The sequence below is a fragment of the Enoplosus armatus genome, chromosome 6 (assembly GCF_043641665.1).
Source record: "Enoplosus armatus isolate fEnoArm2 chromosome 6, fEnoArm2.hap1, whole genome shotgun sequence".
NCBI lineage: Eukaryota > Metazoa > Chordata > Actinopteri > Centrarchiformes > Enoplosidae > Enoplosus > Enoplosus armatus.
In genome coordinates, this window is record NC_092185.1 from 24357379 (window position 1) to 24462302 (window position 104924).

The 104924-nt window shown below is 45.9% G+C and overlaps 5 protein-coding genes across 7 annotated transcripts; 3 read left to right on the forward strand and 2 right to left on the reverse strand.

Moving 5' to 3' along the window:
• Nucleotides 1-17458: 17458 nt before the first annotated feature.
• On the forward strand, nucleotides 17459-53992 carry ndrg4 (NDRG family member 4). Of its 3 annotated transcripts, XM_070907892.1 has the most exons (18): nucleotides 17459-17532; nucleotides 32886-32976; nucleotides 35084-35242; nucleotides 38702-38740; nucleotides 45322-45427; nucleotides 47037-47157; nucleotides 47453-47515; nucleotides 48608-48668; nucleotides 48777-48863; nucleotides 48971-49027; nucleotides 49163-49266; nucleotides 49387-49443; nucleotides 49715-49766; nucleotides 51023-51070; nucleotides 52051-52086; nucleotides 52218-52269; nucleotides 52506-52544; nucleotides 53838-53992. In XM_070907892.1, exons 1-18 carry the CDS (start codon nucleotides 17459-17461, stop codon nucleotides 53990-53992), a joined length of 1401 nt encoding a protein of 466 aa, XP_070763993.1. The 3 variants fall into 3 exon arrangements, with proteins under 3 accessions (XP_070763993.1, XP_070763995.1, XP_070763996.1); XM_070907894.1 differs by lacking the exons at nucleotides 17459-17532; nucleotides 32886-32976; nucleotides 35084-35242; nucleotides 38702-38740 and adding an exon at nucleotides 43491-43511; XM_070907895.1 differs by lacking the exons at nucleotides 17459-17532; nucleotides 32886-32976; nucleotides 35084-35242; nucleotides 38702-38740; nucleotides 52506-52544 and adding an exon at nucleotides 43491-43511.
• A 5032-nt stretch (nucleotides 53993-59024) lies between these two features.
• Nucleotides 59025-63243, reverse strand: LOC139286868 (olfactomedin-4-like). The gene is made up of 7 exons (XM_070907801.1): nucleotides 63190-63243; nucleotides 62957-63079; nucleotides 62655-62873; nucleotides 61179-61332; nucleotides 60544-60771; nucleotides 59592-59760; nucleotides 59025-59460 (listed from the first exon to the last, which is right to left on the reverse strand). The coding sequence occupies exons 1-7, from the start codon at nucleotides 63241-63243 to the stop codon at nucleotides 59025-59027; spliced, it is 1383 nt and encodes a 460-aa protein (XP_070763902.1).
• A 2847-nt stretch (nucleotides 63244-66090) lies between these two features.
• LOC139286867 (olfactomedin-like) lies at nucleotides 66091-69195 on the forward strand. The gene is made up of 5 exons (XM_070907800.1): nucleotides 66091-66126; nucleotides 66278-66436; nucleotides 66737-66949; nucleotides 67207-67339; nucleotides 68268-69195. The coding sequence occupies exons 1-5, from the start codon at nucleotides 66091-66093 to the stop codon at nucleotides 69113-69115; spliced, it is 1389 nt and encodes a 462-aa protein (XP_070763901.1). The 3' UTR covers nucleotides 69116-69195.
• Nucleotides 69196-71160: 1965 nt separating this feature from the next.
• On the reverse strand, nucleotides 71161-74906 carry LOC139286895 (olfactomedin-4-like). The gene is made up of 7 exons (XM_070907830.1): nucleotides 74853-74906; nucleotides 74605-74727; nucleotides 74303-74521; nucleotides 72962-73115; nucleotides 72490-72717; nucleotides 71727-71895; nucleotides 71161-71596 (listed from the first exon to the last, which is right to left on the reverse strand). Exons 1-7 carry the CDS (start codon nucleotides 74904-74906, stop codon nucleotides 71161-71163), a joined length of 1383 nt encoding a protein of 460 aa, XP_070763931.1.
• Nucleotides 74907-79147: 4241 nt separating this feature from the next.
• LOC139286894 (olfactomedin-4-like) lies at nucleotides 79148-81887 on the forward strand. The gene is made up of 5 exons (XM_070907829.1): nucleotides 79148-79183; nucleotides 79342-79500; nucleotides 79850-80062; nucleotides 80425-80557; nucleotides 81040-81887. The coding sequence occupies exons 1-5, from the start codon at nucleotides 79148-79150 to the stop codon at nucleotides 81885-81887; spliced, it is 1389 nt and encodes a 462-aa protein (XP_070763930.1).
• The last annotated feature ends 23037 nt before the right edge of the window (nucleotides 81888-104924 follow it).

Genomic DNA, 104924 nt, shown 5'->3' on the forward strand with positions numbered 1-104924 from the left:
AAAAAACAGCCCCTTTTTCTTGCGTTTCCCCAAGGCGAATCAACAACACGGAAGGCATCTTAGGCGGTAAATAGAAATGTTATAAAAGGATCTTGTTACATCCCCTTTAGTAGAAGGTGATGGAAACATGGGGTTCAGGATGAATTGACCTCTAAAATGTTAATAAATGGACAGTGCATACATTTGTCCGAGCTTCATTTAAATCATAGTAATGGTAAGTAAGATGTTCTAAGTTTCCGCCCTTACATTGTGTTTGTATTCCATGTCTTGCGTTTTGTGCGATGTCCGATCCGCCGCGTCGCTTTGTAATGAGAACCCCTGTGGCTGTTATGGCATTCTTGAGCGTGATAATTGTCAGACTTGTGCTGAAGCTGACTCATGCTTCTTATTGATATTCAACTTAATGACTCACTTGTGCCTGCCTTTGTTGTTGTGATTTACAGTAATCGCTGCTGCATCACAAACACTGAAATGTTATGCAGTGTGGGGGGGAAAAAACAAAAAAACAAAAAAACAAGGCTGTTTGGCAAAAAGACATACAAGAGCGTCCGACAGAAAGACTTGCTTTAACAAAGTTGGCAGAAACGTGTGTTTAACGCCACAGACTCCAAAAATGGCTTATTGCAAGGTGTTGCTGGTATTTTGTCCACGCCCTCTCTTGTATGTGTGAGAGTGTGTTGGCCTTTAGCTGCTGATATCATTAGCTTGCTGTTCCCTGCAGTGGCACCGCTTGTTATCCAAAGGTGACATTGAGACGTCTTCGGCCTGCGTGCGTTTTTCTTTTGGCCTGAACTGCACCTCAGGGTGCTCTTCTGCATAGTGATACTCTTTACTTTTTTAATACTTAAATGCATTATGCGGCTAATTCAGATGGTTCAACGCACTCTCACTAGACGCACGACTGTTACTTGTAATGGAGTGGCTTTAGATTTCAGTAAAGGGCCTGGTTGTTCATGTGACACGCTCAATTGAAAGAACGGCATCAATTACATCAAATCTGCTTAAATGTTCTTCCATCCATGTAAAGCATTAAAGCCACTATGTGTAACTCCTCACACCGTGACTTTATATTTGATATATTTCATTGTATTAGACAGGAAAAGAGCATCTGGTTGATAAAATATACGCACTTATCTCAGGAGTTTATATTAAAACAAAATACTGCTCTGGCATTTTAAATCAAATGATCCCCGGTAAATCTTGAATGTGTCACTGGACATGTTTTTGTTGAAAACACCATGAGAGGCATTCACCACTCCACATGTCCTCGCCACACCTCTGCCATGGCAAAGCAAATGTGCTTTAATAGCGTCAGTGTGGAGTACAGCGCTTGGAGAGGCTGTGAGAGTTGTTGTTGTTGTTGGAATGAGCGGTGGCTGAGGCTCTGCTGTCAGTGTTGGAGGAATACCTGGAGGGTGAGCCTCCATAATCTGAGAAAGTGGTGACGCAGATGTGTTGATAGGGATCATGGGTTGGCTGATGCTCCGTGATCAGAACTAGGAGTGGGAGGCGACTTAAGTTAGCAATGATGCGACTGCTGACAAAATGTGCCTTTTCGTTCAACTTTTTATTCCACTTTTCTCTCGCAATATCCTGTTTTGATACTTGAAATGTGTAAGATGCGTCTAATGACATGGCAAGAGTAAAAGTGCACGAAAACCACCACCTTTGTATGTAAAGATGACCAGTAACAACTGAATACGAACTATAAATCATTTCCCTCTAACTCAAGATCAAGAATGGCCTCAGAGAATAAATCTAAATCTAATTAAACAACATGATTTATGAAAACTAAAAGTCTTTAAAGGTAAGGTTGCTCTTTATTTATCCCCGTGGGGGGAGCAGCGGAGATGTGTAAAGACCGGAAACATTTATAATAATAAGGAATAGATAAGAAATACAATAAGGAATTGTAAAAATACTAAAAGTGCTAATAGAAATATGTAAGATCTATGCCATCGAAATAGTATTAAATGTATAAAGTGTATAAAACGGTACAAACAATGTCCACGTGTATAGGCGGTACAGGTCCAGTGGGGTGACCATCTTGCTGTGGGCCTCACAAACCGCTGAGTTGGCTGGAGACTGGAGTCATAAAGGTATCAATTACAACTTATAAACCCTTTTATAAAGTATTAGAAAGCGATAACCCCTGTTTTATACAGGGCTTTGAATGGGCAAGTACTGAAATGTATTGTACAACAGCAAAATGTATGAAATGTCTTTTTGTGTAGGCCTCCGTCAGTCAGGACAATCCCATATCGGGATCGATGGTTACAGCCCAGTTATTTTTTTTACTTGATTCAGCTGAGGCCGTCTGCGGCATTATGCACAAGGGCAAAAGCTTGTTTTTTTTTGCCAACCTTTGCCAGCACTTAACATGCTGACTGTCTTGCACACTGGAGGCTTAAGGTCTACCAAAGTCACTGTGTTCACCACAAACCGTCAACAGTCCCGCTCGCTCGCGTTGTTTTGTAACAGGTGCTAAAATCCATCCGACACAGGAAACCACAAACCCTGGTGGCTGTCGGCGAGAATATGTCCCCGTACATGGATTTATGCGGTAAAAAGGCTTTAGTGTAACAACGCATGTGAGGGGGGGTCCAGTCCCAGCTGCTTGCTGAAGTGTTAAATGTGGGTCAGATGATAGACAGCGAGCCAGGACGTAGGTCACCGCTGATGAAAATATCGACGTAGCCTCCGGGCTGTAACCATTGATCCCGATATGGGATTGTCCCGACTGATGGAGATTTGACAACATCGCTGCTCTTCTGATTCTTCATGTCGGTTCAATTCCAATACATTGTATGAGGTCAAAAATGTATCTTGTTTTTCCTTTTGTCGGAATTTGTCATTTCCATTCACCAGCAAGAGGTTAACCTGTGAAACCCTGCTGGCCAGAAATTCATACATTCTGACATTTTGCAGATAAAGATAAATCCAACTGTTCTACTCAACCTCAAAGAGAAATCCAAATAAATGTCAGTACTTGCCCATTCAAAGCCCCCCACCCCCCCGGTTAGTTTAGGCAACTAGAACTACTACTTGGTCAAGGAAAGGGAAAGATTTAAGAAACCGTTGGTTTTGTTAAGCCAACGGGTTTGCAACAACATTGTAGCTTGGTCACTAGCATTTAAAAATGGCAAGTGAAATAAATTAGTTGATCATTGCAATCAGTGGATTTGTCTTTTGCGCTGTTGACCAACAGCAAACCGTCTTGGCAGAGGAAGCTAATTTGCTAATTAGCTGTGTTGCACAATCCACTTTTATTCATCCTTTTATTTAAACCAGAGACAGGAATCGATGGTGCAAATACACCTTTTTGAATAAACTGTGAACTTCGGCTGTATTCGAAATACACCAACTATACTAGCAGTACGTACTGACATGTAGTATGCAGTATGGCAAAAACACCCGGATGTCGTACTGATTCGGGAAAAAAGTCTCCAGTCCGCATCGGACCGGTCTACCTCGCCTACTGCGTCCCACAATGAAAAAGCGCTGGCGGTGGGTTGCCATTAACGTTGCGTAAACTTCCACTCATTTCACCTTCACCTTTCTAGACGAATCTGAGGCGAGAAATAAGGCGACCCAGTTACTGAATCTTCACTATCTTCAACATTGGATCCACAAGGCCTCATTCAAAAGTTTGTGCCGACTTTCGTAAGGCAGGGGCGTAAAACCTGCATCATAATTACTTCTGCTTTCCAAAACCAGAAACCGGCTAAGCCTGGCCGGGCATGCTGCAAAATACATCGATTTGACAGTTTCATACTGCATACTACTATGAAAAGCCGCAGTATGTAGCATATGGTAGGCGGTTCCAAATGCAGCTTTGTTGTCCTTTTAACGACTGAGCTAAAAAGCAAGTTGGCTAGCTTAGAGAGCTATTGTGAAGAGGATTATGTCTGACTAGCACCGTTAGCCCGTTAGCCACAGTAGTAACTAGCACAGCGAGTAGTCCCTACATTACCAAGCTCCGAAGCACTGCTAGGACGCACGGGGATATCATGTGACGGGGACAGTCCTACAAGGCAGCTGTAACAGCGGTGATGTTAAATCCCGCAGGCAGAGAGCAATACATGAACCAGGATCACTACGTCAGGAAATCCTGCAGTGGGAATAACCTTCCTGCTCTTATCATCATTATTATCTTATTACTATCTGGATGACCCAGCGCGTAGCCCGGGCTACATTTTGGTTGAGGAGATAAATCAAAGCTCTACAGCATTAACCTGGATCATCGCAGCAACACCCCTCGGGATTAGGATAAAAATTAAAGACGCGTTCGCGGCGAATGCAGCCCCTGTCGTGACCGTGAGGGGGCCAATGCAATCGGGCTCACACCCCGGGGTGAGAAATCTAAACGGTGTGAGTCCTGTCCGTAGGTGGATCTAAGCGTCACTGCCTCTGCTGGCAGATCTGTTACAGGCTTTTCATTGCCTCTTGTCTGCGGCCTCAGCCAGAGGTTTAGCTGAAGCAAAGGGCAGACTGAGGGCGAGCGTCCAGGAAGCTGACATACAAGACACTAATGCTGCCTCTGGCCTCTGTCTACTTTAAGGGCCTCTGACATTTGGTATTTGTTGGGAGACTATTTGTGCGCATGATCAAATGTTGAGAGGAGCCCAAGGCTTGCTCTTTATCCCCCCGCCCTCTCTCACTCGGTTTGTCTCTCATTTCTGCCTAAATTGTAATGACGTTCCTTTTCTATTCTGTTTCATTTTAATTCACATTCAAACCCTGTGTGCTTGAGTCAGCCTTTCAAGTAATTTCATCACTTTCTCTCAGACATTGTGCAGGCAGAGGTTTCTATTCTGAGCAGGGCCACCGGTACACCATACTATACAATTAACATTCTATCATCACTCAGCCACAGCCTGTGCCAATTGCTCTTGCCCTAGACGACGTCGCTGGATTGAAGGATCCACATGACTAATAAATCCAAGTGAACTTCTGTGCTTTTATGCGCCGCTGTAGCTCAAGTGAACACATCAAAGTAAAGCTGCTGATTCCCGCTGTTCTGTGACTCCACCTGTTGATTTATGGTTCCCGCTGTGAAGAGCTTCCATGTGCGAAGACACTGTCACATCGGTGAGCAGGGACAGGGTGCTGTACTTACCATGAAAACATCAACCTAATACAATCCGGTCCCCCCCGAGGAGCAGCTAGAGGTCACGTGATGCTCTGGGACCATTGTTGTTGTCATTGTTGTCCATTGCTTATTACTCAGTTGCGTAAGTTTACACCATTGCTCGGGTATGTGTTTCAGTAGTTTGTTTCTGTACTATTTCAGATGTGTTCTCCCGCAACTCCGAAGCCTCCATGCCCATACGTCACAGTTTCTGTGGCTGGAGTTATTTACTGGCCAACTTAGCCCCAGTGAGTTTACACTCCCTCCAACTCTGAACGAACTGACGTGGTTTCTGAACGTGACGTTAGGCTTGCCAGTGGCTAGCTAGCTAGGGAGACACGACATGTAAATAAAGCAACTCGGGAGCTTCTAGAAGGTGCGTTCCTCGTTTTGAGGCAGCTAGCTCTAGTCGGTGGCTCTATGCTACCAGCTAGAGGCAGCCCCTGAAATGTCGAAGTAACTGAACGTTACTGGGATTAATGACTGTAATATAATTACCGAAGTTCATTATTCATTACTGAAAAAGTAACCACATTACTGTTATGGCCCGACACTGTATACCATGCTCCAAGATGGCGCACATTCGCTGTAATGAAAGTTATTCACCGGGCACACACGCTAAAAACTTTTCTTTCAGGCTTCTGCGGGCTTCGACATTTTGGGGCCCACAAAGTGTCCTTATCTGACTTTTACATTTTCGTTGGGCCAATTTGTTTATTAGACACATGATGTCACGTGATACTGCAATACCGAGTGTGGCCACTGCGCCAAAATCAACTCACGAGCTAGTGCGGGTGCTGGGGGCTTGCCTGGGGCACACGAGAGCATTTTGCCTTTCATTCATAATGAAGGAGACAGGTAGAAAACCATGACCCTAGACGCTCAAAAGCAAATTCTATAACTCAAGGAGGGACACAAGAGAGCCATCATCCTGTTTGTGAAAGGTAGCAACTGTGTTGGTGGGGAATGTGGTCGTATTTATATATTGTCTTGAGCATAAAAAGCTACGTACATGGGTTCATAATCATCTGTAGATTCATTTTCTTTCATTTGAGTATTCTGTAAGATGGAACTGGTAAAAGCTTATTTCGGTCAGGACACCACGTAAAGGGTACAGCGTCCTTCTCTCTCCCGCTGTGCTGTATTCTCGTCTCCTCTTTTTAATCAGCCTCCCTTATCTTACCTTTTAAATCTGTTATTATCCTCTCCTCTCTAAAAAGTGCCCCGGCCTTTCACCCCCTTTGTGCTCGTGCCACAGAAGAGCGGGCAAAGTGCAAGAGGAGGTGGGGGGGGGGGGGGGGGGGGGGGAGAACAAAGACGGGAGGAGAGGGACTGAATGTCAAGAAAGAGGGAGAGAAGTGGAAAGGGAAAGGGAGAGGAGGGGAGCGGCGGAGGCGAGCACTGCAGCAGCCAGACACATCTCGGCGATGAGGTGTGAGGATTAGCCGTATCTGAAGCAACGCCCCCGCTATGCTCTTCCAAATGAGGATCGTCTCCCCCTGCGTTGGCACAAGAGCAACAGCTCATACAATGCCATGTTGTCAGGGCTGGGAGGAGGAAGAGGAGGAGGAGGGAGTCCAACACGCTGTAGGCCTCGCTTCATTATCTGTAGTGGGTGGCAGGCAGCCGCGAGGGGAAAAAAAAAAAAAAAATAGGCAGCTATTTGGTAGCTGGTGATATATGTGTGTGACTATGCAACAGTGATAAACGCAATTGAGACAGTCCAGTGGTTTTTCTCGGACCCCATACTTTGGCAGTTGCCGTTGACTGATGTTTTGTCAGACATGAGACAATAAAACTGCCGCTGCTCCGGCCGTGGTTCTCCTTTTGTATTGACATACATGTAACGGACTTAATACTACGTTTGCTGTCCCTTAAAGGTGCATCAATCAGTGTTATGTTTGCAATGTGGCACACTAGCTGGTGAACACCTGGTGACTTCACCTTTCGTTAGGCTGCCACTGTTGCTTTGTATCTGCTGGACAGCAAATTGGTTTCGAACACGTTTGCCATATCGAGTTCTGCCCCCAACAAAAACCAACCAAAAAAAAAAAAAAACTCTAGCAAGAGCAAAAAGCTAACTCTTAACAAGCTCCAGAAGTGGCGGTGAGCTGAACTTGAACTGGGATTGCTAATTCCACATCTGCATCACGACCGGGTAAACTCCATCTGCTGATGAAGGCCACGTAATACGGTTGAGAACCCCAAGTAGGCCATGAGTTAAATTCTGTATCAGATGCTGGGCGCTGCCTAGCAAGAATAATAATCTAAGATAACGTGATCATTGCATCGAGTATCATACCATCATGACAGAAATGTGACTTATCAGCTGCTTGAGTGTGATCTTTTCAAATCTCCTTTTATTGCATCTCATATTGAGTCACACGCCCTACGAGTTACACCAAGAGTCGGGTCGCTCGGAGGTTTGGTTAGAGTGTGAGAACGTGTCAAAAAAAAAAAAACCTCTCATGCAGCTGAAAGGAAACACAACAATTTTTAACTGGAGCAGTTCATCCACTTTTCAACAGTTGTCGCCGGCACCCTGGGGTGCCTGGAGTGAGCTCAGGTGGCGCGCCGAGGTTTTAGCAAAGGTTAAGCCATTCAATCTCATGGCATTCAATTCATTAGGATTCAATTCATTGAGCCTGTTTATTGGAATTATACAGTGTGGACCAGGTGGATTTTCATGTGACATTTCGGAGAAATCAATGGCTTGACGTGGGGTTGGAATCTTTATGAGGCAGGTGACAATCCGACTCCGAAATGTTCTGTCAACAAATGAAACCCCACTATTTTGTCCTGGTGGGCTTGGCTGGCTTCCTCCCTCATCTCTCTCCATGTGCCTTGTTACCTGCGTGACATCTCTCAGTCCTGTAATCTATTCATTAGTTTGTCCCGGCCCACATGTTCACACGTGTGGTTGTTTGTACTTGCACTACTTCACACACACTACTACGAAACAAAATGGAGGGAAAACCCGCTCACGCCGGTTGTGTACGATGTGACTTCAAGAAGCCACTGGGACTCAAATAAGCTTGCGGCAACTGTTCGCGTGGGAGATGGACTACTTTGTCGCGCGCCGGTGGCATCCCGATTGCCATTAAATGACTTCCTCATCGGAGCTGTTAATTATTAACATATTCAACGCTCCCAAAAGCAGAAAATAATACAACTATTGATTATGTGCTCGAATGTCACTGTCCAGTGGATAACCATCTACTCCAGTTTCATCAGTTCTATGAAGCAAGGAAATCCCTACTTTTCACATGATCAGTACCAATCTACATAGTTCTTTCCTGTAAAAATAAAGTTGTCTTGTCTGATTTCTGAACTTTATCAGAGCAGCTTCCAGTTGGCAGACCGCGCCAGTAGATTTGGATCCTTTGAGGCTCTGTCTGTGGTTAAACAATACACAGCGCGGGCAACTCACTCGCTCGCGCTTACAGAAATCTACAGAGGCCAATTTGCAGCGTAACAGGCTCATGCGTCATAATAATAATAATAATAATCATAATAATAGTAACAGCAGCTTAATCCTCCCAGGGGTCAGTCTGTCTGTCTGGCAGGCAGCAGACACGCTCATGGCTCCCATGGCATTACTGCATAGAGTGAGTGCTTTTTAGAGTGGATCGATGGGAATGGACGTCGGGTACAGACATGCCAGGGGCTTGGCTTTGTGACTGGCCCCACACCAGAGCTCTAAATCCCTGCCTGTGTGCTGATTGTGGCTCCTTCATATTGTCGTTTTTTGTTTGTTTGTTTGTTTGTTAAATAAAGAACACACATAAAGGCATGAAGTCGGTTTCAGCGGGAGGTCAGGAGGGATTTCAGTGATTCTGTCGGCGGGTGAGGGTTTGAGTCCAGGCAGGCTTTTGCTAACCACTCAGCACTGTTTCTGTTCAGGACTCCCTAGAAGAAGAAAAAAAAAGCAGAGCCTTTCCCACCAAGTCTAACAGTACAAGCTCAATCCCTTTACGTATGCGTCTCAGATTGAAATGAAAATCATGGTTGTAGCGGGGTTAGGGTTAGCAGGGTCAGTCATGTATTAATGCTTGCACATTGCGTATGAGCAACCGTCAGGGCCAATAATCTTCTGGGGACACGAGGACAATTTTAGTGTCCCTGTATGTCATATAGTAAGCGCTAAATTCGCTGACTCACTGACTCCCAAAGGCAAAGGTTAATTGACATGGACCACATACTGTGTCTATATGTCTCTCTCTCTCTAGAACTAACAACCACAGTTGGACTTGATGAGTAATATCTCTTTGCTAATTAAAGTAAAATGCTAATTGCAGGAGTGTCTGATAACAATAAAAGTAAGATAAATGAGCAAAATAAACTAAAATAGAGAATATTAAGACCAACAAATACAATAGAACTGGGTGCCTGGGTAGTGGCTGGTCCCATTATTATATCGTACTGCACATGACAGATGAAAAAGATGCCTGTATGTCTGCTGATCAGGTCTCAGTGTCCGATGTTTCAGCTGTCCTTCCTGCAGAAGGGGGCTACAGTTTTATGTCCCCTGGCAGAAAGGACCTCCCGCGGCGGTCTCAGTCTCTCAGGCTCTGACATGACTCCAGCGTGGCGTGTGCGGGGGATGAGCTGATGCTTTCATTCACGTTGCTTACAGCTGTCACGTTTAATCACTTGCGAGAGCTGGTCTCAGTTGGTGGCGTGGTTGAGCCAGTCTGCGAGAGAAAGACCAGGCTAGTCTAATTCTTGAGACTTCTGAGACACGCGTGTCAATAGATGTCAAATGATTTCACATGACACGGACACGTCAGGGAGAAAAAAAAGCCGCTGCTGGCTGTCAGAGGGTTCATGGGGCGGGGGGGGGGGGGGGGGGGGGTCTCTCGTCTCTCGAAAGTTGTCACGTAGCATTGCACATCATTTGCAGTAGACAGCTCACCTTTTTCCTCTGAAAGAGAAACTCCACTTTTACATTCTGTTTTATAATTTATGCATTTAGCTGGTGGTCTAGAGCAATGTGCAGTCAACTGGTGGGGTCTCGGGTCTTTTGCTCCAGGCCATTTTTGCAGGGTGCACGACTGTTGATTGACACATTAGGAGATTGCAGAGATTGAGCCCGTGGCTGTCTAGTTACAGAACTCTACCAGTCTCCAGCCTCACTGTGGGGCGGCCTGTATGTTGAGTCTCAGTCTTACTGAGATCAGCGTGTTCAACTGTACACAACACAATGGATGAGGTATAAATGAATGAATATGGGAAATATATTGTTATATTACAGAAGGATACATGAAGGTTTCGACCCCACTGACCTGTTGTTTTTACCTGTTTTTAGGGGGATCAGACCCCTCTAATTCGAACCATAAGTATGGGGCTTTTTTAGCCTCTTTTAACTGATTGTTTTGGTTTTACAGTTCATTGACTGTGCGGTTCAGTTTGTAGGCTCCGATGAAGCCGCTGTACACTCCTTGCCCAGAATAGCTGGTGAGGAAAGTCGATCGTTAAAGAGCCAAATATCTTCTCACGGGAGCCCAAAAACAGAGCTAGAAGTGGAACGTAAAAACACTTACATTCATCCGGTGTCCAGAAACAAAATTTCCATGCTCACACATAACGGATGAATGCTAATGCTTAGTTAGCCTAATTAGCTGGTGACAAAGTTTGTAGTCGCTGTGTATCTGTTTGTCTGCAAAAACATTAAACCTGCATTATGTTTTAAGTTGCTTGTTCACACAGCCAGCAGTTACAGAGCAACATTATCATTCATTTGGAGTCGTGTTTCTGGCCACCTGACATCTTTTCGCGCCGCTTCTTTAGCTGCTAAATGCTCCACTATGTTGATCAGCTGGCCGCTAGCTGTGTGCTGCAGGTTCTGAGCAGTACAGTGAGTTTCCCGCTGCCAAAAAACGACGCTTTGAGAGCGGTGAGAGTGAACCAAAACAGTAAAGTTGCAGGGCTAACAGCTAAACATTGAGCTGAAGCTCACTATAAAGGTCATTTACATTATTATTAAAAAACAATCATTATAACCACTTTAAGAAGCAGTTGGAGAGTTGAATATGATACCCTCTCTTCATATTCTGTCTAATTTGCCAATGAATTACCTTTTGGACCGCAGACGTTTTGACTTTGACTTAGGTGGAGCTCCAAGTGTCCCAGGAAGCCACACCAGCGAGGCACACACATGGACCCTAAACTCAATGCTGTGGTTCTTAATGTCATTAATTACATCTGTGCATTACCTGCCATAGCGGGTCAAAATGGCTGCTTTGAAAAAGTTCTATTACTTGATAGTTATTATGTGCCTTGTATCCTACCATGCGGCTGCCTGCCATCTTGACAGATGAGAGTAAGAGGAGAGGCGCAAAACAATGACACGCTGACAGCATCAATTGGTGCTTCGTAACAGCGCCGCACAGGCATTCAAGTGCTGACATCCCTTTGTCCTCTCTTTAGCGTTGTCCACGATTCCCCATAAACAGCAGTATCTACTTTGTCATCGCTCACAGGATTGTGTTGAAATGAAACAGACTTTTTTTTGGGGGGGGGCAACCAAATCTTTAAACCCTGGAATTCGATTGGGCTAAAAATGGAAAAATAGCTTTTCAAGACAGATAATCTCATCGCACGCTTCAAGATGATGCCGTGCCATTCTCCACGTTTGTTCGTGCCAACGTAAATTAGGCTACGTGTTGCATAATGCCCACCTAATTCTATCTGAATCACATTAAACGTTCCATGACATGGTACAGCACATGCTTATGTGATGAAGGGTTGAGTCGTACGTCTGTTTAAATCGAATACGTTGGAATTAGATCAGACTCCGGAGTGATCGTTAAATGCTGTTTGCTCAAGACGAGTTGGGCGGCAGAGAGTGTTTTGGCAAGCCCTCCTTCAGTTTGAAGCTGCTTGTCTAGTCAGTCAGACTGTGGTGCGGTAAGTAGGTCACACTGTCCATGAGGAGAAAAAAAAAAAAAGAAAAAGAAACGCGTGCAGGGGAGGGAAGGATGGTGGGATAGACGGACAGACAGACCGACGGATGGCTTCATTTAAACAAGTACACGGCTGAGTTTCCCCAATTCTGGATAATGTTGAAAAGTGGCAAACATTAATGGAATCAACATGCTCGCTTAAATACGAAGCACCAAAGCTCCATTTCAAGAGTTTTCCGTTTTAATGACCCGAAAGCACAGGGAAGTCGACGGAGGATTCACCAGACACAAAGCACACGCAGCGGAATTCCATTTTATTCGCCGCCGTCCAAAGGGAGCAAACGCTGTAAGCCTATTCTTAGTCACTTTGCAGCTTGCATCGCGAGCCAGCCGGTTCCCTACTCAATTGGCTCTGTTCATTTGCAATATAAAAGAAACGCCAACGTCGCCGGAATCCACGACCTGCCACGCTTGAATGAAATTCAAACAAAAAGGTATCATTTAGTCCAAAAAAAAAAAAAAAAGAGAAAAAAAAGGGACCTCATACCAACAAACAAAGGAAAAAGCAAGTGGAAAGAGACTGCCAAACAAATGATGGCAATTAGTGAGAAACATGGGGAGAGAAGTGGAGGAATTATAGAGCCTGATAATCTAAGACTAAATTGTCCTGCTGTTTTAAACTCATTACTAAGTTTGGGGAAGATTAGATTTGTGTCACACCATACTATGAACTATAGGGACTTATTTTTCAGGCGGAGTTTACAGCGAACGGTGGTGTTGTTGAAAGATACTGGTTAAATAAGATAATAACACGTTGGCAGTAACGTCAAACGATCGCAACACACTGCTGGACGTAAAAGAAAGTTCTTTGTACCATTTCTCCGGCGTGTCCGGAAGAGATCGAACCTCGACAACGTCTGTGCAGACGTGCCTCCGGGGAAACTAAGGAGGAAACATGGAGGAAAATGAGAGAACGGACTGAGAGCCGCAGCCCACCTCTGCCCTGCATCCTTCTTGCCAATGTCCAGTCTCTGGAAAACAATTTGAATGATCTTAGGGCGCAGGTTAGATTTCAACGGGACATAAGGGACCGTAACGTCCTTTGTGTGACGGAGACTTGGTTGACCCCGCTGGTGCAACCCTCTCTGCGAGTCCTTCTCTGTTTTCTTCTGGATGGCGTCCGGTAAATCCAAGGGTGGAGGAATTTGCCTCATGACTAACAACAACTGGTGCCAAGGACATTAAGACCCTTTCCGGTTCTTGCTCGTTGAACCTGGAGCATCCGTCAATCTCATGCTGTCCATTCTACCTTCCCAGCGTCCTTCACCGCCCCCCCCCCCCCCCCCCCACACACACACCCCCCCCCCCCCCCCCGAAAAAGTAGCATGCATGAATTACCACAGACCAGGGGCCCTCACCTCAGTGGTCATGAAATGCTTCACGAGGGCTGATTCAAGGACTACACCCCTTGCAGTCGGCACACGCGCCTCTGCAGCTAGCAAGCAGGTTTCTCATTAGGTCAGTGTGCAAGTGAGCGCCCGCACTTTCTCCAACAAGTCACGTGACTTTTGTGGCAAGTAGGACTTCATTTTTGTTTGGATGAGTAATCTTGGATACAGCGGTCACACCAAAGAGGAATCCCAGAGACGACAGAAATAATCCCTGATCTGAACTGAACTGATCTGACAAACAAGGTTGGAAAAGGAAGGCGCACAAGTTTAGGACACTGTGCAAACAGCAGAGACTTTCTGAGGTCTGAAGTATTTGTTCTTATAAACATGTCATATCACATTACATGTAGTCTTTGCTAAGGTTTTAGCATGGCTTGCCAAAGTCAGTGAAGTACCAGAGCCACATGGATGATGTTGGTGTCGGTGTTGCCAGCACTTCATGGCCCAGTTGCCCAAACATGGTCAGTCCCTTTGACAGTAGCTTTAACCAGACAACAAGGCTCTTCTGGTTGCCTGCGGGGCTGTTGTGTTGTTCTTGCCTGTGTGTGTGTGTGTGTGTGTGTGTGTGTGGGTGTGTGGGTGTGAGGATGTCTGCGAGCTGATATGGTGTCAGAATTGGATGTTCAGAGGAGGATATTTTCTTTCAGATTTGGATGAATTTATTCCCATTTTGTCAGCGTGTTCTAAAAAGCATGAGTAATTTCAAAGCTCGCGTTCGCCAACTCCGAGCTGCAGTGTCCTGCTTTCAAGAATCAGATGAACACACACACACACACACACACGGACAGACATCCACACACATATACACACATCTCTCTTTCAGCCAGACTCAACCCCCCCCCCCCTTTCTTTTTTCTCCTCCCTTTTCTGCCCTTCTTCTCCTCCCTTTGCCACTTCTTTCCCCCCTCCTCACTTCTTTGGGCTGTGATCTTCGGTGTGCTGCATCATTGGTGAAGCCACGTGCTCTCTGTTTATCATCAGGAAGGGGCGGGAGATGGAGAAAGAGGGATAGAGGGAGGAAGACTCCTCTCTCTCTCTCTCTCTCTCTCATTTAGTATAGTGCACCCACAGTCAGTCACACACACACACACACACACACACACACACAACGGACACTCTTCCAGTCCTTTGCAGCCTGAGGGACGCACACACGGACGCAGAGACCAAAAAAAAACAACAACCAAACCAGACTGTACCGACCGGAGAAGCTCTACACCGCAGGTACAGTAAAGTTTTATCCTTCTGAAGCATGATTTTATTTTTTTACAGTTTCTGTCTGTGAATGTGTGTGAAACAGTCATCCTGAAATGTTTGCGTACCAAAATCAAGGCTAAAACTCTTTGTGAAGCTGACTTTGTGAGTATAATATATATTTTATACTATAGAATATATATTTTTTTTGTCCTTTATCTATCCGGGAAAGTAAGATTTCACATGCTAGCTGTTTTGTGTTAGAGGACTACAGGAGGAGGATGACAGGATTTTTGGCACGACGTGTGTGAATACTGCTGCTGAGGCTTTGTACTCTATACTTTACCCCCACTCCCTCGACAGTTTGGATTTATTGACCCTGCAGGAAATAAAGTGCGCCATTTACTCTACAGCAGTGCCTCTTAACGCAACCAAAAAGATTAGTATGTGTTTGACCTGAAGAGGCAGTGTATTTTACATTGCATCGCGTTGTATACTTGCATTGGCAGTGGAAAGAATAAAACGAAGCTGCGTTGATGTGTTGAAGTTGCGGCTTCCGGGAAAAAAAGTCTTTGCACTTTCAGTAAACGCCACAGGTCTAATTCTAAAGTGGCATACAACTGCAGAGAAGAGGGAGCAGGGTGGGCCAAAGAAAATAACATTTGGTTTGCAGCAGACTTGAGGCGAGTGAATGATGAATCTGCAGTAGGTGGAAGTCATAAAAGTTGATTGAATTTGGTGCAGGTTTGTGTGACCCCGATATGTGCCTGCATTTGTGGAAAGCTGCCAGCAACACCTGAAAGGCTGAGGCTGTAGTGCATGATTGCAAAATGGTAGAAAAAAACAGCGGCGTGCCCAATAACCTGTATTCTATCTGGATAGTCATATTTCTTAGTGGTGACCAATTGTAAATAATAATAATAAACCTTTTTTTTGGGGGTCGGACCAAAGCTACACAATCACCAGAGAGACGAACATTTTTTTTTTGCTGTCTCTCACTCAAAGCCTTAGAGACGCTATCACTGTCCCCCTTTTTGTTTGGTCCTCTTACATAATTTGTCTGTCGGATCCAGAACTCGGCTCCGCTCCCCTCATCGTTTTTCCTTGCAGGGAGTGTTCTTCACATTCTGTTTTTGAAGCTATAAAACTTGTTGCACCCCCCATACTGTGCTGCTCCTTCAGCACATGAAACGGCCGCTGAAGCCGAGCCTGTCTTCCCTTTGGGAGCGGGTCTGTTTCTCAGCTCGGGGGTTTATAAATAGCTTAACAAAGAGCAATACACTCCTGCTTTTGTTCCTACACGAGCTACACGGAGCCACACTGTAGCAATGCTAGCACACTGCTCCAGTTAGGCCATATTTGGAATTTGGAGAGAGGCTTTGGAGTTTTTGGATAGCAGTGAGTGCGCAATAAACCTATAATTACATTATTAACCCAAATTCAATATATATATATATATATATATATATATATATATATATATATATATAGTGTTGTTTTAACTTGTGCACTTATTTGATCAAATCTTAATCTTAAATTCCATTGGCCGCACGCGCGGGTAACCAGCTGTAGGCTGACATTAGCTGTTAGCTGTTAGCTGTTAGCTGTTTACTTCCACTCCTATGTTAGTTACTCCCTGTCTTGGTTCGAATCACCGGATAACATTCGTAGTGCTGAGGTTACCTGTTGCTGTTAGCTTTGCTGAAGCTAGCTAGACCCCCCCCCCCCCCCCTCGTTTCTATAATGCAGGATGAACCCAGCAAGTGTTGAAATGAACATGAAGGAAAAGTAACGGGCTAAATTTAGCTAAGGTAGGCTAAGTAGCTAAGTTAGCTAACGTTCGCTTTTTCGAGTGGAGTACAAGCTTAACAGCACAGCCGGGTTTTTCCTAAAGTTGATGAGGGGCAGACCGCTTAAGTTGCTAACAGGTGATAGCCGACGCTATGTGGGCTTGTCGAAAAGGAGGGGGAAATGGGCGTTAGTGGGATTTACAATTATTTAGTGGCCCAGCCAGTAGAGGCACATCCGGGCATCAGCAGCTCTAAGGATATTGCTCAATCACTGTGGAAAAACATGCACAATGTCTGTCATTATATCCAACATTTTCTCACACAGAAAAGTGACCCACTGGCATTTCCAACAGCTAAACAATGGAGGTTGGCACTGCAAGTGAGCCACTGGAAAAGCAGCGCTGTTCTTGTTGTTGTTGTTGTTGTTGTCGTCGTCGTTGCCGCCGTGTTGTGCATGCTGATGTATTTCGTCTTTGCGAGATGCTTCGGTTGGATCTCTGCTCTAATTAGCTCGTGCCCTCATGCCTGTTGGGAAATGGCACTACAGTGTTATTTATGTAAATTACAGTCTGTGTTGTTGCACGTCTTCCTGGCCACTATTAGAGGCTGATAAAAGTCAGTTAATGCAGCTTTAAAGAGCTCACACTGGGTTTTGCCAAGGACTGCACGAGCTGCTTTTCTTTTTTTTTTTATTATTGATTTTTAAGATCTAATAACTAGAATAGCGTCAAATCACTCAATTACAGAAGTCTTTTTTTTTTTTTCTTCAATTAATTGCTAACCTTCAAGTTTCTCTCCCTTGGGCATTTCCACAGGATCCTATTAATATCTGTAATACTACCTAATGATGCCTTCTGTCTTCTTTGTGTAGTTTTATTGCATGAAGTCTCCTCTTATAATTCTGTGAATCCTATTACTGCCTTTGCACCTGCAATGCACCAACACCAGTATAGTAGATCTTGTCTCTTGTATTTTTATACCCACTGCTAGATGGGGCCTGGATTGTTTTGGAACTTCCCTCCCAAGGCTGGCTGCACGGTTCCACAGAGCCTCCTGCAGACCATGTACGTAGGACCGTGAAGCCACTGTACCTACATAACGTACCATACCGTGCCACACAGGTCTCTCCTTTATCCAGCCTGTGTGGATTTATCTATGGCATTTCCGTCCATCCGTTCCATCCGTCCAGTCTTTCACTTTCATTCTGCAGCAGCGGGCGAGAGCCCGCAAATCCACTGAAAATTCATCATCTAGTTGTTCAACAAACATGCATCGGACAGCTACAGGATGAGTAGTCCATCTGTCAGATATCCATTTAGAAAATCATTTTTAAATCACAACAGATACTGGAACAGACACTGGGAATTTGGCCGGGAGCAAAGCCAGACCGTGAAAATGAAATTTCCCTCAACATTTGGTGGCAGCCTATTCCAGGTGACACACTGCGTCGGTGAGACTATTCCAGCATGAGTGGTTCGCTCATTCTCCAGATTTTTCACCCGTCTTATGTTTGCATATACATCGGAACCAGAGGCTGCAAGTGATGATCTTTAAACCTCTCATCGACTCCCATTCAATTCAGACTGAATTCAGTTTGGAAGAACATAGCCGATCCCATTATTTATGTTATAACATGTCACATTTCTGCTTTTTCCTCTCCAAAGTAAAACTTAAAACCAGTAGCTAGTGCTCTTTGTGGTTACATTCATCAAGCTAAAAGAAGAACCAAAACAAGGCTCCTTCACTGGTTGTCTTATGGAAAATGCAAATATATTTGCTTTCTACGAATAACAACATATTTGCGCGTGATAGTCGAACCTCGAACCTTGAAAAAGTAGTTTGACGGAAGGGGAAAAAAAAGGTCTGCTCGCTACCTTTTTCTGGAGCTGTGCTATACGAGCACCTGCTATCACGTGGCCGAAGTCCCATGCTTGATGCGATGATTGAGCCATCTCCATGACAACTGAGCAAACTTCATCCACTGATGAAGACTGTGACATGCATGCAACCTCTGAAAAAGCTGGTGGAAGTGGACCTTTTACTTATTTATTTGTACCTTTTTTCCTGGTTTTGTTCAAAATATTCCCATTATATACGCACTCTTGGGCGCTCGCGTTGGTAATGGCAGTGCCTACCATTGCGCGTCAACACAGAAATATGAACGGGAATGCGCGGCGCATCAATAAATGCAGAAGAGAAAAGCTAGCGTCTCTTTAGCCACCAGCTAACGACTATCAGGCCATATTTTTGAGGGGGGGGGGAAGAATTACACCATTGCTAGCTTATCTTCAGAATTAAATGTGGTTTGTTTAGGGTTGCAGTTGTCCAGGTGAGCTTCTTTTAGGCTTAGACTTTGATACTAGTTTGATGTAAGTGGATCTCTGGGATCTGGTTGTATTTAGCCTGTAGACGCTAGCTTGGTCCCATATTGGTCTTTGTGAAGTTTCAGTCCCATGTCACCTTGTGCCCCCCCCCCCAAAATCTTATAACTCTAGTTGGTTTTCCAAATCCAGTTTATCCCAACAGCAAAAGCACTTTTTTTTTCGGTAAAGCTTTAATATCGCTGTACCCAGAAAGAAATGGAGCATAACAGTGTGTCCTGTCATCACACACACACACACACACACACACTTTTCTCAACGTGCGAGTTATCTATCACTGTCGCCCATCAGCTTTGAAATGCCAGCCTGGGTGCTGGCTGTCCTGTGTGGTTGTCTGAGTCAGCCTGAAAGGAACTGCATGTTCCACACATCTCTGCATGCGTATTATTACACCTTTGGTTATGGAGCCTCAGTGCGCGCGTGCAACGCAGTTCATCTTCCAACTTAGCAAATGCAACAGCGGGTAGCATATCTCCGGTGGTAATGTTCACCTTGGTAAATGTTCCTGAGCAAGAGAGCGGTGACGTTCAGCACATTCGCCCTGCCAGAAAAGAAACACGTGCTTTTTGTGAGAAAAAAAAACCCAAACCCCATCATAGTCAGAATGTGTTCAGAGCCGGAGCAGAGGCCATGGCGTGTTAGAGTGAAGGGGATCCATTCATTAAATGAATACTGCTGCTGACATATTGGTTATTGAATGTCTGCGCTGTGCCGCTCCGTGGTCCCTAATGGGGGACGTCTATTAAAATGGAGCATGGCACATCAGGGGTTAATGTTTGGAAACGTGATTTTTTTTTTTTGCGTTTTGCCTCTCAAGAGTTGTTGCGAGTGCAAAAAAAAAAAAAAAAAAAAGAAGGCAGAAAGAGATCTGAAATGCTGCCGGATACAGATTGGTACTGAAATAGAAATGTGATCTGTTCTTCACAACTGGCACGCATTAATTACTGGGTTATTTGTACACAACAAAAATAGTAGCCTGCCATGTCAGGATCACAATCCATCAAGCTAAAAATAGTACATGTGGTGTGTTTCCGTGTCACCTCCTCAAATTCCCTGCAGCTCTGTCTAAGTGTCAATCCGACGTTAGCAACAGCTCGCTCAAACGGACGTTTTTAGGAATAACAAAGGGCAATGAATGGAAAAGGCGCGGGTAGAAGGAGGGTCTGCTTTGGTGGTCTGCGTTGAGCAGCAGCAAAGTCGAGCCATTCAGATAGTTTTGGCTTTATGTGCAGGGGTTGTGAGATAATCGGCCTCCTCCCCAAAGACAATGGAGGGTGAGAGGGATCGCATTTATGGTGCTGATGGCGTTAACAACATTTCATTTCCCATCAAATGACTAATTAAAACCAAACTTATCAGAAAAAAAATGAACACTTGAACATCGGCGTGATAAGAACTACCCAAAATGACAGAAACCATCTTTGGGGAAAAATGTATTTGACGTGTACTTTGATTTTTTTTTATTCGACCCGTGTCCCAATCCGCTAGCATGGAAGGGGCGGGGCCTCATGATATATATATATATATATATATATATACTGTATATATCCAGCCAGTCACCAGGGGGCGATCGAGACGTTTTGGCTTCACTTTTGGGGAGCTGTCATGTCGTCGGCCTTTTTGTCCAGTCTACGGTCTCTGCACATAAAAACAAAAGTATCTCCAATGGCTAGATACCACTTTGGAGTTAAGTAACAAAAATACAGTCTACCCTTTAATTTATTTGACTTCATTTCATCTCTCGCTATTTATTGTAGGTTATCGCCAACAGATTTTCATCAAGACCTGTTCTGAAATTCTCTTTCGTGGGAATGACAACCCCTTTGTCCCTCCAGTCCCGAGGGCAAACGCTGCTGTTTGGGCTCTGGGTTACGGCCTGTTTGCGGCGGACGCTGTAATAAAACCACGCGCCACTGCAAGAAGCGGCCGCAGTTTTGCCCAGGAAACCATTCAGTCCGTCAGCGCGCTCCGCTGAGCTTTGCTCCTCGACATCTGGTTCTCCGTTTGGTTCAGGAAGGAGGCCGGCAAACACTCCCCTCTCCCCTCAGAGTACTGCTGGTGGCCACACACTGTCTGCCCGTCTGCCCTGCTGGCATCCTCCCCGCAGCCCTGTGGGCGGACCAGAGAATGGACATTTGGTCGCATCTTTCGGTGCGGCTGGCGGACGATCCAACTGTGCCATTCAGCTTGAGCCAAATAAAGAAAATGAAGTCATGGTGTGTGAATGTTTTTGAATAAGGCTAAGATGTAGTGTATGGCTGTGGCCGCTGGCCCTAACAATGACGGCACACGAGAGGTTGATGTCTCAACACCTCAGCAGGTCACAAGTCAGTTCCTCTGTATTGTACAACTAGCATATGCTAGATCTCCAAACGCATTTGGGCAACCACAACACTACACCCACGTGTGAGTGTTGATCATGTCATTCCAAAACCACGGGCACTGCTGCCCCAACAGCCTCCACTCTTCTGGGAAGACTTTCCACCAGATTTTGGAACCTGGCTTCAGTGATTTGACGCCACTGATGCTGCCGATAAGGTTCCAGCTCATCCCGAAGGGGTTGGATTGGGTTGAGGTCATGGCTGTTGGAAGTTGGAAGCATACAAAGCGTCAGAAAGTATTGTTGGAGTGTTTAGGTTTGCCCGCGTGATGAAAAACAGCCCCCACACCATTATCCCTATGCTTGCTTGCTAGCTTCAGCGCTGCGCTCGCTCCGTAAGCTTGTGAGGCCTAGCGCCTTCCAGCTGAGCAGCGGCTGCTCCGCCATGTTTCTCACCTTTTTTTTTTGCCAAAAATCCCACAATGCAACGCTTCACATTCAACAGTTTTAAGTCCAATTTCGCAAATTGCAGTTCTGTGACGCCGCACCCGCCAGTGAGGACGCAGGACTAGTCTGAAAGTGTATTCGAAATCTCACTTTTTACTGCTCATCGTGAGTCCGACAAATTCGTATTCATTCACAGTTGCTGAAAACTTTCCCCCAAGAACTGCAGTCAACAAGGGGGAATTTGCAACAACAAAAAAACAAGGATGCAGTCCTGCTCGAGCTGCCCTCCAGGTTTCGTCAGACGCTGACTTTTGCAAGGGAGTGAGAACAGCTGAATCAGCAATTTTTTTATTCTTTGTTTTTTTCCCAGGGAGCTGTCTGCAAGGCTTTATCATTAAACGGCAACATGTTTTGGTCGGGTGTGAGTAGGTTTTCGTCCTTGGGCTGCTGAGCCCTTGTGATGAAGCAGCTACAGTAGGGGCGACTGTGAGTGGTGGACTGTGGTCTGAGCTTTCGCGGGCGCACGGGGTCGCGCAGGTTGGGAACGCGTCCCCTAACTATGTGTGTGGAGCAAGGTGGTGATTGAGCCTTTCCTGATAATAGAAAGCAAAACAAAAGTGTGTGTCTGTGGTCCCCATTGAGGTGGGATTCACAAGGCGAGTAGATACATATGCAAACCCAGACATGAGTGGGGCTCCGCTTCAACGGCTGCTCTCGCCTCAGGCAGCGGCAGCTCTTCACCCGACCGACGCGCTCCTTCGAAGCTGGGAACATATTCTAGGATGTACATCAGAGGAGGGTTTAGTTGACTTTGGAAAACGGTTCTCAGCGTGCGGGCTGCTGCGCTGCTGGTGCTTATAAAGTCTCCGGACATTGAACTCAAAACCGAACTTCCCTAACTAACTAATCTTTCACTATGAGATTGTTTTTTCTTCTTCTACAAATTAGGTTATAATGCAGATGTAGCATGTAGGCTCCTTTTTTTTTTTTTATTGTGCTTTAGCGGCGTATACAGCGCTAACAAACAGCTTCGCAATTGATCAGATAAGCACAGGGCAATTGCCACACTGTGAACCTGGACCCCATGGGCCTTGAAGTAGAAGCATACGTTATATATAAGGGTTGCATATGTTCGAACTGTGAACCTCGATATCACAGAACGTTACAGCCTTTGTCGTAAACTTCACTGATAGTTTTCCAGGTTTCGCCGGTTACGCTCAGTCAGAGAGAGGCTGGCGACAAGCTGACAGTCTCGTCTCTTGATATGGGATTTTAAAGTGGTCCCAAATTGAATTCCAGGTAGAATTAAAGAGGTCTTTAAAGCGCTTAAATTTGATGAATGGATGAATACGACTGGGGAGTGGCTGCTCTAAAGTCCAACTCTCGGCAGAAACTCAGACCCCTTAAGGGGTGCGCCGCCCTCTCAAAGCTCTGCCGCCGTCTGTGTGAGCGCACCGCTGGGTGACTGGACACTCCCCATTTCCTTTTGTCTCACCTGAATCGGCTTGGATAGGAAGCGTGAATGCAAAAAAAAACTTTAATCCCAAGACGGCTGCTTTTTCTTCCTGCCTTCACAGCGGACTTTTTGGATACGGTGTGTAACTGTTTTTAGAGACACAAAGCTTTCATCTGACAGCGCTGACAGGGAAGCTTTTTTTTTTGCGCCGGGAGGGGAATCGCTGCTGAGGGTTTCAGCCTGGAGCTGATGGCTGATATTTTAATGTTTAATCCTCCGCTCCGACATTGACATCTCTGCTCTGTGCAGCCTCTCAGCCACAGAAGACTCCTCCAGACATTCAGCAGCTATGAATAATTAAAAGTGTAAGTTCGAACGGTTGGAGGGAGCCGAACTGTGATTTAAAGACACTTGTAAGAGGCGTCAGCAAGGTGTATCTGTTCGCAATTGCATGCGCGCGCGCACACGCAGGCAAACAGATGATGATGGTGACGATGATGCGAGGGATGATGTGCAGAAGTGAATGTCAGGGCATGTCGGTCAGGGTTAAGCTCCTTCAGGAATCACACCCACTTAATTCAATAGCACCCACGACTGAAAGACATCCAGTCAACAGGAGGGCAATGAGGCGGCAGACAGGTGATGGGATATTTCGATTTAGGTGATTTCATTTGTCATCATGGGTTTCATGATTACTAGCGAGCAAGCAAGTAATTGGAATGCATCCGCTGGGAGCCATGCACGTCTATGCTATAAGTTGGTACTGAAACAAGTGGAAACAGTTTGACCCCGCCGGTGGTGCTAAATGGAAAGTCTTTGAAGCGGTGGTCCACAAACCAATGGGGGTGACGCCGTCAACGGTGGGCCACGTCCGCTTCTTTCGTAGGGTCTGTGCTGCCGTCCCTAGAGCCACGCCGCTAGCACGACCCAAGACCAGCCGGCTCATTTAAGCACAGAGCTGTTAACGTAACAGCGCTTTCGCGCTTTTACACTTAACTGCTGTGTAAAAGCACTGTTTTTCAGGCTCTTCATCCGCCAGTAGAAGTGAAGGGGGGGGGGGCGTGTATACCCTTCAGAGGGCTGTTATCCTCTTTGAAGTGTGGCTGCGTTGGAATCGTTGACTGGGCAGCTTTTCTGGTGTGTTGAGCACACTATGGACATGAAAGTCAGGGAGTGCATCGAATGTGACACCTGTGTTGCACACGAAAACTCTGGTGCTTCCTGTTAAACCCCCCCGGTGAAAATCTCTCTCCTGTCCCGTTTTCTGTCACAGGTGTCTCTCCCGCTCTCGAATTTGTCCCCCTGCTGTCCCGATGTCTCTCTCTCTCTCTCTCTCTCTCTCTCTCTCTCTCGTTGTGCCGTCCCGGTTTCCAGGCATCGATTCAGCGATTGCACGTTAGATCAGATGCTTCCCCTCCACACGGCTGTGCCATTGATTTCCTGTCTGACAGAGAGCCTCTCTACCGTCCCTGCGTCCCCTTAAAGTGCCCCGCTGTCATTGGACAATTGGAGCGAAAACACTGGCTCCGAACCTTCCATCAGCCGCGCATAACACTCAAATGGTGTCATAAACATAGTGTAGATGCGGAGGCTGCTACCCTGACATTTGGGTGTAATAACTGCTGGGTGCTAAATGTGCTAAACGTCAATATTTCTTATATCAGCAATGGGTAAAAAGACTACGTGTAATGCAAAAGGTAGCGTTGTAGTGCTTGTAGTGTCGAACCCAGAGAGACTCTCTTTTCCCCTGAGCTCTACTGTGTTTTAGCCTCTTTTAGCTCATTGTTTCGGTTTTCCCCCAAGTTCCCCAGCAGGCAGCGGTTTTCAGTCATAGAAACCCGCTGTGAACCACCCACCCAGCACAGAACTGTAGACGGACACGCTGAACACGTTGCACGGCATTGAGCGGCCAGATGTTTCCCAATTGGAGTTGGGGGAGGAGATATATCAGTGTTGTGTTTTCAAGCTTCTTCCGCCGGCCCCTAGTGGCCCGAAAGATCAATTAATGCAGCTACTTTTTAGGCTTAAAGAGCTTATTTATTCCAGCAGGACTGAGAAAAATCTATATTTCTTTTCTCTACACAGTCCAGGACAATCACATCTCATCACACACCAGATCTCTGGAAGTTATTCTTTATTTCTGCATGAGATATCGTCATTTTTTCGTTTATACAGCATATTACATACATACATTCCATCAAGTGTTTATGCATGTGATGTTTTGGCAGCCTGAAGATGCTTGGTCTGAATGGGTTGCCCCCCCCCCCCCGGAAAACAACTCTCATCTAATGCAGACATAAAGAATAACCGCTTCTGATGATGGCTTGGAGCCACGCAAGGATCAGTGCATCTGTCACGGTGCCGATCGCTGCCTTCAATCCGCCCCTTGTCCCAAACAGCACAGGGGGGGAATCACAGTAATATCAAAGACAATACGAGTGGATCATCGTAACCCAGCGTGAGCTGGAGGAGGAGGAGGAGGGAACAGAAAACAAAGAGAGCGGCAGAGAGAAAGGGTTACTATGGTGTGACCGTGAGAGGTGCAGTTTGGCGAGAGCCGCTTGCGAACGTAGAACAAGAGAGGACATCATGTGTAAATTTAGCAATACCACTTCCACGAGTTAATACCATGACAATGCAAAGACTAAAGTATTTATACTATAGTGTCGGCTCTACCTTTGCCGCTTTCTGAATAACCCCGTGTGGAATGAAAAGTACAAAGAAACAAACGTGACAATGACAAAACAGATGAGAAGCACACATGACGAGACGCTGGGAAAATAATGTGTAAAGAGAAAAAAAAAAAAAGCAGTGAGGAGAAGGTGAGCCAGACCCGATGGGAATAAGCTGGGTTGTCATAGCAACTCTGTCTGGGCCGATTTAAAAAGAAAGAAAGGAAGAAAGACAGAAAGAAGGGAAGGAGGTAGAGAAAAGAAAGGAGGACAGGCCCACTTTGTTCTCCTCAACACTCTGCTGTAAAAGCAGACCGCTCTCACCCCAAACTAGAAAAAAAATGCCCCACTTGTTCTGGGAGAGCGAGCTCTTTTTTTTTTGTTTTTTTGGCAGCGTTCCTTCATGAGAGAGAGAGAGAGAGAGAGAGAGAGAGGACAACGAAAACAGGCCTGTAAATAACTTCTCACCCACTGACACTTTGGCTGCCTGACCACACGGTCGGTTGAGGGATGGGGAGAGGCTTTGAAGTTGGGACCCCCGCTGTGGAGAGCGGGACTGCGATGGCCGCATGCCCCACCGCTCCACCCACCGGCAGCGCGTGTTCATCACGCACAATACACGGCACTAGCCTGTGGGGCGTACGTCACCTTACCAAACCCTCGTTACGCTACACAGAAGCAATTCAGCTCGAATGCATTTGCATAGCACCGCGTCGCACGAAAGCAGGTCAAAGTGCTTCACATAAAGACAAAGTAAAAACAGCAAAACGGCTTTAAAGCGCTTTTTTTTCGGATCGTTAAACAGCGTCTGGAATCTCCGCCATCTACGCCTTTCTAACTTCCCAAAAACACAACACTCCAACAACTGCGGCCACTTCATGTGACCTTTGGCCTCGTGCGCGTGGAGGTGAGAGGGGAGGCCACGAACACTTCAACCCTCAGACGTAATGGTGACGACGGGACATCATGCCAAGTTGTTCGCTTGGAGCGCGCCCCATCCTTACGGGAAACTGGAAATTTCAGAATATGCGCGTCTGAAGCCTTCTGGCCTCGGAGGTCGAACAGGGTCGACTCACCTGTCGCCTGAGGACTGGACTGGTGAAGCAGCCTCCTCCCGCGGGCCTAAAGGTGACCCTATCAGTCTGGCTTCAACCAGCCCTCTCTTCCTCTGATATAGGCAGCTCGGAGGTTTGAAAAGATTGTGGTGACGGCAAATAAACGACAACTTGAGTCCAGGCCACTAAAACACTTGGTCCGGTCTCCCGTGCGAAAGTCAGATGCCCATCCATCACCGCGACCGCTAAATATAGGGCGCGCTACTTCCTGCGCCTGGCACCGAACGGCGGCCCTGGATGTAAACTGTGAGTTGCAGAATTACTCGGACGCTGGGACTGAAGCAAACTCACCCTTTCAGGAGTGTCTCGACGCGGCACAGCTCCACTGTTTCCGCCTTTGCTCTTGTGACATTGCCAACGAGTGATGATCCACCACGGGCTTAATGCACACACCCTACCAACTACCAACTTCTGTCCTGAAGGTGGCACTAGAGAGAAGTCCAAAGTGTGTCCCGAAGACTACGCTCAGTGAGTTTCATGGCTGTGTGCCCACTAGAGTTTGGTATTCCTTGTGTAAGATTGAACATTTTGAGGGAACGCCGATGACGTGTGTGATTTCCACGCCACGTGTATCAACATCAACAACAAGAACTTCACCATAGAAAGATGCAAAGTTACACACGGCATGAAGCATTAAACCGGAGGAGGACAGCGCTGGTATCTTTCCACCAGCACCAGCAGCAGCGGCGTCATGAGGCCAAATATAGCCGGTGTAATGCAATGGTAATTGATTTCACAACCAGCTGCCTTGCATCAGCGTGTCAGAGAGAATAGAGATGGAAAGAGAGGGGTGGGACGAGGGAAGAGGACGGACAGGGACGAGGGAGATGAGATTTGATTTGAGAACTGAAGGCAGAGAAGCGAGACACATGCTGGAGTGTCAAGAAGGAGAAGACAGACGTGCGAAGGTGCTGAGAAGAAGGGACGGGACGCTGGAAGACGGAGAAGGAGGGCGTAGGGTAAAACCATTTCGAGATGTCAAACAGTGGTGACGAATTTGAGAAAGACAGAAACAAAAAGAAGCAGAAGAAGAAGAAGAAGAGAGGATTCGCTACCCACAAGCTAACTGGATTCCTACAATTTCTAATCTAAGATTTTAAATGAATTAATCATATACATTGTCTGTGCAGCTAGTGGGCAGTGAAAACCTGTGTCCGCCAAAACCTGTCCGTCACTCAAAAACTCATTAGCCAATGGGGACGCACCCCTGAAAAACAACAACAACAACAAAAACCTCTCTAGTGGTGAACCCACAAAGAATTATCACCCAACTCTGCAGTGAGCTTTTTTAGCCCCATTTAGCTCGCTGTTTTGGTTTGATATCCACCAAACTCTGTTCCCATCGACTCAATTTCCAGCAGCATTAGGCAGCTGCTTTAATAAACTGGCTATACGCTACACCAGAGACGGTTGAGCCCAAAAACAGCAGACAGTTAGCAAATCGCTTGGTGGACGTAGTGGAGCTTTTAGCAGCTAAAGGGCCTGATATTTCCCTCTGGGGGCGGTGGAGAACAAAACGGCGCTAAAAGGAGAGTGAATGCTGATGCTAATGTTGCTCGGTGTCTGCCAGATGAGTGTATAGGTGCTTGGTTGCTAAACCGTTAGCGCAACAACTTGTTAGCATAAGAGCACCATAAGCTGATGTGCAACGTTATGTGATTTTCAGCTTTTGGCTAAAATTAGGCCAAAATAAATAAACAAATGAACAATACCTAAATTAAAAAAAATAAACAACTTTTCAAGCTCTCTTTCAGGGCCAGAAACTCACAATTTCCTACGTCCAACCTGCCCCCGTCTTGTTTTGCTAATTTGCTAGAAACGTGTGCCAACGGTTCTGACAATATGCGCGTGCGCAGTGATAGAGAACGCTTAAAATGCTGTACGAGTGGATCTCACGGCCCCGGTTGTGTATTAAGTTTCGTGCAGATGGGTCTATAAACACACAAGCTTCAGGGGAGAAAGTGGCATCAAAGCCATGCAAATTTAGCGAAAATCCAGTAGGACGTACACAGATGGTCCTGGAGGCAAAATTGTAAAGCAATGGATGCAATTATGCAAGAAATCCAAGGAGGGAAGAAACAAGGATTTATTGAGGTGAAATAAGGATAAGGAGATAATCCTTCTGTATTTATTTATTTTTTATATATATATATCCTTCGTGCTCGGCGCTCATCGCTGTGCTTTCTCAAAGAATGTGGGCGGCGTAGTGTTTGTTTTCTTTGGATTATCTGTCAGTGAAGCGCGAGTGTCTGTAGGTGGCGCGCTTTTCATTGCCTGTTCAGCCGTGCTGGCTGTGACTGCTGGTGCCCATAATCCAGTTCTTCTTCTTCTTTCTTTTTTTTTTTATCCCAGCTTTAGGCGGCTCACAGACTGTCTGACGCAGAGTGAATTGATCTCCGTGACAGTCTGGAGGCTCCGCTTCTTCTGGCCGTCTCCGGCGTCACTCACAAAAGTGCACTTAGTTGACATAAGTGTGTTGGGTTTTATCAATTGAATGAACTATATACACAGTCAAGGGCGACATTTCTATCTAAATAGTTTTTTTGGTTTGTTTGTTTTTTAAAAAGTATTTAGAAAGAAATCCACATATCCATCAAACATTTTATCGTCTCTTATACATATATATATTTTTTTTATCATGAAAGATATTCTGAAAATTAGTTATATATATATATATATATATATATATACATAAAATAAAAGGACAGATTTTCAAGATTCTATGTATATATATACATATACATCCTATATATGTACATCATACATATCCTTGTATCCTTCCACTTTTATCCATATATGCGTATATATGTGTATATATGTATGTATGTATATATATATATATATGTGTATATATACACACACATAGTGACACTATATCCGAGTGTAGGTAATACCAATGCCAAACACGTTACCTGAGATATTACCCCAGCAGTGTGCTTTCCAGACACATGGGTTAGTCCACATCCCCCAACACATCATCGAGCTAAGGTTAGCTTAATAGCTAGCTATGGGAATTTGCTATGGCAAATCCGACGGCCGTTGGCCCGCCGTTTCAAGAAGTTAACGAATGGTGAATCTGCACTGTTAACAATTCAGTCTGGTCAATTTGTAAGCTCTTGTGGCCCCAACTTTGTTCTTTCAAGGCCGCTTCCTTTTAGTCCAACAAACTGGAGAAGTAAAAATGAGGACTGCTTGCGAGAAAAGAGCGCCCAGATATCAGGTGCTTAGTACAGCAACTGTAAAAAATTGTAATGTCAATCAGAAATACAGAGTAGAGAGAAATGTGACGATATAAGGTGAGGGAGCGGAAGGGAGGAAGAGCGGCGGTGTTGTTTGTTCTGGTATTAATACTCCTCGTGGCTCCAATCCAGTGGCCTCAGAAAGGTCACACTCGCCCGTTTAATAAACTGGTCACGATGGGAGGGAGACAGCGAGGGAGGAGGTGGGGGAGAGGAGGAAAAGCAAAACCCTCCAGGGTTTGAATGGCATGTGTGTGTTTTCTAAGGCTGACAGCATGCGTGTGGTGTTTCATATTTTTAACCGTGTCAGCTTTCATGTGATTGTCAGAACTACCGAAATAAGACCGCCTGAGTTGTAGTCATTTCTAATGAGCCTTTGAAGAAAGGGTCGGTGGGAATAAACAGTCGAAATGAAATGGAAAAATGCCCTTTTAATCCCCGGTCATGTTGTGCTCCTATTTAACAATATATGCCAAAAATAAATAAATAAATAAATAAAACAAACAATTTCCTTGTATTCTGATATCAAAATCCAAACGCGTTTTTTCTTCCTGTAAAATCAAATATGACGTGCGCTTCCATTGGCTTGACCCAACCAATTTCAACCAATCGATCGATCTTTTAGCGGCACAGAGCCAACACTCATTAGTTAGCTAGCTAGCGACAGCTAATCAAATTCCCCTCGACGTCATGTCCCGCCTGCATATCCCGTTTCACTGGGGAAAACACGCCGCGGCACGGAAGCTGAATACTGTCGAAACGCCGCTTCGCGACGACTTTAAAGCTGCTCTCGTCAGTGTTTGAATAATGGCCGTGTGCCGAGCCGTAGACTTGAGACTTGAGACTTGGACTCGTCTGCTGTGAGACTCGGCTCAACTTATCTAACTAATTGCTGAAAAGACTGCAACTCACCTGCCACCCGAGCGTAACGGTTCTCGCGTCTTGTAAACACAGCCCAGGACACTGCGCTTCACCATCAGTGCAATCTGACTATTAAAACTGAAGTAGGACTTGTTAGTTAAAGTTAGTTAAGTTTTTTTTTGTCCATCATGAGACACTTTTGTGTCTTTTCGCCAGCGGCACAGATTAGTCACATATTTGCTTTGACATGGATGGCGTGCATAAAGTCATAAAGTAGTGGCTCTGACACACACACACACACACACACACACACACACACAGACGCACTCTTCATCAGCTGCTGGGAGTGACCGTGAGAACGGCAAGAGGGCAAACGTGGTTGGACAGAGAGGAAAAGGGCGGGATGAGACAGAGGGGTGTTTAGTGATCAGTCCATTAATCGATAAATCGATCGACAGCCTGTTTTGATCATGGATAAATGGTTTCCGTCACTTTTTCAAGCGAAAGTGTCAAACGCTTGCTGGTTTCCGGCTTCTTCAGCGTGAGGATTTGCTGCTTTTCTTTGTCGTTTGTGACGGCAAATGAAGAGTCTTTGGGTTCTGGACTGTTGTTTTCACCATTTATTTTGGTATTTTTATAGATGAAAGAAAAAAAAAATAATAATAATAATGATAATAATAATAATGGTGTAGCTTGACAGGTGTAGCTGTTGCTGTGCTGTCTGAACACACTCTCCCATCATCCAGCTCTCTAACTTCACTTTAAACGAGGAAAAGTAGTCCCTGAGGAGATCAGCAGCACCAACAGAAATGAATTTAAAGTGCGTGTGTGTGTGTTGCCGTGTATTTGTGTCCTTTTTGTATAACTGTGTGTCATGGCTGTGTGTGTGTGTGTGTGTGTGTGTGTGTGTGTGTGACCTCAAACACAGAAGCCCCTTCTAATTCGACTTGAATGCAGCCTCGGCCCTCTTGTTATCTTTGGGGCAGTTAGTCTGTGCACTTCCGAGCTCCACTTTTTATTTTTTTACAAGCGTAATCTCGGTCACTAAGCATCCACGTCGACTCCAATTCCGAGTGCGTGTTTGTCATCTTGTAAACTAGAGCAGAACATCACTTGGACAAACAGTGTTTGTGTAGATACTGTGCTTTGAACTTTGGACAGCCAATCCAAACTTTGTATTGCTTCTCTCCATTTTGGATCTCTGATTTTGAGAGTGTAGTGGAGGAAATGACATAAGCTGTACTTTTTGGTACTCGCTGTACCGCTCGCTCAAACACACTCGACAAATTCCAGCGCACTTCAAGGTCCCCCGCGGAGCTGTTGACCTCTAGTGGCGCCGCGGAGCGATGTTTTCGCGAGTGAGTCACCGTTGTTGTTTGTCTTGTGCGCTGGTGGGTGACTGCCAATGATTTCACATTATTCCAGTGGTCTGCAGGTTTGGGGGGGGGGGGGGGGGGGGGTAATATGCCAGCAAACACAGCAATGCGTCAGCAGAGAGAGAAGAAGAGCACTTGAACATAGATGCATGGATCCGACGCATCAGGGCGGCGGAACCAGTTCCCATCTTGATCCCATCTGATCCACTTCCTCATCTGTCAGCTGCTCAGATTGTTCCAGTTCAGTACAACATCCAGTCAGCGACCCGATCCCTTCCGTAATTTCGCAAAGTGGATTTGTGAAATTACACCGCGAAGGGACTGTTTCATCCCATTGAGCTGAAACTGAACTGCCATCATCATGCAACACGCCGGTAGCGATGCAAATGCCGATGCATCTCGTTTTTTGTTTTTGTTTTTTGGTTCTGTTTTTCAGGTCAAACACAAACTTCACTTCTCGTGCGTGATGAAACGATAGTGTAACCTTAGATGTGTGTGTGTGTGTGTGTGTGTGTGTGTGTGTGTGTGTGTGTTGCCATGGTGATTGCAGGTTGCTGTCCAGGATGGCGGGAATGAAGGAGCAGCAGTTCACGGAGGAGAAGCCCCTGCTGCCGGAGCAGCGAGGAGCGGACTCGGACATGGTCAGTCGACCCGGTTTACTTGCAAGTGTATGTGTGTGTGTGTGTGTGTGTGTGTGTGTGTGTCCTCCCGCTCCGGTAACCCACCTGCCCGCCTGGGTTCGCTCGCAACTCTCGGCGGCATTGAGACGGAGACGTTTGTGCTCATTAGCTGTGATGGCTCATAATTAGACCAACGTGCTTGTTTACCGGCGGAGGAGGAAATTAATGAACTCCATCCAACCGTGGCTCTTTGATAACAGCACTCTGAAAAGATGAACGCTCATTTAAGCTCAGAGCGAGAGCGAGAGAGAGAGAGAGAGAGAGAGAGGTGGAGGACAAAGAGGGAGGCAAAAAAAACAAAACAAAAAAACAGAGCAGGGGAATAGGCGGTGGGCGGTTACATAAAGGCCACTTATTCCAGTCCACTTATCCATTACCAAAGCAACAGGTTGTGGCTGAAGCAGGGGGAGGGGGGGGGGGTGTTTGAGAGCCCCTCGTTGTGGGAATGATGGAAAAGGTGGAGACGCGCCAGATCCACTTGAAGAGGCCAGATTTATGCCTGAAAAAGAGTTTTGTTGTTTTTCCTTGAGTGAGGGGGAGTTATTATTCCTACAATCCGTAGATAAAGGGAAATGAATGGGAGGTCTCAATAATTAAAAAAAAAATCATTGTGGGGAGCAAAGAGGCAGCAAAACCCCCGCTGCCCAGAGAGCAGCATGAAGACAACATACTGAGCCACCCACAAACAAGAGTGGAGTGTTCCTCTGCTCCTGACAGGCCTCTTATGCCTGCCGGAGGAACCAGGCTAAATATGTTAGCCGTGACTCATTTGGCCGCTGTGTCAGAAATGAAACGGTGCCCCCCCCCCCCCCCCCAGGAAATACAGTAGGTCAGGGTTTGTTTTTTGTTTTTTTGACTCAGTAGCTTATTAGAAGTAGCCTAAATATGCTGCGCGTCAATACGGACGACCAGCTCTGCGATTGATCCGCTCATCCGGCAAAAGGTCATCAGGCCTGCTCGTTGCGACCCGCTGCTCGCAAGTTATCGAGGGCATCGACCGCTGCCGCATCGACCCAGCGGCGCGTTGGTTGCGTGGCTCGACGGGGCGCGCTTGTTTTATTGTCTCCGTCCTCCTCCTCTGCCAGCTCACCTAGACTCTGCTCCTAGAGTGACCTTTAAGAGCAGTTACCAAGCGATTACCTCCTGGCGCGGAAACACCGGCAACAACTCCGGTGTGACTCACAGCAAGTCGCGCTGTGGAATAATGCTGCATTCAGTTCATGCGGGCGCATGAGAGCAGAGATGTCCCCGTGGTTGAAAAGCAATGGCTTGGAATAAACGACGTCAGAGAAATGCGACCCAAACGCGCCCCAACTTGCGATTGGACGTTGAAAGCTCTGGTCGCTGGATCCAAAATTTGGCGAATAACGAAAAAAGGAAAAACTAGGAAAAACTTTAAAATTAAAAAGCCAAAATCGGAATAGATAATGTAACGTTTCAGTGTTTCAAAGTAACCACGGCTGCAGCTACAGAACCACTGAGGACACTGCGCTCATGTCCTCCGTATTAGCAACTAACACATAGTCGGCCATTTATAGGCTGATTCCACTCAATTTGTTCCAATTGGACTAAGTGAATAAAGGAATGTCAGTGTTTCTCCACAAGAAATGTCTTGTATTTCTTGAGTGCTTAGACCATCATGCCGGGAAATATAACTCGGAAGTACTCGGAATACTTTCCTTTTGGTATCTGGGCAGAATTTTATGTGGGACGGTGGTGGGGGGGGGGGGGACTGGATTTATGCAAGTTTGTACTGCTTTTGTATTGTATTGCTTGTATTCACGTTGTTTCCCATGTGACATGACTGCAGCATATTCCTGGCCCGGAGTCGCATGTGGATAGTCTAATCCAGCAGGTTTGCGCCCACAACCTGTTCCTCCGTCTCTGTTAAAAGGAAGGCTGCAGATCTTCAGCTTGGCTGGAGCAGAAATGAAGCTTGAAATGTTTAGAGGATCACTGAGCGCATTTCTGAGACTCCCATAAACATTGCATCAGGAGGTGAATCATGAATGATGTGCGTCACATTTTGATGTTTACTGTATGTCGCTGCTCTGTCTTCCCAACACAGCAGGATAAAGGAGAGGAGGCATCGGGGGGGTTACCGTGCCCCGCCAGCCCCGCGCCCCTTAACCACCCCCCTCCCCCCAGCCGCCCCACTCACCGCTGGCATGTCATCGCACGGCACTGGCTCCGCCAGACCCGCCGTCGGACCAGCGGGGTCCTCCCGGTAACTACCAGAACCACCAGAACAAGCAGAAACATCCGACTGCCAGTCACACGCATACACACACAATGTCTTAGTATAGATCTAAACCATAAACCACAAATCACATGACATTGATTTGTCAGTCTATAAAATCCGTTGGGAATGTGTTCAATTCTATCGTTCCCTCTGAGCTCTACAGAGGACTTGCACAGCAGTTTTATGTACTTACACCAACACCAACATGGCCGATAACCGCTGGTAACCGCTAGAAAACACCAGCTGTCTGCACGGTGCTGGAAAAACATGCTCTCACTGTTAAAATATCATACCTGTGACTTGCAGTGGTGGAAGCAGCAGTAAAAAACAAACAAAAAAAAACTTAATTACAGTGTAAAAAATGCTCGATTTCAAGTAAAAGTCCTGCATTGAAAATCTCACAGAATCATCATCAGCGAAGTATTAAAAAGTAAAGTACTCCTCATGCAGCAGCATGATATTCTGTTTCTTGATTATTATTACTGATACATTTACATGTAAGCAACATTTCAGGGTTGTGGCTGGTCACGGTAAATCGAACGCCAACTACTTTACACGCTGTCGGGTTATAAAATCTGTATTCAACGCGCATTTCGCAAGCTGACCACGTGTGTTATATTGTTGTAAAATCTTAATTTGCATAGTAATTAGAGTTGTCAGTGGAGTAAAAAGTATACTTTTTTCCTCTGAAATGTAGTAGTAAAGAAAAAATGTAGCATAGAATTAAGTGTAAATACCTCTAAATTGCACATAGTACCATTCCAGCACTGGTGGTGTTTTTTTTGTTGTACTATATACAGAAATAAAACACCAATTTATTATGTTTGTTTTTAGATCCCTTATATATAAACACATAGTAACCGTTGTTACTGTTGGACATAGATTCTCTAACGTACTGTGCAAAAGTCTCAATAGTTCAATGGCCTGCATCTACAGTAATGACCCATCACACTGACCAAATAATAACACCTGGTCAGCATCCTCTAGACACCTTGTACCACCTTTGGTAAGACAAGCCAAACATTTTGTCTAGACCTCAACATCCCCACAGCAACACACTCCAGGTCCACAGCGCTCCCCCTTCTCACTGAGCTTCGCTGCTGCTGCTGCTGCTGCTGCTGCTGCCGCCGCCGCCGCTGCTGCTGCACATCCTCCACATTGCAGTATTACGGGGGTGGGAGTTATAAGAAAGAGAAGAGTGCCACCTGCTGGTCCGACCACCGTACTGTCAGCTCCGGCATGTCCCGCCTGAAAACAATAAGCCATCTGCATGAAATCCACAGGGACTGAAGTTGCCCTTCCAGCTTGCACATTTCTGTACAGATGAGAAATCAGTGTACTTCAGACGTTCGGGAGAAGGTGCAGTGGCGTATACTCGTTCAATATTATCTGAAGTTCTTCTTAAAGGGCAGCTTCAGGTCCTGTTGTTTTTAGCGATGTCGTTCTCTCTCTTCAGGTGTGTCCCTGATCCGACTTTGTTCACTCAATGGACTTCCGCTCCTGTCCTTTCTTTTCCAGTCTTCACTGCTAATAACTTCATATGTGACTTTCTTTACCCCCCCCCCCCCCACCCCACCCCGCCTTTACCTTAATCCACATCTGTTCCTTTTGACTTTGTACCCATCTTAAATCCTGTCATATTTTCTTTCAGAAATGTCTTCAGAAATTCCTCAACTCACAAACTAAGACTTTTCCGTGTGCATGTCGCAAACAATGAAGCAGCGTGCTAACCGTCTGTCTGACAGTTCCCGACTGGTGTCTAACCTCACGTGCACGTCTGTCTTCTTTTTTTTTTTTTTTTGGTCCAGATTTCACAGCAGGAACTCTTTAATGACATGTGCTTGAAATAACACAGGTTAGGATCAGTAAGCCTTTACTGATGCGCGTTGAAAAATGGCACGTTAGACGTTTCCCAGCGCGTCAGTGTGTGTGCATTTGGGAAGAAAAAAAAAAACCTGTTTTATGTCAACGCATCTCTTCTTGAAGGAGGAGCCGAGACCAGATTCCTCAGAAAGGCAGCGCTGCAAGACAAAACACGTATCCAAAAATATTTGCGTTTGAGTGCTCAAACACTGGAGAGCTTTGAGTGGCGCAGGCACAGCTGTCACTTCTACTGAAGCCAGCTCGTCACCAATCAGTGTCTCTGAATTCTCTGGCAGTCAGGGAGTCCAAATGTTATTTTTGTGCCTGATCTAATGCCCCAGCTCATCTTCGTGGATGACTGTTGAGCTGAACTTGTTGTCGGGGTGGGGTGGGGTGGGGTGGGGTGGGGTGGGGTGGGATCTGGTTGCTTGTGCTCTCTTTCATCCTGTATTAAAAAAAAACATCTTCCCTCACTTTTTTTTTTTTTTTTACTGCTGATTTGTTCCCAGTCTCCCACATGCACTTGAGCAAGTTATCTTTACTGTCTCTGTAGAATGAGATACACAGGTGTATTTCGGCACTAACCACGCGCAAAATATTCACATAGTTGGAACCTTCAGAATGCTTTTAAAGGGGCACCAATTTTACCCCCTGACGATGTCATAAAGGTGTCATCAGGGTTATCTCCGCCTGGGCTTGGGAACGGAAAGCTTTGCAAACTGGTTGTGTGAAATGTTGGTGTTTACAAGGGTCTCATGAAAGCCACTATGTTGTTGCATTATGGGAAATGTGTCCCATCTGTAAAACTGAAAAAAAACAAAAAAAAAACAAGTTTTACCAGGTGAAAAAGTTTTTTCCAGGATAATTTTTCTAAATTACTTTTTTTTCATCTGTAAAATCATTTTTACAACAAGACAAAAAACTGTTTTGGCAGGAGGAAGGTTTTCAGGATCATTTGTTTGTTATTGTAATACTCATTTTGGCCACAAGAGTGTGCCAAAAAAGTGCAATAAAAGATTCACCTGCCAAAAAAAAAAAAAAGAGTAACTTAAAACAATTTCCTGGCAAAACAATTAAGATCAGATTCTGGAGCACCAGATTAGTTTTTTCTCCCTTGCCTCTCAGGGCTTCCGTACAAACCTACTGCAGTGCACTACTACATTACTTCTTTAAATAAGTTCAAATGCAGTACACTTTTACTAGCAAAATCGTGGGTTTTTGTGTTTATAAAGGGAGAAATTCATCCCAAATTTAATATGTGACATACATTTCTGTGTATGTTTGCAGAGACAGTTGAAAAGCATATACTGCTCAGCTAAGGTGCTTTCTGGGAAACTGTGTTTTTCTGTATCTGTGGTTTGGACCTACAGTGTACAGCTTGTGTTGCTCTTCTGTAAGCCTAGCTGCCTTCAGCTCCGATAGTGGATGCGCCCTTTAATGAGTGAGGAAAATGTGTGTGTGTGTGTGTGTGTGTGTGTGTGTGTGTGTGTGTGTGTGTGAGAGTTCAGACTGCTGAACTCCTTCTGATTCTAACTTCTTTTTTCTTCCTGTCTTCCTATCTCTGCCTGTCTTTCTCTGCAGGAGAGCTGTGAACAGCTGATGCCGGCGGGGGATTGGAAGGTATGAGCTGATGTGTGTGCTGCTGTTATGCTGCCTCTCTCTGTCTCTCTCTCTCTCTCTCTCTCACCTCTGTTACCTTCTCGTCTCTTTTGTGCTCTCGCCGTCTGTCGTCCTTCATCTTTTTCTTTGTTTGCCACCTCTTCGGGCTCGGTATCACTCGGGGTAAACAGTGATGCCTGCCTGAGTCAACAGAGGAAAGAGAAAGAGGAAGTTCGATAGCTGTAATTTCACAGGGCTAAATATAACAAAGATGATAATGACTACCGATGGAAGCGCTACTTCACCGCCCCCAATGTGCTGCTGAAGAAAGACAGTGGCAGGGATGGTGCAGTCATTAGTACACAAAGGTCCTGGGTTTGAATCCATTATGCAATTGGGGGTGTATTTGTCACCCATTTTCCGCCCGCTAATGATAAGATAACGAACAGATGGGTGGGAAATGACAGCATGTCTGATATATAATAGCGATGTCTCGGCGGTTACCTGGCTGAGATAAACAGGTTTTGTACTGGGACGGAGTATCGAGGTGTGCCACATTTCAAATAGCCTCTGTCTCAAAACAAAAAGCAATACTTAGTACTAGAAGTATAGATTGACAGCTCCTACGCTGTAGATGTTTCTGTTCAATTCCTAATCATCTTATCTTTGTTATTAGGTTGTAAGCTTGTGACAAAAAGGCCGGCAGACATATTCTTAACACCACCTCACTTCAGGATTGTGGCGGCGATTTGAGGACACGCCAAGCTCAGCTTTGCTTTTTTTATTCGTTTAAACTGTGGCCTACTTAGGCTTTGCTAATATCTTTCACACTCGGCTGTGCTTCATCAGTTTCAGTTGCTCTCAACGCTTACATCAGCCTGTGTTCATTAGATATGCAGTGAGCGGTGATTCTAATGTTGGATAACTGCTACTAGTGTAGCCAAGGGCTGGTCTTTAGGCACACGTCTTAAAAGACCAACAACGCCACTCCCTTCTGCTTTCAAAAAAACACGCAAGTTGCCACAGTGAGGTTGTGAGCATGTTGCCGAACATCTATAAAAGATGAAACACAGGGAGCCATTATGGAGCTAAAACGGTCCGAATCAAATAAAACTTCTATTTACCAGCACTAAAAGAGATGCATCTCAAACAAAAAGATAAAAAGTTGGTACAGCACAGGTCAGATGTAAAACTACTTTAAATTTATATCAATGTAATATCACAACCGAGCGCCATGCTAGTTTCCCGCCACAGCGGCAATCAAATGAAAAGGTGCCGAGCGCTTAAAACAAGGACTGGGTGTTAAACACAAGTTGCGATTAAAGGGATTAAAACCAAATCTAAATCAACAATCCTGTCCCGTGCTGAGCCAAATCCCAAGTCCCAGGTTTATGTGGGGTGGAGACAGGGCACCCGCAACAGATGAACAAGTGAACACAAGACGCGTTCTCGCGCTCTGCAGCCAATTAAACGACAAATCCAGGTAAACCAGGTAAAAAAAGCCTCACGCTCAGGGAACGACCAAACACATGCGAGATCAATTCAAGATATTTGTATGGCGGCTAAAACATGCAAGACAAACGACACTCAGTATGAAAATTCAAACACGTGGCTGTGGCTGTTACACTAATACCCACTGTATGCTAGCACCTGCCTACTGAAAGCTACTTTGTATGAAACTGTGACCAGCTGCTCCCCGAACAGGAGCTAATGCAAGCTAATGCTACATACCAAGCATGAAACAGCAAAGAGCTGGAGTAAAGGAGTGGCTAATAAAAAAAAGAAAAAAAAAAAAAAAGGTAAATTGTAGAAAGTCATTTAGTGAGCTGAAGTGAGCCAGAAAAAAAAAAAGGATTTTTGTCCTCTATTTAGGTATACCACTCCCAGGACCCTGGCATTGTACATGCTAGCTCACCGGTTTACTAAGACACCCGTGTGTAACGGAGCCGTCGGTGGTGTTATTTATGACACCTGTGCTAAATATAATTTCAGCAAGATTCATTTGGAGTCTTTATGGGTAATAATGAGTAACAAAAAGGCTTAACTTTCACAAGATAATGTCGAAATTAGCATGTTTTTTTTTGTTGCTAATGCAAACAGGCTAACCTACGCATTGTATGCGTGATAGCATGCTTGAGCCCAAGATGTCATACAATGGCCGCTGTCCAAAAGATGCATGTCGTCACTGAAAATAACTTTTAACATTCCCCCGTTTATAAAGACGTGAAGAGCGCCATGGCTTGATTAGGTAAGACGAAAGGCGCCCACAGCTGGGAGGGGGTGGCTTTATGTTTTTTATGAAAACACCGCATCAACTTGATCAATGTATATAAACTGAAATTGAAAAAAATAAGCTCTGTTGCACCGCGAGTGTGCATTAATTCAACAAACGGTAAATGGTGCCCCCTTGTATGGCGCTTCACGGTTGAGGTCTCCTTCACCCATTCGCACGCCACGCACGGTGCTGGCCTCCCCGTGCGACAGTGCTCGCCTCGGCTAATCGGAGCACAGCACCTGAGCCCTCCCAACTTGTAAACTTGCCCGAACCATTACGCCATCGGTTTTCGAGAAGTTGAGTTTTCACACGTGTAACGACTCTGCTGGTTTATTTCAGTCGGGCATGTGCTGAGTGTCAGACAGGAGTGATGAGACGTTTCTCACGAAACACCTCCCTTTCACACTCCAAACCTGACACGTCTAAAAAAAATTAAATAAAATAATAACGCTGCATTTGAAGAGCAGTGTCTAGCTGAACTGTAAAGGTTGTTACAGACAATGAAAATCTCTTGTTCTAGATCTCACCCGCTGCACATTGCAAGCTCTCAATTAATGAGGCAACATTTTAGCGATTGCATCATCAGTAAAAGCTGTGAGGAATTAAAAGTCAAATTAATTGAATTCATTACAAGTAGTGCGCCGAAGTGCTCTTCACATTCAGTCAAATGTATGTTTTTATTTATTTATTTATTTTTTAGATTCGTTAAACTTTTTGATTTGTTTTATTGAGGCGCAAGCAAATTCATTTTTTCACCTTGCCATAAAAAAAGTGGAGCTGTTGCTGATGTTATTGCTTGATGTCCCTCCACCTTAAAAGATGGCACACAGGTCGTGTCATATTTTTATAAAAACATGAAAGTAGCAGAGGACTTTTATTTTGAAAGTAGGTGGCAGTGTGCAACCTCAAAAGCAATGGTTGCAATCTGCCATGAATGGAAAGAAGAAGAAGAAACTATGCGCAGTTGATTAAACATGGAGGGGCCAGAAGGGAAGAGGGGGAGGACATTTTTTTTTCCTTTTTAGAAGTGTTGTTTGCTGACCAACACAGAAGGCCTTATCACCTGTTTCCCTTTATATACATAAAGACATTTCCACCGTAAATTGATGGGAGGGGGGGGGGGGGGGTGACACCAGAGAGCAAAGAGAGGGTGTGTGTGTGTGTGTGTGTGTATGAGAGAGAGAGAGAGAGTGTGCACGGTAGTCGCTGTGTGACACCATTACAGTCATGTTGAACGTGTGCGTACGCCTCTCAGCCTTCGGCAAACATCATTACATTGTAATATATTTCATTTCAACTGGAGATACGCTTGTTGTGTGTGTTTAAGGTTCGTTATAGGCGGCAAAATTAGCATCAGTGCGCATCGACTTTTGTTTTGCCTCCCGGACATTTGGACCAGAGTTGAGGGTTTGGCTGTATTTGAAGCAATTCCTCTTGACATGCAGAAGGGTAGAAAGAATGACGGCGCGTTTATGTTGTTTTGTGGTTCCCGTCGGAAATACAGCGAGGGGCCATTTTCTAGTTCTGTCTCCTGGTGTTAATTGTTCACCCATCTCTTGTTATTTTTGATGACTCATCTTGAAGATGCGGGGGTCATAGTAGCTAGCAGAGCAGGAGGTTGGCAAAAACTTGGCATGATTATGCTCTAATTTATTCATGTCTTCCTCATCCACTTCTTCCTGATCTGACAACAAGTGATGGAGGTGTTGGGGGGGATTGAATAATCCAATATTTCACTGTGACTTTAAAATCAATCCCTGTGTAATCTAATTTTAGTTTCTTTTACCTTCATTTCACCAGGGAGACCTGGCAAAGACAATACCAAACACAGATCATACTAAATAGTAAATAAGGCTAGAATTAGGCTAATACAGACACAGCTAATATAAAGCTACACCCGCGTCCTCCATTTGTGGCTCTCCAGGCTCTCCATCCCCTCAAAGTTCAGCGCTGTCGGTGACAGTTTGCCGCTTTCATCAGAAAGGTTGGGGCCCCATTACGGTCAAGTCGTGGATAGCAGCGGTTTTGTTTTTGCCAAAACAGGCCGGGAACAAAACAGACAGACGGGGAAGCAGGAGCAGAAGCCAAAGTAGAGCTGTGGTGCTGATGAGAGGGAGAGAGTACCTTCAGACTGAAGACCGGCAAGACGGCTGACCAATCCCGAGCAGGGGAGGCAGCACTGTGAGCGAATCATCTCCAGCCCGCCCCCCACACCCTGTCTCTCGGGCGCCTATAGAGCGTGAGGAGGAGGAGGAGGAGGAGGAGGAGGAGGGAGGGGAGCTGCTGCAGCTCCGAGCTTAAAGAGTCTGGGTGGGAGCAGAGCCGAGCAGACAAAGACATTGCAGCGTCCACCGTCCAGCTCTCTCCATCCTGCAGCGAGCGCCCACCAGGACCTAGTCCCTTAAAACAGGAGAGGCCCGGCCGCTCGTCTGCACCCTCCTCTTCCTCCTCTTCCTCCTCTTCCTCGTCGGCTGAGAGAGCGGTTACTGTGGAGCCATGCCTGAGTGCTGGGATGGGGTGAGTGGCAGGGAGGAGGCGTGTGATGGAAGGGTGTACACTGTACCTCAGTGTGTGTGTGTGTGTGTGTGTGTGTGTGTGTGTGTGTGAGCCCCTGTATTTGGATCTGGTGTCAACGACGTCAAAATACATTTCTTTGTCTGATGTTGTTTTAAGCTGCTTGTCTCTAAATGTTAAATTTGGTGCATTTCTTTGCTAAATAAAAAAAAATAAAAAATAATAATAATAATAATAATAATAATATTATCCTGAACCAATTTTGTTGGCAGGCAACCAAAGGTAGCTGTGTTACTATGTGGAACATGTTTGGTCTCTGTGTTCTGTATGCAGAAGGGAAAACTGCAGCGTCAGTGTCCAGTGATGGGGTCATTCTTTGACTCTGGCCCACTGACACACTTAAGCTCGCCAACATGCGTGCTGTGCAGCACGCCGATGCGCGCGTACCTCTGCAGATAAACAAATGAGCATGTGTGTGTTGTGTGTGTGTGTGTGTGTGTGTGTGTGTGCATGGGTGTCGGAGGAAGTGTGAACCCTTCTGCGGAAACCTTGAAGCATGTTTTTTTTTCGGGCCTCAGGTGACAGTTGAATAAAAGAAATCCGACTAATCGTGATGAGCATCCAAAAAACAAAACGCAGTGCAACCCCCCCCCCCCCCCCCCCCCCAACCCTGTGTTTTTTTCCTCCTGGACGCGTGAAGGTCATCGCGTGTTTGCCTCAAGTCCAAACAAAGCCCCCCTGCTGCAGTGACTGCCTCAAATTAGACTGCTGATTGCAGATAACACTGATGTTGACGCTGAAATAATAGTGAGATAATCTGGCTGGATTAACTCATAACTGGTGGCTGCATGACAATCTGCTGCTCGTAGGGGGGGGGGGGGGGGGGTGGTTATGCGGAATTTTGGCAGTTGGCTGCGTCTATAAGAGCTGTTTGTTTCTGTGCTGTGAGTCATTGGGAGTTATTGTAATCGCTCCGCAGTGAGCGCGTATTCTTTTGCAAAACAAACAGAGGTTCTGCAGATTGACGGCAGCAGGTTAACGGAGGGTTTTCCAGTCCAGCTGTTTCTCTGTGTCTGACAGGTTTATGGTGTGAAAACATGCCGGGGTGTGTGTGTGTGTGTGTGTGCGCATATCTCCTACCTCCATTTTGAGTTTGGCTGGCTCTGACCAGCAGATGCTGACAAAATGTGTGTCGTAACAGGAGAGGTTTGGACGCACAAGGAGCCAAATGTCTGGAGGCACCAAAAGAGCACTCGCAATGGACTCGACGTTATTTATTATACTTTTTGTCGTCAGTGTATGTCCAGTTTGGAATGCTTCCTCCCACATTACATCTTAGATTTTAGTATTCAATTCCAATTTTTTCACTTTTTCAAATATCCAACGTGTTCAGGGGCTTCATGTTGTAGGGGGTTTTGAACTCTTTGATCTAATATGGCATTTCCTGTCAGATTATTACTATTTTACATACATGATCTTCCGGGTCTGTGTGTGTCTGAAGTTGCTCTATGTACATTAGCCCCGTATTCTTCTTCACTTTTAAAACCCAAATCTATGGACGTTGTTGATTTCGATTTTTTCTTCCCAGCTCAGGGATCATGAATACCATCCCCTCCTGCCCACAAGGAGCTCGTGCCTTTTCTCATCCACTAAATGCACCGCGCCCACCAAAAGTTTATGACATTATACATATATATTATCAATTCAAACCTCCCTTCTCTTTTGTCTTTCAAGCCCAATTATTGCAAAGCGCGACGTGCTCAGTCAGTTCGTGTCCGCCGGGTGAGTGAGAGTGTGCTTGTGTGCTTCGCAGGAACACGACATTGAGACCCCCTATGGCATGCTGCATGTGGTGATCCGCGGGGCACCCAAGGGAAACAAGCCCGCCATCCTCACCTACCACGACGTGGGGCTGAACCGTGAGTATCCACGAAATGTGTGTGTGTGTGTGTGTGTGTGTGTGTGTGTGTGTGTGTGGCTTGACAGATGCTCCGGGCTTTTCGGCAAGGTGTCTCGGCACTCATCATCATTCCAATAGGTAATGGTGCACAAAAGTCTCTCTGTTGAAGTCTGAAAGCGACAAAAGTCACAGCAAGTTCTATATGCCAGAGTTTAATACAGGCTGAGTGGCCAGTAATCTGATAAAGGCGGGGGTGGGGGGGGGGGGTAGTATAAATGTGAGTGCAGGAGAGGAGGGGAAGATATGTGGAGAGGAGGAGAACAGTATGAGAGAGAAACAAATGCACGGGGGGAGGGGGGGGGGGGTGATGAAAAATAGAAAAGAAGAAGAAGAGATGTGGAGGCAAATGAAATGGAAGGCATCGACGAAATGTGGGTCAGAAAAACATGAGGAGGGGTGGAGGGGCTGGCGGCGCTGCCTGGATGGGCGGAGGTGGGGTGGGGATGGCGGGGCGTTTCGGAGGGCCGGTCGACTGCTGACTGCTGGCCTCTTGTTGTCTTTCCCCCTCTGCCTTCCGATTGGCCCTCTTCCTGTTTTTTGCGGTTACCGTTAAGCTGACGCTCCGTCTCATTTAGAAAACAGAATGAACACAAAGAACAAACAGAGGAAGACACCTAATGTTGCACATTAAGGAACACAGAACCACGAGGCTATCCGCTGTGCAATCTTGAAAAATGAAGAGAAAGAGATTAGATGCGTGAAAGAGGGAAGAAGAGAGCGGTTTAAGAGGTATAACAGGAGGAGAGGCTTAGACAGAGAGAGAAAGTAGGTCACGGAGTCAGAGGGAGTGCAGACTGATGATTCAGCGCCCGCCGATAACAGAAACGTCTCACCTCTGTCCTCACGTAGCATTTCGGGGTTTTTTTTTTGGTTTTTTTTGCGCAAATAAAAAGCTCACGAACCGGCCAAAGATCAACCCCAGACGAACCCCAGTCGTCAGAGCCTCTCTGATCGGTCCGTTTTGATTAATGCCGCTTCAGCCGGGGGCCCGGAGGAGGGAGCCCGGGCCGCGCAGGGTTCCGCCGAGCCGGACACACGGGGAGCTGAAAGTAGGCCAACTGCGGAGCCGGTGGTGGGAGGAGGGCAAACGGAGAGCTGACATCTATTATACATGTACTGCATATTTCAGAATGCAGAGGGGTGGGGTGGGGGGGTGGGGGGGTTATACTGGTTCAGGAAATAGGTAGAGAGAGAGGGAGAAATCCTAGGTGGGTCACTCTCAGACTGGATCTCTTTTGTTTCCCAGAGAGAGTCAGTCATGGTGCCGGCTCTCTGTTGAACATGGAGGTGGCTGAGGGTTGTATGACATACCAGATTTGCTGGAAGGAGTCTTGGCCACCTCCCTCTGGCACAGGGTCAGGAGCAGATGGCCACCTTCAAGGTCCCCTCTGAGTGTGGTGCATGTTTAACGCCGCCACATTCCTCTCTCATCCCTCCATCCTCCCCCTCCTCCTGCCCTTTGCTTTCTTCATACCCTCCATCCTCTCACCCTGCACCACCTTGGCTCATGCCCCCCCCCCCCCCCCCCCCCCCCCCCCCTCCTGTCCCCTCCCCTCGCTGTCCGACAGACAAGCTGTGCTTCAACACCTTCTTCAATAATGAGGACATGCAGGAGATCACCAAGCACTTTGTGGTCTGCCACGTCGACGCCCCGGGGCAGCAGATCGGAGCTTCGCAGTTGCCACAGGGGTACGAAACACACACACACACACACACACACACACACACATACACAAGAAAAGATACAATACAAATGCACACACACACACACACACGTTAATGCACTTGACCAGACATACACTTGTTGATAACCGCTAATGAATGGATCATTGTTTAATATGTGTTAGCAGTTAGCATTTGAATGCATCATGATTATAAGCAAAGATGGAAAGATTTTACTGATCACACACACACACCCACACACACACACACACACACAACGTGATGCAATGCTGACCAGAAGTCGTGTCCTTCCTCTCCACAGGTACCAGTACCCTACTATGGACCAGCTGGCCGGGATGCTGCCCACTGTGGTGCAGCACTTTGGGTTGGTGCTCATTTTCTTTCAAATTCCACACATTCCACATATTCCACATATTCCACATATTCCACCGCGGAGCCGAGAGCCTCCTGCAGGGACGTCACGTCCTCTTTTGATTGCACAAGCTGGCTGGTTACATCTGTCCCCCTTTGGGCTGCGTACCAAATCAGCATCGATATCTGTTCAGTTTTACTAGTTACACCTCTGCTTTTGGATGTTTGGTCTCTAAAAGTGCAAAATAAAACATGGTTCAAGATTCACCTTATTTTCTGAAGCATTTAAAGAGGACCTGTTATGCTTTTCCTTATTTTCTATTTTCATATATATAATGTTACAATGTTGGATATTCATACTAAACGTTCCCAAAGTTGCTAAGTAATGAGGTAAACGTATGTAAAAGTGATCCCTGTGAGCCAAAAGCTCAGGCTGCAGACTGCTCTGAACGCTCCGTTTCAGTTTTTTCAACCGCCGTGTCTATCTGATGTCACATAGGCACGGATGTCCTTATATGGTATCTCTGCTCCGGGCACAGACGAGATGTTTATGTTTATGTCAACGTTAGGTTTACAGTTTGCCTTTGGAAATTCTTCCAAAGACTTCAAAGAACTTGGCCGGCCAATCAGAAGAAAAGGGGCTTTTAGGGAGGGGGTGGGGCCTTAAAGGGACAGGAGCTCAAACGGCTTGTTTGCGACAGAGGGTGAGCTGAGGGGCTGCATGAAGGGCCAGTACAAGATAAGTAAGGACTTTTCTGAACATGCAAAGCTACTTTAGTGGAATCACAAAATGAAAATATAGAGCTGGAAATGAGCATGATAGGTCCCCTTTTAAGCACAGCTTGGCTTCATGGCCATGGTTAGCTGGTTAGTCTACTAGCCGCGCCTCTTTGACGAGCAGTTCCTGTGGATTGCGGAGGAGAAGCGTTTCACTTTCCAGCAGGATGTAATTTCAGCCCGGACACACTGTTCCAGCCACAGCTGAGATGTAGCACTGCACGTGCATGAATCTCAATCTGTGCTGCCGACACATATGAGCCACTTACAACGTTGTTCATCTTCAAAACACCGCCTCTAAATGGACCAATGATCTTTTTTCTTTCAGATTTAAGAGCATCGTTGGGATCGGTGTCGGAGCTGGAGCTTATATTCTGGCCAAGTTTGCTGTAAGTGTCATCCTGATTCTCCTGCCTAGCTCTGGATTAAACAGTTCAGTGCACAACCTCTGAATCCAAAACTGGCCTTACACATGCTTCTATGTCCTCTGCTCTCAGCTGATCTTCCCTGACATGGTGGAGGGTTTGGTTCTGCTCAACATCGACCCCAATGGCAAAGGCTGGATTGACTGGGCCGCCGCCAAGGTACCTTGTCTGTTACTGTGCACTAGTGTTTTGGGCGGGTACGCATACACGTCATACACAAATCCAGTTTCCACACAATAACAATCTCCCTGTCTCCCCCACCCCAGCTGTCAGGTCTGACCAGCAATCTGCCAGATACCGTGCTGCCACATCTTTTCAGCCAGGTGAGCTCAGGGCCGGGGAGTAAAATTGGACAGTAATTGTTCTGGTACTTCTTAGAAACAGGAAAAACAAAGCAACACAACGTGTGTGTGTGTGTGTGTGTGTGTGTGTGTGTGTGTGTGTGTGTTCGTCTGCAGGAGGAGCTGATGAACAACACAGAGCTGGTGCAGAGCTACCGGCAACAGATCAACAACACCGTCAACCAGTTCAACCTGCAGCTGTTCTGGAACATGTACAACAGGTGGAGAGACGCAGTTAACAACACTCTGTCACACACACACACACACACACACAGACACACACACACACACACACACAGAAGCACTTTATCTTGATATTCGCAATGTCTCATCTCATTCAGTCGGAGGGACCTGGAGATGAATCGCAGCGGGACGGTGCTCAACGCCAAGACCCTGAAGTGAGTCCAGTTGGTCCAATTGAGTTTAATCATTTTGGGGGAAATAAAATATATATAATATATTGGATAAACTATAATCAAGTCATTCAATGTCACTATAGATACTGTGTAATATTTGGGTTTTGCGGGATTGCACAAACGAGACAATTCATTGATTTAATCGAAACTAATAATTAGCAGAATCCTGCCAATACTGAAAACAATCGTCTCAAAGCATGACCACAGTCCTGACTCGAGTCGAGGCCAAGCTGTGTTCTGAATGTTCCTGCAGGTGTCCTGCGATGCTGGTTGTGGGAGACAACGCACCCGCTGAGGAGGGAGTGGTGAGTCCGTCGTCCGTTTCCTCCCCTATCGTCCCCCTTTAGCTCGCCCCTTTCACCATCCCGCCTTCCTCCTCCTAAGAAATTAGTCCTGAAGCTCTAAACCACGAACCCCTGTTCAGTGTTTTGTGCTTGCCATGGAGGTCCAGTAAGTGGCTGCCCGTTCTCATGCAGTAAGACCTGGTCCACTCTACAGCCCTGCTGCACCCCCATGGACTGTGTGTGTGTGCGTTCTCTCTCTGTCTGTCCATCTGGGTCTTTGTGTGCAGTACATGTCTTTGATACTATAGGTGTGTGTGTGTGTGTGTGTGTGTCCTCCAGGGGCCAGATGGCCTCGCCCTGTCCCTGGGTGCTTCTCAGTTTGAAGTGGCCCAGATATTTATGCTTCTGCACCAGTTAATCTGCCACGCGCGTTCTAATTTCAATCAAATGACTCCTCTGTCAGCGGGGGGGGGCGTTGTTATAAAACGTCCAGGAAAGATGGGAGAGATGGAAGGAAAGTGACAGAGGAATGGAGGGAGGAAGTGTGAGGGAGCGAGAGAGATGTGAGCGGAGGTTGCTCTTATTGGATGTGACAGATGGAGGTCGTGTTGATATTTTAGTTCCTCTGATACGCCAAATTGAGGCTGTTGCGTTTCACACGTCCCTTCATACGGAGGGAGCAGAGGAGCCGAGCAGTGCAATGTGTTGAGAGCTTTCGCTGCAGATTTGCGTGTGATTTCTAATTATTATCCGAATCTAATTATCACGCAACTCGTCGGGACGAGGACTTCGAAGACAACGTTTTGTGACAGCGGAATGTTTGACATGTTTGGGCGGTAAAATATGTCATTTGGTAATCTGTGTCCAGGATTAAAGATTACAGGAAGCATCAAACATTTTCCGGTGTTTGTGTGTGTGTGTGTGTGTGTGTGTGTGTGTGTGTGTGTGTGTGTGTGTGTGTGTGTGTGTGTGTGTGAGACACTGGCTGTGTGTCTGTGCAGTATCTGTCTACTGCGTGTGTGTGTGTGTGTGTGTGTGTGTGTGCGCACACTGCGGCTGCAGCCTGCTGGAGTGACTCATCTCTGCAGCACACTGCAGTATCTGGGTCACTCAAAACACACACCGACTCGTATTGTCCCCCATACATAAACCGTATCCATCCACGGCTCCTCTCCAAGTCCTGACCGTCTTTAACACGTCTCTTTGTTGCTGCAGCTTTTTTTTTTTGTTTTTGTTTTTGCCGTATTCACGTCAACCTGCTGTTTTTGCCCCCCAAGGTCGAGTGCAACTCCAAACTGGACCCCACCAACACCACCTTCCTCAAGGTAACTGTTTGTCCTCGTCTACGCCTGCAGCTACTGGTCTGATTTGTCGTGCAAGCGCAACTTTGATTTAGATCAACTTTTTACCCCAAGTTACACAAAACATGATGCCAAATGAATGCTCAGTTTTGAACACTGCAAACGTTTAACGCTGACATGTAAACTGCGCAGTTCTTTTGAAAGAAACAACTTACTTTACTTTGTTATATACCCTACATAGTACAGAGTAACACACTACTTTAAAGCTACAAACGAACCATATACAATGTTAGCATGTTAGCACACTAACTAATGGCTGATACATATAATGGAAACAAGTCTGAAGACATGTCTTTGACAGAGCCTCTGAGACTTTTAATATGGCGGTACAGTCCTCAGCAGTGTGTTGGACGGACTTCCTGTGACGGCCGGTACCTTCCTGTTTATTTAGTAAGACCAGACTGAATGACTTGAAGGACGGGCAGGCGCACCTTAACGGCTTTTCATTTTGCGCCAAACGCGGACAAAGACGATTGGCATTTCGAATGCAGGAGCAGCAAGACGATACAATCTAATGAGGCAAAGACTTTAGTTCGTTAGTGTGGTTGTTTCGTTTCTTGGTTTTATTTGCGTCATCAGACCAGATAACGTACAGGCACATGTGACAGGAGAGGGCAAGGAACCATAGGCTTACGCAGTGGACCTCGACATCAGTTCATTAATCAGTAATTAAGCAGTAAAAGTCCTACATTGGGGCGAAAGAAAAAGAATCTGAAGTAACACTTGCACCCAGCACTAGATGAGTGATTGCAGATGACAAGTCTGGTGCCGCTGGGACACCCAAACTTGATTATTTCACAGCTGACTTGTACAATATTTACATTTACACCAAATGTGATGCGGCGACAGAAAGAAAGAACAGATGTTGCCCGCGTGACCTTGCTCCTCTTGCTGTCGAGCTATTAGCAGTTTGGCTGATCGCCGCTCTCTCTTCTCATTGGTAGATGGCTGACTCCGGCGGACTTCCTCAGCTCACACAGGTAACGCACACACACACACACACACACACACACACACACACGCACACAAACGGCCTTGCACAATTATCAGCCATATTTGTCAGTTCCAAATCAAGCGGAATGAAAACTCTGACATGCCGTCTTTTTTCCAGCCTGGCAAGCTGACCGAAGCCTTCAAGTATTTCCTGCAGGGAATGGGCTACAGTGAGTATGCGTTAATGAAGCCTGCAGTTGGTGTGTGATTTTATATGTGAGTGTGTGTGTGTGTGTGTGTGTGTGTGTGTGTCTTTGCCCTAGCGGTAATTTCTCATGAAAGGCTATTTCGGCCTAAGTATTACTGTAGTAATGTCTCAGTGTGTTGTGGTGCCATGTATTTCATGCAGAGGGACATGAGTTGTGTTAACCTTGCCCTCTGTCTCCCCCCCGCCCCGTTCTCTCAGTCGCTTATGTGAAGGATCGGAGGTTGAGTGGAGGGCCAGGTACTTCCTCCTCCCCGTTCACCTCTGACCTCTTATTGCTGCCCTGTTTGATGACGTTGGCATTTTGAAGATCATTTTCAATTTCATTTGGTTATGAATCTAATCTTTTGGGCTGTTATGAAATGTTTTACTTTTGCTGTCATTTCTAGCGTTTTTTTTTTTTGTTTGTTTGTTTTTTTAATCCTAAGGACATTTAACCCCCCATCTTTGTTTTTTTTTATCAAAAAAAACAATTTTTCCTCACATGGAAAAATATACTGCCCTCACTTCCCCTCCCCCCATTCCTTTGCCATTGCATCTCCAATACTGCTCTTTGCATGGCCTTCAGCTAGCTATGAGCAAAGCCGTTTGTTTGTAACAAATGACCGTGCCTTTAAATACTACCAACATTCATGGAGTAATAGTTTAGGCTTTAAGGGAGAAAGGCCAACGGGACACTCAGTGTAGTCCCTGTAATCAAAACGAGAACTTTATTTCATTAAAACTGCACAGACTGCTGACTTGAACACAAGTTGTAAACCAAAAGTCTCCTCGGGGTCATGCAGATGCTGCTGAGCCGAAACCACATAGCGTACGATGTAAAACATTAAAAGGTGTGCCTGCGACATCACACAAAGAGACTCCGCAGCCTCACTGAAAGCACAGCTTGACGTCTGTACGAGAACCGAACGAGACTCAGTTGGACTGATACAGGACTTTCAAAGGCTGGAGCGAAAGCTAGCTATTAAAGTGGTCATTGTTTTGTGGCCTTGACTACCGCTACTAATCTATACATATATAAAGAATCCTGCACCAAGATTCCAGGTATTCATTTATTTCTGGAGTTGCATTACTGTCAGAGTGGAAACACTAAAACTCATCATAAAAGCAGACGATTAATTATTGGACGGGTCGTTTTTTGACCTTGGAAACAGCGGTGGACATAACAATCTCTACTCCAGGCCCACTTGCTCTAATACACTGAATTAATAGATGACTCCCATAGGAGAACTGGGCTTTATATAACGCAGACGGAGCCCATGGTTCCCTCTGTTCATGGTGCTGACAATATGTCTCTATGTAGACACATTAACAGCTTTAATGAACAACCCAAACCAGTCATGGTTGTTGTGTGAGCTGCCTTTTGTCACCGGCTACAAAAAGGGATCTTCTTCAGTTCTCCACATTAGCATGTGCTCCCCACATTTCCCCGAAAGCAACTCATCACATTTTAAAAAAAAAATTAAAAAGATTAAAAATAAAAATGTAATGGTGAATTCTCGCACCCCTCCCCTTTCCTCCCCTTCCTCCCAGTGCCCTCCGCCAGTATGACCCGCCTGGCCCGCTCCAGGACGGCCTCCCTGACCAGTGCCAGCTCCATAGACGGGTCCCGCTCTCGGGCCTGCACCCATTCCGACAGCACAGAGGGAGTCGGCACGGTCACCCACACCATGGAGGTGTCCTGCTGAGGAGTCGGCAAGCCGTAGGAAGAGGGAGGGAGGGGGGCAGAGGGATGGAAAGAGAGAGAGAGAAAGAGAGAGAGAGAGACAGGAGATGGGGAGGATGGGGGTGATAGGGTGATATGAGGAAAATGTTTTTTAAAAAGTGATGGCAGGAGGGTAGAGCGAGACGGCAACAGGAAGGAAAGTTCATGAACAAGGTGGAGACAACTCTCTCTGTCTCCATCTACCTCCTCCGAATCCCTTTGTCTGCCATCTTCTTCCCTTCTCCACTGTAAGATACCATATGTATTGCTACTAAAACCCCCAACCACGCCCGTCACCCAGCACTTAAAGATTTAGGCAACTGTTTTTGTTCTCTACAGTGAGTGACTTTCTTGTGTTTGCTAAGTGTCTCCTCATTCTTTGCCTGCACCCTTTTTAAACCACCCCCCGCCCCCCAGAAAAAAAGAAGGTAACTCTGTCCGTCAAAAATCCACACTGCGACTGCAATGTGACAATGAGCTGCTGTTATGCTGTTTATAATGTGATGCTAAAATCTGCCAGAGACGGAGGGATACAGCCAGGAAAACAGAACCTTTAGGGAGTACCATAATGAAAAAGTGTTGTGCATGTGTAGTTTGCAAGCAGTTTATTCTTTTGTTGTTGTATGGACAAAATGTGAGCATCTCTCTCTGTTGTTTGTCAAGGATGGTTATTTCTCTCCAAGTGTCCAGAATTTGACAGACAGCAGAACACAGCCTATCGTAGCCGAGTGCACCTGTAGTGCTTAGAGAGGATTCGTAAGCTGTATTTTTAGTCAGCATAGAGCATAGCTAGAGTACACCACACTGATTTAAAGCTGCACTTGGTAAGATTTCATGTCAAACTTGTAAACTATCCTTAAAATGCAAAAGAGTGGTATCATCAGCATATAGGTGTATCAGGTGTATAGGCACTGTGAGAATACTGCTCGGGACAGGTGTAGCACTGACGCAGAACTGGGCCGGGTTGTTTATTGACAGACCTATATTGAATTAAATGCTTTTCCAGTAAAGTATTAAAAATCCAGCTTCACGAAAATATATCTTTGTAATAATAGTAATCACAGATCTTCACGTGTGTCGTGTCTGAGACACAATCTGAGGCTGAACGTCCCGACAGGAAATGAAACCCAGGCCGCCAGTCATACAGTAAGCGCACTGAAACCTAGCCACTACACCACCAGGGAGCTTAGCTGACACAAATGTGCAGCTTCATCCATATATATATATTTTTATTGCTTTTACCAGGATAATCTGTACGTGATATGGCCGAAGTATATAACCAGACTTGTGTTTGAATAACCTTGATTTTGAGCAAAATGACAATCTGTGATTTGTGAGCCACCGGAGTCTATCCATTGCTTAGTATCAAATGAGTGTAAAATGATTGATATAAATATATATAGTGAAGTAGCCAATGTAGCAGCGAGGTTACTATGAAGCAATTGATCAGCATGCAGACAACTCAGAGGTTTAATCACTCACCTATAATCACTTTCCCTGAAATTGTCAGTATCCAAGTATTTAACTGCTTAAAAGACACTATGGAAAACACATGTATGTAGCATGTAAACTGAGGAATAGGGTTATGCCTAATAGAGGAATATTATGTCACATTACTGAGTTCATTATAAGTTGCCATGATACGAATTGAATGCATTGTCCTTATTACTGCCGTTTGGAGCCACATTAGTGAAATGTTGCTGAGCGCAGCTTTAAGCCGTGTGTCATCTCACATTTCGGAGACAATCCACAACATGAATATAGGCTAGAATAAGTATTTATAAACATGTATATGCATGTGAATGTGAAAGTAATTGTTCTAGCGTTCTAGTATCTGAGTAGTATCTAGTATTAGGGCATTCTTCATTAGCACCTCACATTTGGCTAGTTCAGTAGAGCCATGGATGCAACCGCCATCATCAGTCTGTAACCCCAGTGCGTGGACGTGGTTCTGGCGGTAGTCGGCTCTTTGTGGTCTCTTAACATGACAATCACACTCTGACCCAAACCAAACCAGACCAGGGGGGGGAGGGGCCCGAGGCAGGACCAAGTCGACCCGATAAGCTAACTATCCGGGTTCACCACCAAAGAACTCTGCAGCAGCCTTCCCTTACAGCGCCCAGCCCCTCTCCGCAGATATACCAAAGCTATCCTCGCACACACACACACACACACACACACACACACACTCATTTTCACACACCTTCTCAAATGAAAGCTGCGTGGGGCTGTGCTCTGTAAAGGAACTAAGCCAAAGAAAAGACATAAATATACAAAATTCACACACAGGAAGAAGTTCATAGCCATGTGGTCAGTGTGTGTTTTGATGTGCTGTGTAACCATGATCTCACCAGTATAGTACATGTATATAAGTATAGTTTTAGACTAGTGAAGCTGTGTGCTGTTATCTGCTATAATACTGGACCACCTTGTCAATAGTGATCAGAGATGGGGTCCCCTGGCTTTTGGCTTTGTAATGTACAGTATTCATGTACCATAATCACCTTCTCCTGTTTCCAGTTTTACAAAAACAACCCTTTGGTCCCCTGTCAGAAGGGGCGTAGCTTCCAATCGCTGAGGTGTGCGCTTTCCTGAGGTGACCTGTAAGGGGCGGGGCTTTTTTGGAGCCATTTGGGCGCCAAGCTCAGAATGTAGGGCAACCCCCAGCCACCTTAAAAAAAAAAAAAACCCTTTCCCCCTAAAAAAAAAAAGGTGCCCCGGCTCTCACAGGCAAACCCAGTCGCACCCTAAAGGGCTATCAGCTGAAGTCACTTTTTAAAACGTTGGTAGTATTAGTCGTGTCTCTGAGCACCGGGGGGCCCTAGAGAGCAGCGGACTGGTGGAGAATCAGCTCCTGCAAAGAGGACGAGACCAAAACATAGAGAGAGATTCTGACCTGAAAAATAGTGAGTGGATGAATGTTAAAGGAAAAAGAATGTGACTTTTGTTTAGTTTTTTTTGTTTGTTGTTGAAATATCCAATAAATGCATTAGTTTGAAAATAACTCTGATGTGTGGGATGGAGAGATTATGAGAAGGCATTAGACAGTCAGATCAAACACCTCAGTCACTCCTCGCAGAACCTCATGGACGAATTTTCATGAACACTGAAGTTTGCATGTAGCGGCGTTCCTGGACGATCATGTTTCAGTGTTCTCTCTCTTCTCTAAGCTATTTTCTGCCATACTACACTTTGGTTTCCTCCTCCACGACTTCTACCCAAACTGCCTGGGGGGGGGGGGGGGGGGGGGCTCCTGAATGTATTTTGTCCCTCTTTTGAAGTGCTGTAGAGTATTGTCAACCTACGCCTCTCAGAACCCCTTCATAAATGGTTTGCACTTCCATCCCTCGTCCCCACATCTAACCCTGTACATGAAAACCCAGCTCCTTCCTGCTCCTCGTCAAGGTCTATAAATAGTGAAGCTCAGTAGCGACTGGTGAAAGTCCACAGTAAGCTGGCGCTGGATCAGTTTGTATAGACCTTGGTCCTCCTTGCACTTGTAGATACTTTTTATTTATAGAGCAGGTTACCACTCTAACACTACCGTATTGTGAAGAAAACTTCAACATATTTCTGTTCCTCTTTCATGGAGTTTCTCTTTTTTATAGAAACCAGTAGGGTGTCATCTTAGTATAATGATATTGGTTATTGTGTACTACTACTATTCTTCTTCTTACTGCCATTATGATTGATTTGTATTGAGCAATAAGTTCTCTCGTTTTCTCTCGTTGGGATTGTTTCACACTGTGGGAGTCTTCTCTATGAGCTTGTTCCTGTTCACAACCGTAGAAAGACTCTTACCTGCGTTGTTGTCATTCAGATGTGCAATGTAAAGTTTAAATATATTATATATATAAATACATATACAAAGTAAGCTGTCTCTGTCCATGTACTGATCAAGTAACAAGTAAGAAATAAAGACTTTACGTCAGAATTTGAAGAGTCAAGTGTTGGATCATTTTCAGTCACGCTGGCTTCTGTTTTAAATATAAGGTGAGAAGCTCTCATCTTAGCTTGCACAGCTCTCACCCTCACATTTCCCTTATGTATTTCTGAGATTCCTGTAACGTGATGGACAGACGCCACCCTTGGCGAACAAGTTGTAATGAGCGCGTCGATGACATCAACAGCTGCACATATAAGTCAACTTCCAGCAGTTTAAAATGATTTCAAACAAATTATGGTAAACATTTCCTCATCTCTTGCGGATTGATTCTGGAAAATCCTAACGTTATGTTTCCACACAGTCGGTACATACATGAATCAGCTGCAGAAGAGAGAGCTTAGAGATTTATAGCATATAGAGTAGAGTTTATATGGAGAATATAGAGTATATTTGATCGTATTTTAGCCAAAAGCACCCGTTTTTTGATCTTTTGCTTTCGGTGAGTATTCAACACTTGTTTAATGCTTGCCAGTTTATTCATAAATCCAAGCCAATGTACATTTCCACAGAATTATTATACAATAGTCATGCAGTTCTCTCCTTTTTTTTTATCAGAAATCCTGTTTTCACTCGCTACAATACTCACAGGAAGTAGTAGTAGTAGTAGTAGTAGTTTTTTCTGCCGCATTACAAGCGGATACGCTTGCTACATAATTCAAGTCACTCTAATCGGCCTTTGTTTTTTGTCCAGTGTTCGGCGAACGTGAATGAAACGCTCTCACTTCAGATGCTGAATGTAAAGCAGCAGCTCAGACGAAATAATCCGCACCTTTCCCGGTGGGATTACAGCGAAACATCTCCTGGAAGTGTGGCGTTTCATTGATAGTGTTGAAAGAACAGCAAAGTAGAAGCAATTGAATTTAGCGAATAAAAGCAGTAGAAGAGAAAGAAGAAGATAAACTGAGAGCTCTCAGTATGATATGACTATGGATGTACATTGTGCTGAATTTACCATGTATAGTACAGGTTTTACCCCCCTCAATGCTTTTTGACCAGACTGACCTTTATGTTTTTGTGCTGGTCACTATTAATGGAGTCCTTATATAGAAATGCTGCCAGCGTTATACATTTATGAAAACAAAACCTTATAGGAGACCATGTTGGAGTCACAGTAGGCATGCAGCATCTGGTCCACGGGGCTGTAGTTCAGGGAATAAATGTTGGGAGACATCTTGTTGATGAAGACTCCAATGTTGAGCCTCTCCACCCCCGTCGTGGTGTCAAACGAATAGAAGATCTCCTCCACGTCTTTGCTGACGTACCGCGTCGCGTAGAGCACGCCGCAGGCCATGAAGGCGTTGGTCACCCCCTGTTTGTAGACGGAAGTGCGCCAGGTTTGGCCGAGCGTCGGCGGCTCGCCCTCCTCCACCTTGGACAGCACCAGGTTGCCAAAGTCCTGGGCGGTGGTGTAGATCACCCAGACGCCTGACTCATCTGTCGCCAGGTCCAGGTCGGTGAACGGGTAGCATTCATCAAGGTGGCAGAAGTTACCCTTTGAGTTAAACCTGAAAAAAAACAGAGGACAGAAGTGATGTTTCCCATTTGCAAAATGTATCAGTATCTTAGTTTTCTTGGACTCATTATGCTATGCTATGCTGTGCTATGCTACGCTTAAAGACAACGTTGAGCAGCGAACCTGGTGCCTTTGGGTAGTTGTAAGGTGGCAACGGTTTTGGTGGTGAGGTTGAATCGACAAACTGCGTCTTGGTTGTAACAGTTGTAGTACAAGGCCTCCCCATACAGCACAATGTTAGGACCCTGGATGGTGTTGGTGGTTGGGTTGGAGGGGTTGATCTCGACATTACCTGGGAAAAGAGAGATACGATGAAGAAGAAGCACGAGCAAACGTAATCATAAGTAAGTATTTTTTATCATTTGTTAATATTAACGTTTTTACGTTTTTAAAGGATAAGTCTGGTGATGTCCTATATTTTTCCTATTGTCAGCGAATCCCATGAAAACACCCAAACCAACAGTGAATTGATTCTAAGTATTTCGCTGCATTGTCGTCCAAAAAGCTTTGTAAACACCACACTGTTGCACCGGGTGACATGTTCCTTCATCACCAAGAACACACTGTAGTTTATTTTGAATCAGTCCTCCGTACACCGTCCTGCCGCCCCGAATACTCGCAAGAGCACCAAATGTGGATTAATCCACGGCAGAAAATAGTCCGCAACGAAGCACTTACCCTTTGTTTGAGCAGTGTTCGCTAAAAGCTAAAGTGCGCAGCTGTTTGTGCCACTGGACACATCAGAAAGCATTGAGAGACGGGCTAACAGATTGTTGGTTTTGGACTTTTCATGGGATTTGTTGACAATAACAAAAGCACAGAAAATTACCATATTGTTATTATCTAACAGTCCCACTAGCTGTTACTGAACAATTCCATCTTTCGCATGTTTTCAGTTATTGTTGTTATTATTGGTAAGCCTCCTACAAGCTGATGTGGGTTTGACCAAAGTGTCCTTCCAGTCTGTTCCATAAAAAATGCTATACACATATGTTTCGGGGGTTAAAGATCCATTTAATGTCAAGGTTAACTACATTTACTGAACCTTATATTTATGGAAACAAGAGTTCTTTACCTGGGTCGCTCACCCCAACAATGAGAGAGCTCAGGCTGGAGTAGAGACGGACGTAGTTGGCGTATTTGTCGCTGGAGGTCATCATTACCAGCCAATACCAGCTCTCCTTCCCTGCCCCCGGTTTGGGATCTCGACCCCAGGCTCCATACTGGTAGGAGCCAGGGTACTCTCCTGCTGTGTACACCCTCGGCCCGGTAATGTTCCGAAATCGGCCGTGGGGACAGTGACCTTGGGGGGAGGAGAAATTGTGTGAACATAGGGAAACTAAATAAGTACAGCTGGTTGAGCGAGGCGTCCAGTGGTTGATGATTACTCCCTAATTGTGGTGATTGGTGCTTAGAGCTTCCCACAGTTCATTCATACCCTACATTAGCTCTATGTGAGGAGGGCCCTTCACGGCTGTGAGGGACCACTTTGTGGTGCAGAACCAGAATGGCCTCTAATGTTGGGTGTAAAATTGCTGGAGGTTAAGGTCTGGTCACATCTGAAATATCAAGCAGCTCATTGATGATACGAACTTGTATCTATACCGACATACATAAGCAGAATCATTTTTATCTACCTGGTGGTTTTCAGTGGAAGTTAAAGAGAATTTAAAAAAAAAATAAAAAATCTGGTGTGGTTTTGGGACATACCATGTGGATGCTGAGTGGGTTGGGTGGTGGGGTAAAGTCCACTCATGCACTGGTCCAGGTCTCTCTGCAGACGCTTGTTGTCTTGCTGTCCCTTCACCACCTGCATGGTGTCGTACGTCTCCAGCTCCTGCATCCCTGCTCTCAGGTCCTCCAGCTGAGAGACAGCGGACAGGAAGAGACATTTACGCATATGAATGCCCTTGAATGCAGCATTGCCTGTTATCAGACAAACTGGGCTGGCTTATACATTAAGGACATTGAGGACATTAAGGTTAATGAGGCTTCATGAGGCTACATTTGGACTTCACAAGTGCCTTTAAACCTTCGTTTTTTGTCCACTTGGGGGCATTGACGTACTATCACCTAATGAAGTTGAAATGACACAGTTATTAGTTATTAGTATGAAATCCACTTTTTCCGTTTTGGAAACAGGAACAAGCTAGGTGCTAACTTTTTTCTGTCTGCCGTTTGGCACCGCAGATAGCTCGCCCTGATGAGACTGAACCAAAGCTTTCAAGTTGGGGGCCATTAAACCCGAAACAATGTGGTAGAAGATGCTTAAAATCTCAATTATAGCCGCTTTAAAGGGGATTTCACTGATTTTTACACGTTAAAGTCTGTTTGCAGGTTTCCGGCAAAAACGTCCTCATACCTCGACGACAGAACAGAATCATTTACCAGTGACTCCCAAGACAACACATGGACAGGCACACCGGACCCTCGTTGTCATGGCAACAATAATAAACACGTGGTTAATGTCGCGAAACGGTCACAGTTCAGGGTCAGGTTTAGGCACCAAAAGCCGCTCGGGTAGGTTTTGGAAAAGACCATCGTTCGCACGTTCGTTACGTAAGTTAAGTTACGCCGCGTGACTTCTTAACGTAACTTGCTTTTGGGTCTGATTTTGGGGATTACCGCCGCATATGTGACGGAATTTTTTTTTCTTTTTGTGGCTCCATGAAATCTCATAAATTGCCTCAAGCGATGTCACCCAGGTCAGCGTTGGTTGGGGCGACAAGACTACTAAGTTTGAAAATGATGACAAGTGATCCTCTGCTCCTATTTCACTTGTAAAAGCACTTTGTGACGTCTCTGCTCTTGAAAAGGCCCCTGTATGCATGAAGTGACTTACTTTTTCACCCCTCACCTCTGAGGCGAGCATCTCGAGGGTGAACTGAACTTTTGGCAGCTAGGGTTGCACTGTGGGTAATGCAGGCGCCGTGTTTTTGACAGGGAAAAAAAGACGATATCTGTGGCTCTGCTGCATCGATTTCGATACTTTAAAAACAAAAAAAAAACTTTCCATCATGACTCCGACGATGTTATGATGGTGCAACGCCAAATCCGGCGGAGCACTCTTTTAAAGAAACAAGGGCAGTATCAGCAGAAGGTTTATTTCATTAGTCTCCAGGTGTAATGGAAGTAAATCACTCTGAAAGCCAGAAATCTCAGTCGATTGCATGGCCATGAATCTACCTGTTTAGCGGTGTCATTAGTCAGACGCCGGTGTCCCAGGGTGGTGCGGTTGAGCCTCTCGACGAGCTGCTTGATCTCCGTCAGTTCGTTCTCTATCACGTACAGGCTGAGAACTGCGTAGAGCTCTCCGTCGTCCTCCCTCTCCAGCACCGCCACGTCTCCCTGCAGCCGGGGCAGGCGTCGCTCCAGGCCCAGCAGCAGGCTCTCCAGCTCCAGGGTCTGCGGGGAGAGCAGGTGGACACTCAGGACTCCTTCCTTTGAGTTCTGTACAGCGCGGTTTAGGGAATAACTCCGCTGGTTACCTTCTGTGGGGTGATGTTGCTGTTGCAGTTTGATGCTTTGTCCTCCACCGTGCTGAGTTTGTCGTGAGGGAACGCCTTCTCCGAGTTCGTCAACTCACACACACACTTCTCACGGGAAGGTGCCTGAAATCAAGAATGTCAAAGGTGTAAAAAATAAATATGTCTACATTTGAAATGGGCAGTTCAAGGAGATGAAAGGAATCAGAATCACTATCTCCTCAGTGTTTTCTTACCTGCTGGGTGAGTGTGACCAGAGCACACAGTGGAACGATCGCACACAGCTTCATGGCTGATCAGAGAGCAGGGCTGACTGAGACCGTGTCCCCGAACACAGCTGGAATACGACAGTGGCTTCTAACTTGTGGACACTCCCGCTGAGTGTGGTCTCTTCCTCCTGGGGGTGGGGGGGGGCTTTTTTTCACATGATGAAGGGAAACGCTCCATGACTGCTGAGAGATTACTGAACTCGACTCAAACTATCACTTTTGGAAATAACTGCCTTTATCATTTGTTTGCGAATAAACTCTTGATCATTTCTTAATGGGAAACAACACAAATGGTCATCATAAATATTATAAATATTAGGTCTACTTGTAGATTGTACATGATGTCTGTGTTATACAAAATGTCATAAACAGTATTGTAAACACCCCTCAGAATTGTTACTTAGCTTTAACTTAGTTACTTTTACTTTCAATCAACATGTAAAGGACACTTGATGTTAAAACGATGACGCAATAGAGAGCAAACACAGCTTTTTATTTGTGGAATATCACCATTTTTGTTTTTTGTTTTTTTAATTTACGGTAGATGGAGCGTAAAATGCATGAAGTAAACTGTATGGTGCGTGATGACCGAGCGCGTAAAAAGACAGGAATGAAAAGTACGCATGCAAAAGCAAACAAGACAGATGAAATATGTAAGTTGAGAGCACATCTCGACCTGAGATAAACACAGGGTTTTTTTTTTCCCCCACTGCTCGTTGAGAGAGGGTGATAGAGACAGACTGAGAGTCCATGGAGGCCGGGGGGCTGTTGGTCCTTCAGGCCGCAGTGATGTGACAGGGCGACAGTGACTAATACTTGCAGAGATGCACGTACGGTGTCTGTGCAGAAGATGTGGTCGCGGGATTCAGGAACAGAAAGCGACCACGCTCGCACGTCCGCGGACGAAATTCCACGCCCCGAGCGAAGTTTAATTCTGTGGTTTTGCATCATACAAGCAACGCGTGTCCTCTTGACGGCTGCACGCCGAGCTCTGTGAGTGGCACCACCGGTGTTCACACACAAGCCAAGTGATTAGCCCCCCCTGCAGACTGCATTGTCACTCTCCACTGTACCGGACCTGGATTGAACCTTGGTACCTAACAGCTTAGCCAAGGGTGTAGGTGTGATTTGGAAAGTGGTGGTGGTGGTGGGGACGTAAATTTGGGGACTGTATCTGTCTGTCTTTGGTCTTTCACATGGGATCCATAGCTTTTAGATGATAGATGAGCTCAGTGGGATAACATGCGGCACGCAGGCCTTTTGCCGCGTTGCCTGCTTACGTTGACCAAGAAATAAGACCCCGTGTTCTCTTTTTCTCGACGTCCATGGAATGACGTAATGCAGTGTCCACTCCGGTGACCCTGTGGCCACGCAGAGGGGATCTCAAACCGGGGGGGAGACAGAATAGCAAACTAGCAATCCTGGAAGATCGGCCGATCCTCCTCTTGTTTAGTATAACGCCGACATGAGGAGAGCAAGGGCAGTCGGTGTCAGCGCCTGCGACACACTTGAATTAATATCAAATTAGCGGTGGGGACAGTTTTAGGTCCCTACAACAAATTAGGCCCATGAGCTCGGCTCATCTTAGCTTGGCTTGCCGGTGAATCAAGCAGCATCCTCTCTCCTCTTGTTTCCTGCTATCGCTCTACTGGTTATTTGTATAAGAACGGGAAGGGGGGGGGGCCCACTGAGACTGCATATGCTCGGGGCCCTGTGTTGCATGCGTGGGGTAAATAACGCACAGATGAGTGTCTCAGCATCCTGCACATAGAGAGGGTGGCGCTGAGCACTACGCAACGCAGTCACTTTCATACAACAGACGCTACGCATCCAAATCTTCCAGCAGTCACATCTGCTGCACATCTGGCACGCCGACCCTGTCCAATCTGGAACATGGACTGACGCAAACAGCCCCCGGACTGGGTTTTATTAGGACAACCTGGTAATCCCGCGTCGCCAGACAGGCCTCCGGTGTCTGCTGAGGAGATACTATAAACAAGTTGTGTTTAAAAAGGTTTTTAATGACTTGATTTATGTGTATGTGTGCGTATTTATGTATGGGGGGGGGGGGGGGGGGGGGAATTACTTTTTCACATAGGGCCAGGTAGGTTTGGATAGCTTTTTCCAATAATAAATGAAATCATCATTTAAAAACTGCATTTTGTATTTTGTCTAATATTAAAATTTGTTTGATGATCTGAAACATTTAAGTGTGACAAATATGCAAAAATATAAGAAATCAGGAAGGGGGCAAATACTTTTTCACAGCACTGTATGAGCCCAAGTCAGTTCGGCCGCATGACCTTAACCAGTCCTGAAGTCAGGACCCAGATCTTTGGCTTTCCTGCCATCTGGAGAGATTGGTCTTTACCCCCCCCTACCAAGACCTGTTCTGCTCGTTACACTTGCTTTCGAGCCTCTTCCTGCCTGAACCTGGGCCCGGAATTCACCAGCCCCGCCGGCCATTTTCTTGTCATGACTTGCATCAGCTGCCCAGCACCTCAGGCCCCCCCCCCCCCACCCGCCCCCGCTGAAAGGCCAGCCTGATCTAGAGTCACCCATCTCCGCTGACGGCCAGCCGGATCATCAAAGGATATCACAAAGGGGAAATGATAACCATGGCGTGAAAGAAGGGGGGGGGGGGGGGGGGGTATGGGACCACAACTGCTGTGTTTCCCATTTTTTAGAGTTTCACATCCACGCGAGTGGTTTTAAGGCTCTGTAGTGACTCACCAGTGCCAAGAAGCAAGGCAGCACAATGTGTGTTTGTTGTGACCGAGTGTATCAGAGAAAAGAGAGGAGGAGGGGTGGTGATTTCACTGCTTCTGTCCTTCTGTCAGCCCACTATTCATTTCTCCAGCTCTAAACATGCTGCTGCTGCTGCTCCTACTGCTGCTGCCAACAGTGAGTTCCACTTGATATCCTACTCTTACACTAAGGATAGAAGATATAGCACTTTCTTCTTACTTTTGTTGGTTCGTTTTGTTAGTGCAGTCTCTTTACTGTCCTTGGAAGTCTCTTCTCGTCAGTGTTTCTTCTACACGTGTGACTGCAGGGTGGCGGCCAGGCTCAGCGTGTGTCGGGCCAGAGGAGGAATGGCTCGTGCGCGTGCGCGGTGGACTCCAACCTGTGGTCCTTCCCTGCTGTGAAGTACGAGGCCGTGCTGCAGCAGGTCCAGTCCTGTGAGGGAGCTTTGAGCAGCCTGCAGGAACAGGTGAGAGCCAAGGTCGACCAGTATCATCCCACAGTGCTGAGCGTGGTTCTTAATTCAGACTGGGTCCAGTCCAGTTCCACCCCTGATTTGATGGCTCATAGGGATCCAGTGGTGCTGATCCATGCCACGCTGGTTAGAAATGTGGCACTCGATTATTATGATTACTATCGGCTACTAACTGTGTAAAGGTCCTGTACCCAATAAAAATGAGAACATTTCAGAATATATGCACCTATCCTGGAATCCTGAAAACACCTTCAATGATCAAGAAAGGGAGCTTCTCTCTGTGTTTCCTTGCAGGTGAAGTTGTCCAGCCAGCGTCTCCCTCAGATCCAGGATCTGGTTGAGAACGTGACGGCCCGGCTGGAGCCTCACCAGTACCTGCACGACCGGGGCCTGTACACGGCCTTGTCTCTGCGCCTGGTGGGCCAGGAGCTCGGCGAGCTGGAGACAGACATTGGTGCCCTCCACGGCCGGCTAAACAACGCCCAAACACAGAAACTCTCCACAGAGGTACAGCAGAACATGCAGTGAAGACACTGAAATGATGAGCAATGGCCGACTTGAGTGAAACTTTAATTAAGTCTATGGGGAAACTGGGTTGTTGCATCAGCAAACAGCAACATAACGCAGCAAAGGAAAAAGAGGACCTCACTGAAATGTTGAGTTATTGGAAATGTTAAATTTAATGGCTTACCATGTGCATATATTAACTGTCTGTGTGCAATGTTGTAAGTGTGTGTGTGTGTGTGTGTGTGTGTGTGTGTTAGGTGGGTAGACTGCGTACAGATGTAGACAGGATGCAGATGTCGGACACAATTAACATGAAGACGGTCAAAGAGAAACTGCGCTACCTGAAGAACAGCGCTGAGTCCTGCAAGTCGATCCCCAAAGACTTCAGAGGTGAGTATGCTGTGTGTGTGTGTGAAAATGTGTGAAAGTATGTGTAAGAGAGCACTCACACACACACACAGGCACGCTTGTGAGTGCTCTGACTTTCGCAAGCCTATAATGATGCATCACAGACAGCCGGACTCATTCAGATTTTTGATCGGAAACCTGGTGTTTCTCAAAAAAAAGAAAAAAAAGGAAATTGCATTCAAAATCACAGAGCAATAGGAGCACAAAGGTATCAGACACACACACTGCTGAAATCAGGGCGACTTGCTCTTGCCAGTGACAGCGCTGCATCCTCGTGACGAAGGTCTTGCCTTTTCACCACCATGTTTAGATGTTCTCCTCGCTATCAAAAGTAATGCAGTGCTTTCTGACCGTGCAGATTTTGCCAAAAAGTAAAGAAATACAGGCAAAAAGAAAGTAGAGGAGGCTCCAGGCAAAGCTAACTAGCTAACGGACTGTCGCCATTATATTTCCCGTGTACATATTCCAAAGCATGATGGGAAGATCGTTTTTTTGAATATTTTCATTCCCTGTAAATAACTAAAAATAGAAGAATGTCCCATCAACATGGGTGCTGACAGTTTTCCTGCAGGTTTGACTTGAAATGATCTCTTTTTTCAAAATATTTTCAATCATTTGCATTTTTCCTATTCAGGCTTTCTTCCGTTTAAATTCTGAACCTGAAATACTTCCACACTCAATTTCTTTTAAAACATCACTATTACTATGGTATTTGCTTTCCATATTATAATGGAAAGCAATTTCACCCCAATTTATCATTTTATGTTATTTATATTCTTTATTTTGTTTTACTTGGTTGTGTCCCCACCACTCCTGAATCCAAACCAAGGCCAGAAAGACAAAGAGATACCGTAGACGGTACTGCGCACCACCTCTTCTTCAGACCCTTCTCATCTCTCTCTGTTTCCAGGCCAGGACAGGTACTGCCTCAAGGGCCTGATCACCAACATTAGCGATCCTGTCATGACGAAGGTCTGTCCCCACGGTCAGAGCTACATCTCTGGTTCTTGGGGCCAACAGGCCCAGAGGGACAGTGCGGGGCAGAGGAACAGCTACTGGGTCCAGACTCTGCTCGGCAGCCACATCTGGGGCAACACCCTGCGCGTATACCGAACCTACGAAGACTTCATGGCCGCTGCCAACCACAAGGACTTTACCTTTGCTCCGTCCTACAGTCACGTCGACAGCGTTGAGGGTCCCAGTGCTGTTCTGTATGGTGAAGCGCTGTACTACCACTGCTACCGCTCTGCAGACGTCTGCCGCTACGACCTGAACAGCAACACCGTCAAACGGGTGACACTTCCAGGCACCGGCGTGGGTTTCAACAACAAGTTCCCGTATTGCTACTACGACTGCCGTCCCAATAGCGACGTGGACGTGGAGGCAGACGAGACGGGACTGTGGGCCCTCTATGCCACTGTCGGTAACCATGGTAATCTAGTGGCGAGCCGGCTGGTCTGGGACAACAAGACCGAGACACTCAATGTCTCACAGACGTGGGAGACGAGGATGTTCAAGAAGGCGGTGAGCAATGCTTTCATGGTGTGCGGCGTGCTATATGCCACCCGTTATGTGGACGAATACCACGAGGAGGTGTTCTACGCCTTCGACACAGCAACAGGGAGAGAGGACAACTCGCTGGCACTGCCACTGGAGAAGGTAGCTAAAGGGGTGGCCAGTCTGAGCTACAACCCCACCAACAGGCAGCTCTACATGTACAACGATGGGTATCTTCTGGCCTACAAGGCCACCTTCTGATCTGAGGCTGTTGTAATTGGCCATTAATTTCAATTTACGTGTTAGCCACGTTCGCACGTAACAACAAGAAATAAACAGAGGTCCAGCTCAGACTATCAAACTACATGTCATGATATAATGATCCGTCAGTTATGTTGTCATGATTTGTAGGGCATATCACAAACTGTATGTTGTAACACATGTTTGTAATGTCGTAACACTGACTGGAATAAAGCTGAAAATCAATAAAAATCTAACTAGCACAGCATTTCTTTCCAATAGAACATGTAGCCATTGCGCTGTTGGCTGTAACTGCAGACCGGTGTCAGCAGCAGCTGTGGGGCTGTACTAAGACAGTGGGGCTTTGCGCTAACTGCTAATGTCAGGACGCTAACATAACATACTCACACTGACAATGTTAACATGCTAATGTCCAGGAGGCATTGTTTACCATGTCCTCTATCGAAGTTTAGCATGCTAACTTTAGCTAATTTATTTCAGTCTGGCCCAAAGTGGCGCGTCTACTGACATTGCCCATCCCCAGGGTCCATCTGCTAGCATAGCATAGCATAGCATAGCACAACACACAAAGCACTTTTCGCACCGCACTTCGACCCAGGCTAAGAAAGCTTTCACACAGGCACAATTCTGGAACATTCAAAGTGGGCTAACCCCGACTTTAGCCCAGGGCTTGCTGGCCCTGCTCCGGAGCAGGGTTAGCCCAGAGTTTGCGGGGCTATCCCCTGAGAATCGACTAAACACAGCAGGTGCCAGGTGTTAGCCCAGGGCTAAGAAGATGCAGTGTGAAAAGCCTATTCGCTGAGTTTAAAATCACTGCAAGTATCGCGGTGCCTGTATTTCTGTATTGCTTAACACTCACCGCACTATCAATCAAAAAAGGCAATCTTACTTTGGCTAATGCTGACTTTAAAGATTCAAGTTCATAGATGGGAGTGAACAGCTGGCAGTGAAACCAGCCCCCCAGTGCTCATTGAACATAATTACGAAAGTCTGAATAAGACATCTTGAGACATCCAACGGAAGGATTTGCTGGATATAACGAGCCACGCTGTCGTGCTTCTACTGCTAAATTACATCTCACAGTACTACATGAAATTACAAAGACTGGGGCTGCCAGAAGTAGTTCCACTTTAACCATTGCTGTACACTCATATTCAGCCTAGAGTACAGGTAAGTGTGTGTATAGCTTGGTAGACGTATGACTAGATAAGGCTCACAGGCTGCATTGCACTCAATGACCACTAGAGTGCGCTGCAGGGCTGAGACATCACAGCGAAGGTTCTGACCAGACGAGGCCACGGCGGCATCTTATTGCTTGGTGATGAAATTTGCCTGTGAAGCAACACCGAGCATATTACGCCAAGCATAACAACAGCAGCACATATATGTAGCAGCATGTGGAGGTCTAACCTGGCGACTTCATGCAGAAGTAATGTGCGTTGGTCTGTTTGCACTTCTGTGGAAGAGAAAACGAACCTGAACTGTAAAAAGACTAAGACCCAAGCTATGTGTTGTAACAGTTTACAGACCGACTTTGACTGACTTGGTCGACTCTGACTGATCGTCCCTGCTTTAATTGCGTGCACCCATGTTTTTACTGTGCGATGGGGGATTATTAGCAACCTTTCTCATCCCTGGGCTCTTTTATGACAGTGATGGTGAAATAGGTTTGCATGCTCCATTCGTGAGCTTACTGTTGTTCTATATTAAAAACAGTAAAGCAGTTAGACATGTTTGACGGCAGAATTACCCTATGTAATATGTATACACCCTCTTGTTGCTCAAGTTACCGTCACTAAATAATTCGAGTACTAATGGAATCAGTAGGATGCAAATGTACATTGTGCTGAATTTATCATGTAAATTTACCATGTATATAACATGTACAGGCACAGGTATTTACACACACACACACACACACACACACACACACCCCAGTCCTTTTTGTCCAGGCTTTATTTATTTATTTGTTCGTGCTGGTCACTATTCCCAAAGTCCTTATTTAAATACAGGACTTTATGGAAAATGTTGCCAGCGTTATACATTTATGAAAACAAGACCTTATAGGAGACCATGTTGGAGTCACAGTAGGCATGCAGCATCTGGTCCACGGGGCTGTAGTTCAGGGAATAAATGTTGGGAGACATCTTTTTGATGAAGACTCCAATGTTGAGCCTCTCCACCCCCGTCGTGGTGTCAAACGAATAGAAGATCTCCTCCGCGTCTTTGCTGACGTACCGCGTCGCGTAGAGCACGCCGCAGGCCATGAAGGCGTTGGTCACCCCCTGTTTGTAGACGGAGGTGCGCCAGGTTTGGCCGAGCGTCAGCGGCTCGCCCTCCTCCACCTTGGACAGCACCAGGTTGCCAAAGTCCTGGGCGGTGGTGTAGATCACCCAGACGCCTGACTCATCTGTCGCCAGGTCCAGGTCGGTGAATGGGTAGCATTCATCAAGGTGGCAGAAGTTACCCTTTGAGTTAAACCTGAAAAAAACAGAGGACAGAAGTGATGTTTCCTATTTGCAAAATGTATCTGTATCTTAGTTTTCTTGGACTCATTATGCTATGCTATGCTATGCTATGCTACGCTTAAAGACAACATTGAGCAGCGAACCTGGTGCCTTTGGGTAGTTGTAAGGTGGCAACGGTTTTGGTGGTGAGGTTGAATCGACAAACTGCGTCTTGGTTGTAACAGTTGTAGTACAAGGCCTCCCCATACAGCACAATGTTAGGACCCTGGATGGTGTTGGTGGTTGGGTTGGTGGGGTTGATCTGAACATTACCTGGAAGAAGAAGAAGCAACAAGAGTGGGATTGGCAAATGCAATCAAAAGTAAGTATTGTTATGAATTGTTAATATTAGAGAAGCAATAAATAGTATTTTGGGTGCCTTTAAAAGATAAGTCTGGTTATAGTCAATATTTTTTGTTTTGTCAATGAATCCCATGAAAAGTATTGCACTCTATTTTTATCCAAAAACGCTGTACTGTAGTATATTTTGACTCAGTCACACATACACCGTCCTGCTGCCCCAGATACTCACTAGAGCACCAAATATGGATTCATCCACGGCTAAAAATAGTCCCCAACAAATGCACAGAGATAAAGATTGCATCAAGATTTACACCTTGAGTAGGAAGCAGTGGGCTTTTTGTGTTGCTTCAACTTTAGAGCATGCAATAATACAATGATGTCTTCCTCCTGCAAACAATCAGTGACACAAATCACGTTACAGTTGTGATTTCTGTAATCGCCAATTGGTTGAATTTATTGAGACATCTCACCACTGCAGTGGCTACTTCCCCAAGCTTTGGGCATATCCGCCCCCCCACCAAGCAGAAAAGTCGTACATTTCACAAAACCAGAAGAGTTCTTTACCTGGGACGCTCACCCCAACAATGAGAGAGCTCAGGCTGGAGTAGAGACGGACGTAGTTGGCGTATTTGTTGCCGGAGGTCATCATTACCAGCCAATACCAGCTCTCCTTCCCTGCCCCCGGTTTGGGATCCCGACCCCAGGCTCCATACTTGTAGGAGCCAGGGTACTCTCCTGCTGTGTACACCCTCGGCCCGGTAATGTTCCGAAATCGGCCGTGGGGACAGTGACCTTGGGGGGGGGGGGGGGGGGGGGCGTAGAGAAACTAAATGAGTACAGCTGGTTGGTTCATACCCTACATTAGCTCTTAGTGAGGAGGGCCCTTCACGGCTGTGAGGGACCACTTTGTGGTGCAGAACCAGAATGGCCTCTGATGTTGGGTGTAACTTTGCTGGAGGTTAAGGTCTGGTCAGGTAAAATATCAAGCAACTGATCATGAACACACTCTGGTGTGTAGTGTGGTTTTGGGCCGTACCGTGCGGAGGCTTAGTGGGTTCGGCTGTGGCGTGAAGTCCACTCACGCACTGGTCCAGGTCTCTCTGCAGACGCTTGTTGTCTTGCTGTCCCTTCACCACCTGCATGGTGTCGTACGTCTCCAGCTCCTGCATCTCTGCTCTCAGGTCCTCCAGCTGAGAGACAGCGGGCAGGAAGAGACATTTTAGACGTTTTATGGCCACCTGATGATCTCCCTGTTTTGGAAATAGGAGGAAGAAATCTTTCGCCAGCTAGTCGCCAACTTTTTTTTTTGTCGTGCCGTTTTGTCGGTGGGCTCACGGTGGGTTTATCAGAGGAGTTTTGATGAAAACGGCTGCCCGCTGCTGGTGGAAACGGCGGCGGCGATGAGAGCGGAGAGACTGGACCAAAACATTTGAGTCGTGGGCCGTAAAATCAGAATCAGAAACAAAAGGTGCCGAGACTCTCCAAAGACCTGAGGGGAACTGCAGATATAGGTGTTAATTCTTTGTTGGTTTGTCACTACAAGTACCCTGTTACCCCACTAGAGCACTGTGCTCCCAGAATGCAGGGTTGCTTGTGGTTCCTAGAGTCTCCAAAAGCAGAACAGGAGCCAGAGCCCAGAGAGAACTTTGCTTTTTGATAACGCTTATAGTTAGGGGGCTGGCTCAGGTCCTGCCTGGACCAGCCCCCTAGTTATGCTGCTATAGCCCCAGACTGCTGGGGGACTTCCCATGATGCACTGAGCTTTCCTCCTCTCCCTCTCCATCTGTTCACATTCCTGTTCCTCCAATGCATGTTACTAACTTTATATCTTCCCCCGGAGTTTCTTTGTGCTTTGTCATCTCGCAGGTTGCTGTGGATCGTGGTCCTGGTACGCCTGGCTGTTGCTGCCATGGGCCCGCCTGACTCTCATCACTACAGTTATTACGTTTAGTCGTAGTTCTGTTACTATTAAAGCTGTTATTGCTATTATTAATCTCAGCTATTATTACAGCTGTAACTACTATTATCAGTCATATTTCCAGTATTATTATAATTATAGCTGCTATGGCTACTGCTAGTGCTGCCATACATCTCTGCCTGTCTGTCTCCCCCCCCTCCCTCTTTCTCCCTCCCTCTCTATGTCTGTCTCTCTCTCCAACCCAACCGGTCAAAGGAGATGACCGCCCACCCAGAGTCTGGTTCTGTTAAAGTCTTTTGCGGCTCCAGAGGGACCCTGCATGGGATCTGATACGTTCCCTCAAGTGACGTCACTCGAGTCAGCGTCTGTTTGGGGCTGAAGACTACAGGTTTGAATTAAAAAAAAGATATCGGGGTGTGGAATTAGAAAGAACTGAGTTCACCAGACCTCTGAATCTACCTGTTTAGCGGTGTCATTAGTCAGACGCCGGTGTCCCAGGGTGGTGCGGTTGAGCCTCTCGAGGAGCTGCTTGATCTCCGTCAGTTCGTTCTCTATCACGTACAGGCTGAGAACTGCGTAGAGCTCTCCGTCGTCCTCCCTCTCCAGCACCGCCACGTCTCCCTGCAGCCGGGGCAGGCGTCGCTCCAGGCCCAGCAGCAGGCTCTCCAGCTCCAGGGTCTGCGGGGAGAGCAGGTGGACACTCAGGACTCCTTCCTTTGAGTTCTGTACAGCGCGGTTTAGGGAATAACTCCACTGGTTACCTTCTGTGGGGTGATGTTGCTGTTGCAGTTTGATGCTTTGTCCTCCACCGTGCTGAGTTTGTCGTGAGGGAACGCCTTCTCCGAGTTAGTCAACTCACACACACACTTCTCACGGGAAGGTGCCTGAAATCAAGAATGTCAAAGGTGGCGTGTAAAAAATAACCATGTTTTAATATGTCTACATTTGAAATGGGCAGTTCAAGGAGATGAAAGGAATCAGAATCACTATCTCCTCAGTGTTTTCTTACCTGCTGGGTGAGTGTGACCAGAGCACACAGTGGAACGATCGCACACAGCTTCATGGCTGATCAGAGAGCAGGGCTGACTGAGACCGTGTCCCTGAACACAGTTGGAATATGACAGTGGCTTCCCCCCCACCTCCCCCACTTCCACCTTGTGGTTTGGACTGCATCAGCACAGGGAAGTTCTTATATTATGAAAGGAAACACTCTATAAATATAAATGAAACAGATGTTACTTTAGTAAAGTTTAAAAATATTTTGAGCTAAGATTATCCCTTTTGGAAATAACAAGTGTTGCTGCGTCCAGGGGTGACACAACACCAGAAAGCCTCATCTTCCCCAAATACCAGCAGCCACAGAGACAGATGACTGATTATGGTTTCATTTATTTACAATTTGAGATGGAGAACTTAAAGGTGGGCAAAGGCCAACAAAGCAAACAAAACAAATCCATGTAGGAAGGTAACCTAAGGAAATCAAAAGAAACCTAACTACATCATTATCATTATGCAGAATGAGTGTTACATATATATTATGTTATTGGCTTATTATTACTGTTGCATTAATGTGCATGCAGCACATTAAAGCAACTGATGTTGTAGCTGGTCGGGTTGGAGCTTTAAATTATAGTTTAAAGCAAGGTTTAATGCAGGATGTATCGTCAATTTCTTTTGCTCACCAGTTAAAAAAGGGTCCGTTCGCTCAGTGTGTGTGACTGGCTAGCGCTTAATGAATCATCAGTTCATTAAAGTTCAAAGTCACGATTGATTCCAAGTTGCATAGGAGAGGGCGTTCACACCTGTGCATTAGATCAGCCTCTCTGAAAGCAGAGCAGTACCTGTTCTCATCGAAATATGTAGCTTCATTAAACTGGAAGTCAACTAATTAGTTAACTAATCACATAAACTCATGGTGACTTGACCATTTCTTAATGGTCAGCAAAAGAAATCCATGATACATCCTGGATAAAGTGCATTAGTATGGAGTGATTTTGGTTTTTTGTTTTCCCCCACATCTATTTGCAGACGTACGTGATGTACTGTGCAAAGCAAAGCACTTGAACACCATACACAGTAACAGCTATAAAGTGAAAAATCTAAAATTGTTGTTGTTTTTATGGAAGATATCGCATAAAGCACAGTCTATGGAGGCTGCAGGCTGTTGGTCCTTCAGGTCGCAGTGATGTCACTGGATGATCGGAAGGAAATCCAAATGTGAAAGGGAAGCAGGGGGACCTAATACAGGGCTTTTTTTAGTTTGTGGGTTTGCAGAGATGCACACATGGTATCTGTTCTGAAGATGTGGTCACAGGATTCAGGAACAGAAAGTGACAACTCTGCACTGAGCGCAAAAAATATCATCTGAAGGAATTCCACACCCACGCAGACATTGCAGCATTGAAATTGAATGTTAAATACTGTGGTTTGTGTTATACACACAATTCGTTGTTTCATAACTGCAGTTATACATACTGAGCTCTTTTAATGGTATCATACGCTAAAAAATCTGAAGTGATTTTCCTTTGCTGAGTGAGTCACGTGCAGGTGCAGAATTGACAACAAACAAAATCGGACTGAAACAATTCATAATATCATTCCTCCTGCAAGATTTTGATCTTCTGGAAATGTGTGGTTTGTTGTTGCGGAAGCAGCAGGGGCGTCCTGGTGCAGGGAATGGTGAAACTAACTACCTGGGCCCCAAACATTGTACATCTGCAATCATATATGATTGAAGTGAGCCCCTTTAGTCTAGTATTAAGTGGCAGAAAAGAGTCAATCATGGAGTCCAGGGGTGGTTAGGAAACTGGGGGAATTGATTTTGCACGTGCACGTGGACTAATCAGGAAGAAGCCGAACAGGTGGGTATTTGGAAAGTAAAATTTTGCTGATAAATTTGCAAAGACAGAAAAAACCCCACCTTTAATCTTAAATAAAGATCATTAAGAGTCAGCAGACCTTTGTTTGACCAGATATGGAAAACTGGATCTGAGCAGGATGGTAGGAATAGGTGGTTGCGAAAGATTGGAGCTAGCCCTGATGGTGCTTGCGGGCCAAAATGCCCTCTAAAAAGTGTTGGTTGATACATGCGTGTTTATTACGCCATAGGAATTCGTTTATCAGTTGAAAAGTTGAAAAAAAAAACGACTAATGAATGTTGGAATATGTTGGAAGGCATACAGAAACCATTTTTTATCAGATTAATGCACCCTAATAGAGAGAGAGGGAGAGAGGATCATCTGGCTAAATCCAATTTACATCAATCTAATAATGGGCGGACAGTTTAAACAATGAGGTCTATTCCTAGGTATCTGTATCCTTCCGTGACCTTTCTAAAAGAAAAGAGAGTTAACAGGGAAATATTCACTTTTTTGCAAGTTAAGTGTATAACCAGAAGGTTTCCTAAATTGTTCTAGAATATTTAAATGTTTAATTATAGGGAGGGAGGATGGTGGATTAGAAACGTAAAGCAAAAGGTCGTCTGCGTACAAAGAGAGCATATGGGATAGATCAGAATGTGTGATACCCTCATATCACTCCTCATTACAAAGCCATATGGCTAAGGGCTCAACGGTCATTGATACTGACTGACGCTATAGTTTGAAGTCCATGAAACAAAATCAGAGCAGAAACCAAATTGTTTAAGTATGTAGAACAGGTACTTCCATTCTACTCTATCAAATGCTTTTTCAGCATCTAAAGAGATCGGAATTTCAGGTGAATTAGAGGTGGCAGAAAAAATAATATTGAACAGCCTCCTAGTGTAGGAAAATGATTGTCTGCCCAAGATGAAGCCAGTCTGGTCAGGGTTGATCAGGGCTGGCATGACCCTCTGGAGACGGCAAGACATCTTAAAATCTACGTTCAAAAGGGAGATTGGCCTGTAGCTGCTACAGAGGAGTGGGTCCTTGTCCTTTTTGACGACGAAGTAATTGAGGCCTTTCAGAAGGGCATCATTGAATACCCTCGCCAAGATCAGGGCTAGTAGTGGAAAAGGCTTTGTAAAACTTAGTAGTGTAGCCATCAGGTCCAGGGGATCCAGGGGGGACTACTTTGTAAAGATTTAATTGCCTCCTTTACCTCAAAAATTGTTATGGGAGTGCGGATATCACCAGAAGCGTTCTCATCAACTTGAGGGCATGCTAGAAAGTCAAGAGGATTAGGGCTGTCCCAATCATGTGGAGAGAACTCAGAGGAGTATAACTTAGAATAACAATTTGAAAAAATATTACGAATTTCCGTACAGTTTGTTGTAATGTCTCCTGTAGGTGACTTCATTCGAGGGATCAGTCAAGAGGCACTAGCCACCCACACTTGATATGCAAGCAGTTTGCCCGCCATGTCTCCTTGCTCGGAAAAATGTTGCCTGCATCATATTGAGATAGAAGCCGAAGCTGCTTTCAGAGTTCCGGAGGGATTAGCTGAATATCGGCTGTCAGCTTTTCGGATCTCGTCTGATATTTCTGTCAATTTGGAGAGTTCCGATTTCTCATAATGTTAGACAAAAGAAATCATCTGTCCGCCGAGATAAGCCTTGAAGGACTCCCAAAGTATGTCACCACCAATATCTGGTGTGCTGTTGATTTCAAAGAAGAATTCAGTTTGTGTAGTAAGAAAATCTTTAAATTTAGGTTCAGATAACAAATGCGAGTTAAACATGGGTCTACCATGGGGAAAGATGATTTCTACGGATGTGGGGGCATGATCAGAGCTGACTATGCTATGGTAGTCACAGGAGAGTGTATTGTGCAGTAGCTTTTTCTATCAAGTAAGAAGAAAGTGGAGTGGCTCTTTACATGCGAAAAGAAAGAGAAGACTTTAGAGGAAGGAAATCTAGTCCAGCTGGTTTGTGTGAAATTTCAAGATGTTGGACGATTTAGATATGATAGATCGTTTAGTGGACGACCAACTTTTCATCTGACACGCGTATCTCACTTTCAGAGTGCAGAAATATGTTTCAGTGTTCTGCTTATGTTATAAAATACATTACTGCATTGTAATGTTATATTACTGTTAAAAAACAGACAACACTGCAGACGATGTTGCAAAGGGGAAGTAATAGCCATTCCGTGAAGTAAGAGTGGAGGAAATATGGTTGACCACACCTGTTGTGACAGTTTAGTTTCACATCCAGATGAGTGGACACAGAAGTCTCTGTGGTGACTCATCGGTGACAAGAGCCAAGTCAGCAAGGTTTGTTGTGAGTGAGTGTATCAGAGAAAAGAGAGGAGGAGGGGTGGTGATTTCAGTACGAACTGCTTCTGTCCTTCTGTCAGCCCACTATTCATTTCTCCAGCTCTAAACATGCTGCTGCTGCTGCTCCTACTGCTGCTGCCAACAGTGAGTTCCACTTGATATCCTACTCTTACACTAAGGATAGAAGATATAGCACTTTCTTCTTACTTTTGTTGGTTCGTTTTGTTAGTGCAGTCTCTTTACTGTCCTTGGAAGTCTCTTGCTGTGCAACGTCAGTGCTTCTTCTACACGTGTGACTGCAGGGTGGCGGCCAGGCTCAGCGTGTGTCGGGCCAGAGGAGGAATGGCTCGTGCGCGTGCGCGGTGGACTCCAACCTGTGGTCCTTCCCTGCTGTGAAGTACGAGGCCGTGCTGCAGCAGGTCCAGTCCTGTGAGGGAGCTTTGAGCAGCCTGCAGGAACAGGTGAGAGCCAAGGTCGACCAGTATCATCCCACAGTGCTGAGCGTGGTACAAACCTTCGATGGATCATAGCGATCCAGTGGTGCTGATCCACACTACGCCGGTTAGAAGCAATTATTCTAACGTGACATTCTGATTGGATTCAACAATTGTGATTATTATCAGCATTTTAGACCCTTCAGTTCACCTCACTTGCATGCCTTGTGACTGTGTGAAGGTACAGTACCAGTGAAAATGAGGAAAATGAGAACATTTCAGAATATATGAACTTGAACCTAAAATCCTGAAAACACCTTCAGTGATCAAGAAACAGCTGGGAGAAACGAGAGCTTCTCTCTGTGTTTCCTTGCAGGTGAAGTTGTCCAGCCAGCGTCTCCCTCAGATCCTGGATCTGGTTGAGAACGTGACGGCCCGGCTGGAGCCTCACCAGTACCTGCACGACCGGGGCCTGTACACGGCCTTGTCTCTGCGCCTGGTGGGCCAGGAGCTCGGCGAGCTGGAGACAGACATTGGTGCCCTCCACGGCCGGCTAAACAACGCCCAAACACAGAAACTCTCCACAGAGGTACAGCAGAACATGCAGTGAAGACACTGAAATGATGAGCAATGGCCGACTTGAGTGAAACTTTAATTAAGTCTATGGGGAAACTGGGTTGTTGCATCAGCACATATAAATATAATACAGCAATGAAAATATAGTATAAATAAGAATGCGACATTAACGTGGCTCATAGTGCCATGGCATGGGAATAAAGCAGACATTAACAAGTAAGTAACTGAAATGTTGTGATATATCAAGAGAATAAATATGATCATATGAAGAAACATATGTGAGTTATTTGAAATGTTAAAAAAGTTCAATTTAATGGCTTACCATGTACATATGTTAACTGTCTGTATACAATGTTGTAAACGTGTGTGTGTTAGGTGGTTAGACTGCGTACAGATGTAGACAGGATGCAGATGTTAGACACGCTTAACATGAAGGCGGTCAAAGAGAAACTGCGCTACCTGAAGAACAGCGCTGAGTCCTGCAAGTCGATCCCCAAAGACTTCAGAGGTGAGTACGCAGATGCAAAATCACAACATTATGGCGTGCAATGTGGGGAGAGAAAACTCTTGCTTTCAAAAGGCTTGTGTCTTTTGTGTCTAAAAACTTCCTCTGCACTCACAGCAACGGGCATAATGAGCAGCAGCAATCAACATTTTTTTTATTTACAGTTAAGAATTAAACATCAATCTAGGATAGCAGGCAGGAAAGCACAGTAGTTTTTGTGGTTAAGGTGCAAACACACGGCATAATCCTTAGTATCAGGTCCCTATCAAGGACACTTTAAGGATTTTAAGCAGGGTTACTGTTGTGGTAGGCCAGTGATAGTGGTATCTCTGAGGTAAAGCTAACTGACTGTCTTCATTCTATTTCCTGTCACATATTATCTGTCATTGTCTGCCCGGCCATAGGCCAGAAAGACAAAGAGATACCGTAGACGGTATTGCGCATCACCTCTTCTTCAGACCCTTCTCATCTCTCTCTGTTTCCAGGCCAGGACAGGTACTGCCTCAAGGGCCTGATCACCAACATTAGCGATCCTGTCATGACGAAGGTCTGTCCCCACGGTAAGAGCTACATCTCTGGTTCTTGGGGCCAACAGGCCCAGAGGGACAGTGCGGGGCAGAGGAACAGCTACTGGGTCCAGACTCTGCTCAACAGCCACATCTGGGGCAACACCCTGCGCGTATACCGAACCTACGAAGACTTCATGGCCTCTGCCAACCACAAGGACTTTACCTTTGCTCCGTCCTACAGTCACGTCGACAGCGTTGAGGGTCCCAGTGCTGTTCTGTATGGTGAAGCGCTGTACTACCACTGCTACCGCTCTGCAGACGTCTGCCGCTACGACCTGAACAGCAACACCGTCAAACGGGTGACACTTCCAGGCACCGGCGTGGGTTTCAACAACAAGTTCCCGTATTGCTACTACGACTGCCGTCCCAATAGCGACGTGGACGTGGAGGCAGACGAGACGGGACTGTGGGCCCTCTATGCCACTGTCGGTAACCATGGTAATCTAGTGGCGAGCCGGCTGGTCTGGGACAACAAGACCGAGACACTCAATGTCTCACAGACGTGGGAGACGAGGATGTTCAAGAAGGCGGTGAGCAATGCTTTCATGGTGTGCGGCGTGCTATATGCCACCCGTTATGTGGACGAATACCACGAGGAGGTGTTCTACGCCTTCGACACAGCAACAGGGAGAGAGGACAACTCGCTGGCACTGCCACTGGAGAAGGTAGCTAAAGGGATGGCCAGTCTGAGCTACAACCCCACCAACAGGCAGCTCTACATGTACAACGATGGGTATCTTCTGGCCTACAAGGCCACCTTCTGATCTGAGGCTGTAATAACTGGCTATTTATTTCACTTTACATGTTAGCCACGTTCACATAGCACTTCTCAGCAAGCAATGGACAGAGCTAGAGAAGGTCCAGCTCAGCCTATATCAAACTACATATCTTATTATAGCAGTGAGGCACTCCATGTTGTTATGATTTGTAGGGCATATCACAAACTGTATGTTGTAACAAATTGCTGGAGCAACACTGACTGGAATAAAGCTGAAAAAAGCAATAATAACCAAATCATATAACAAAAACTGTGATAGCATTTTTTTCTCCAACAGAAAATACAGTCATTGTGTTGTTGGCTGTGATTGCTAGGGGGAGGCTAACACGCTCACAATGACAATGTTTACCATGTTCACTATCTTAGTTTGTGTGTGTGTTAGCATGCTATCTTTGGCTAATTTATTTCCGTCCGGCCCAAAGTGGCGAGCCCACTGACGTTGTCCATCCCTGGGGCCCATCTGCCAGCATGGCACTACACACAAACTCTGAGTTCCGTTTAAAATCACCATCTCACCTTTAACCTTATTTGAGATTTAAGATTTAAGAGTGACAGCTGTATTTTTCATTTGTGGTCGGTCCGATAAAATAATTCTAAACTGAGGCAAAAGTGTTTGTGTCAAGTTGACCTCTATTTTAAGCAGCCCCGTGCAAAAACAAAGCACCAAGGCACAGTGTATTATCAGAGGATCATAATGTAGAACATTACAGGCTGCAGGTCAGCTCAGGTGGGTGCCTGATCCGGTCTGAGCGGAGCCAGGGACTGGCACAGGGACTGGTGGCCACTCTCACAGTCTGGTTTGGCTCATGTGGCTGTAAGAATAACATGTATTGTTCATAAACAACTTGCCACCATCGTTCGTAAGACTTCAGATGACTACGACGTCCGAATGAGACATCTTGAGATACCCGACGAAGGATCGCTGGATGCTGTGAGCTGTACTTCTACTGCTAAATGACATTTCACAACACTACATGAATTCCAAAGACCGGGACCGCCGGAAGTAGTTCTATTTTAACTGTATGTTCATGCTCGGCTTAGACAAGATAGTATGCTTATTGACTCGGTGCAAAACAGACGAAGCCTGAGCTAAAGCCCAACGCTTTACACTCACATATGTACCAATATGCGGCGGTCTAACTTGGCAGTCATGCAGGAGCAATGCGGGTCGGTCTGTGTGTGGTGTGTTTAGACTCGGCTGCGTGAGTCTCTTGCTCGGTGTGGCTGGCAGCGCTTGCGTTTTCGAGTGTTTATTTAAGGAACACGCGTCCTTGCTTGCCATCAATACCGGGTTCATGTCGGGTTCCACTGCAGTTCATGTATGTGATGTAAAAATAGCATTTAATATAATTCTTAAATAATTGCTTAAATCAAAATGACAAAATCCAGAACACCCACAGTGCTTTGAAGTACACCTTTACCCTTATTCAGTTATTTACTTTCATTTTAATGGGAGAATGCTCCATATTGAGCATACCACAGTAAACAGCACATGTAGTATGTACTGAGCAGTTTGTAGTAGTGCCGGTTGTACCCAGCAGGGGGCGGTGTGATCACACACTGAAGTGAAGAGGACAGATGTTTCCGCTGCTGTGGCCTGGTTTCCAGTTTCTGGCTGGCTGCCTCTCAGACACACCCAAAGCCCTGTGCACATAATGACAGACCTGCTGCCCTGCAGATTTAAAGAAGCCAAACAGCAGGCGGCTGGCCCAGGACAAAACTTAATGGTCTACTCTTTACCGTGTATGCGGTCGGGCTGATTTCATGTTTCTGCTCAGTGAAAATAGGCTGGGGAGGATCTACATGTTCTGTAATAACATGCTGGGACACTGTAACGTTTTGGTAACCTTCAGAGTCATAATTTGTATCTTCAGATCCTCTCTTTCCTCGTGCCCTCCTGTAGAAAAGAACAGATCAGTCACAGAAAAACTGTCACACAGGGGAAAAAAAGTAGAAAATGAGTAGAATATGTAGTAATGAAACAGCAGATCGGAGCTCATTTTACAACTGATGTTTTAAGCTGAATCCATCGTAAGAGATTCACGTGGATCTGCCGCACCTCTGTTTTTCCTTCGGGCCATCTCCGTAACATCACTGCAGGGCCGAATGAACCTGCTGAGAAAATTTGCTGTGGGCCTTCCCAGAAACCAATCGACATTTCTCCACCCCTTCCCGGGGCTTTCTGTTGTCAATGAGCTTGTGATAATTGGATGAAACATAATAAGCACGAGCATAATATCAACTGAAACATTAAAGGTATTAAAGTTGGATTTTGATTCCAGGGATTTTGAGACATTTCAGCTATTAGGTGGATTGCCGTGACATTTTGTAGAGACATTCATGGTCCCCAGAGGATGAATCCTAACGACTTTGGTGAGCCCCCCCCCTCCTTTGTGCTTTTGAGTGAAATGTCTATTTGATGGATTGCCATGAAATTCGCGAGCGATATTCATGTTCCTCTCAGGATGAACTAGCACCATCATCATCATCACATTACATTTTGGTGCATGACCAACTACCTGCGAAACGAATGACGTTCCCATTACAGCTCGGCATGCTAACACGCTAAACTGAGAGGTGGAAAACATACCTGCCGAACGTCAACATGTGAGGATTGTCATTGTGACCATGCCAGCATGGTTAGCATTTAGCTCAAAACACAATTGCCTCACAGAGCTGGTGGCGTGGCTGTAGACTCTGAGCTACAGAATTAGATTCAAGGCCAGACAGGAGTTGACAAGACAGACTACACAACAAATACTCCACTGGAATCATACACACTTGTTCTTAACCCAACTTCAACTTGCCTCTTCTTTATAGTTTTCCCCTCCACAGGTGCCGTCTGTTCTCTCGTCGCTAGGAAAGGAAGCTGCAGCTGTTTTAGCCAAGGAAAGACTGCAGATATAGAGACAGACTTGAAACTGCTGGCTCCACACAGACCCAGTGGATTCAGGCCCTGCGAATAAGCTGGACAGAGTGGTTGCTGTAGGAAGTGAGGCTAAAGGCCAAACCAGTGGGTTTGAAAAGTTTATAACTCTCAGTTTTCATCAGGACTTTTCGTGGTTTAAGTGGATGATCCCTGAATGTTGCGGGCTGATGCTTTACTGACTCACTTACAGCGCCCGTGCCTCACACTTATTGCCAGGAAGTCCGTCCTGTTTTGTCTCCGAGGCAGGATCATACCATGATGATAGCCTGACAGCTTCACCTTTACACATCATCACACCGTCATTACCCATAAATATGTAATGGTCACATTAAAGAGTCCATCACGGGGCTACACAAGGGCCATTATCACTCGCTGCCGGCATCGAGTACAGATGATTACCAGTAACGACTGACATCAGCTGACCCTGCAGTGAGCTGCCCAACTTCCTTAAAGCTCCACCAGGCGGGGTTTTCATGTAAAAATAAGCCAGGCTTATCAGCTTAAATCACAAGCTGCTGCAGAGGAAAGTGCCCTGTCCACACACTGATTCAGTAAGTATAGACTGTAGATATGAATCTAAATGTGTTCACTGGTTGGTAATCTTGCATGCAGGAGGTGATGTCTCACAATTTAGGGTTTAGATAAACATTTTTTTCCCCTGTCATCTCTTTGATTTCCTTTAGAATAAAGGGTTACTGAACATTAGCTGAGCGCTGTTTACTGACAGAGTCGGGCAGGACTTTGGGGCATTGAGCTTTGACTCGACAGATGAGCGCCAAAGTCAGTAGGATTCGTCCTCTGGGGACCATGAGTGTACATGTACAGATACAGAGAGTTTTCCATTGTCAAGTCAGTAGGTCAACATACTGGATTCCAGGATGTACATTACAGTATATACATGGTGTCTCAGGAGAATGTATCCACTCAAGAACAACCCCCACCCCCATCAGTATTAGTGCCACGGCTCTGCTTGTATTCTGTAATCTGCCCAGTTGTCTGCACCACCGACACTCTCTTAACGCTAACTTCCCTGTTATATCGCCATTAGCCAAAACACCACCGTCCCAACACTAAACTTTAATGATACAAAACAAAAAAAAAACAACTCCAGGAAACTGCTGCCATGTATTATTATGTACCACTCCGCTACAAGATTGGTAGATAGATACAGAACAGCAAGGGGTGGGGGGGGGGTTTAATAAGATTATACTCGCGTTATGCTGGATTAATACGAGTGAATGAAGGATGCTTGTAGTGTGTGTGTGGGTGTGGGTGTGTGTGTGTGTGTGTGTGTGTGGGAAGGGTGTGGAGGCCAGTGGAGCTTGTGGCCAGTGCTCAAACGCAGATTGTCTATTCAATCCGCTGTTGAAATATCCTCTCATGTATCACATCTGCTGCAGGTTTACATGTGCGTCAGTGCTTTCTGCGGCAGCTGCGCGTGTGGTGACGGAAAGCCTTCCAACACACAAGAACTGACATGCAACGTGCATGCACTGCACATCCACCTCCTCAGCCTGAGAGGAGCTAAAGAAGGAGCCTCTCTGGGTGTCCTTGGAAATGCTTTTTAAAAAGCTCATTCCTATGAAATGTGTTATTTTCATTTACATAGACGGGAATACGTTATGAGGGCGGCAGGGGCTGCTGTAGTCTGTTCCATCGTTAAACTGCGGTCACACCTGTGTGAAAAAAATGGATTCATTCGGTGCGAGTGCGCGCGCCATTACTTATCGTATAAGAGATCTTGACATTGCTTCACTGTGGCTTTGAAGAAGGAAAATGGAAAGAGAAAGAGACAGGGAGAGAGTGAGGCAGCTAATAACGCCCATCCAGCGTATCATTATCTGCCTATTATATATTTACAATTAAGAAAGGCTATTATTGGATAATAAAATATCCCCTCTGATTAACTCCGCTGTGTATTACAATGCTCGTGGACAGTTAATGCTACAAGCAAACATAAAAATGAGAGGCTGTCAATCGTCTTTTTTGTATTGTCAGCTTTTGTATTGTCTTCTTCCCCTGTGCCAAAGAGCTCCATTGTTGTCCATGAACTATAAAAAAAACACATCAATGAGCCACACTGTTGCACACGGTGACATGTTCCTTCATTACCATAAACACACACACACTCACACACACACACACTGTGGTTTATTTTGAGTCAGTCCCACACACACCACGCTGCTGCCCCAAATACTCACTCGAGCACCAAATGTGGATTCATCCACAGCTGAAAATAGTCCCCAGCAAATGCACTATTTCCTCTTCTTTGAATAACGTTTGCTAAAAACTACAATGCCCAGCTGTTTTAGAAAAGCCTTTTTTTATTAAAAAATAAAAATAAGCGTGTGTGCGTGTGTGTGTGTGTATTTGTGTCCAGCATGTCCGGCAAATTACATGAAAATGCAAAAAATCCTTTACTTCTGGCAATAGCTAGCTTAGCTTCGGTGACTGGACACAGCGTTCGTGAGCTAGTGGTCAGCTCGCCAGCTAAGAAGGTATAACAGATAAACAAGACAATTTACCTCCACCCACAGCACCAACCTAACGCGCATTGATGGACGACAGACTGAAACATGACACAAGTCTTCCAATAGCGCCTTCCATATGTTTCCCAAAGCACCTACCTGTGTGGTTGGGGATAGGGGTCACAGAGATATTTGGTTGGGGTCAGGGCTAAGGTTGGGTTCAGGTTCAGCTTAGGAGAGACACAAATCGATGAGGAAACAGACACAGTCTCTCCACTGAATGACAAAATTAATATCAACTCCTGGTAAGACAAGCCGATGTTATGTAATTGTAACTTTAATTCTCAAATGAATTCTCTGTCACAAGGCCGTCTCCATCTTCTACTTTACAAAATGAATTATGGTCCTCAGGTATCGCGTTCATTAGTGTTCTTATATTCATATGATGCCCTGCACTGCTTGTTCCTGAAAAAAAGGAACCACACTGCCGCAGCGCGTTACTTAGTCATGCGTCCTTGTGTGTGGCCCGTTTTCTCAAGACTCGCATCCTGAGTGGGAACAAGTGGGCATGGGGTTGAGTTTCAAAATTCATAAACAAAAATACTGAGAAATGGACGGAACACATAATGGTCTGCTATGATCATTTCATGCGGTTTGTTGAGAATAAGAAACCAGTCTGGGTTGGGGTTTTTTTTAACCTTTTGGCCTTATCATTGGATTTTGAATTCTCACCTGCTCCTTTTGGCTCCTGCCCCCCCCCCAGTGGGCTTTGGCCTAATGGTCTTTAGCTTATTACAAACTGAGGTCCTTTGGCTCTGTTAAAGTTTAATTAACCAATAAGCTATTTCTCCGGCCTCCTGAGAGGCTCTGCCTTGAAGAAATATTTGTGTAGCTGAAAAATGTCCAGTCTGGCAGAAGCAGAGCAGAGCAGCATACACTGTACCAAAACAGGGTAATGAAAATGAGTTTCCCCTTCACCGGCTCGACACCGGTGACAACATCGCTGCCGCGTTGTCCCGCGGCTAAAATATTCCGTCAGACGCATTTAAAAATATAACCTCGTCAAATGTCCCCGCAGGGAACAAACAGCACCATCAAGGCCTAACGTTTGCCGCAGCGACCTGCGTCCTCGTGTGCGTCTGTGTACAGTTATCGACTCAGCTGGAATTGCAGTCAGGTCTGGAAACTGGAAGGTGCTACGTTAAAGACAGCCATCAGTAGCAGCAACTGTGGAAGCGAGAAAATCGGAGATGTGGAACTGTGAGGGAAAAAAAACGAGACACTGCGTTGTGAGGGGGTGTGAAGAGTGTAGAGGACGAGGAATGAGGGGGAGGGAGAAACGTATTGCTATTTAAAAAAAAAAAAAAAAAATCACTGAATCACCCCAGGTTAGTGCTTTTATACTGTCTTTGTTTTCAGTATGTAGGTACGTGCAGACACTGGTATGTACTGCTTCCAGGAAATAACACAGCCCCCTCACTCTCAAGCTCTCTCCGTCTCCTGCCTGCTCAGCTTTTTGTACATAACCAAGCTAACTGCCACGACTTTAAAGCCGCACCAGTCAACGTTGTTATATTCACAATGTATTAAATGACTGTGTGTAAAATGGGAAAGGCGTTGCCCGTGGCGACCAACCCGCACAGAGAATCATCACCCGATTTTGCACAGTTCGCCTCTACAGCTCCGCGGAACTTTTTAGCGTCTCTCGGCTTTTGGCCCGCAACGTCATTGTTTTCGGTTCAGTCTCATCAACCGCATTTCCAGCCATAGAAAGCGGTTGTTTTCAGAGAGAAGGGCTGGTGGCTCACTACTACTATACCAAAACGCTAATCGGACAAAGTTAGTGACTAGCTGGTGAATGTAGCGGAGCATTTAGCAGCTAAAGTTGCGTTGGTGGGGACCAAAACTGAGCTAAAAGAAGAGTGAATATTGGACTGTCCAGAACAGAACAGACAGAAGCGTGAGTTAGTTTTAACAATTGTTTTGCGTTGTATTGATTCAAATTCCTCAACGGTCTTTAGTTAATGTATTATTTCTGCCACTGTTGCGTAATACAACATACACACCTAAAAGGTGTGTGTAATGCCTAGAACTCAAACATCGGAAAAAACTTGATTGCATTTAGAGGTCCGGACTTGGTATATACTTCAACTAAAGCATTCGTTAGGAACACGATTTGTCCTGAAACCCCGAACCTGTCAGGAACACTCTCCCTGCACTGATAGGTCAATAAAACACATTCAAATTGATGGCACTTAAATCCCTCATCCTGTTTATAAAGAGACCTTGTTCTCTCTCTCCGCGGCAAGATGTCAAATCTCCGAATCACTTTGGCACGCGCTCAGTTGGAGCGCTGCGACTCTTGTGTAACCCAAAAGCTACTTTGGCAGTTAGGAAGCTAAAATAGTTTCCGTGGTCGCGTCACAGAAATGGTTTCCCCTGCAGGGAGAGGGGAGGACGAGAAAAAATAAGAAAGGAGTAGAAAAGGGAGGTTGACAGCACTGTCCTCCCCTCTAATTTAAGAGCGTAAGAGAGTAATTGCACACCAATTTTACCTCCACCTCCTCCCTTGACTACTGCGACTCCTCCCAGCCTCCTTCCTCCTGCCCCCTGTCCCCCTCGTATCGCCTCCATACCCGCACTGCACCTTCCTCCTCCCTCCGTATTTTTCAACTTCCACCCTCTTATTTCCACTCACACATACACATACTCACCTAAATCATCAACGGATCCATTAAGAGTTTCAAGGTTTTTTTTTTCGGTTTCATTTTTGGAAAAGCGGCTAAATGCTAAGCTGTTACATGGTTGCTCAACTGAAATGAACATAAAACCCCAGGCTATTTCATTTTTAAAAAAAATGTGGAAATGCACAAGCCACATACAGGCCAGGGAGTGGCGAAGCGAACTTAATTCTCAAATCCCCCCGAAAGGAAGGTGGCGCCGGAGGCTTGGCGTCACAGGGAGAGCTTCAACCAGAATGTCCGGGTTCTGTTCCAGAAGTAAGAAAACTTCCTTCAAAATCCCGTTGACGTCAATGTAAACGCTAATAACTAAAAATCCAGCCTTGGAGCAGAGCCTCACTCAACGGTATGTCACCAAGTGGATGTAAATGTGTTACAGAACGTGGAACGTGAACCCCAGGGACACTTTTTCAGATAGATGGGTGCAAGAAACGCCAAATGAGAGACTGCAATGAGTTACAGAAGCCAGTGGAACAGAGGCTAGCCTGGACGGGAGGTCAAGACATCCGCTCTTATATAGCTTTCCCCCCCCCCTTTATTTGCCAGTTAGTGCACACACACATAGGCAGCATGCTAACATATACAGAGGCAACAGATGATTAACAGGGGACAACACGTGAACACACCAGTAACTTGTTAGCTCGCCAGTGACATTTAACTTGAAACTGGCTGCAAAAGCTACGAGAAGGACCACTACCGAATGATATTCATTACATAAAAGGTATAAAGCTGATCGGCAATACTTTTCCTTTAAGACTTTCCCTTAGCTGTGTAGCCTAATGGATTTTGAATGTTTCCTTCAGTTTTAGCAACCTTTAAGCTACTTAGGGGGGAATCCAATGGGGGTAAAGTACATTAGGAGTTTAATGGAATTTAGTGGGTTTTATTGGGAACTAGATGGTGAATGTGGCTGCTTGCGTCAAGGCGCTGTTGATTTACGACGGCGCAGCCAGATGTGCGCTACTGTGCGCCGTGGCTTTTATTATAAGCCAACAAACTCAACGAAAGAACAGAAGTTGTGTTTGGATACGCTTGTTGAATGTAACATTGACTTGATGAAGCCAGGGCGACTCAGCTCTGGCACTGTTTAGGCAAAACCACAAAGGTGTTGGCCTCTGAGAGAGGGAGATGTGGAGGGAGAGGGGGGATGGAGCTATGATGGGTGGGACCAGCCTTGTTGCTATATGAGGCCCTCTAATGACAAGGCGTCTTGGAGTTTGAAGATAGAAATAGTTTTTTTCCAAACGAAACCTGGAAAGAGTCCACCATCCCTGCTTAAAATGACAGGGTGGATGGAAAGGGAGCGTGGGTGGGGGTGCGCGTTTGTGTGCGTCAGTTAATTCACAAACTGGGTGGACAGTTTTACTGTTGAACTTGTTCTTTCTTCCGCGATGTGCTACTGTGTCGCAGATGTTTCTCATGTCAAAACACCCATTAAACTCACGCGCCGTCCTCTGCTGTGTAATTGTGCTGGATTTACATTCGAAACGTGTCGCCTTTGCATGTCCTGTGATGAGTTACTGTACTCTGAAAGACTTGAGTTTAGCCCATAATTCAAAATCCTGTTCCTGCTGACCAAATACTGACACAGATGTTTGCCTTCTGTTGACACAAGACTGCGCAGGAAATGGATTGAAATAACACAAAACACATTTATCCAGAAGAACCTTTTCAGTGAGACACAAACCCTCTATTTGACTTTCTACTCTTTTTTTGGTGTGACCAAACCTCTTTCAGCAAACAAAGTTTTATTTTAACCGGACTCATAGATTTACATTCTTTTTTTGCCAGTGACTCCAGCCATTCACTCATACCCCCCCCCCCCACCCCCACTTGAACCAACCATGGTGGCCTTTTGGATGGTGTTTACGTTACAGTTCAGATTTAGAGGGAAACGGCAGACATATTTCTGTGCCCGCTGTGTGAAGACAGACTCTGTTGAGAGTGTGTGTTTGAGTGGGTTCTACTTGTGTGGCCACATTTGCCCCCTGCTTTTAAGACGGGAGTCCGCATCCGAATATGCCGTCCGGGAAAAAGTGACACGGCAGGTGATGCTCTTGTATGTTCCTGACCTACACAAATTTGAATTGCAGCCCCAATGGCTGTTTCACATTTTACCTGCAGAGACCGCGTCACCATGCCTATATGTACTTTTTTTGGGCATCCAGGCTTCTGGAAGTAAAAGTCCTATTCATGGCACGTTTACTTCCAAACCTCTCCTTCTTCCTCTGTTTACTGGCGGATTGCAGGAGCCTGTCACGCCGAAACAAAGTATTTTGAATTCGTCTTGCTCACGATGATGATATTTCATTTGTCAACTGACCTCTGCCTACAATGTTCCTACAGGGTCTCTGAGTCTGGAACCTGGTCTATGAGGTTCCCGTAGCCTACGGGTTATTTCTGCTTGCTGTGATGGAGTTCCGCCTGTTGCAAAATGTCTCTTCTTACACTGGCGACGACATTTCTAAACGCTTCTTGTTTGCCAGTGATGCTTCTATCTGCTGTCTGTCTGTGTCGCGCTGGTCCGACTCACCGGATGTAGGCTGTTGGGATAAGTCTGCCATTGGCCGACTATTTCAGTCTGCGTTCCCCTCCTCTTCCTCTACCTGCATGTTACCGTTTTTCAAGGGCACCGTCGCTGATTGTGATTGGTTAAAAGAAAAACAAACAAGCCAGTGCCCCCCCCCCACCCCCACCCATTACTGAATGATAATGGGTGTGGAGTGTGGAGATGTGGCTATGCGAGACCAGTGTAGTGCTAATGTCTCTGCTGGTGATGAGAACAGCTCTTCCCATGGCGATAGCATTTCCACCTGTGGTGGAGGCGCTTCTTCCTGTGGTGTGACATTTCCACCCCACGACAATGGCCTTCCTCCGCAGTAAAGGGCAGTAATGCAACATTAAATGAATCCACTCTTGAAACCACTCAAGGAGAAAGAAAGAACAAATCTGCCCCTCTCATTGCTGATGCTTAATGGTTTACATTAAGCGGTGTCATCTGATGATGTGTAGAAGTTGCAAAAGGCAACCCCCAGTGGAGTTATTTCATCTCAGCCCCCATGCCTCTATTTGGACCGAAGGGAAGCATTAAGGTCAAGTTTTGGGGGGGAAAGGCTTTGATTCTGGTACTGAGCAGGTCCTTATTTGCTCCTTTGTCGCTCTTTACACCTTTCAACCAATTTCGAAGCAGCTGTAATAAATATTTTAAATGAACAAAGGATCGAATGTTTACGTGAAAGGTGATGGACCCACATGGAATTATCACCCGATTCTGCAGCTCCCCACAGCCCTTTCGGCGGCTTCGAGCTCATTGTTTTTGTTTCGCAGCCCCCAGCCGTTCTGTTTAGGTTCAGTCTCGCTGCTCTCATCAGCGTCATTTCCAGCAGCAGTCAGCTGTTTTCAGAGGGGGGGAAAAAAGCAAGCCCGCTGTACACCACCTGCCCAGCACCAAACGATGGACAAACACAGTTAGCAATACGCTGGGGAACCTAACCTAAAAGGGCTAATTGTTGGTGGAGCTCAGACCAGAGCTGCAACTGGAGTGCATATTTATTTTACATACAAGAGCCTAGTTTCCTCTGTCTATGTGCTAAGCTAGGCTAAACACGTCCTGGACTTATTGCTCTACTAAATGTGCCAATCGAAACAATCGTAGTCAGTATTGTGGTGAATCACATCCCCCCTAGTCAGAGTAACTAGTTAACTAGTTAAATTATAGCCTGACGTTAGACAGCGCTTTATGGTGTATTAAAATCTCTCCAGTGGAGCTTTCTGGAGGAGCTATCCGGATTTCTTGCTCAATAGAGACCGTGCCCCCACTCCCACTACAGGACACTAACCTCATCCTGAGTTCTACACTGTGTGTGTGTGTGTGTGTGTGTTTATCTCGACCTGAAGCTAAGCTGTTACAGTGTGCGATAGAGCAGCTGGATCGGTCTCAGTGTTTTATATAGAGGCAGACGGGGCAGCTCAGACTGGCTTTTCTCCTCCACAAAAATATAATCCCCGCGCTCCCGCTGACGACAGAACAGAGAGCTTTGTCCCCCTGCGGCTGCACACAGAAGACGCGAGTCTCCTGAGCATGTATTGTTCTGTGCGTACGGCTGTCATTTGCGCATCGGAAGCTCGAAAAGTAAAACAAGCGTCGCAAAATGTGAGCCGCTAAGACAAGACGCATCTTCATTCTCCACTGTGGCTATGAGAACCTTTTACACCTTTGTTGACTCAAAATAATATTATAAGTCGCAGCTCTATTATTTATGTATTTCATACTTTGAATGGCTTTGGTTCAGTTTTTCAATAAACAGTGGCCTTCTAAATATAAAAAAAAACATGTGTGAGCACCAAGAATAGGGAATAATTAAGTAACATGGGAAGCATAAGTACGTTCAGACCAAGGGGTCTGTAGAGGTGGTTTAAATGCTCACAGGTATTAGTGGGGGGGGGGGGGGGGGGGGGGGGGGGGGGGGTGTATGAGTAAGATGGAGTGAGCTGCGAGCAACAGTGTCAAGTATAAATTTGACCTGATGCAGTACAGCGATAGCCTGTCACCTTTCAAGCAGGACTCCATCAGACACCTGTAGATTTCTACCAATCAGTCGTATTTGCTGATAAACAGGCAAAAGGTTTACAAGAGCCAGATTCTCCAAAGAAGCCTCTGGTGAGATTCAAATCCACATCTACTCAAGGACAAAGATGTCACCCTGGCCGACTAATGAGACCCTTTCTGTTGTTGACACGCTCAGTTGGAGAACCCATGTCCAAAACCGTAGCCGTAGGCCACGTCGGTGAATACATTTTGAACGCTGGCTTAGGGTTTTCTTGTGTCAAACGAAGGTGTCCAACACAGGATCCATCTGCCGAGGCCCCTGGATGAGGGTCACCATCAGGAACCGTTGGACGCTTTTACCCTCTGGTACGCGTTTCTGTGTGTCTTGGCTATGGCACGGCAAGCATTCAGTCATACCTGCAGCGGTTTCATTCATTCGGCCTTTATCCACGCGCGGAAAGAACGTATTGAAGACCAGGAGCCATCTTTTTTTTTTTTTTTTTTACAGGTGCTCGCAGTTATCAACACAGATTAATGGAGGAAAATATATAAATAAATCAACCGCTCAGCACCAAGAGGTAATGTGTTTTTGGTTCGTAGGTGTGTGCAATTATATGTCTTCATTACTTGACTGTCCTATCATATCATATTGTATAGTATCATCATCGTATAGTGCTGAATCACACACTGGTAGTAGAGTATGTTGTTTACACTGAAAGAGAGGTGACACCTTGCCTCTGAATTTTTTAACGTACAATAGTCCACATAGTATGATCACGTCATGTCCAGGACCTTGTGTACAGTGCAGAGGAATTAGGCGGAGGAGTAACTGTACGCGCTGTGCTAAATGCACAGCGCAGGCGGCATCCAAACAACTGTCGGCCGCGCAGCCTTTACCCAAAGGCTTTTTCGAACCTGTGCGGGTCAGCTGTGTGTGGCGGGCAGGAAGAGCGAAAGCACTTGGGGGGTGGATCGGCTCAAAGCCTCTTTAATCTCATAATCTTCATGGAGTAGCTCTTGTTAGCCGGTTCTGGCCCTAGAGGCAAACTCCATGCAGCCCCTGCTCCTCTGTTGCTGCCTATTAGCATCACATCAACATGCACGGGCACAGTCTATTGACAGCAACACACACACACACACACACACACACACACACACATTTACACTTCACACATACTAATGCTAGAGGTCGGATAAAACGAGACAAACACCAGCTAACAAACTCCAGTTGCACGCTAGATCTGAAATGACAAATGTTTGACTTAATTGAATCATTTAGGCAGCTAACACAGATTACGTGTTTCCTGCCGTTTTCTCTCTTGCCTCATTACTTGTTAATCACTGGCCCTGCTTTCTAATAAGAAACTAGTTAAGCACAATCCCGTCCCCACCCCCCCGTCCTGTCATCCAATCGCAGTCATCCTTCAGTCCTGTTTAATGTATGCAGCCCCCCCCCCCCCCCCCCGGGGTCAGCGTCGTATCATTCATCTCTCTCCGACGAGGGCTTCCATCAGCCGATAGCTGGAGGCTGCTCCGCACATTACAGCGGACGCATTACTCATTCATAGACTGGAGATGTCTCTCGGTGAGGCGGAGGGGTTCTGATGGAGGGGTTGCGTCCTGGCGTCTCAAACTTGTACCTCTGTTGCTGTTTTCTGTTTGGTTCATCATTCCTGCACAGCTGCATTGCCGATTGTCAGATTCAGGGAGGAAGACACGGGTGAATTTGAAAAAAAGAAAGTCCAGAAAAGTCCCGTCGCACCACGAGAGCAACCTTTTCTGATATTTTTTTTACACAAATCCCTTTTTTGGACAATTTGTTTTGAAAGTCTCCATATATGGAAAACTCTTTTTTCTGTTAGATAAAACTCTCTTGCTTCCATAACAGTAAAGTCAGACTGAACACAGGTGAGTCTGCTTCCTTCCTTGTTATTCTCTCTGAGGAGCAGCAAATCTCTCGCACAGAACCCCGACAAGACTTTAGGAGGCGAAGGGATAGGCGGGAGTCCCGGCGGGCAAAACTCAAATCAGGGCCGACAGAGCCAATAATGTAAACTTTCGTATTTCGACGCAAAGGAGTCAACAGCATGAGTCCAGTGTTACGACACTTGACACTTTTCCAACTCTTCCGATGGCCGGAAACGTGTTCAACAGCCCTCCCTAAATGTTGCTTAGTTACCTCCCACGGCTGGAGAGGGCAACAATAAGGGGGGGGGGGCTGGGACATGAATCTGATCCCTGTGCATGTGCAGCTTCAGTGGGTCCCCTCTAAATGAATCCATTTTGTACAAATAACGGGACCTGATTGCAAACTACTCACTCAGCCAGCAATGACGATTTTCTTTTGATCCTGGTAACATTTTTAAATTGCAACTAAAATGCTTCTTGAGGGCCCTCCATGTTGGGACCTGGGTACACGATTCCCCACACTACCATGCGCGATGCAACGCTATTGGCAAAGCTACATATTTCAACTTCAGTGTGCTGTATGAAAATAAGGTGGTTAAGGTTACTGCAGGGATTTATTCCCTGATCTCATCAATCTACTTTATAACTCACTTTGATTCAAACCAGTTTTGTGTTTTTAATATCTACATACATATATATATATATATTTATAAAGTTCACTTCACTTACTCACCCCCCCCCCCCGGTCATTTCCCTCATTCATATCCCCTGACCTCTGCAGGTTGCTGAGTAGTAGGTGTGTGTGTGTGTGTGTGTGTGTGTGTAGTGGAGGCTGTGTGTAAGAGGATCAGCCGCCAGCAGCCGGGCGTTGACAGCTTTGTGGACTGCTGGAGAGACAAGAGCACATCAGGTAGACATGACAGCCCCTGTAACTGCAGCTCAGGCCCATTCTTCTCTATCTTTGATCATCATTGCTCCTTTTGGGGGTGGGGGGCTTGGCAAACGGTCAGTTGAAACTGCATTTATACCTAGGAATCAAGGTCAGAGCGAAGGAAGGGAGGAAGGAAAGAGGAGTCAGTGTTGAAGCGAGGGTGGACAGTGCAGTAAGTGCGGCGTAGGATCCCGGCAGCTTGCAGCATCAAACAGGACTGCCCAACACCTCAGCTATGGATACCAGATGACACGAGACAATAAGTGTGAATGTGTGTGTGTGTGTGTGTGTGTGTGTGTGATTCATGGGCATGTCTTTGTGTTTGTGTCTTTCCAGGAATGTCATGGAGACGTCGTGGAGATGAACACATAATGAACACGGAGGCCTAATGAAAATGAGCCTATCTGACGAGGTGTTTATTAAAACTGCAGTCCCTGCGCAACTTGTTATTGCCAGTGAAAGTCTGCAGGATGTGAGTAAAAGTCCAGATATCTATGTTTGAAAGCACAGACTGGTGCCAATCTGTCACTCCACCGTGAGCAGTGACAGATTTTACTCTAGGGTGTCTCGGTGCATTGCTTCTGCATGTGTTTTCAGTTTTCACACTGTATGAGACATAATGAACGAGTGGCGGGAAGTCTGTTTATGTCCCGAAGAGCTGTAGATGCTGAGCAACCTGCCAAACAGACCTCCTCACTTCACTTGGAGTGATTTCATTTCATTAACAGTCGTGGTAGTGATGCGGTCCCGAGCACCAACCTCTGCGGAAGTGCCTTAAACCTGCATTCTTTTTAATGGCCAGCAGATTGTATAGAAGTCTCTGAGAAAGTGACCCCACTTCTCACTTGATGATGTTCATTTCGTAAATGATGGTCCCATTTAGAGTCAAATAGACGATAAAGCAGCGTATGCTCTAGGGCATGGATACCTTGTGATTGACAAGCCGCTACCACGGCGACCATTTTTTGAAGTAAGTACATTTGCAAGCTAACTTTGTTAGAAGCGTAGCCAGTAGCTCGGTGCAGGTTGTCCTCTCCACCCTCTCGTCCAAATATGGTCACTTCTGGTTCCAAAAAAAACAAGATGGCAACCGCCAAAATGCCAAACTCGAGGTGTCAAAACGGTAGTACACAAACCAATGGGCGACGTCGTCCTTTTATACAGTCTATGTGCGGTCCCTGAGGTCTGCTCCAAGAAGCTGGTTCACCGAGAAAAACTGCAGAACTATCCGGATAAACCGACTTCTTGGCTCCTGCTTGCAAGTGTAATGTGGAGGACGAAGTCAAGTGCAGCTTTATGTACTGTTACATAAGTGGACATCTTATAAATGATTCGAGGAGAGTGGTTCAAGGTTCAGGGTACATTTATTTGTCGTTCTACAACACAGGGCTGCACACTGAAATGAAAGCTGTAGCTGTGGCCCCCTTCACGCTACACACAGAACATATATACACATGTTATATAGAGTATATACACAGTTACTTACATACATATATTACGCAGAGGTAGTGGTGTTGTTGTGTAAAACCAGCATAACAGAAAGTCCCATGTCTTGGTGGAGTTGAGGAGTCTCACAGCCTGAGGAAAGAAGCTGCTCTGTGGTCTTGTGGTACGGCAGTCCGGTCCTGGGCCGTGCACGTCCCGTGCCATTTTGAGGATGCTCCCCCATAAAAGAATGTGGCGCAGAAGCTTCCGTGACCAGCGTGGAGAATGCGTGATGTCCTCGACAGGGTCACTGTGATGCTGATTCCCATATTCTACATTCACATAACAATCAATTTCACAGGACTAAGCTTAGAAATATCTAAACAGTTAACCCAAGAGGATGAACTGTTTCCATTTTCCAACGCTCCATTAGATTTCTTCCAGAACAAAATGTCAGGTTGCACACAAGATATCTCAAAATCAAATAGATTACCATGACGTGTGTCTATTCTTGCTCTCAAGAGGACACATTTTACTTTAGACTCCGCCCTCAGGACAAATTTGACTTCTTTAGGACCACAGAAAGGAGACATAAAATCAATATTTCGCTGTTTGCATCATGCAAAACCTTCGGCGAAGTGTTGTAAATCCTCACACCCACTGGATGGACTTTGTGGTCCTCACATAACGCGACACATGCTACGAATCAGCGTCAAATGAAATGCCCGACTATTCTGCTCTTCACTCTCCGCTCGCTCCTGCTGATGGACCGAAATCCAGTCAGCGAATTAAAAAGACATTCCTGCACCTCACCGTGGCGGGGACAGGTCTGCAGGGCTCGTAGTTTGGGAAGGGAAGTAATAAATGTTCCCAACAGTTCTCTCCAATGCCTCAGGCATTTAATCAGCTCACCGATTTAAAGTGATGTACCTCGTCTCCGCTGCAGCCAGTATTGATGTTCGTTTTTGTGTCAGCCTCTGCAGCGCTGAGTCGTAAGTCAAAGAATTTGGGATGGTTGGAATTTTGCTCCTGTCTCTAGGCTCAGGAAAAGCTACACCCCTATACCCATTATCACACACACACACACACACACACACACACACACACACACACACACACTCCCGTTGGCAACTGAATTCGACTTCCTCATCTTGATTCTGCACCGCACTTCTCCTGACGATCAATCAGCGAGTAACAGGGCTGTATTCTGTGGCTTGAATATGAGCTACTCAGCAAATGTGTGCTTGCCAACTTTGCCAATGTTCTCTCTGTCCGCAGACACACAAACACACACACACACACACACACACACGCACACGCACACCGTGGACCACCACCTCGTCTTGGCAGGAGCAGGAATTACTGTCATGGTTAATGGGCTCACAGGGCAAGATGCTGCTTTTGGACTACTTTGTATAATTCATCGGGACGCCTGTGAGAGCAGTTCGTCATCATCATCATCATCCTCCTCATCATCCCGGCGGTGTCTGTGCATGTGAGCATCCTCAAAGGGTGTTTGCACTTGACAGGCCATCAAGGAAGCATCTAAAAGCACTTTGCGGTGCTTCCCGAGTCAGTACGCCACATAAACAAAGCCACGAAGATGCTGCTCTCAGCTCGCTGTCACGCAAAATGAATGAAAAGACGCTTCGGTTTGACTCCCAGCCAGATGGATGCCTTCGATGGTAAAGAACGTCCTGTTATGTAACATAATAGCTGCCCCCTGCGCTAGCCAGGTGGACAGGTGGCCGATGCTGAACCCGCCACATTAAAAGCAGCATTACGAGTCATCACGCTGCACACAGTGTGACATTTGTAAATCCGCCCCCGCCCCCGGCAAATCACGCGGAACTCTGATGCTGAACCACGGCGGCATGCATCGCCGGCGTGTCATACAGGTGACGCTGTCTTACCCTCGTGAAAAACAGGTCGCTAATTGCGTCTCTTTTTTCAGCAGCGGCTAAATCTGCACGCAAGCGCGCTCATGCTTTATACCAAAGGACACCAACAGGAGGTGGGGGGGGGTATGAATATGTAATTCTATTCATTTCGTTTTCTATTCTAGGCACCGCCAACTGGAGGAGCTTTTCTCACGACAAGACAAAAAAACCCCACAACAATAACCCCTGATGATGACATCTTGATCAGACCAGAAAGCCGGGAGTGGAGATGGAAAGACGTGGGCGTTTGATGTCAAGGCGCATTATGGGAAATGTAGGATCCAGTACTTTTGGGAGCTTGACCCATGCCAGGGAGACTTAAAGTCAAGGACATGTCTAGCCCCCTTTTTCAGACATGGATTACATAACATTGCTGGCTTCATCTGTCTGCTTCTTTTTTTTTTTTTCTTTTTTTTTTTTCATCATTCAGACATGGGTGTCTTTTATGTTAATGTTCCTTCCGGCTTCGTTCTGACATGACAGCACATTTACAGGGAGAGCCGCGTGCCCGTGCGATATATATTTGGAAGCTGGCGCGCGGGAGGCAGAGGGGGGAGCGGTGAGTTATGCATTTTTATGACAGCAAGGCAGAGGGCCGATTCTGTTCTCTGGCAGGCTGCGCCACTGACGGATTCCAAAACGAATGTTTTGCTGCTGAAGCCTTAATGAATGACCGTCGTGACACTCACTCCTGCGTCTCACGGCGGGCCCGCTGATGCATTTTCACGTCACTTTGATAGGTTATATTACAGAGTCGCTGGCGGGCTTTAACTGACGGGACGCCAAGTCGGGATTCCTTTAATTCCTATTTGTTCACACGCGGTGATGTACGTGAAACGTTTTGCTGGATATTCATATTATGTTTATTTTTATCCCCGCAGTGGGCATGGAAATGTAGGGATTAATGTAAAGGGGTGCAGATATAATGTTTACCATATTCACCAGCTTAGTTTACTGTGTTAGGTTGCTAACATTTGCTAATTAGCACCCGACTCTTTTTTTTTTTGCAGGTACTTTACATTTTGACCTGACGCTGGAAGTAGATGACAGGTCAAGGGGTCAACAGAGCGATTACAATTCATCCTGAATATCTGGCAGATTTCATGGCAATCCGTCCAATCGTCGCCAAGACGCCAAGACATTTTAATTCGCCGTGCCGCTACCAGTGCCAGCGCCACCCAGTGCATGAGTTTGACGTCGCAAATCAGTCAACGCGCCTCAAGCGTTAACGTGGCGTAACTTTGGCATTTCCGCCTGTTTTTATGGGCTCTCTCGCGGGGCATAGCGGGGCTTTAGTGGTGACTGGATCTCCCAGCATTTGAAAAACAAATAAATAAATAAAGTGCATGAATTTCCTGCAAATATTCTATTCCCTCACTTAGAGGGGGACATGGGTACTTACGTAAGTGCAATACTACATTGCCGGAGTGCATCTTTAATTCATTTACGTCACTTCATTTTTCTTCGTCAACGTTTGTTCAGTTGAAGTTTTCTTTCATTCAGAAATATTTAAAAAAAAAAATTATCACCCATTTCATTTCTTGAAACGTAATTTATTACATTTATTACATTACATTTGATTTGAATATATTACTGTTTATTTTATTTAGCTTTGGCAGTGACCTCAGTACCATGCCTATGAGGCTTATTTGATTTAAAATACATTTAGTGATATATGCGGCTGTCTCCGAGCTGTTGTCTCCTGGCATTTGATTCCGCACTTCCTCTGAATGGAGCGCCACACCACAGGGTTTCCTATCATCCACGGTGACTCAGGGGGTGGAGGCGGGCCTTAGCTCCAGTTTAAGATGGTCAGAAGACTGGGTTCTTCCATGAAAACTGTGCCCGACTGTGCAGCATTGAGGAAAACTGTGTGTCGTCTGCAACTTTCATTTTCCTAAATACGGTTGGCGCACAGTTTATAAATCAGAATTACGAGAATTCACAGGATTTCCATTGACAAAGCAGATTCTGTTGTGAAGGATTATCCCCTCGGCCATTCACAGAAGCCAGGTGCTGCTCACATACTGCACGGCAAATCACCTTAGACACTATCTGACTCACAGATCACCCAACCGCCGTGATGTAAGCCCCCACAATCCCTCATGTCCTAAATTCATTGTTACAGCTCTCTTCCTCTGCCTCTCCACCTTCCCTAATCTCCCCGATTTCTGTCTGCAGGGCTGCTGAGGACTCCAGAGCCCCCCCCCCCCCCCCCCCCCCCCTTTCCAGCACGTAGCTCCAATATCACATAGCAACAAACTGTCAAGGCCTCGGCCCTCTCCTGTCTTTCTAACCAATAAATCCTCACTTCGTTCAGATGTCGCGCTGCCTGGTCTAACTAACTAATGACGCAAAGGACGCTCCAGTCTGAGTCCAGATCATTTAGGTTTAGAGGGTGTCGACGTGTTCATGAGGTTTACTGCAGAATCGGTCAATCACAACATTTTGATGAACATTTCCGTAGCCAGTCCATGGTGAAAGTAACTGTGCCCAATTCATGTCACATTATCACATTTATTGCGACCTGTCGCGGATAATTAAACACGCGGAACTGCTTGCAAAAGCTGAGGAATATCTGCTGCTACGTATGGGAGATTTTAAGCGGGCCGATGAAATACTATTTTTGGGGTTGCACTGTAGGCAGTCAAATACATGTGATTGCTTTCACGATGCAGGAACAAAATGTTGCTTCATCTGATATGACGCGACGTGACTCAACCAGACGGGCTAAAACCTGCACCTCTTTGACTTCCAGGCTGCTTCTCTGATCTGCCTGCCGATATATACGGTACGCATAAAAAAAGGGTTAATGCAAACCAGTGTAATGAAGCTCAGCGTGAGTTCAGTCGGGAAGACTATCTTTTGCTCACTCGTTCGCATTCCCTCCCTCTTCATGTTTCTCTAATCAGCTGGGCGCCATTCCAACCAGATTTTTGGACGCGATCTCCGTCAGCCAATCGTGTCGCCGCCGCCGCCGCCAGTGTGGAATCGCTGCGACCCTCCTGCACACCCGCTCGCCCCCTCCAGTTCATCACATTCAGTGTCCGGGTGGAGCTCGTGGGAAGATCACCAGCACCAGCAGTGTCTAGACTCCATTACATTAAGACTTCACTACCCCCGTATACTTAAATCGTCATCAATTACCACAAAATGTGCATTAACCTTCTTTTACTGACTTCGAAGGGCAGAACAGGGCTACATTAGCAGCCACTAGCATAACACACTCAATCTCCGACCGAACTGCACGCGGCCGTGTTGTATTGTGGATAATGTGGGCGCCAGGTTTAGACCGGGATGAAGATTGTGTGGAGTAAAAAAACAAACAAACAAAAAATGTGTAGTTCATGTCGTCTGTAGAAGCCCATAATTCCATCACAAACCTTTTGTTCAGTTCTGTGCTTAGTAATTCAGCGGTACAACACCATTTACTATATACCTTATCCATCTCAAAGTATGTGATGCAGTTTTATTCGTGGATTTTTCCGTGCCACTTTGAAGTGTGTTGAAGCAGAGATCCAGACTCTAACTCTGTCCCAGAACTGGAATTCTTATCCTCAACAGGGGCCTTAAAGAGACAGGAGCCCAAACGGCTTGTTTCAGACAGAGGGTGAACTGAGGGGCCGCATGACGGGCCAGAATAAGACCAATAAGGACTTTTTTGAGCCGTGAATCACGCAAAGCTACTCTAGTGGAGTCACAGAATGAAAATATAGAGCTGGAAATGAGCATAATAGGCCCCCTTGAATCCATTTTGACCTATTTTGCCGGATGAGCGGAAGCTTTGGCCCGCTGGTGTTATGCTGCATGTTTTCTTCCACTAAAGATCATTTTCAACTCAGGTGAACAATATAGTTCGATGCAGTTGCGTTTGTGATTTTTTTTTTTTTTTTCCTTTTTCTCCAGAACAATAGTGGGATTTAGTTTAGATACAATTGTCAATACTTTGAACCAATTACAAATATTTGCATTTTTTTCAAAACATGGCGATAAACTGCCTTGTAGTGCTGCCTTTTCTTACCAACCCAACAAATGGAAAAAGAAGCCTGGCAAGACATGTGGAGCGCGACGTGTAATTTTACAAGCCTCATTTCACAGGGATTTATTCTTAGGTACCAGCCCTTCTGCATCC

Bases quoted from the DNA above. Each gene is read 5' to 3' on its own strand.
- ndrg4 (XM_070907892.1), top strand. From the start codon at position 17,459: ATGGGGCCTGGATTGTTTTGGAACTTCCCTCCCAAGGCTGGCTGCACG. The intron at 38,741-45,321 runs GTATGAGCTGAT...TGTGCTTCGCAG, and splicing joins TGCCGGCGGGGGATTGGAAG to GAACACGACATTGAGACCCC. The intron at 47,158-47,452 runs GTACGAAACACA...TCCTCTCCACAG, and splicing joins GCTTCGCAGTTGCCACAGGG to GTACCAGTACCCTACTATGG.
- LOC139286868 (XM_070907801.1), bottom strand. From the start codon at position 63,243: ATGAAGCTGTGTGCGATCGTTCCACTGTGTGCTCTGGTCACACTCACC. The intron at 60,772-61,178 runs GTATGTCCCAAA...CCTCCCCCCAAG, and splicing joins ACCCACTCAGCATCCACATG to GTCACTGTCCCCACGGCCGA. The intron at 59,461-59,591 runs GTTCGCTGCTCA...GTTTTTTTTCAG, and splicing joins CAACTACCCAAAGGCACCAG to GTTTAACTCAAAGGGTAACT.
- LOC139286867 (XM_070907800.1), top strand. From the start codon at position 66,091: ATGCTGCTGCTGCTGCTCCTACTGCTGCTGCCAACA. The intron at 66,437-66,736 runs GTGAGAGCCAAG...GTTTCCTTGCAG, and splicing joins TGAGCAGCCTGCAGGAACAG to GTGAAGTTGTCCAGCCAGCG. The intron at 67,340-68,267 runs GTGAGTATGCTG...CTCTGTTTCCAG, and splicing joins GATCCCCAAAGACTTCAGAG to GCCAGGACAGGTACTGCCTC.
- LOC139286895 (XM_070907830.1), bottom strand. From the start codon at position 74,906: ATGAAGCTGTGTGCGATCGTTCCACTGTGTGCTCTGGTCACACTCACC. The intron at 74,522-74,604 runs GTAACCAGTGGA...CTCTCCCCGCAG, and splicing joins GCAACATCACCCCACAGAAG to ACCCTGGAGCTGGAGAGCCT. The intron at 72,718-72,961 runs GTACGGCCCAAA...CCCCCCCCCAAG, and splicing joins ACCCACTAAGCCTCCGCACG to GTCACTGTCCCCACGGCCGA.
- LOC139286894 (XM_070907829.1), top strand. From the start codon at position 79,148: ATGCTGCTGCTGCTGCTCCTACTGCTGCTGCCAACA. The intron at 79,184-79,341 runs GTGAGTTCCACT...GTGTGACTGCAG, and splicing joins TCCTACTGCTGCTGCCAACA to GGTGGCGGCCAGGCTCAGCG. The intron at 80,558-81,039 runs GTGAGTACGCAG...CTCTGTTTCCAG, and splicing joins GATCCCCAAAGACTTCAGAG to GCCAGGACAGGTACTGCCTC.